Source organism: Homalodisca vitripennis, unplaced genomic scaffold, assembly GCF_021130785.1.
Source record: "Homalodisca vitripennis isolate AUS2020 unplaced genomic scaffold, UT_GWSS_2.1 ScUCBcl_2794;HRSCAF=7893, whole genome shotgun sequence".
NCBI lineage: Eukaryota > Metazoa > Arthropoda > Insecta > Hemiptera > Cicadellidae > Homalodisca > Homalodisca vitripennis.
The window spans coordinates 88,606-232,784 of record NW_025778962.1 but is presented as its reverse complement, the minus strand read 5'-3'; the positions used below and the strand labels follow the sequence as shown (position 1 = coordinate 232,784).

Below are 144,179 nucleotides of genomic sequence, written 5' to 3'. Positions count from 1 at the left end.
AAAACATTGTTTTACTAGCCCATGGTTTTTCATCGCGGAGGCAGTCCTTTTTGTATTGTTCATAGACTGAAATCTTTGAGTGGCCATACTGACTCTAAGTAAAGTTTGCTGGTGTCTTTACGGCAATAATGTGCTGGTAGTTTTGGTAGTTTTTCAAGCCAATTTGTAATATATAACTTTTTTCTGACAATATCTTCTTTTCTTCGGATGTGTTCTTAGAATAAGGTCTAGGGCCTCCTACGTCCCTCCTCTTCACCATCTTCAATTACATGAGGTAGTCTATGAGGTATCATTGTCGTAAGTCTTGACGATCTTGATTTTTTTTTTATAACCGACCCAATTATGAGCCATCCACTTCCGTGATACCTAATATGTTCAAAAATAACTTTGTACAGACTGGCCTTGAAAACACCTAAGTGTCTTAAATTGTAAAAATAAGAACCAGACCGTTTTGAGGATTTAGGATCTTTTCCTTTTCAGGTTTTAGGCTTGGTAACATATATATATATATATATATATATATATATATATATATATATATATATATATATATATATATGAGATCTAAACATAAACTTCTTTTTCTTTCCAAGTCAAGGACCAAAATTCTTCAAAAAGAGCTTTTCTTTCTTCTTCTTTAAAATTCTGTTCAATGCCTTTTTTGCTTTTTTTTACAGACAAACTGAATCACAGGTTGGACCTAGCTTTCTCTCACTTCTTTCCGAACTTCTAGATATGACTACCTTACCATCATCTGTTTTTTGTCTTTTGAAAAACCGATATACTTCTGGCCAGACATACGTTTTCGTTTAGTTTGATTAATTTCCCATTCTTCTGCCTTTGATTTTTTACGCCTTTTAGGTGTAGTTGTTTCCTCTGAAAGTTTTTCACTGTAATGAGTCCCAACAGAATTTGGCTCTACATTTTCATCAACATTAACCCTACTTCCATTTTGAAAAAACACTGACAGACTCGAGTTGTATACCAGGGAAACTTTCAAAAGAGTGAGCACAAATATCTGAGTCTGATTTCAGTTTCCAATATATCACGTTCAAATACTTAAAACGTCACGATCATTAAGCAACAAATCAATTTTTGTCTGCAGGAATGTTCTGCGTCCAACAAACTCGATTCTGGTTTTTCAACCTTCGTAATGTACAAATATCTGTCCCTTTCAACAACTGTCATTTCATTGTCCACCATTAGTAACTTCCTTCACTGTCACACCTTCTCCCAATTCAACATCTGCTGAAGTTATTATGCCTTATAATATATTTAATTCGTAATTTGATGATTTTTCTTCAGTGTAGGCATTTTGTAACTTTTCCCCATGAATGTCTCCGCCATGGTAAACGCCTAAAAAACAATACGAAAACTAATACAGTTTTAACTAAAATTAATTAATTTTAATTCTTTCTGAAGTGGCAGGACTAATTAGGCAAAGTGCAAACAAAAATTTAATTATTTAACAGACTATAACGAATGCATAACAGTTTAGTTGTAATTAGGAAAAATAGCAAATGAATTGTTCTTTTTTCCATATATTACAAATATGCAAGTGTAGGGTGTGAAGAAGCAAGATTTTTGTTAAGGATTATTAAGTAGTTTGTGTTAGCCTATGTTATGCTTTACAACCTAAATTGGCTATAAGCTGTAAAGAATAGGTCTACGTCTACTTACGGGATAAATGTTTGGTGGGTGCATTCTGAAGTTGATTATATATTTCTTCAACCAAGTTGTCTTCTTCACTATCAGACATTCTTAAACTCATAAAACTAAAATGAACTAAGTATTAAATTACTTAAAAAAACACTCAAAAGTCTACTCAGCTTTTAACCTCAATACAGTCAAATGACCACGTATCTCTAAATAACCATGTACAAAATCCATTCTAACAACACGTATCTCTTCAACAATATTCAATCAAATATTTAAGTAGATTCAAAATATAAAAAAAACATAATAAGACGTTTATTCTTCTTCTTTTTTATGATTTGAGTTTTAGGAATTGCCAACTTACCAATTAGAATTTTCTTGCATGTAAACAAAATTGGAGTAATATCAGCCCTGCAATATGTCAGCTGTGCTCAAGCAATACTTTTTGCATTGTTAAATCGGAGATACGTGTTATTAGAAGTGCAGAATAAAGCACTGAGAGATACGTGGAAACCAATTTACCTTATTTTTCATTAATATCCCTCAAGAAATGTTTTAAAATGGTATATTTATCCAGTGCAGGGAAAAATAATTGTCAAAACTAAAATTAAAACTCAAAATCACCAATTTTGGAGAGACGTGTTGTTAGAATGAAGCCATCGATATAGAAAGTTAATTTATGTATACATTTTAACAAAACTTTGTAAATTTAATCTTAAACGCACTATGTCACAAAACTTAAACTTTTCAGAACAGCTGTTTTAAAGTGTTTTTCAAATTTTCTCTGCATACAGAAAGTTAATTTACGTATGCATTTGAACAAAACTTTATACATTTAATCTTTGGATTTAATCTTTCAAAATAATATAGTTATGGATTTTTAAAATTGTATTTTTAATGCAAAATAATTATTTTTTCAAAAATGACTGACAGTGCCTTTTACCTCTTAATATGCCCTTGAATAGTAATTGTTTATGAACGAGTAAGGCTTCATACACTGTGTCAATGTATAAAAACTTTTATTGCCTTAAATTATTGAAAGTAGTACTATGTTTATAATGGGTCGATAAGAAAAATCTTGGGCCTGCCATCATTTAGCTTTCAGGATTTTCTTCGTCTTGAGAACTCGGGTAATCACCTGCTGAGTTTGAGCACTTCCAACGATTTGTAAAATGGGTGACATACTGATGGTACAGAAGGTAACAAGGACATAAGGTCATCATACTTTTGTTTACTAATGGGATGTAGCTGATTGGTTACAACACTAAGATCTTCGGGCCATAGTACTACATTGCTTCTTCGGGACCATGCATTTAAATTCTTTATTGAAAGATGTTTTGGAAAATAACTGCCCCTGGTTTTCTTTCCTGATTTGCAAATGGACACACTGTGAAATGAGTACAGTTGCCTTTTCACCGTTTACTTCCCTTGAAACAAAAGGTGCATCCCTTGCAGGTAACATATATTAAAATTTCAGAAATTTAGATACTTGTTTGATGTGCTGCGAACCAGTTGTTGCCAATCCCATGGCGTAAGTATGGTCATGTTTGCCGTTTTCTTCCTTTTTCTTCTCGAACAGTGCATGGATGGTGTCAGCCTCCATATGTATGTGACCTTTCAAAAGAAATTTCCTTTATCTTAGAGTATTTATGTATAATCCAAAAGAAGCACATTATAATTTACTTATTCTGCCTCACATAGCAGTTGTCAGTCCACAGAGTAACCTTTTCGATGTCAGATTAAGGGATAGTACTATCTGCCTACTTGAATAAAGCGGATGCGATCTCGTTTCCTCCTCTGTCTCCTTTGGTTTCATTTCCACATCATACAGTGGGCTGACAAATCAGAAGAGTCATGAATGGTAAAGTTTAGTGTCTACAACTTTCTCTTGTAGAAACTAATACCATAGATATTAAAGGGCTTGGCAAAACATTTTTGTAGGTCCCCTGTTATAAACCTTGTGATTTGGGTTTTCTTTTGTATTGATAACATCTGTTTTTTTAAGAGAGTACCGGTTTTTTTATTCATCAAGAAAAATCATCGTTCCCCTTACAAAATCCACCAGCAGGAGCAGAGGAAGATCTGTATACTCTTTTCTGGGGGTACAAACCCAAGAAAGTTTCCGGAATATAATCGTTCCCTTCATGACTTGCACCACCAGCAGCAGAGGAAGACCTCAAAACCCCAAAAATGTAGTTTGGAAATTAAATTTGAATAAAACATGGACATCATTTGACTACGCGTGCATGCTTGTAATATATATGAGTCGTTTGGTTTTCAAAACCAGCTACATTCCAAAAACATTTTTTCTGTCGGAAAAATGAAAAAAAAAACTCTTAGTTTGTAGTCCATCTTAGATATATATTTGAAACTTTTTTTTATAATTAACAAACATATAAGTGTACTTATAGACACAATAATAACATCTGATTCTCAATGGTTGTCAAGGTAAAAAATAGAAAAAATTGGATGTAGCTGCTTTTGCAACTAACAATTGGATGTAGCTGGTTTTGGTTTAAAATTTCATAGGTAATCACTTAAGAAATGAAGTAGTTTCAACAAGAGCTTTATTAATAGAGGAAAGTGCCCAAATTCGGACCCCCATTTTGTTTTTATATTATAAAATATATAAATTATTGAAAAAACCTGTTTTAAAAACTATGTAATATTTACTTTACTATGTCGTGTACTATTTGTAATTTATTTATGCCAAAAATATATATAAGTTTACAGGAGTAAATACAAAAATTTGTAAACCTTACACTTCAGTGAATTTCAAAAAGGTTGCCTAAACTGGACCCCTGGGTAAAATGACAAAAAAACTTAATTTACTGAACTAGGAAAGGGAATAAAACTGAAAATCAATTGCAAAACGGTTTGACAGAAAAGTTTTTTTATTTGAACATTTTTTTAACGTAGAAAATTGAAAATGTGAAAATTCAAGGTTGGGAAAATGTACATTGGGTTCAGTGAATAGGTTTGTAGATTATTAAAGGCAAAAATAACAGATATAAATGTCCTTATCAGCTCCTGCGCAATCTACATGGGCCCACATAGAACACATGACACACATTACCCAGAGTTCTCCTTTATTGTCCTCTGAAAACTTTCTGTCGCAAAACATACAAGCCGCGTCGTCTTCTTTGGCTGGAATTACACCAGGAGGTACCTCGAGTTCTGAATTTCCGGATGAGACACTCTCATCTGCTTCACTGCCGGATACTTTTTCATCCCGTTCATCAAAAGAAAGACGTTTCTTAACCAGTTGTTTTCCTTTCTTCCGGTTCCCCCGACATCCTCCAGTAATACGGTTCTTTGCCTTTTGCTGTGCTTCCTTCTCTTCTTTAGCTTTTTTGGCCTCCTCTAATTGAGTTTTATAAGGAGTAGAAGTAATGACTGTAGACTTGCAGGCTTTTCGTCCTCTATTTGACGTTCTTTTTCTTGACTTGTGGAAGTGGGGTTATGTCAAATGGGCTGATCTGACAAGATGTGGCAGGGCTCATCTCGAGTTCTTCATCCGGCAAAGGAAGATAACCAACTACTGAACTTGTTGATGCTGATGGCCTATTTAAATCGATCTCTTGAAAACCACCTTGTTCATTCGAAGTACTTTGGTTCTGATTTATTGGTGGGCTTAGGTTTGTGCCTTTAGGTTTTATTTTTCTTCAATACAGCTTCATAAAAAGAGGAATCTCTTTGTTTGTTAGCTTCTTCTATGTATTCAGCGTCCGAGAATATTGTTTTGTTCAATGGCCATATCCCAGTTACTTTAAAACCATTGATCGCTACTTCAGCTCTCTGACATTTGATGTAAGCTTTACCAAATAACTCCATCACATCAAACGCGGTGACAGGACGTTGGTTAATTCTGAGCCACTGTCTTATTTCATCACTGTAATGGATTTTCAGAGGACCCATGAAGGTCTTGTCCAACGGCTGGAGTTTATGAGAGCAGTGGGGAGGCAGAGAAAGAATGGTCACATGATTTTCTTTTGCCAGGTCAATTAAATCTATGTTTTGGGTGTGGCTAAAGTGCCCATCCAGCAACAAGAGCACAGGTTTTTCTTTGGTGGGATTGGAGAACTTAATGAAATGTCGAAACCACTCTGTGAAAGAATTTGTCTGAATCCATCCTGAAGGATGTGTGGAAAAGATAGTTCCAGCTGGAGCTCCTTTTGTAAGTTGTTCACTCATGTTTTTTTCTAGGGAAAACTACCAACGGGGGCACAAAAGAACCACTAGCACTCATGCAAGCTACAACAGTGATTAGGGCTCCACGCTCTCCTGAAGTCAAGGAAGCAAACCTGTTTTTTTCCCCCTTAGACCTACAACCTTTGCTACTTTTGATTGAACAACGGTTATTCCGCTCTCGTCAACATTATAAATTCTATCAGGAGTAAATTTTTCCTTCTCATAAACTTCATCCAAAAGGCCAAAAAACATCTCAACATTTTCCTTGCTAAACCCAAGAGCCCTGCTATAAGAAGTCCCAGTTGGCTTTCTTTCTGATAACTTAGACTTGTGCCTTTGTAAGAAAAGACGTACCCATTTTTTTCCCTGCAATTTCATTTTTGAAAGGGTGTGCGATTTGATTTCTTTCTGCCAATTGGACAGCGATTCTTCGGAGATCAGCACGAGTAAGACCAAAAAATGATGCCTCCATCGCAAGACAGTAAGTAACTAGCTCCTCTTCAATATCTTTACTCAAAACAGTTGGCCTACCCCTCTTTACTTTTACTGCCTCTTCAGAATGTGCCGTACTTAACATTAGATAATCTTATAAGAGTAGTTTTGGGCACATTGAAGTGTTTACTAGCCTTTTTCCATCCCATATTTTTTTTACGAACTGCGTCTATTGCTTTTATCATGTCAGATTCATTCCATTTTCGCTGGGCTATTTTCCCCATTCTTCTTTTTAATCTGAAAACAATACAATAAGGAATATAATCTGGAAAAAATAACTAGGCCTATTTTTAAATAAAATATCACACATTATGCAGGGGGTCCAGTTTAGGCAACTGTTGGGGGTCCGTTTTAGGCACCTCATTTCTGAATTTTTAAAACGCCATATTTTAATTAAAAAAATATCCCATGGAAATAATTACATGGTTACGTGATTCCTTCAACATTACCATTTAAGAATATATAAGGGTTGTAAGGCTTACCTGTCATTTATCGCGTCCAACTAAAAAAAAAACTGAGCACTCACAAAAACTTTTAGTATTGCAAAAACACGTAATGGCCGACTGTCAAGAAAGCAACTGGAGCAGGTGACGCTAGCGCTCTTCTACTTTGTGGTGGAACCTTGCACTAGTATTTAAACTGTTTGTTGCTAGGTTTCAGCACTCATCAGAGACAATAACCATGGGGGTCCACATTAAGGCAGGGGTCCGTATTTGGGTACTTTCCTCTACAATAAATATTAATAAGAATATTATTTTGCTGTCTTTTTTATTCAATTCAAACAGTTAAATCCGCAACTTCTTCATAATTTTCAAAACACATCTTCATGATCTTTGGGCTCCAATACTTTTTTATAGAAACTTAGACTTTCTTGTTCTTGCCAGCCCTCACCGAAATGTTTTTTAGAAACTGTGCAACATCTGCAATTTTTAACGGAGCAACTTTGACACCAGTTTTGATTTTATCGGGGTGAGGCATTTTCGACACCTTTTCGCCTTTTAGGGTTACTATTTAATACTTTCGTATATCAGTGCGGTAGTGAGGTTCCCCCGTAATAAGTACATTACTGCCTTTAGTAGTCTTCTTAAATATGAATCTTTGGCTCATGTTAAACTGAAAATGCCAGTTACGAGGAGGCTTAAATATTTCCAAGCATCTTTGTTTATATTCAAAAAACTTCATTAACCAAGGGACGAACCGTACCGAATTCTGAAAAAAATGTTAGTATATTCTTCAGGCTGAATAATAAAAATTTTTTTTTATTACCTTTTCGATGCGTGCAAATACACGATCAGGTGGCAAGAAAGAGTGCCCAACAATGGGAAAGATGTACTCAATCTTCTCAATGCTTACGGGGGCATTATTACAAAGCCAGTAGCTTATCATTCCCATCATGTCGTGTTTTTGTTCTGTCCCCCGCACCCGTCGGACACCAGACGAAGGACTTTTACGTTGTTAGGAATGTTAATATTGTTTAAAAACTGTAAACGGCTGAGCTGATCTCATTAGAGCCTTTTTTATGTTCAGTTTCATCAAAATCGTAAACAAAACAATTTTCCTTGGTTTGTTTGGCTGTAGAACTACCAACTACTGTAGTTAGATTGTACTTGTATAACTGTCTAGAATAGTACGCACTCTGGCCGGCACTTTCGGTAACACCTGATTTTTTGGCAATCCAAATTCTCTTGAATTTCGGGCCAATTAGGATTTGTTGTGAAAGTAATGAAGAGATCTGGTTTCCCGTAACGTGCCACAATCGCCATGGCCTCGCGGTACCTGGCCTGCATATAACGCGGCGATCCTACAGTCATGGCTGGGAGAACTACCAATTTTCCAACCCGAGCTCCCAACGCACGCGCTCTTTCTTCCAGGTACCTACGACGACCTCGATAATTTTCCACTCTCAGTGATCGCTGGTTCTGGCCGAATGAACCAAAGTTGATTTGCCTCGACTTTACACCATGCGTCAACAATGTACTGTTGAAACAACTTTCCTCCGTTGTGCAGGATGGAGAAGCCATTCCTGACGGCCAATCGCCACGAGTAAAATTGTCTCAACGTCACTGTTCTGTTTGTCTGCCTGTGTGGTACACCCGTTCTGTATCCGTATTCCCCGTTGGGAAATAGGAGAGGGTACACCATTGGATCGGCAAGGCTGTTCAGATTCTTGATCTGATTTCTGCGGTCACTCCCCCTGCGGGTAGACAACCAAATCTACATCTCTGGGCGGCTCTTCACCTGTGTAAACTGCAGCAATGTCACTTCTGCAGGCAGGCAAATTGTACCGTCTCAGATCGTTGCCAATGCGTTCCTTGAAGATGACGTGCACATCATGAACTCTGACCCTCGTCCGGTACGTCAGTCAAAACCTCCGAGATGAACCGATAGGCTCTGCAGAGTTGATTGACACGTCTCAACATGGTCTCAATTGTTCGAATCGTGACTTCCCTTACGCGATCTCCAATAAGGGCGTTTATTTCTTGGCAAGCCTCCTCAGTGTCTATGAAATAGAGCTGATTCAGCTTGTGTAGAGCCATCCGAACCGGAACCGGTTCCGTGTAATGATACACTTGGCCCGAGATGCAGAAACACCAATGACCCTGGCCGACATTTCTGTCAACGGGGATTGTGCTTTGAATGACGCCATTGCAAAATTTGAATTTACCGTTCTGATGTTTCTGCGAAACTCAAACGTCCGCCGCGTCTTCTCCGGTCAGAAAACCACGTAGTTCTTCTGGGCACGGGCCAAGTGCAGGAATTTCAACCTTACCCAAATTGCAACATTGCATGTACAGTCCTTGCCGATTACAGGCTTCTTCAGCAAAATATTTGGCGTCACACATACGACAACGTACCTGAAAACGTCCTAAAGAACTCATTGGAACAGTTTCCACCGATTCGGCTCCATACAACAGGGCAGTCCTATACGTAACCCGGTGGGGTACGTCAGCATGTCGCCTCCTCGGAGGAAGGACGCGACGTGGCGGGTTTACTCGTGGATTCACAATGTCATTGATATTTACATTATTTCCACGGGGCAGAACAATATTAATTTCGGCCTCATTATTTGGCCGCTCATTAACGGCAATTCGTACGTCACGAACGGCCAAATAGTTTTCCAATTTCTTGTGTCGACAATCTACGTAGCAGGACCCTACAATCGGGCAACTCTACGCGTCGATTATGAGGCATCATGTTAAATTAATTACAATACTATGCAAAAAGTAATTGGAATTTAGAACCGTAGAAAATGAAAATCAATCACTAAATCCACGAGTAAATGACAACACTCTACCAACAGAATTTAGTTTTTTGGGCGTCTAATGCGCCGTATTTTCTTCGTGCAAAGTAAAGATAATTTTTTTGTCAGATTTCACACCAATTATATTTAAAATGACAGCAGCAAGTTCATGCTTGCCGTGCATGTTCATGTGCAAGCCATGCGATGTGAAAAATTCTCTTTTAAAATTTGAGATGTCTATGAAGTTGGCACAATTTAAATTTTTCAAAGTTGCATTGAGGCTTGCACGTGCACGATGCACGGCAGGCGAAACAGCATCTCTCCTCCTAGGCAAGTTGATAATACTAAGATTGTTCAATTTAGACAGTTTAATCAACTTGCCTAGTGCATAAAAAAAGTCATTATTCACATAACCTTGATCACTGATATCGTTGGTCCCGGCCATGACTATAACTTCGTCGAATTTTTCTTGGTAGAGCAGGGCATTGTCCACAATGTAGTTTAAAGTGCCGTTGGGGGACACAATTGCCGTCACAGCGTATTCACTCGACCTCTCCAGGAGATGATGGAGCTCCCTCCCATGGCTGTCCGTGACCAACAGCACACGCTTTGTCACTATCTTATATGTTGGTTTCCACTTCCCCATCTAAATAAGAGAATTGTTTTAAGTATACGTACATTCATCCTTTCATAATAAAAAATATTAGTTGTCTGAAATCATTTCGTAAATATAGGTAACACACTTGAATTCATTTATTACAAAGAAATACTTTTATTTCAACTTACGTTGGGAAGTGGAACAGCAAACCAAAAGGGAGGGAACACTCACTGGAAAGGCCAGTGATGCGATGACGTTGCTGTAAATGAAATTGTCACAGTTTAACAAAGAATGCAGCATTATCACATGAAACAATGTATTTGATACAATTAGCACAATGTTTGAAATTCAATACGGTGTAGGAAAGTATATAAATAGTCAAATGGTTATAATTTTGTACATTGAACATTAAAATTCAATATGTTTAATTTCAGTGATAATGTTAAACACACTATAAAATGCTGATCCATAACAACGTTAGTCTGAAAACAAAAAGAAATTTTGGTTTTTGAGTTGGTTAAAAAAAAAGAAAAAAAAATAATTTTTATCCATTATTGTCAAAACAATATTATTGCTAGTAAAGTATTTTTAAATTCGTTAAATAGAACAAATAAATTCAATTAGTATGTTAAATTATATAAATGGACCATTACATTTACTTTTAACCTTATTATAAAGGAATTCCCCATGTAAATTATTATTATTCATTTAACGTTGTATAAATACATTATTAATTGAAACTTGTAGTATCAAAAAGCTGTTTACAATGTACACGAAATTTCGTTCCAAATTTAAATAACTTATAATTTCTAATGAAAAATTACTTACTTGACGGTACAAAATAGTTGGTGTCCCCAACGGCACCAAACTGAAATAGAAAACAATATATGAAATGCTTTTACCGCATTTGTAACGTAATACATTTCAAGTCAACAATCCTTATAGCAACTGTTTCTCCAGAAAAATGAAAGGTTTGCAATAAACAAATTACTTTTTTTTTACAATTTTTTTTAATATCAAACAATACTCAATAGCAATTCATTTTAATTATTTATTACATGTATACTGATTGAATACTTTTCATCTGTGTAGTACAAAAACGTAAAAGACGATTGTAATTTGCTAGAATAAAAGACATAAGAATCATGATATAATAATGTACATGTCAAATATTAAAATAAAATTATGTACAATAATGAAAAATTACTTACTTGACGGTAGAAATACCAATTGCAATCAAATGAAATTGTCATCAAACCATCTTGCTTCTCTTTTAAGAGAGAGTAAAACTCTTTTGCCCTTAGTTTGTGGCATCTTCGTTTAACCATCAGATCATTTTTTTTATGTTTGGATCACTGCATATTTTTAGCTTTTCATTGAATGCAATGCAGGTCGAACATTCATCTGTTCTAGAGCTCCTAAATCCAATAAAGTTCGAAAGATGTTCCTAAAATATGAGTTTGACTTTCAGGCTTTCATCAACAGTTGCTTCATTATAAATAGGCCACATATTTCTAACGTTCAAGTTTGAGGAAAGGTACTGACGATTGGCAGTCTTGCTCCTATAATAATGTTTTTCTATAACTTTGAACTTTTTATGAATTCAATGACAGAACCTTTTTTGTTTTCATAGGCTTTAGCCTTCCTGTCACCTCCCCGAGATTCTTTTGGCATTAAACCACTAGTAAAATGCCTTTTTACAACCCCATGAACTCGATTTTTATTAATACACAACGTATCAAGAAAAGCCGTTTGACAAACCTGAACTTTTGTTTTTTTTATTTTTTAAATACAAAATATTTAATGTTCATTGACTTTTCCCCTCTTTCTTCATTACAGAGTCTACTTCTTTTAGGTGTGCTTGATTCAGTAAATTTAAGAATAAAACAGTCTTGCCTCTGCTTCAAATCATTAGGGTTAACAGACATGTCGTAAAATTTGTCGAAAAATCTTTGTTGTTCACTGAGGGTAATTTCGGAGCATTGATAAATTTTGCCTTTTTTCATGGTTGCAAGTCAGATTTCTTGGCGGCCCAGGAGGACCATACCTGAAAAACCCCATAAAGTAGGTTAGGCCTATAACAACAAAACCTAGACTTGAATAATTTATTTGTTTAACCTTTAAAAACCAAACGACTCACAGGCCTACCGCTACCCATTTTAATGTTATTACCTCCCGAATAACAAGAAATTTACAACATGATCCAGTACTAAACTGAATAATATATTATAAATTCACCTACCCTTGTTTCTTCATCCTAGCCCGCCGCCAGTTTGGCTCATCTCTCCGCCTTTTTTTAGCGTGTTCGAGATTTATTGAAGGAAAACACCCCATTACAATCGCAAATCACAAACTTCAAACATAACTTACACTACATCACCACCTTTTTAAAATGAAGTAAATAATTCATTAACTAACTGCCTTTAGAAGTCACTGACTGTAGCACAGGTAGTTTTTCAATAGAAAAATAGTGGTATAAAGGCAAGTTACAAAGAAGGACCCGGGTATTTAAAAACACATGTTATTTAATGATAATATTAATATTTAACACCAATTTAAAAATACATAAATGAGTAAAAAATTTTAAAACAGTTCAAAAAGGTTAAATTTCTTTTAAAAAAGGAATGTATTATGTTTAAATTAAATAAACCTTAAAAAGGCCTCTTTTTACAAGCTTTGGTAGCTGAATAAATTTTAAAATGTCACACCATTTGTAAAATAACGTATCCTTTTCTTAGGGCCACTTCCAAAATGTCTTGGTCGGCGCCATACACTCCACTGTCGCTCCCTCCTCCGCCACAGAGAGCACCAACCCTGGGAATCGGAGTAACATTCCAATGAACAACAAATTTGTCCTTTACTACAAGTTCCTTCATGGCTTCATTGCTTACTTTTGGGTCTTCAACATTTGCAGATGGGTAGCTTCCACTGGGTCTTGAATCGTCGAAGTTAATAGGTTTATCTGGTTCATTAACAGTAAAATAGTCTTCATCGCTGCTGGAAAAAACCATGTCGCTGTGACCTGAGGACACTAAGCTAAAATGGTCATCATCGTCATCTGTTGATGAAAGGCCGCTGTTTACCCCTTCTTTTCTTTTTGTGCCTAACTTTTTGTTTTGTTTTTTTTTTTCTAGTTTCTTCTTTTCTTTCTCAGTTGCTTTCTGAATTTTATTTCTTTTTCTGGTCTTTTTCATTCTGCTGTTTTTGTTGGTACTACAGGATATCAACTGAAGATATACTTTTTCCTGCAGGGACTTCCAATTTTTGACGTTTTGTTTTTCGTGGCTGAATAACTTCTTGTCTTTTTTCCTTAAGGTGTTCGATAAATGTTTGTCGTATTAAATCAAGGTTAACAGGAGCAGTGTTTGATGGCAATCCCATGACAATCTCTTCTTTGCTGATTGGGTGGATTCCAGCCTTTTTAAATCCAGCCAAAAGATTATTCCGTACATTAGGGTCAATGCTGTCTAAGGACTTTTTTGACAATCTTGGGAAAATGTCCTTTGATAGTGTATGTTACAATGAATACAAACAAAAAGTTATGATGAGATTTTTTATGATGTATATGTTTAAAAATGTGATATACTTGACTCGACAAGACTTAATGAAATGAATATGGCATTAAGCTGGATGCAGCTTTATCACTGTCTGATTGCTTCCACCCTGTAAGAACTTGTCTCCATTTCATTTTGAGAGGCCTAAAATAAGCTAAATCAAGTGGCTAGAGTTCGGAGGCAGACATACAAATTGGATGTTGTTTTCTTCACAAAGTTTAAGTACATTCACACTTATGTGTGAACTGGGGTTGTCACCGATGACTACTTTTTTGCCTTCTTGTTTTTTTTAGAACAGGAAGTAGATGAGTTGAAAACCAATCTTCAAGAGTTGCACCATCAATCCATCCTTGTTTTTGTCCTGTTGTATCGTGGCCCTTTAGGACCGTTTTTCAGTCCACGTACACCATAAATGCTCTCCTTTATATATAACATAAGGAGGCAACGAGTAACCATTGGCATTACCACAGAACATGACACTTATGTTAGATTTGGTCGAATTCATTATCCGTTCTGGGTACTTGCAGTTTCGTCGTACTTATAAATTTTATCTGGCGATACATCTTTGACCGCCTCTTTCAGGTTCTCATTGTACTCTGTTATTATTTTTTCATCAATCTGAGCTCCATTTCGTTTGATGTTAGACGAAACATTTTATGAATTCTTTGATGAAAACTTGACCAATTCCTTGAGTCAAGAATTCCATCACATCTTCTATGTCTTTTGATTATCGGAGTAATGTCTTTATCATCGCTCCCGATATTAGATCAATCTGAACCCGCTGGAATATCAAGATCATTGAACGCAGTCTCCAATAACTTAGTCTTATATCATCTTCTGGCACTCAATTTCCCCATTCTTGACTGTAAAAGTAAATTCATTATTATTATTATTAAGGCTCTATCCTATATAGGATAGTATATAAAATAATAACAGTATGCCTAAAATCTTAGAAAGTACAAGAGATCATCCAATTGTACATGACATAGTGCGGCGTCTTGTACACTAAATGTCTCGTCTTTAGGTGACATTTAAGTATTTGCTTCTATCTAATTATGTATCTTTAATCTATACATTTCATTGGATAAAAAGTATTTTTATTTACCATTACACACTAATAATCATCATAAAATAAAATATTCATAATTACAATCTCCATTATTCATCCAACAGACTTTCAATGGTGAAAGCAAGAATGAATGTAAACTTAAAAAAATTTTTGAATCAGCTGATTAGTTGTCTGGTACCTAATATTTTCCCTATGCAGTATCAAAACGTGTAACCAATAATTAATTCTAAGATTTAAAACATTTGGCACCTGATGTCTGGACTAAAGTTCTCATGGCCATTGCTGTGCCTCTCCCATTTTCATTTAAATATGCTTCTACTATATTATGTAGTTTCTGTACATTTACTTTCTAGTGAATACAATTTTTTCTTCCTTCACTTCATCATATTGACTCTTAACAATGTTTTAATATAATTCATAGTGTCCACTGCATGTGGAGGCTTTTTCAGATTCTCAAATTTCCTTCCTATTTTAGGTTTGATACGTTATATTCCTTTTGGAGTCTAGAAAGCCTAGAAAGTCTTCTGAATGCGGACCAATGTATATCCGGCTGGTTTCACTGTCACTACAGCAAGTCCGTGACTAACTGACGTAGATATCGGTTTTGGTCGTAACTTGGTGTTTACACTCTTTAGAAACCATTCTTTAGAGTTTCTAGTTTTATTTTTCTTTTGGTTCATTTCAATTTTCTGTTTACAAATCGTGTTGGTTAATGAGTTGATTGCCCAAACTTAAACTTCATCTGTCGTAGACGCCACTGCTTTACTTTCCAGACAGTGGTAAGAGCTGCTCCAAACTTCCAGTACAATATGGTTAATGGAATTTAACTTATTTCCAGTAATACCAAGCCTAATATTGTCTTAGATTTAGTTTACTAATACTCAACTTTGCTGATAAGTTATCGCGTTCTAAATTCTGATATTGTGAAAATGTCAATATAAGTAGACTGTACAATTACAAATAATAGAGTTCTGGATATTCTTTAAAATATTATGATATATAACAACTCGAATAATTCTTGTTGCCCTCCTGATATTGTCATGCTTTTCCACATTGATCTTAGGCACTAGGTTAGGAGGTAATTCCAGCTCTTCAGGCATTGATAACAGTTCTACTAGTGCAGTTAGAAAGCTAATGTTGAAGTGTAAGCTTATACCTGTATACTGTAATAATGTCAATATAAGTAGCAGATACAATTATGGATAGATATGTTAGGCCTTTCTTTTTTGGCTTTATAATTTTTCCCATCAATTTCACAATAATTATAAGTCGTGCATTAAAAACAGTCTAAGCTAGCGTCACATGCAGATGTCTCAATAAATTAAAAAGCATACTAATACAGGCCAAAGCTAAATATAACTAATACTAATTAAAATACAATATATAAGTCGTGCATTAAAAACAGTCTAAGCTAGCGTCACATGCAGATGTCTCAATAAATTAAAAATCACACTAAAACAGGCCAAAGCTAAATATAACTAATACTAATTAAAATACAATATATAAGTCGTGCATTAAAAACAGTCTAAGCTAGCGTCACATGCAGATGTCTCAATAAATTAAAAATCATACTAATACAGGCCAAAGCTAAATATAACTAATACTAATTAAAATACAATATATAAGTCGTTGCATTAAAAACAGTCTAAGCTAGCGTCACATGCAGATGTCTCAATAAATTAAAAAGCATACTAATACAGGCCAAAGCTAAATATAACTAATACTAATTAAAATACAATATATAAGTCGTGCATTAAAAAACAGTCTAAGCTAGCGTCACATGCAGATGTCTCAATAAATTAAAAATCATACTAAAACAGGCCAAAGCTAAATATAACTAATACTAATTAAAATACAATATATAAGTCGTGCATTTAAAAACAGTCTAAGCTAGCGTCACATGCAGATGTCTCAATAAATTAAAAATCATACTAATACAGGCCAAAGCTAAATATAACTAATACTAATTAAAATACAATATATAAGTCGTGCATTAAAAACCAGTCTAAGCTAGCGTCACATGCAGATGTCTCAATAAATTAAAAATCATACTAATACAGGCCAAAGCTAAATATAACTAATACTAATTAAAATACAATATATAAGTCGTGCATTAAAAACAGTCTAAGCTAGCGTCACAGCGTCACATGCAGATGTCTCAATAAATTAAAAATCATACTAATACAGGCCAAAGCTAAATATAACTAATACTAATTAAAATACAATATATAAGTCGTGCATTTAAAAACAGTCTAAGCTAGCGTCACATGCAGATGTCTCAATAAATTAAAAATCATACTAAAACAGGCCAAAGCTAAATATAACTAATACTAATTAAAATACAATATATAAGTCGTGCATTAAAAACAGTCTAAGCTAGCGTCACATGCAGATGTCTCAATAAATTAAAAAATCATACTACAACAGGCCAAAGCTAAATATAACTAATACTAATTAAAATACAATATATAAGTCGTGCATTAAAAACAGTCTAAGCTAGCGTCACATGCAGATGTCTCAATAAATTAAAAATCATACTAATACAGGCCAAAGCTAAATATAACTAATACTAATTAAAATACAATATATAAGTCGTGCATTAAAAACCGTCTAAGCTAGCGTCACATGCAGATGTCTCAATAAATTAAAAATCATACTAATACAGGCCAAAGCTAAATATAACTAATACTAATTAAAATACAATATATAAGTCGTGCATTAAAAACCGTCTAAGCTAGCGTCACATGCAGATGTCTCAATAAATTAAAAATCATACTAATACAGGCCAAAGCTAAATATAACTAATACTAATTAAAATACAATATATAAGTCGTGCATTAAAAACCGTCTAAGCTAGCGTCACATGCAGATGTCTCAATAAATTAAAAATCATACTAATACAGGCCAAAGCTAAATATAACTAATACTAATTAAAATACAATATATAAGTCGTGCATTAAAAACCGTCTAAGCTAGCGTCACATGCAGATGTCTCAATAAATTAAAAATCATACTAATACAGGCCAAAGCTAAATATAACTAATACTAATTAAAATACAATATATGAGTCGTGCATTAAAAACAGTCTAAGCTAGCGTCACATGCAGATGTCTCAATAAATTAAAAATCATACTAATACAGGCCAAAGCTAAATATAACTAATACTAATTAAAATACAATATATAAGTCGTGCATTAAAAACAGTCTAAGCTAGCGTCACATGCAGATGTCTCAATAAATTAAAAATCATACTAATACAGGCCAAAGCTAAATATAACTAATACTAATTAAAATACAATATATAAGTCGTGCATTAAAAACAGTCTAAGCTAGCGTCACATGCAGATGTCTCAATAAATTAAAAATCATACTAATACAGGCCAAAGCTAAATATAACTAATACTAATTAAAATACAATATATAAGTCGTGCATTAAAAACCGTCTAAGTTAGCGTCACATGCAGATGTCTCAATAAATTAAAAATCATACTAATACAGGCCAAAGCTAAATATAACTAATACTAATTAAAATACAATATATAAGTCGTGCATTAAAAACAGTCTAAGCTAGCGTCACATGCAGATGTCTCAATAAATTAAAAAATCATACTAATACAGGCAAAAGCTAAATATAACTAATACTAATTAAAATACAATATATAAGTCGTGCATTAAAAACAGTCTAAGCTAGCGTCACATGCAGATGTCTCAATAAATTAAAAATCATACTAATACAGGCCAAAGCTAAATATAACTAATTACTAATTAAAATACAATATATAAGTCGTGCATTAAAAAACAGTCTAAGTTAGCGTCACATGCAGATGTCTCAATAAATTAAAAATCATACTAATACAGGCCAAAGCTAAATATAACTAATACTAATTAAAATACAATATATAAGTCGTGCGTTAAAAACCGGTCTAAGTTAGCGTCACATGCAGATGTCTCAATAATTTAAAAATCATACTAATACAGGCCAAAGCTAAATATAACTAATACTAATTAAAATACAATATATAAGTCGTGCATTAAAAACCGTCTAAGTTAGCGTCACATGCAGATGTCTCAATAAATTAAAAATCATACTAATACAGGCCAAAGCTAAATATAAACTAATACTAATTAAAATACAATATATAAGTCGTGCATTAAAACCAGTCTAAGCTAGCGTCACATTCAGATGTCTCAATAAATTAAAAATTATGCTAATACAGGCCAAAGATAAATATAACTAATACTAATTAAAATACAATATATAAGTCGTGCATTAAAAACAGTCTAAGCTAGCGTCACATGCAGATGTCTCAATAAATTAAAAATCATACTAATACAGGCCAAATATAAATATAACTAATACTAATTAAAATACAATATATAAGTCGTGCATTAATAACAGTCTAAGCTAGCGTCACATGCAGATGTCTCAATAAATTAAAAATCATACTAATACAGGCCAAAGCTAAATATAACTAATACTAATTAAAATACAATATATAAGTCGTGCATTAAAAACAGTCTAAGCTAGCGTCACATGCAGATGTCTCAATTAAATTAAAAATCATACTAATACAGGCCAAAGCTAAATATAACTAATACTAATTAAAATACAATATATAAGTCGTGCATTAAAAACAGTCTAAGCTAGCGTCACATGCAGATGTCTCAATAAATTAAAAATCATACTAATACAGGCCAAAGCTAAATATAACTAATACTAATTAAAATACAATATATAAGTCGTGCATTAAAAACAGTCTAAGCTTGCGTCACATGCAGATGTCTCAATAAATTAAAAATCATACTAAAACAGGCCAAAGCTAAATATAACTAAATACTAATTAAAATACAATATATAAGTCGTGCATTAAAAACAGTCTAAGCTAGCGTCACATGCAGATGTCTCAATAAATTAAAAATCATACTAATACAGGCCAAAGCTAAATATAACTAATACTAATTAAAATACAATATATAAGTCGTGCATTAAAAACAGTCTAAGCTAGCGTCACATGCAGATGTCTCAATAAATTAAAAATCATACTAATACAGGCCAAAGCTAAATATAACTAATACTAATTAAAATACAATATATAAGTCGTGCATTAAAAACAGTCTAAGCTAGCGTCACATGCAGATGTCTCAATAAATTAAAAATCATACTAATACAGGCCAAAGCTAAATATAACTAATACTAATTAAAATACAATATATAAGTCGTGCATTAAAAACAGTCTAAGCTAGCGTCACATGCAGATGTCTCAATAAATTAAAAATCATACTAATACAGGCCAAAGCTAAATATAACTAATACTAATTAAAATACAATATATAAGTCGTGCATTAAAAACAGTCTAAGCTAGCGTCACATGCAGATGTCTCAATAAATTAAAAATCATACTAATACAGGCCAAAGCTAAATATAACTAATACTAATTAAAATACAATATATAAGTCGTGCATTAAAAACAGTCTAAGCTAGCGTCACATGCAGATGTCTCAATAAATTAAAAATCATACTAATACAGGCCAAAGCTAAATATAACTAATACTAATTAAAATACAATATATAAGTCGTGCATTAAAAACCGTCTAAGCTTAGCGTCACATGCAGATGTCTCAATAAATTAAAAATCATACTAATACAGGCCAAAGCTAAATATAACTAATACTAATTAAAATACAATATATAAGTCGTGCATTAAAAACAGTCTAAGCTAGCGTCACATGCAGATGTCTCAATAAATTAAAAATCATACTAATACAGGCCAAAGCAAAATATAACTAATACTAATTAAAATACAATATATAAGTCGTGCATTAAAAACAGTCTAAGCTAGCGTCACATGCAGATGTCTCAATAAATTAAAAATCATGCTAATACAGGCCAAAGCTAAATATAACTAATACTAATTAAAATACAATATATAAGTCGTGCATTAAAAAACAGTCAAAGCTAGCGTCACATGCAGATGTCTCAATAAATTAAAAATCATACTAATACAGGCCAAAGCTAAATATAACTAATACTAATTAAAATACAATATATAAGTCGTGCATTAAAAACCGTCTAAGTTAGCGTCACATGCAGATGTCTCAATAAATTAAAAAATCATACTAATACAGGCCAAAGCTAAATATAACTAATAGTAATTAAAATTACAATATATAAGTCGTGCATTAAAAACAGTCTAAGCTAGCGTCACATGCAGATGTCTCAATAAATTAAAAATCATACTAATACAGGCCAAAGCTAAATATAACTAATACTAATTAAAATACAATATATAAGTCGTGCATTAAAAACAGTCTAAGCTAGCGTCACATGCAGATGTCTCAATAAATTAAAAATCATACTAATACAGGCCAAAGCTAAATATAACTAATACTAATTAAAATACAATATATAAGTCGTGCATTAAAAAACCGTCTAAGTTAGCGTCACATGCAGATGTCTCAATAAATTAAAAATCATACTAATACAGGCCAAAGCTAAATATAACTAATACTAATTAAAATACAATATATAAGTCGTGCATTAAAAACAGTCTAAGCTAGCGTCACATGCAGATGTCTCAATAAATTAAAAATCATGCTAATACAGGCCAAAGCTAAATATAACTAATACTAATTAAAATACAATATATAAGTCGTGCATTAAAAACAGTCTAAGCTAGCGTCACATGCAGATGTCTCAATAAATTAAAAATCATACTAATACAGGCCAAAGCTAAATATAACTAATTCTAATTAAAATACAATATATAATAAATAACATTAAAAAGATAAAATTACTAACAACTAATAGTCTATAATATAAATGTAACAAAACAAAACGCTTCTCATAACAAGATCAATAAATACATTTATAATACGAGTAAATACTAATTCTAACGGTAATTAATCTAATTGTTAAGGATCCTGATCACGATCTTGACCTTGATCTGACGGTACTAAGCCACACCCGTCACATGTTGGACGTAGAGGTCCCGGCTCCACTAGACCGCTGTGGAGACACAACGGCGGGAGAGGGCGACATCGTACTGCCGTGAGACACCCAGGCGAGCCAGGGTGTCCCAGTTAGCCCTGTCCAAGCACTCATCGCGCCGACGACAAAAGCATCCATAGTTAGAGGCCGTGAGGAACGAGGCGGTCCCTGACCTTGAGCAGAGAAAGCAGTTAGAACCGGATTTCAGTGGTGGGGACGGCAGACGCTTAGTTTCGCTGCTATCTCTTTCGCAGTAAACATCGTGCCATACGCGCCTTACTAAAAACATTATTTCTCGTGATATATACGTGAAGTGCCAATTTCATAGTATTTAACCCTCCAAGTGATACTCATATTACTCTACAGTGATAGGCCTTTTTATGATGACGTGCATTGTTTTTTTGTTTTAATTCATAAAACATATACTATATACCTGAAATATAACATATTATATATCAAAATTTTCACTATAATATTTACTAAATGATAATGAAAAAGAAAAACTTACCAATTTTTTATTTTTTTAATTTGATGTTGTACTGATGATCTTGAAAAAAGATTTTCAAACAAAATTTTGTTTTTGAGGCTATTTTTCATAACTTCCATGGAAATACATTTGAAATTCATTATATACAAAAGATTCACAATTTAATTCTGAACACAAAGATGTATAATACTTGTAGTTTATATTTACATGAAAATTGATTTTTAATATGTTTCTCACTAGCATAAAAAATCAAAAACTGCAAAAAATGTACTTTTCATCAACAAGTTCCATATAATGTTTATATAGGCTTGTAGCACCTTATTTACATATATAAAAACACTTTTAAATAACTAAACACAATACCTTTTATAGAAAATTGTAATTATATATACATATTTACTTATAATGTCACATATAAACATCCCCTATTCGGAATCTGATTCCGCTGCATCAGGTGCTTTTCTCTTCCTGTGACCCTTAGCTCTCCAGAAATGCTTCAACAATTTATAACAGTCTGGATGGATACCTGCATTGCAGCCTGAACACCAAAATCTACTTTTAGAATGTTTACCTTTCTCTAGGCATACTACACAAAGACGTAAACTTCCTCCAGGGTGTCGTGCCAAAGTATGTTCAGTGCCTGCTGGGCCTGGTACAGGCTCAGGTTCAGGTTCATCATCAACAAGTGATTCTACAATGTCTACCATGAAATCATGTCTGCTTTGGGGTACATCAGTATTATTTTTGTATAATATGTAGGCATTGAGCAAAGCCATATCTAGAAAATTTTCAAAAAGTTTTTTCCAGTATTTCTTTGTTGGGCGTGTTGATGTTGTGTGATAAATTGATTTGTCCTTGACATCAACACCACCCATAGACAAATTGTACTCATTTATTAGTTCTGGCTTTAGAGCCTCAATCCCACTTTTCGTGCTTCTGATAATTTTATCGTTGGCAGGAAATGCTGTTGATAAAAGGTATACTGGTTTACGTGTCTTCTTCTGCTTATAGCCTACAAGCAGAATCTTGTCCTTTCTGTAATAAACAGATTGTAGAGGTTCCAATTTTTGTGTGACAAGATTTTTTGATAAACCTTTGGAGTTTTTATTTATAGTCCCAGTCATATAAGTTTGGTTTTGAATTAGTTGTTCTGCAAGTGGCACCTTCGTATAAAAATTATCAGTGTACAAATGGTATCCTTTATTTAGTAGGTTACACACTGTCAAAAGATGCATCACCACTTTCTGAGTGAATGGAGCTTGGACTTGATTATCCTCTAAAAACCCTTTCCCACTATACATCTCTGAATGAAGAACATAGCTCGTTTCGCTGTCACATAATTCAAACTTTTTAATTCCGAAGCGAGCATGCCGCTTATTCGGCATATACTGAATGAAAGAACACCTGTTCTTCATTCCAACCATAGATTCGTCTATGGAAATGTTTTGCCCAGGTACGAAATACATTTTGAAACAAGCATTCAAATGGTCATAAAAATGCCTTATTTTATACCAAGGATCGTGTCCAGGCTGACCCTTAGGAACTCGTTTCAGTGAACTAAGGTGAAAATTTGATCTTATTGCCTCAAATCTGTTTATACCCATTGTTTCTGAATAAAAAGGACTTTTTTGAGATTTCCGAGTCGACCAGTAATGTTTGTAATTATTCTTATAGCTTAGGCCCATATTTATTATGATGGCAATGTATCGTTTCATTTCTGTTTTGGTGACCTCAACCCATTTTGTCAGCCTACTGAACCGAGAAATTGTACCAGAGTTTCTCTTATTCGTAATTTTGTCTTGTGCATACAAGTTTGTCTCCCTTGTCATCATAGACCATATGAATTCAGAAAAAAACAAATAAAAATATTTCAATGGGGTGCTATTTTTTTCAGGCAAATTTTTTACCCCTGTCATTCTGACGCGAAATTGGTTTCCTAAATTAACTTCAGATTCTGGGGGAAAAAAACCATAACCCATATGGCAGGTTGAGGGTTTTGTTGTGCAGATTGATCACTGTAATCACTTTCATTGTCAGAGACATCAGATAAATTGTGTGCTGAGGTTTGAGCCAAGTTAGTCTGAGGCCTACCAATACTCGAAGTAGCTTGATTATTTACTTGAATATTATTGTCTGAGTCACTATACTGATTTTGATCCAAATTAGGATCGTACTCTTCCCCACTACCTGAAGAATGATCTAGCAATGATGGAGATAAATCAGAAGCTGGCAAATCTTCCAAATCCGTGCCTACATCACTGTTACGTCCATTGTCTACGTCAGATTCATCACTTGAAATATCAAGTAGACAAGCTCGTATTTGACTTGAACGGCTTAGTTCACTCATATTTACGAACAATAACCAACATACAAACTAAATAAAACAACTAAACCCACTAATATAACCATCAAACCACATAACCAACAACAATAACAACACTGCCGAACGACGTAGTGTCTCAGACACGCGAATGAGAGACGCCGTGAATCAGCTGATGGTGAATGACGTAATACTATTATTTATATGTACTTGAAAATATACGACATAGAGTATCAAGTAAAGGAACTCTTTCTAAACTGTTTAGTATAAAATATAACTGGATTCCGATACTAGTTATAATTTTACGTCGTTTTTCACGAACGGCTCGGACCGAGCCGTTATCGATTCAGACGGGGTCCCTAACGGCTCGGTCCGAGCCGCTATCACTTGGAGGGTTAAGTACCGTAAGTTTAGTAAAACGTGTTACGTACCGTTATAAACAGTGTGTATTTTACAATTTATATATACTTAGTAAATATTTTTGTTATACATTTGTGAATAGTGTCGAGATGGGTGACAACAGAAAAAGCAAGGTCGGTGGTAAAATTTTACACAGCCAAGCTAGAGAAATAATTTTTAACTTGTACACTTTAATGAAAAGGGAAGCAGAACAAGGGCCAATATTATTAAAACAAGTTCAACAGCGTGTAGCAGAGGCCACAGGAATTTCTAAAACTAGTGTGAAAAGAATTGTGAGTGAAGAAAGAACCGCGCCGAGAAATGGTCCACGTTTCTCAACTCCCAGAAAAACATGGTCGAAAAAAATTAAAAAACAGCTGTTGACGACTTTGACAAGACCGTTATACGGCGGACTGTTCATGAATTTCACAGAATAGACGGTCAGCGACCTACCCTAAAAACTCTTCTTCCGGTATTAAAAGAAAAAATCGGGTTTAGAGGAGGAATATGGACTCTGAGACAAGTTCTCAAGGAACTTCAGTTTAAATGGAGAAAATCTACAGATAACAGAAAACTTTTAATAGAAAAACATGAAATAAGAGAACACAGAGTTCGTTTTATTAGAGCTATAAAACGTTACAGAAAAGAGGGTCGGCCAATTGTTTATACGGATGAGACTTATGTCCACGCTTCGCACACAAAGCCCCACTCATGGTCAGATGGCAGCAACAAAGGCCTCTTAACACCTATTTCTAAGGGCGAATATGGAATAATTGTTCATGCAGGTAATGAACAAAAACCGTCCTTGTGATAGACAACGCATCATACCACAATAAACAACTAAACCCCGCACCTACCAGCAATTCCAAGAAAGCAGAGATAATTCAGTGGCTAGTTAACCATAACATCCCGTTCCATGACAAAATGCTTAAAACAGAACTCTATCAGATTGTGAAGCTTAATAAGAACCCGCACAAAATGTTTGAGATTGATTCCATACTTGCAGAACACGGTCACTCCGCTTTGCGCCTCCCTCCTTATCATCCCGATCTCAACCCGATAGAAATGATATGGTCACTGATAAAAAACCACGTTGCCCTGAAAAACACGACCTTCAAATTAAATGACTGCATCAATCTAGTGAGAGAAAAAGTCCAAGATATTACAAAAGAGGAATGGGCGAAGAGATGCCAGCACGTTAGAAATATTGAAAAAAGTATATGGAACATGAAGTATCTATTGATGACATTACAGAATCTTTCATCATAAATCTAGAAGCCGGCAGTAGTGATGACGACAGTGGAAGTGACAGTGAACACTCTAGCCATAGAGAAGACAGTGGCGGTGAAATGAGTGGAGTGGAAGTGCTGAATAACATAAATGACAAGTAAGTGACGCAATTAATTTATTTGCTTATTAGGTTTAATAAAGAATATTTTATTTTGCTATTCTGAGATAATGAAACTTCAATAGTAAGTATTGATAATAATAAATATATAAAACTACAGCAACTACCCTTTTCCGAGCCGTCTTGCACGATGTAAAAATTCTTATAATTAACTGGTCCTAGGACTAGCCCTGATCAGGATTAGTTCTGAAACCTGATTCATCTAGGTTAAAAATTCTCTTTGGCTCGTTAAGAATATCATCGGCTTTCTCATCTTCTAAAAACACTCTGAGATCATTTGCCCAGCCTCTTAACTTTTCCTCAGTAACATGTGCTCTGCCTCTATTACCTCAGCATGACATTGAGTCAGACCAGGGTGCCTTTTGAGGAACCCAGTTATGAGTATCCTGGTTTGTTGTTGGTAAATGGGTTGGATCTATGGTCTTCAGTGACAATATTTTGAACTGTCTCAATTAAGGTTTGTTTATTTAGAGGAAACCCCTTTTTAGCATTTGCTACGATATACCGAGCTAAAATGTCTTCTTCTTCAGTTGATAGTACAGTTGAAGGTCCCATTTTCCTATGTTCAGGAGTGTTTCCCTTTACCTTGTACTGGAGAGTAGAAAATGGCACCGAATATTCACGTGATGCTTTGGGGCTGCTTATTTCCCCCTCTTGAGCAGCTTTCCGAGCGGATCGCATATTTTCCTCAGAATATAAAAATTTTGGTTTCTTTATTGGTGGATCTTGGTTAGGCCTAGGCTGAGGATCATCTCGATTGGTATCCTCCGTAAATTTTCTCTTAGTAGTAGCCATATCTATAAATCCCAGAAAAAATATTACAAATTTAAGGCTTACAATTATTTTCAGGATTTAGATGCAATTACTGGCTAAGAATGAATATCTAATAATTGATCGAACTGACCAATTATTGGCTATCGGTTAATTTTCTCAATCAGTAATTGATCAATTAACCTAATAAATAAAATACATGTAATAACCAGTTATCTATAATGAAAGAGCATCTTTCAAACATCAGAAATAATCAACTTTAGTAGTGCTTAATAAATAATTAACAATGTAATTAAGACTTAAAACTCACCTATGCACTAAGCAGTCTTTTTAGTAAAAGGTGCAAAATTGGAGTGAAACTTGGAAAAAAAAATTAATGCCAACAAAACCTTTCGGATTTTCCGTGGTGAAAGCAAAAATAAATTAAAAAAAAAAAACATTTTATCAGCTGATTACTTCTAATTTATTTTCTGGTACCGGGTACCTAATGTTTCACTATGCAGTAATAGTGTCAAAACGTTTATCCAATAATTAATTCTAAGGTTTAAAAGATTTGGCACCATACAGTACCTCCATACGAGAAAAGGTTAATCCATCACCTTTTTGGTAACATCTACATACATCTCGTCTTCCGAGTACTATACATGTCTCTTTTATCAATTTGATCAGAAGTAGAAGCAGTTCCGATCCTTGGAAAAAAAACGGTCAGTTACCGACGTCTGGACCAAAGTTCCTATAGCCATTGCTGTGCCTCTTCCATTTTCATTTAAATATGCTTCTATTATATTTATAGTTTCTGTACATTTCCTTTCCAGTGAATAAGATGTTTTCTTCCTTGACTTCATCATATTGTCTCTTAACAATGTTTTGATATAATTCAGTGTCCACTGCATGTGGAGGCTTTTTTCAGATTCTCAAATTTCCTTCCTCTTTTAGGTTTGATACGTTATATTCCTTTTTGAGTCTAGTTAGGCTTCTAAGCAAAGCCTAGAAAGTCTTCTGAATGCGCACCAACGTATATCCGGCTGGTTTCACTGCCACTACAGCAAGTCCGTGACTAACTGACGTAGATATCGGTTTTGGTGGTAACTTGGTGTTTACACTCTTTAGAAACCATTCTTCAGATTTTTTATTTTTCTACTGGTTCATTTCAATTTATTGTTTAAAAATCGTGTTGGTTAATGAGTTTATTGCCTAAACTCAAATTGCATCTGTCATAGACGCCACTGCTTTACTTTCCAGACAGTGGTTAGAGCTGCTCCAAAGTTCCAGTACAATATGGATTTAAAATGTCACTACGCCAAAATACATTTTTTTAAATTACCCTATTAAAAAACATTTTATAAGGTACTAATAGGTTATATAAATACAAATAACAACAAAAAATTAATTTATATTTTTTATTACCTGTTTTACAGTTAGAAAAGTAAACAAAAAATATTAAAAGTTATTTACATTTAGATTTAAAGTAGTAAAATATATGAATAAAGATAAAATAATTGTGAATTGAAAAGAAACATAATGTTGGAATAAGAGCATCAATATATGAGACTGCATTCAATAATTTATGCATAATTATCCAAGGTGTGAAATGCTTCGAAGCAAATTTCGGGGTGTAAGGCTGGATGGTCTCCACAGGTTTTGCAGGAATATATACAGTTTCTTTCCGTAAACCTTTTTTAGACAGACTACACATCTAGCAGTACCCTTCAGTCTCTTCTGAATGAAGTGAGGTTTCCCGTTTAGGCGTTCTACGGAGGGCGTTGCTCCGTGGTTGGGTCGACCGCGACGTCCACGCCTAGGCGTAGGTTGAGCTACTTTGTCAGCCACAAGATCTTTCACCAAACTCTTTCTAAACTGTTGATGTGTCATCGGCTTTTTGAGATTTCTGTTTTGGATATCTTTGTACAAAATGTAGGAGTTGACAATTGCTACCTCCAGTAACAAAAAACATGTTTTCCTGTACCATTTCTTCGTACGTCTCAAATTGGTATGAGGATATAAAGTGATCACTTCGATCTACTCCGCCCATGTTTTTAGTATAGTCTAGAACTACATTTGGTTTAGCTGTTGGTGGCTTATATGGCCACTTACTTTGAACATTAGTCATATCAGCCCTACTTCCTTTATTGTTTGTAGACAACATGTGTACAATCCTTTTATCTTTCCATTAAACTACCAAAATATTGTTGATTCTCTGAGCTAGCACATCTCCCTTTTTCAGCTTCTTAGTAACACTTTTTAGATTAGGAGGCATCCCCACTCTTGTTGGCATAACAGTGCCTGTTAGGAAACAACCCAAACTGAGCAGTTCATTTGCTAGCTCAGGGCTAGTATAGCAGCGATCTGTATAAACAGTCAATCCCGTTACAGGTTTGGCCGGGTCCTTCATAATTACTGATTGGCAAAGGGCCTTGACTATTTGTGTTGTCTTTAGAAGTGTTGAACCATGTATAATGTCTGGTTTTCCAAAGTAGGGGATGAAATCATATATATAACCATTTTGACTGTCTGAAAGGACAAAGATCTTCATACCAAACTTAGTTGGTTTCTGTGGGTTATATATACGGAAGCTAACTTTACCTTTGAAAGATCTAGTGCTTTTGTCGACTGCAATCCTACTTCTAGGATTGTAAAACAATTCATATTCCGTTAATGTGATTAAAGATAGGTTGTATTAGGGAACCTTTTCTTCTAACATCACCCTGCCCTTGTTCATGTGTGAAATGAAGTTGACAAAAAATATTTAGGAACTCGTTTTTTGAGAAAACATTGCTAAAAAATGGGAGCCGGGATTCTAATTTTGTACTAAAATAATCCTCAATGGAATTCAAGGAAATTAGGCCCATGTTTATGAAAACACCAAGGAAAGCTTTCAAGTATATAGAATTTATGTTGTTCTATCTCGATAATCTAGATTGTGGTGGCAGATGTAGTTGTATTTTTTTATATAAGTTAGTTTCTTGATCAATTATGTCTTCATTTAAAAAAAGATAGAAACATTCAATAGGTGTTGTGTCTGATGTAAAATTTTCTGGTAAGTTTGGGCCATGATTGACATTATAAAGTGGTATAGTGTGACTAGAACCACAATCATTTACAGTCACATCAGTCCAAGTATTGTTTTGAGCACGTACAGTTTAAGGCTGAATTTAGCTTTGTTCTGAATCTGAATCACTAAAATGATCTTCACTTTCACTGACATTATGTAGAACGATGTCATCTTGCTCATTTTCCTCAACTTCATTAACCACGGTTGAAAACGATGCATCCATAACACCTAAAACGAAGTCATCAAAATGTTCGTCGTCTGGGTTAAACATTATAAACAACACGTATTATATTTCTTCTATTTACAAACTTTTGCACATGGACCTTAGTAGGTTAGGAGGTAATTCCAGTTCTTCATTTATCTCTATTGTCTTCACCAATCCAACTGTATTGTTTATCCAGCTCTTCAGGCATTGTTAGTAGTTCTAGTAGTGCAATTAGGAAGCTAATTGTAAAGTCTAAGCTTATATTTAGGTACATGCGTAGTTTATGCTGTGTTAGCGTAGCTGTCATCACTTGTGATTTGAGGCCTGTGGTTACCGCACATTTTCACTGTTTCACATATCAAAAATCTTATACAAGAACTTTGTTTTCATAAGAGTGGATGAACTCATGCCCCCTATAAACTTTCTCAATAAATACACATTTTAATGTTGGGGCCATTTTCGAACAAAACTGACATAAACTAAAACATATTATAAACTTTAATACTTATTCTAGTAACTTATGCAAATAATAAATACACTATGTCTTTAACTGGGGGCCATTTACCCAAAACCAAAAGTTTTTTAATTATAATTTTTTTTTAATTTGACTATTTTATTATAACCTGGTTAGTTTTGTAAAAAAAATTTCAATGAAAAAACTTTCTTTCCCCCCCACCCATTTCCTTAGGGGGGGGAGAGCAGTTTTTTTTGTTTTCACGGGAAACACTCTAGTTTTATTAGTATTATAGATAATTAAGTATTTCTTTTTTTTAATTGTAGGGTAAGCAAATACCTACACACTGTAGCATGGGTTTTAATAAATTCAGTTATTTATTACCATAAAAAATTTTTTTCCTCAAAAAGTCAGGTTTAAAAAAAAAAATTTTCAAAAAGATTTTTTTTGTGGGGTTATTTGTAGTATTTTTGTAATTTCCATGCTACAGTGTGTAGATAAAGTATCTAGGAGAGTACATAAAAAATTTCAAGTTGATATATTAACAAATAAAAAAGTTAGAGTGTTTCCTGCGACGCAAAACACAGAAATTTAAAACTTTCGGAAAAGTCCAAAAAACAAAAGCTTGACACAATTCTTACATTTTATTTAGTCTAAACACTTACTTATAAGGATATAAGTTCCTAGAAGTTCCCTGCTCCATAAGTAGGCCCTTCTTTCTTCTTCTTCTTGTCTTCTAAGTCTCTGCTTCTTCAGCTTCAAATTCCTTCGATATCTCTTGTAATGCAGATTGTTCTTGCGCACAGTGCTAGTAACTCTCTTTTTGTCTCTGATATTTATTATTCTACCACTGAACCTTCCAGGAGAGACTCCAGCAGCACTCATGCTCAATGAAAATACAGAGTTTCCAAAATTAAACTGTGAAACAGCCTCAGCTACTGCGCCCTCAAGAGTCTTTTTCGAAACGTTTCTTGTTTTAGGACACTTTTTCCATATGGTACCATGCAAACTCTCATTTGCATTTTGGGTCCTTCCTTTTACACATCTTTCCAACAAATCCTTTGCCACTAACCTTTGGTAAACAGGAAAGATGTGTCTGAGAACCTGTGGCGTGATGGCAGTACCCAAGTTGTCCTTATGCGGACCAGGTGTAACGTTTGTAGCTTGCGCCCTTTTGTAAAAACACCAGCTCTTTTCTCCATCAGGACATTTTGAGTGGCGAGGCGCTTCATCTGTGGATGTACAATGATGTAAAGTGGCAAGTATGTCACTTTTCATTTTAGAAATGTCATCTTTATTCCTAAGGATGCTATTCTTGTAATATTTTGTCAGTTTTATAATTGTTGTTTCCTTGAGCATTCCGTAGCCTTTGCCACCAAGGGAAACCTTTAGCACGACATGTCTTAATAATATTGCGAAGCCCAGTCCCAAGGCGTTTGGCAACGTGGTTAACACATTCTTCTTTTGTTAGGACTAACTCATTTCCATAAATATGAAGGCTCTGGAGGTGACCAAATACAGAAGAATCACCGTCCGACAAAATAGTGACATAACGAAAGTTATAGGTCAAAGATCTCTGCCAAAGGATTTCCGCAGCTTTTGTTTCCATTGCTGGGGATGACCCATCATAGTTTTTGTAGCACAAGTCTTTATGTCCACTAAACCAAATATTATATTCTGGAGAATCTTCACCTAACTCTGTCTTAGTAATTTCACACACCTGACAATACTTTGACAGTACGCAATAGTCTACGACTAGGCCAGTTTGTAGCTCTATCACACATCCAATGCCATAATTGGATGTATGGCCTCTCTTGTGCTACGATCCATCGTAGCTTACACCGAGATCAATGACAGAATCGTCAGTTACAGTACAATCCATTTCTTTGTATACTTCACGCACTCTTTTTCGAGCCATTTCAAGATTACTTTGACTGACATCAATGGCAGTATTTGCTACAACTGAAGCATGCTTGTGAAATGTTTTGCTACTCAAAATAGGCATGTTCATAATCATACAAAACTGCTCTACAGCAGCATAACCTTTTCCTAATGCTGTAAAACTTTTCACAACTCTACGGTTTACATCAAAGTTGTTAGATTCATCAATTGTATCAGAAGTAAAAGAAGAAGCTTTTAATTCTTCGCAAGTACTACATGAAATCGTAAGTTTTATTGCAAACCCACGTTGGTCTGATGTCTTCAAAACTAAATTTTGTTGAAAGCATAGAGGGCAAGCTAGGCTAGTAACAAGAGGCTTCAAACACCTAATGTCAACCACTGCGTACTCCGGTGTGTTATGCGTACTGCCGTGAAGGCTTGTGTTATCCTCGCAGCTAACTTCCGAGTTACGCCTAGTAAAAGCTGTGTTTATATCATTTACTCTAATAGTAGGTAGGCCTAATGATTTTGTAGACCTAATTAAATCACTCTTATTCTCAGATGTTTTAGAAGTACTGGGAACAGGGTTAGAATCATCACAGGATGTGGTAGGCCTATAAGTTTTTTCCACTTGCCCCCATCTTTTACTGGCTGCTAAAGCAGCTTTTAGTTTTTTGTTACTCTTAGTTCTAGCACTTTTCTGAATAGTAGAATGTTTTATCGGTGCTATTTTCACTAACAATACAAAAATTCATAAGCTCACCACCAAAATTCTTCAAAACAAATCTGTCTACCTTCAAAACAAATCAAAGAAGACAGCACCGTCCTTCAAACACTTCCACTAACATATAAAACTAATATCAATTCACTATTTATAGTTTGTGCTTTTTTACTGAAAATAAAAGCAAACTTCAAAAATTAACACACTGTGTTTACTGACCACAACAAAACAAGGCTAGAGAAGTAAACAAAACACAAACAGCTGGCTTTCTGCTTGCCAGTACAAAAAATCAGATTGTTTCTGGCTGGTATTGCCAACCTAACAAATCAAAAACTCTGAGAAACAACCACTGTTATATTGTATAATTATATAATAATTATATAATAATTGTATAATAATAATAATTTTGTTGGATAGTTGTATTTGGGTGTAGCATAATGAAGGTTTCTGCATGCAGGCGAAAAAATGGGAGTCAGGCAGTGGTATGCATGTACAAAACCACACAAAAAACCATGATTTAGTCAATAAAAACTTATTTAAATGTCAAAACATGTCTTCCAGAATGTTTAAGAAATAAAAACAGAAAAAAAAAATTTTTGAAAAAAAAATCATTTTTATGGGTAAATGGCCCCCTTAATGTGATACAAGTACCTTTAAAAAATATTTATTAAACTTAATATTTTCAACTACATTCATTCTATACAATTATTGATTGCCTAATTCGAATGAAATAATGTCTTATATGAGAACTCCATTTTCAATAGACTGGTGAATTTGTGCTCACTATATATGCACTTTCTCAATAAATACATAATTTAGTGTTCAGGCCATTTTCGAGCTAACCTACCATAAACTGAAACATATTATAAACTTTAATGCTTATTATATTAACTGATACAAATAATGAATAATTCTAGGTAATTCTAGCTCTTCATTTATCTCTATTGTCTGCATCCAGCTGTATTGTTTATCCAGCTCTTCATTTATCTCTATTGTCTGCATCCATCTGTATTGTTTGTCCAGTTCTTCATTTATCTCTATTGTCTACATCCAGCTGTATTGTTTATTCAGCTCTTCAGGCATTGATAATAGTTCTACTAGTAAAGTTAGAAAGCTAATGCTTTCTATTATATTTAGCTACATGATTTCTATTGTATTAAGCTTATATTTAGGTACATGCGTAGTTTATGTATTTATGTATGCATTAGCTTTCTATTATATTTAGCTACATACTTTCTATTGTATTGAGCTTATATCTAGGTACATGTGTAGTTTATGTTGTGTAGCATAGCTGTTATCACTTGTGATTTGAAGTCTGTGGTTACCACACATTTTCATTGTACATTGACATTTATTGTGGATTAAATGTCACACGTCTTATATGAAAACTTCGTTTTTACAAGACTGGATGAATTTGTGCTCACTATGCATCCAGCTGTATTGTTTATCCAGCTCTTCTTTTGCCTCTATTGTCTACATCCTACTGTATTGTTTATCCAGTTCTTCATTTATCTCTATTGTCTACATCCAGCTGTATTGTTTATCCAGCCCTTCAGGCATTGATAATAGTTCTACTAGTAAAGTTAGAAAGCTAATGCTTTCTATTATATTTAGCTACATACTTTCTACTGTATTGAGCTTATATCTAGGTACATGCGTAGTTTATGTTGTGTAGCATAGCTGTTATCACTTGTGATTTGAAGTCTGTGGTTACCACACATTTTCATTGTACATTGAAATTTATTGTGGATCAAATGTCACACGTCTTATATGAAAACTTCGTTTTTACAAGACTGGATGAATTTGTGCTCACTATAAAGTTTCCTAATAAATACATAATTTAGTGTTGGAGCCATTTTCGAGCAAAACTATCATAAACTTAAACATATTATAAACTTTAATACTTATTATATTAACTTATGCAAATAATGAATACACTATGTCTTTAACTTAATGTGATACAAGTACCTTTGAAAAAATATATATTAAACTTAATATATTCAACTACATTCATTCTATATAATTATTGATTGCCTAATTCGAATGAAATAATGTCTTATATGAGAACTCCATTTTCAATAGACTGGTGAATTTGTGCTCACTATATTTGCACTTTCTCAATAAATACATAATTTAGTGTTCAGGCCATTTTCGAGCTAACCTACCATAAACTGAAACATATTATAAACTTTAATGCTTATTATATTAACTGATACAAATAATGAATAATTCTAGGTAATTCTAGCTCTTCATTTATCTCTATTGTCTGCATCCAGCTGTATTGTTTATCCAGCTCTTCATTTATCTCTATTGTCTGCATCCAGCTGTATTGTTTATCCAGTTCTTCATTTATCTCTATTGTCTACATCCAGCTGTATTGTTTATCCAGTTCTTCATTTATCTCTATTGTCTACATCCAGCTGTATTGTTTATTCAGCTCTTCTGGCATTGATAATAGTTCTACTAGTAAAGTTAGAAAGCTAATGCTTTCTATTATATTTAGCTACATACTTTCTATTGTATTAAGCTTATATCTAGGTACATGCACCCCCTCAAACCATATATATTTTTTGTTCAGGAGGATGAGCAGAACACGTTGATAACGTCAAATTCGTGATTTGCCACCTCGGCCTTTAACCCTTTCAGGTCGCAAATTTTTATCCTTGATTTCAGCCAGGTCGCGACTGTTTTTAGTGATTTTTAGCATGCATACATTTCTAGTTGTTTAAACAACTGTAGATGTTTAATTTGCCAAACAAAAATATATTCTTTTTGGTTAGGACTGTTAAAATTATTAAAATATAAATGAAATACAGTTTTTTTATCAAACTGGTAATTTTTTTATTGTTAAAAAACATATATCTAAAATTCAAATATGTATACAAAATTTTACATAACTTGATATTAGTTTATCATTACCTTCTAAAAATTAAACACATAACCTATTTATAACTTTTTATGAATGTTTTATGATAGTTTCTTACCTTTTATGAAGATCTTTTGAAGGTTGAATACATACGCATTGTATAATAAAAAACTATTTATAACACTAAATATGTCACTTTATCGAATTCATTTGGAACACAACCAAAAAATTTTTTTGGTACTAAATAATTTACACTATGGAAACAATTAGATTACATATTTTACAATAAAAGGCTATAAAGTTTCTAAACTGTGAAAATCAAATTTTCTACAATTATATATATGTTTTGAGAGTGTGATACTTCTCAAAACACTCTGTAGGACACAAACTTGGTTTCTGGGTGCAGGTGGCGCAATAAAACATTGTCTCTTTCCTCTTAATTTTTCTGTTGCTGCACACTTTACAGTCTTTTTTCTTATTTTCAAAGCTTCTTAGGAAGTGCTGTTTACCATCAAGACGTTCAGGGTTGTCGGTGGTGACTTGCGCTTGCGAGTTGCTGAGCTCCGAACGTTTCCAACAAGCTCAGTTACTAACAACTCCCTAAACTTTCGGTGTTCAATTTGTTTTGGAAGATTTATTCAACTGTTCCATATTATATAGAAGGTAACTGTTAACAACTGAGACCTCTAGAAGCCAGAAAAATAATTTTTTCTCCACCACTTTAACAGTTTTTCTCATAAATTTGTATGATGAAAGGTAGTGGTCAATGAGATCAACACACCTCCCATGAATTTATTATATTCACAAATAACTGTTGGCTTCTCAATGTCTGTTGTAGCACCATTTTTTTCCTTTCCTTTTGGCAATTGTTTTATCATTGTTATATAAAGTACTAAGCATAAGGACATCACGTTTATCACGCCAAGCGGAAAGTAAAACATCTTTATTGTGTCGAAATGCTTTTGTTTTGTGTTGTTGCAATTTTAAATTTTTTTTCTTTATACCATCAGGTAACCCTTTTTCTGTTTTGGTTAATTGTGCCAGTCAGATGTATATTTTAGATTTTTTAATTCTAAAGCCAATTCTAAAGCCAGTGTAATACCCGATCTGTAAACAAATGAAAGCCACAACCAGGATGGTTTTCACTCAACTTTGTAGCAAGGTGTAACCACAATTCTGGCAGTAAATGGTAAATCAGGTCGAATGAGAGATTCTGTGGTTGTTTTCCCAAAATAAGGTTCAAAGTTATACACATAACCAGATCTAGAATCGCTCAAAACAAACACTTTGAGCCCTCATTTGTTAGGCTTGAGCGCATTATATGTTTTAAAATTTACTCGACCTTTGAAGGCACACAGTACTTTCGTCAATACTATTTTCAAAAAGTGGTACAAAATATTCCATAAATTTTGTTTGTAAATAATTTTACAACAGATTTGATTTTGTCACTTCTTGACCTAACATTTGGATTGGTCACTGGAGCAGGTAAGTGTAAACACCAAAATATTTGGAAAAATCTCGTGCGAGAAAAAACAGAATGGAAAAAATGATTGCTCAAAAAAGCCAATTGTTTGAGAAGTAGTCTTTTAGTGAAGGTTTTGGAGAGAGAGCCATAGCCAGAATTACACCAATAAAAGCTTTTAGTTCTTCCAAAGTAACATCAATCCATGAGTGCCAGATTGACCTAGGCTTTAGAGGTTGGGCTAAATGAATTTTTTCTGATGCAAATCGGTTGGTCTCTTTGACTATATTTGACAGTAGCTCTGATGTAAAAAACAATTGAAAAAACTGTAAAACACTTACAGGTTTGTTTGTAGATGGTGGTTTGTAGCCCCCACTTGCATTTGTGTATGAATATTGAACAAAGTCTGGCCCGTTGTAAGCACACCAATCAGTAAGGGCCTATTAGATTGAGAAGGTCCTTGTCCTAAATTGCCTTCATCACTGTCATCAAACTATCTTCATCAGATAAATTTTTCTAACGTTGGTAAAATCACTTCTTCATCACTGTCACTACTGAATCCTGATAGTTCTTCATCTAGGCCTAGTTCATCTGCAATTGCATGTCACTAAGAGCACTTGTAGAAGGCCTTGGGTTATCCATTTTATTATAATCACTGGATAAATGTCATAAAATATAACTGTTCATTGAAAAACTAAAAGATAATATTGTTTAGTCTGTAACTAAAATAAAAACTAATTTTTCAGCTGAGGCTAGTAGCTCAAAACTTACAACTATACACTTGTCTTCAAACTCCTTATTGCACACGAATAATTTATTTACATAAAAAGACACATTCCTGAACACATTATTACTTATACTACTTCTAACAACACCTACTCATTTATAAAACAAATATCTAAAACATTACGTTAACCTCAACAACACTCACGATCGAACTCAGTGAGAAGTAAACACTGGCTAGCAATCGCATAGCAACAGACGCACGTGGCCGTGAGTCACGCGGAAACAGCTGTCAACAGAAAAGAAAACCTCTAGAAGTTCGAAAATCGGCCACTAGAGCGCAACAGTTTCACGGGCTTGCATAATGGCGCGGTAACCGCGCCATACGCGCGATGTTGAAATATTTTTATTGGCGCCGTACTGCGCCATACGACCGGAAAGGGTTAATCTTATAATTTCCGTTATTTTTAAATTAAATCTATTGTGGGGTGTATGACAAAAATTTTGCCATGCTTTGTACAATGTGGCCATCGTTGTACAATGTGTACAATTCAGGCAATAAAAATCTGATTTGATATTATTAGCAGCATCATAAGATTTGCAAGTTATCACTAAGTTAAAAATTGTTTTATTTTATTGATTGATTGATTTATTTCTATCTTGAACCAGAAGGACCAACATTGGTTACAGTTCTATATATAATTAATTTCCTGGCCTGATTTAATTTCCTTTTATTTTGTAATTCTTTTGACACATGTTAACTTCAGAATAAGAATAGGTGTGGTGTGTTACCAAATTACTTATTTATATCTGTGATAGTTAATAAAAATGTTAGATAATTATTAGATATTTAGTAATAACTAAATAGTGAGTGACAAATAAAGTGATAGACGCTACTCACCCAAGGCTGCAAGATGTCACTCATCCAAGGCTGCAAGGACGCCACTAATAAACCAAGATGTCGACGATGTCGATTCTCCTAAATTTCTTAGTTGTAACGGCGTCGGTTTCGTTATCACGACTATTTCAAACATGGCCAACCGCTCATCTCTTTACAGTACATAGAGGTATTCGCGACGAGCTTCTCATGCGTCACCTGGATGAGGTGATCGCACGCTGCGGAGAGAAAGAGTGGTGGCAGAGCCGAGCAGTACTGATAAATCCCGATAGTTCGACTGATCAGAGCCAAGCAGTTCCGACAAATCCTGAACATGCGGCTGATAGCGACCTCAGTTCGTAACGGTACTGATTTCTATTATCTATTACGAATTAATGAGTCGTTTTATATCCGAACATATCTGCAAAATTATATAGAACGTATACTACATTAATGTTTATCGAATTAATTATATTAATATTGAACTTTCTTTAGAACTCCAAAGACACTTGACAAAATGTGAGATTGTGCACAACGAATAAAGTGTCATAATTTCATCATATTTTGCATATAGGCTTAAAACGACGATAAATATATTTTTGTTTTATTGGAAAGCTATTCAAATTAATAGGGCAAAAGCAACATATTATAATGTAGAGCCCTTAATTGGTAGTAAATAAATTAATAATTACGCTACAAAAGCTGTAATAAGAGTTATGTAATAGCTGTAATAACTAAGGGGATTAAAAAAGAAACTTGTGCGTAAATATTCAACCAAAAACATAATTATAGTAAATATGACAAAATCAATGCCACCTACCTGACTTAAATACCTAACATAGCACGTGACATCATTAATAAAAACAAAATTTTCCTAATTATATTATAGTAATGTAACTGACAAATTCAGTTTAAGATCATATGAGTATATGTTTGGTTTACAATTTAAACACCACTTTTATGGTTGCGTAGAAATATTTATGTAGTACATGTGATGAAAATAATTTAGTCCTACTGATCTGTAATGCTACAAATATACAGATTTATGATACAATTATATTTACACTGATTTATATTATAATTTATTGAAGTCTCCCATTGTCACTGAGAAGGCTTAATTCCAGAGAAATTTCTATCTTTTCTCCTCTGTGAGGCCTCTCTGCTAGGATTTTTTGTTCTTTTTTGTGGAAATAAAACGTCTCTCTCAAACATTGGTATTGCCTGTTTGCCTTCTGTTACACCCTTCTTCCTAAAACATAAAGTCGATAAATTTAATTTGTAATTAAAATGTAATTTAAATGTATGTATGCTGTACCAAACTACGGAAAGGGGTTTAACTCAAGAGTATAAGCTGAAAATACAGTGATACATTTTAATAGGTTTGCCAGGTACTGAACTAAATTAAATCCAGAGGAGTACGGAGCGAGAACGCGCGGACTGCTCATTCCTCGTATTCCAATACACGGGTTATCAGTAGTTGGCAGGAGGGACCTATCCATCCCCACTCTTTCCGCAGCGTGCGATCACCCCATCCAGGTGACGCATGAGGAGCTCGTGGTATTCGTGTCACAGCACTTCAATTAAACCGTCCAATAAGGTTGATTTTCATGGCACGTATGCCGTAGTAACTAATCCCAAAAGATATAAAGAATTGCCCTTGAGTCGCACGGCACCTACAGAATCCAGCCGGAGTTTTATAGCACCTGATATCACAGCAAATGGTAAGGCGCAGTGGAGGGGTAGGCCGACACCACTATCAGTGGACTGTGTGCGATCCTCCATGCTTAGGCAGAAACTCTTTGAATTGATTATATTGACACGTGCTGTGCGTGTTGCATTTAGGCGCTCGCTAGTAGAATGAAGGCGGTCAACACCGCAGATTACTGAAATTTCAATAATATACATAAATATAAATTTGTTACAACGCTCAATGTTAAATCATAAATTATGAATTGTTAAGTTATTTGAAATACATGTTGGTACGAAAATTAAACTAAGAACTTATATAGTTGTAATATTTTACAAAATCTAAATGCATGAAAAATATTTGTGATAATCTTAATATCCCAACATCACATTTCAAGTAGTGTGATTTACTACTGTGTATCTTACATATAAATTAAATTAATTCAGTTATCTCAAAACAAGCTATACGTGCTATCCTCCAAGACGTCTCAAGGATAATATTACAGTCTGTTTTTCTAAAAAAGATCCCTGATGAATCCCGGCGATCTCTATCACGCTCTAAACATCTCACTTAAACGTCTATCACATTAAAATATACACTTATTAAAATATACATTGGAAACTATTTTTACTGTTGGGTGGTATTCACTCATGTATTAAAGCGAAACATATGTTTGTGTTTTTTATGGATTGTGATAAAAGAAATATGGAGAAAACACAGTTTTATGTGTACAATTTAAGCTTGCCCCAGTTTAACTTCTCAATATTAAAAGAATAATAGTAAAAAAAATTATCCAGAATTTGGTGTGTCTTTTGAAGAACGACATATTAAAAAATTATAGTTTTAAGTTAATAATTAAATACGTTGGTAATTCTTTTGTAAACTTCTACGAAATCGGTATTCGCTATCATTTTGAGATATTGGAAATACTGTAGGATACTATACGTACTGGATGTGAACACTGATTTGGATTTATTCTCATCAGACTTGTATTTATTTATAAATCAAACAATATTTATTACTGACCGTCTTTACTTGTGAGTGACGGTCAAGGTACAGATTAAGCAAGATACAGTCAGTCATAAGACTGAATTCTAGACATGCTACGCTTGGCCCGGTTCGCCACTATGCCGGGACCGTGCTTTATTAATCTTTAATGTAGTACTGAAACATAGAAAAAACCCAATATGGCTGACTACCAAACAAGTTAGTGAAGTAGCTCCAGAGAAAAAGTGTATTCCAGCAGGTAATAGATCAACAAATAATACTTACTGTACACAACATTCATCTGGAAAACTGCAAAAGTCCATTTCTGAATTATTTCACAAAACGCCAAACAAGCAAGCATAATATGTCCATATTAAGTTTATCTCAAATAACTCTCAACGCCATACTAATTTGAACAAACTACTTGTTGAATTTTAAGATATTAATAAAAATCAAGATTAAATATTAAAGAAATCAAGTTAAAAAGTACCCTAGTTGACAACCAAAGCAGTGACATAAAAAGAGCCACACACTCACATCGATTCCGAAAAATACCAGTTGGCATATTGTGCAAGTGTGTCACAGGCAAATTGAAAGACTAGGAGGGTTAACCCCTAGGTGCTGATCAAGCAACACTTACATCAGGCATTCTGTCCCAGACCACAGCAGCTGCTGTCGTATTACTGTATATACAGCTAACTTGCATCAATCTTCCTGACTGAATAATCTGACATTGTTATATAACTTCACTAATATATAGCCAACTTTTTACCTTTAATATGGATCAATCCTGACTGATTTTAGCAAGAACAGATAGTCTAGACTCACTTATCAGAATTACTTGCATATCAATTTCAATACTTATGTCATTGTTTTGAACCTTTTGACATAGCAGTTGGTTATTTCCAAAACTCATAACATAGCAAGAATGCCCACAAAACATCCCAGTGGCCTATGCTCAATTGGAGTAAAATACTCAGGACTAAAATGCACAGGTCCTTGTGAGATGTATCACCACGCCGGTTGCCAAAACCTTAGTGATAAATCTTTAAAAAAATAAGTTCCATAGAAACAACCAACTGGAAATGTAATAATTGTATACGGGACACTCCAGAGCAGTCACAAACCCATCTTAGTTGTAACAACTCCATCTCATTTAACTTGTCTGCTAAATATCTGGAAGTTAGCATACTCGAAAATAGTCTTCTGGAGAGGGAAAGAATTGACGAGGAAAAAGTAACAATGGCTGCCAAAATCGGAGCAGCTTTGTTGGAAAAAATGAATCACTGTAGAAACAGAAACAAGGACTAGAAATGAAACTGGCAAGTGTAGATGCATTGCAAGAGGAGTTTGAAGAAGACAAACTACATATATTAATAAAATAGAGAGGTTACTGCATCAAATGTCTGACATGGAAAGTCAACTGGAGAAAGAAAAACAACTGCGAGTAGAGATGCAACATATTTTTGAGGAGCATGACAGAAATCAAAGTGATACAGTCAATCTCTAAAAATTAGTGATTTATAACAAACTGTAAACATTTTAGAAAGTAATCACAAAAATCAAACCGGATTGAATAGAAACTCGGTAATATATGTGAGCACTGATACACAAACTGGTACATCAACTTTTCTCCACCAAACGGAAATGGTTATGCCTGAAACTTCATTGATTCTCATAGAGATTGCCTAATCAAAATTAAAGGAAAATAATAGACTTAGCTGTAAATAGTTTGAAATCAGAAATATTCTAGGTAATTCTAGCTCTTCATTTATCTCTATTGTCTGCATCCAGCTGTATTGTTTATCCAGCTATTCATTTATCTTTATTGTCTGCATCCAGCTGTATTGTTTATCCAGTTCTTCATTTATCTCTATTGTCTACATCCAGCTGTATTGTTTATCCAGTTCTTCATTTATCTCTATTGTCTACATCCAGCTGTATTGTTTATCCAGTTCTTCATTTATCTCTATTGTCTACATCCAGCTGTATTGTTTATTCAGCTCTTCAGGCATTGATAATAGTTCTACTAGTAAAGTTAGAAAGCTAATGCTTTCTTTTATATTTAGCTACATGATTTCTATTTTATTAAGCTTATATTTAGGTACCTGCGTAGTTTATGTATTGTAGCATAGCTGTTATCACTTGTGATTTGTAGTCTGTGGTTACCGCACATTATCATTGTACATTGGAATTTATTGTGGATTAAATGTCACACGTCTTATATGAAAACTTCGTTTTTACAAGACTGGATGAATTTGTGCTCACTATGCATCCAGCTGTATTGTTTATCCAGCTCTTCATTTGCCTCTATTGTCTACATCCTACTGTATTGTTTATCCAGTTCTTCATTTATCTCTATTGTCTACATCCAGCTGTATTGTTTATCCAGCTCTTCAGGCATTGATAATAGTTCTACTAGTAAAGTTAGAAAGCTAATGCTTTCTATTATATTTAGCTACATACTTTCTATTGTATTAAGCTTATATCTAGGTACATGCGTAGTTTATGTTGTGTAGCATAGCTGTTATCACTTGTGATTTGAAGTCTGTGGTTACCACACATTTTCATTGTACATTGGAATTCCTTGTAGATTACATGTCACACATCTTATATGACAACTTCGTTTTTACAAGACTGGATGAATTTGTGCTCACTATATACTTTCTCAATAAATACACTCTCTAATTTTGGGGCCATTTTAGAGCAAAACTGTCATAAACTAAAACATATTGTAAACTTTAATACGTATCATATAACTTATACAAATAATAAATACACTATGTCTTTAACTCCATGTGATACAAGTACCTTTGAAAAAATATGTATTAAACTTAATATATTCAACAACATTCATTCTATATAATTATAAACCGTCTGTGGTATACATTTAGTTTTTATGATTGTGGATGTATTAATGTAGAAGAGATAGGGGAGAGTGGTGCAAAACCGACCTCAAAAGCTTTGATTATAAAAAATAAAAAATCTGTAACATATTTTGAAACGATAAACATGAATATGAAAACTATGTTTGTTAACAAAAGCTTAAGGGTTTTTTATTCTATCTTCTCATATCTTTATTTTATGATTTTTTTTTTCAAAGCTTGCAAAGTGACGGTTTTGACCCACCGGTGGGGTAAAACCGACTCACATGTTATTTAAATGCGAAAATTATTTTATTAACAATTTGTATGAAAACTACAAAAAAATGTTGTCAAATAAAAGAAAATGTTAAAAGTATGCACACAAATTACATTCAAAGTCATCGTCCATCTCTTCGCATTTTGAACATGCTTCATGAGCCCATCTCCTGCAGCTTCTGCACTGGATCCAACCTTCGTTGGCTTTTGAGTGGCAATATAGTTCGTTAAGAATATGCACGCCTCTTCTGCCTCTTCTTCGTCTGAGCTCGAATCGGAGACTTCATCAGTTTTTTTCTTTTTATTTTTAGAATCAAGGATTTTGTTTGAGTTAGGAGTTTTAGTGGTAGAGGGTTGGGATTTCTTGGGATTGTCTTCTGAATTGTTCTCACTGTCATCGTAAGGATAAGGTAGCTTTCTCTTTAATTCTTTCGACTTTTGCTTTACTTGTTTTCCGTTTTTTTCTTTTCCATTCTGTTCTTTTGCTTTTGCATCTCTTTTTTCCTTTCGTTTTTTTTATTTTTTCTTCCAATTGCTTTTTTGCAACAGCGGCCTTTAACTCTGCTTTATAAGGCGATGATGTTAGAATAGCCGTTTTTCCTTGCTTTCTAACTATTTTCTTTTTTGCCTTACTGCTTCTTGCGGGACAGGCATTAACGCCGTAGGCGAAATTTTAAATGCTGTTTTAGCTGGTGGACCTGAGGACGTTGAGGGCTGGGATAGTTGAGCTATGAAGGAGGTTGATGGTAGGACTTGTGGAACTGAGGGGGTTGATGAGAATTTTGGTGGAGTAGAGGAGGTCAGCTGCAGTGCTAAACCTGGAGAAGAGGTTGATGGCAGTGCTGGTGAGGCCGAGGAGGTCAGCTGCAGTGCTACCTCTGGAGCAGATGAGGTCAGTGCTGCGCCTGGAGCAGAGGAGGTTGATGGCAGTGCTGGTGTGGCCGAGGAGGTCATCTGCAGTGCTACGTCTGGAGCAGATGAGGTCAGTGCTGCGCCTGGAACAGAGGAGGTTGATGGCAGTGCTGGTGAGGCCGAGGAGGTCAGCTGCAGTGCTACGTCTGGAGCAGATGAGGTCAGTGCTGCGCCTGGAGCAGAGGAGGTTGATGGCAGTGCTGGTGTGGCCGAGGAGGTCAGCTGCAGTGCTACGTCTGGAGCAGATGAGGTCAGTGCTGTGCCTGGAGCAAAGGAGGTTGATGGCAGTGCTGGTGAGGCCGAGGAGGTCTGCTGCAGTGCTACGTCTGGAGCAGATGAGGTCAGTGCTACGTCTGGAGCAGAGGAGGTTGATGGCAGTGCTGGTGAGGCTGAGGAGGTCAGCTGCAGCACTGGAGCTTCCCGCTCAGTCGTTTCTGATGGAGCAAATAAATAGTCGGGGAAAATGTTTCTATTAAAAGGATATATTCCAGTGTTCAAGAAACCGTTGAAAGCCGTTTGCATTACAGCTGCTCGAGGAAATGCTCTGCTCATTAGCTGGCCAATCTGATATATAGTCACGCTTCTTCCAGGGTGAGCTAATAGCCACTTTCTGACCTCCTGTTCGTAATATGTACTTATTGGGGCCATACAAGTTACATCTAGGGGTTGGAGTCGGTGTGTTGTGTGTGGTGGAAAGCACAACAGTATCACGTTGTGTTCCCGCGCCAGCTGAATTAGTTCTAGGCTCTTTGCATGTGATTCATGTCGATCTAGCAATAGAAGGACTGGTTTGTCAGGTCTAGGATTTGAAAACTCTACAAACCTTTTAAACCATACAACAAAAGATTGTTTGGTTATCCATCCTGTCTCGTAGTAGCATGCAAATGATCCCGGAGGAGCTTCAGCCATCAACAATGGATTTTCCTTTTTCCTTGGGAAGACGAACATGAGTGGCATATACACTCCTGGTGCACTTATGCACGTTTCAGCTGTCACAAGTACTCCACGTTCAGCCGATGATAGACTACCGACTTGGTTTTTTACCCACGAAGTGCCAAAATCTTTGAAGGTTTGTTGGCCACTGTCAGTATTTCCGTTTCATCCACGTTGTATATGTCACTTGGTTGAATGTTGAACTCTTTGTAAATTGATTCAAGTAGATCGAAGAATCTTCCAACTGCATACTTGTTAAATCCTTTAGCGCGAGCCAAGGACGTGGCTTCAGGTCATCTAAGTGACAATTCTTGGTGTCTGCGTATGAACCCATAATACCAGTCTTTCCCGGCCATTTGTTTTTCTTGGTTGAAAGAATGTCTAATTTGGTTTTGCTCTGTAAGCTCAAATGCTAATGACCGAAGGTCTCTAATCGTTAGGCCAAACAATCTTCCTTCCAAACGTAAGATGTGCTCTACCAGTTCAGTTTCTTGATCCGGAGAAAAAACAGCCAAGTACCGCCCTAACCTTTTGCAAGCTGCTACTTCAGCTGTTGATTGATTTTGCCAAGCCTTCTTTACTCTGTCAATCAAAGTTGTACGTGGAACGTTGAATGTCGCAGATGCTGTTGTGTAGCCCATTCTTCCGTCAAGAACAGCTTCAATTGCCTCTGTCATACCTTCGAAAGACCAGCTCTGTCTGTCGGTTTTTCTTTTGTAGTTTCGTACCATTTCTGAAAAAAACACACTATTGTTTGATTCAGAAACGGTGCAGTTGGTTGAATATGGAGCCGTCCACATATTACGTAACGTTCCAAGAGGTGAAGGGAATGTGCTTACGTTATAAAGCGTTACGTTAGAAACAGAAAAGGCTTCAGCATATGTACGTGACACAATATAGGGCCTTTTTTTTAATGGTATTTTTTACTAATTTGTGCGGCCCCAATCAAAACCTATACGTTAAGGGCCTAATCTTATTTATTTTTAAGTAAAAGTAAAAGTACTTCTAAATAGAAGTAAGCCTTTGAGTGAATAAAATAGCTTAGGTTACGTAATATATGGGCGAACCAAGAGTTCAAATATTATTGTTAATGATAAAAAACTTACAAATATTTACGTAGGTTTCAGGCAGAATACAAAAGTTTACCTTTTACAAGGCTACTATATATATATATATATAGCTTTAAATTATATGAGACACTGTTGCTATTTAATTTTAGGTAGGTTTTTTACAAGGTAAAATAATTAAAAAACGGTTTCTTGAAACAAAACTAGCGGACCCGGCGCGCTTCGCTGCGCACTTCAATAATTTTTTTGCAAAATTAATATCTTTACTGCTTGATAATTTGAAAATAGATAATTTTTATCAATTTCTTAATTATAACTATGTATTCTATACCTTTCATCTTTACAATGAATCAAGTCGTGGAACTATGTAACAATGACAGATTTTAATAATTTTGTGTGTGTGTGTGTGCGTGCGTCCGTGCGTGCATGCGTGTGTGGAGGAAATGGAGCTGGCATCAACAGTGAAGCAGCCACCTCCTATGTTACTTCCAGCAAATAAGTTTAGACAGCCACCTCTCTAAAAATATGCCTATGTTACTTCCAGCAAATAAGTTTAGACAGCCACCTCTCTAAAAGTATGCCTATGTTACTTCCAGGAACGTGTAGAATCACTGTACAAAATTTCACGATGTTTCGTGCATTGGTTCCAGAGTTATAACGGAACATACAAACAAACATTCGCATTTATTCCCGCGGCTTCGCACGCTTTACGTAAGCCTTGGCCATGTATTTGCACTTCTGGTTCAAGTTCAATATTCCTAACACCGATGTAGAGTTTGCCTTGTTGTCACGATCAAGAAAATCTGAGTATTCTTATTATAAAGCCATTATACACGTACATGTATTTTATTATAAAGCGATCTAAAAGTCAAGCTTTAAGTTCAACCATATATTTATCATAAAGACAAACATATATTCTAACTTAGTGCCTTCAAATAGTCTTTGGCAAATTAATATACGTAACTGTCTCGTAATTGCAGTTTATAATGTGCAGGCGCAGTTTATAATTATGTCGTTTATATTCACGACATAAGCGAATAATTCAGATAATAACTATCCTATCTTCTAAGTTAGACTAAATTACGGATACATGTGAAATTTGATTGAAATTGGTTCAGTCGTTTTGGAGTTTATTGGCAACATACATCGTGACTCAAGATTTTTATATATATAAGATATAGCTTTAAATTATATGAGACACTGTTGCTATTTAATTTTAGGTAGGTTTTTTACAAGGTAAAATAATTAAAAAGTTTTTTTAAACTTTGTTAAATAAGACTTAGAAAATAGACAAACCGCGGGGCATAACCGACCCCGGTCGGTTAAAATTTAAGATAAAACACAGTGATTCAAGAGCGGTTACTTACCGAATTCGATCTCAACTCTGTTGGTGGACGAGGAGCGAACAAAACTTAACCAAAATCGGTAAAATTATCCGTCAAAACTTATTCACTGCATCAAAGCGTAAGTACGTAACGCGACGGGACCAAGCTACATCGGACTGTCATGGCCGCTGCGTCAACAGTGCTGCGTGCGCATGCCCGCCAGTGGTGCCAACTAGACAAAATCGCCGGGGTCGGTTTTGCCCCACTCTCCCCTAAAGATATCGTACAATTACCCATGCACGATAAGGCCGTGGAGGGACTATAATCCTTAATTACACCCATTCTCATGTGAGCCTTGGTAAATTAAATAATATAATATTAAAGAAAAGAACTAAAAGATTTTTACAAATAATTAAATTAAACCGGACAAAATAAGATCACACACACATACCAACACCACGCCGATCCTCAATCACGCTAAAACCCGTCCTTGCATATTTTAATTTAAAAACCCAATTCACCCCTCATAATTTTGTAGCACTTACCTCTTCCCTACTAATTAAATTATTCTATAATAACGCTAATATAAAATACGCAATTATTAAGGTAAGACTTGCGGTATTCCTCGCCACCGTAATGATACACTACAGTCCACCACTCACTCCCAACTCCCTTTCTGCTTCCTTCCCCACACCCCGTTATCAGTCCGTCCCCAGATCTACTTATCAGTCCGACGAACCGGTCGGTGATCCACAGTTAGGCCAGCTACCTTATCAGCACATGATAAGTCTGGTTCCAGCTGTCGATAAGATCCTCTGATATGTGTGGTGATTAGCCACCACACGCCTAATTCGTTTGAGATATTATTCTTGGAAGAGCTAGAAACTGTTATTCTGGAAATGGACAAAAACAATAGTTTTCTCTTATTGGTGCCATTAATTTGAACACTAACAATATAACTTTTCCCTTAGAATCACACGAAATTAATCTATCTTTGCCTCGTATGGTTTGACTAAATTCCAATTCGAGAGAAAAGTACGGAAATGGTGAACTCATACAATCTTGTCAAGTTCATGTCTTTGTAAGGTGTGATCCGTGTATAACTTACCCGGCTATTTTTTTAGTAAAAACTTGCAGATCACTATTTGGTTCGGCTGTATGATTGTTCTGTATACTCTTGAAGTATGGAAATTGGTGTTTTTTAAAGAGATTTTATATAACAAATTAGTCTAACACAACTTAAACACTACATTTAGGCCCTCTTTGAATAATATGGATACTAATGAATATTGTAGTAGTATTGTAGATACCTTTATATTAAAATTAAAAATGTAATCGAAATACTAATTACAGTGACAAAAAAATCGAAACGGATAAATAAACCATCGATGACTAATTGAGGCGGTAGCTGGAATAAGAAGGGCTTTCGTGGCATTTGGTTGTTTTGAGTTATGAATCTCCAAAGTGTTGCAACATAACAACCCAAATATTACACTTCAACATAATATACTTTAACTGTATATTTTATTATACTCATTTTGAACACGTAATTAAACTTATAAAACAAAGAAAACATAATATATAATAGGCTTAACAGTTAACAAGTTTTTGTTTATTACACTATAAAAGTAGGTAGGGGAGGCTGTTGTACCAGGGAACACAATTTCTATGATTATTATTGTAATTTTTTACTCGATACCTAGGTTAAATCGAATAAGCAATATTATTTGTTTCCTTTCTAGTCTTTAATTGGATGGTCTGATACCAAAGTGAACCAACTCCATATTTTTAATTTTTCAGTACGAACAATAATAGATTTTCAATGTTTGATGCTAAATAGCACTTTGAAATTGAAAAACATATTGTTGTTTTGTGATAATCTGAAAAGTTACACTAATTGTATCTTCATAATTACTGAAAAAAATTAATATAAAACTCAGCAAGGGATGAAAATATTTTTTCAAAATTTTTTTGTACTGACATGGTTCAGTCTGGTTCATGAAACTTACCATTGCACCCTGGGTGCTTCAGTGAACCAATATTTATATGTAAAATAAGTTACTTAAAATATTTTTCTTTCATCTTTAAAATTACTGAATTGTATCTAAAATGTTCTAAGGTGGATTTTACTTCTAAATTAGGGAGGAATAATAAGTTCATTACTGATTTTTCATTCTGATTTTATTACTTAAAAAGTGAGAAGACCAAACAAACACAGTATTACAAAATTAAAAACAGGTCAAATTTAATAAAACTTATAGATTATCAACCAATTCTTCATCGTTGATTTCACTGGTAGTTATTTCCTGTTTCTGGAACAAGTCTTCATAAAATCCATGGTGAATCGGTGGCACAAGTTCTAACATTGATTTTAAGTCAGCCTTTTTTTCAGAAGAAAGAGGTTTGCCGTTAGGATTCTTTGTGACTAAAGGAAGATGGTGAAGAGGAACTTGAGTCTTACTGGGTTCAGACCTCTTGGTTTCAAGGGTTTTTGATTTCTTTTTTTGGAGCCGTTTACTGAGACTGATTGAGTGGTACTCAACATCACTATTGTGTGTGTACTTATAATACATGACATAAGGATGACTTTGTCTTACACATAAACTTCTGATCTTTAACCATTCAACTTTCTCTCCGTCACACTCTTTTCTGTTTGTAAGAGCTGCGCAAACTTGATCAGTAGTTATCAAATCTGTTTCCTTTATAGTAATGACTTCAAATGCTTGCTTCTTTGACCTACATCCCTTTATTATTTCAGCAAGCTGTTGTGGGACATAAATGTATTCGTGTCTTCTCATGCTTTTTTCTATGTGACCAAAATCCGTGTCGTTTGGCAAAAAACTGTGGCCTGGTATGGGAAATTTTTGCTCAATTTCTTTAATGTTGTTTAAAGGGTTTTGCACTAGTCGCATGAGTAGGGATACCATTTTGAAATTCCTATTCTGGCCACCACATGAGTCGCACCACAACACAATCTTTTCTTTTGTAGGATGGTCAGAAATGTATTTCAAAAGGCAGGATCCAATTTCATCTGGTCCCCTTCCTCCTTGACATTCATTCCAAAGGTGCATTGTTCCTTTTGACGAGGCACAGTCATGAACGCCTAAATTATAAACGGACAATTGCCTCTTATAATATGCTATTCCTGTAGGAACCTTTGGCAATGAGAATGTCTTCTGTAAATCAAAAGTTAAAATGGTGCATTCGCCGTTTTTAGCAAATTGCATGTCCCGCTTCATTTCATCTCTTGCTGCATTTACTTTTCTATGGTGAAGCTCAGTATTGGCCAACACTTGATTGAGTTTCAATTTTTTTTCTGCAGAGTCTAGTTCACTCTCAATCGCTTTCTTCTGGACATTATATGAATCGCACACTTTACAGGTGTCCTTATGAGGTGTCTTAAAACCTAAATTGAAGTCTTTGTAAAAGATTTTTTCATACATTGACTGAGACACAGTCTGATCTTTAACATTATCAGCTTCCATTTTTTGGGCATATAACCTATACATTAGACTTAAATTTAATTCAGCCCCTAAATACTTTTTGTTTGGATTATCTTTGCGACTGTAATGGCTAGTGTAGGCAGGAAAAGATGATATATGATTTTTAACAGAGTTAATTCGTTCATCTGATAGTTTGTTATGAGGCGTATGTTTACCTCTTTTGTCTACAACCTCACCACGACTAACTTTCATCAGTGAGCGATGAATCTTCGCGCTATCTATTTTAAGTGTTTTTATAAACATACTTTTACAAACCCTGACATCAATATTTTGACATGGCAAATAATAGTAACGAGAGAATTCTCTCTTTGAATCATCAGAACCCTTTTTTTCAAAAGCATTTCGAACTTTAACAGACCTACCAATAATAGCAGTCTGTGTATCAAATGACCCTGAATTCCAAAAGAGATCAAAAAACTTTTTCCTTTCATCAATATTAACTTTTTCAGCGCATTTCATTCTACATTTACAGTCAAACGGTTCAAATATTTTACTTGCAACAGGATTACCACTAGTACTCTCATAAGCTTTTCCTGAGTTTCGATTTATCTTTCTAATATTTTTTTTCCACTTAGCTGGATCTCCGTAGTTTCTCTTTCTTCTCTTCTTCTCGGGTGGGTTTTCTTCTGTTGCTACGAGTGTTTCCTGTCTCATTTCTGATCCATCTGCCCCAACATCTTTTCCATCCTTCTTCTTCCTTTTTTGCTTAGAACCACATGGGACATCATCTGCAACATTAATGCCAATATAAAGCATGTACAAAGCCAACAATATAAAATAGTCCTATTTTATTAAAGTATGGTGGTAAAAGGATTACTGTAGTAATAATGTACCAATATATACACACACAAAAAACAAAATAAGGTTTGTTTTATTAAAAAATGAATTAATTAATCTATTATCATTGTCTATAAGCTTTATAAAAATCCAGGGGCAAACAAACAATCAGCATTTTTACAATCTCGTCTGCCAGAATGAACTAACATCATTTAAATATCTGAACACTGTATGCCAGAGTGAACTAACTCCAAAATCCCAGTTATGACAACAGATAGTATATCGTGCATTGCAGATATCTGTTAACAACACTATTGAAAGGCTACAACATTAATATGTTACAAAAAACACAACCACAACAGCTGATATTATGGAGGGAATAGTTAGTTCACTTTGGCATAAGATGAAATGCTAATGTACACTAACCTATTGCATATAATTGAAATGACCTTAGATAATTAGTAAATGTGAAATATTACCTTCACTACTATCTTCAGCATGTTGAGGTGGGATGTACTCGTCGCCAGAATCTTCAAATAAGTCGGATAAACTGGAGTTTAACTCACTATTTATTAAAGAAGAGGATGCACCATGAACCAACTCTAATGCGTCAGCCATGTTTTTCAGGAGTTAGTTCAGTCTGCCACACAAACAAAATCAAAATTCCCCGTATGGTAAAACAGAAAAATAAAATTTCCCTCACAAACTCAGCTGTTTAAATATGGTTCTCTCTGGCATGTGAATGTATTGTATTTTATAAAGTAAGAAATGACAATACCGGAAAAACATTGAAATTGGAGTTGGTTCAGTTTGGCATCAGACCATCCAATTTTACTGCGTATTGCATCGTTAAATCGCTGTTCAATAGCTGTAAAAAATGTTTTAGATAAGTGTTACAAGTGTTCCCTGGTACATAATGCTGACATACCAAGGAACACTACCTAATGTACCAAGGAACATAGGATATTTGAAGAAAAACACCTGTGAAATGCATTATAAATCAAGTTGTAATAATAATACGAGGGCCATCCGGAAAGTAGTACCCGTTTGTGAAATAAAGACACAGAAGTAAATATTAACAAATATAAAAAATTTTATTGAAAAGAGCGTACCTTAAACTACTTCTCCACATAATCTCCAAGCAAATTTAAGCATTTGTCATAACGTGTGACAAGTTTTTGTATTCCAGCGTCATATTCCTCCGCCGCCAGCCGATTGAAATACGTAGTCACGCCTTTTTTAAGTTCTTCATCGCTGTCAAATCTTTTTTCCCGCCAAAAACTCTTAAGTTTTGTAAAGAGATGAAAATCTGAAGGGGCCAAGTCCGGGCTATACGGTGGATGGTCGAAAATTTCCCAATTGAATTGCTGCAGAAGTTGTGTTATCCCCGCTGCATGAGGCCTGGCATTGTCATGGAGGAGAATGACACCATCAGACAATAGACCTCTCCGTCGATTTTGTATTGCCCGCCGTAATTTCTTTAATGTTTCACAATACGCATTAGCGTTAATAGTGTCTCCACGGGCCATAAAATCAATAAGCAGTACACCACGTCGATCCCAGAAAATGGTTGCCATAAGTTTCCTGGTGGACAGAACAGTCTTGAATTTTTTTGGTTTCTTTGGTGAATGAGTGTGATGCCACTCCATTGACTGTCGTTTACTCTCAGGTGAAGCATAACAAACCCACGTTTCATCACCAGTAACTATGCGATTCAAGAACGTATCTGCTTCATCAGAATAACGTTCCAAAAATGTGAATGCAGCAGCCATACGCTTGGTTTTGTGCTCGTCTGTAAGCATGCGAGGGACCCACCTTGCACAAATTTTTGAATAATGCAGATGGTCTTTGACAATTTCATGAACAATTGTTCGAGAAACATTAGGGAAATGTTCACAGATGTCATCAATTGTGACGCGCCGATCGTTCCTCACGAATTCGTCTACTGACCTCAGCAGTTGATCTGTAATGACAGATGGTCTCCCTGAACGCTCATCGTCGTGTGTGTTCCCCTTCCCCAAGTTGAAATTACGATACCAGCGCCGAACAGATGACTTTTCCATCACATTGTCTCCATACACTTCCTTTAATTGGCGATGAATATCACAAGGTCGAACGTTTCTTGCGTTGAGAAATTTTATTACAGCCCTCACTTCACAACTGGCGGCGTTTTCAATTTTTTTAAACATTATGAACTGCCACAGAAACAACTCAGGCAATGCTAGCGTCACGGAACTTGTAACAGAGAAGGCAGACAAGCCACTGAAGCGATCTGACCTTGACCGGCGGCTACTCGCGTCGTCAGCGCCTCACGCGGCGGAAACGGGTACTACTTTCCGGATTACATAATCAATATATATGAACAAAAAGGCACATTTTAAACCGAGTTGTTAAGTTGAACGAGACTTGCTTTTGCAGAAATCACAAATGAAAGTCTTCTAGCCTTTTCCTTCTGCCCCTGAACAAAGTTCATGAGCCCATCTTTTGCAAACTGTGCAACGGATCCATTGTTCACCTCCTATGTCAGCAAAGAACGGTCCACAGCAAGAAATACACTCTTCGTCCGCGCTGTCTTCGTCATCCGTGTCAACCAGTGGAACTATGTCATCGCACTCGTCTGAGGAGAAGTCATCATTCTGTTTAGTTGACTTTAAGCGTTTAGGTTTGTCTTTTGTGCTCTGCTCCAGCTTGGCTATCTTCCTATTGATTTCTTTTTTTACAATCTGCTGAGTTTTCTTTCCTTCAAACTTAATATTTCTTCGGGTTTCTGTTTTCTTTAAAATTTTTTTTAGCTTCATTGTTTTGATAGCCTCTTTTTCAGGAGTGTCTGTAGCAATTCGAGTTTTCCCTGGTCTTCTTGCTTTGGTAGTAAGTTTTCTAGCAGCGGCCTTAGGAAATGGTCGAATTTGCTCTGGTGTGATGATTTTAGATGTTATGTTGCGCTGTGGTGATGCACATCCGTTGACGTCATCTGTTGGAATAGTTTGGAGAGCTATAGTTGAATTAAAGACAGAAGGGTATTGGGACGAGCTCGACCGAAGACAGCCGAACTGCCTCACGAAGGCTCGCCCTACCGCTCCACCAATCACAGCCGAGCACTTTCCTTTTCGACGGAGGCAGCGTTGTCACGTCTCCTCTGTTGTAGCTGTCATCCGGTAGGTATCAGCTGGGTGATGCGCAGTAGCAAACCGTGCTTCATTACGTCATTGGTTGTTGGTTATGTATGTTGTTTCGTGTGGTGTTATTGCGCTTCTGTTTGTTCGTGGCCAAGTGTTTAAACAGTCTTTTTCAAGACTAAACCTTATTTGAAAGACAAGTGCACGCACGTACTTTCTAGTTTTACATTTTTGTGACAGACATTATTTAATTACTGTCAATTCCGTACCATGTCTCAGTGCACTGAAACAGTGATAAAAAAACGCGGTAGGCCCCGCACTCGCGTGATAAGTGTGCCTTACACCAAGGTTGGAGAAAAAGGCGTTCCATTGCGAGGCCAATCCCGTGAGTTGGTTTGCCGAGTGAGAGACTACTTCCAGCGAGAGAAAATTAACAAAGGACCGATACTTCCAGTAGAAAAAGTTATCGAAAGAACTACTGCGGCTTTGGAGATAGGAAAAAATACAGTTGTGAGAATTGGAAAGGAGAAAATACAAAGTGAACAGAGTGGCTTGAAACTGAACACTCCCGATAAGAAATATTCGAGGTTTAAGCCTGTTACGGAGCTGGACGCCTTTCAAAAAGATGTCATCCGCCGCCATGTCTACGGATTCTTCGTAAGAAGAGAGTATCCCACAGTAAGGAAGCTACAAGTAAGTCTTGCAGAAGCAGATCTTTTTCGTGGAAGCAAATCATCTGTTGCCATTATATTGAAGATATTGGGTTTCAAATACAAGAAATTTGGCAGCCGTAAAATATTAATGGAAAAAGGAGACATCATTGCTTGGAGGTTCTTCAACAGGTTTTAGTTCAGAAGTAGATGGAATCCCCACAGCATATGGGACAGGTCGGTCCGTAACATAAGAACATAGAAAGTCACGATCTCCAAATTTGTTTTCATCTAATGGGAAAATACCACTTGTTTTTAACCCACTCAAAATGTTTTTAGAGGAAAATGATTTGTCAAATACGTTTTCCATTATTTCCGACACGCAATAAATGTCAAAGGTTTTTCCAGGGTTGTTGATGTGCCATTCACTTACTCCCTGATTGTAGTAGATTTTGAAGGGTCCATAAACAGTCAGGTCCAAGGGTTGCAATTTGTTAGAGGTGTGTGGAGGGACGGTAAGCATACTATACCGGCTCGAGAAGCTTTTTCAACAGCCTCTGCAGATAGGTGGGTTTCATGGTTGTCCAGAATTAGAAGCACACGTTCTTGTATCGAAAATTTTGAGTGGTCTATGAAATGGTCAAGGAAATCACAAAACAGTTCATCTTTGGACCATCCGCTTGGTGTTGCTCTGCCAATTGAGCCAGGTGGCGCGCCAAACAACATCCTCTCTTTGAAAAATACTCTGGGAAAAATGAACATTGGTGGCATTTGGTTACCGATCGCATTCACACAACCAATCATTGTGACTAAAGTTCCCTTTTCTGCTGACGTCACACTTCCAATTTGCTTCACGCCTTTTGGAGCAACGATGGTTGTTGGAGCCTGAACCGTAGATAAGCCAGTTTCGTCTACGTTCCACATTCTGTGAGGACAAATCGGGCCAAATCTTAATGTACATCTTTGAAAAACTCACCAACGTTTGTTTTATTGAAACTAGTCGATCTCGAAAGGCTAGTGGCTTCAGGTTTTCTAATGGAGATTGCGTTAGGCCCTTCGCTGTGACGCTTCATAAAATGACGCATCCATTGTTCTCCTGCCATTTAACTAACTTTCCAGGTTTCCGGAGTAGTTTTTCCATTAGCTTTGGCATATCTGTATGCTAGCTGTCTCACGCCTTTTTTGGTAAGCCCATAATTCATATATGCTACTTTCCTTATATAGTCTACCAAAAGGCCTTCTTCTTGTTCCGAAAACACTTTAGGGTTATCAAACTTAGGTTCATAGGGATATTCGGTGGCCTCTGATTCACGAAACCTTTTTAATTGTCTAGAAAGTGTCGTTAATTTGACATCAAAAATTTTACAAGCTTCTCTTAACGAAATCTTAGTATCGTCCTCTGCAGTAACTGCTTCGATTGCTCTCTTAAGATTGTCAGAGTATACCGATTCTCTTTTCTTCCCCGTATTACTTCTCGGCATTGTACCTATAACAAACACAATTTCTGCACCTAATGTACCACGGAACACCAAATTTGGTGTTCCCTGGTACAAGATGTAAAGTTGTTCCCTGGTACATTAGGTAGCCATTTTGAGAAAAACTAGGCCTACAAACAACACAACTAGCATATTGAGGAAAACAAATTATGGTTTATACTCACGTTTAATGCTATAATCCAATACGCTGATGTTAATTTGTGGCCGAACACTAGTAGCAGCATAAGTAAGTTCGTAAAATACTTCAAAATTCTACTTTTGACACGCAAAAACTTTAATTTATTACTGAACGCAGGTTTCTTGCCGGAATGTAGCATAAAACTGAGGTTAGCATAATCTAGCGGCGATGTTTCGAACTAGTAGAGTTTTTAGCCGTTAGATGGCAGGGGTGGCTAGATCCACATACCTGTTCCCTGGTACATTATGGTCTTGGTACAACACTCTCCCCTACATAGTAATAAAAAGGTTAATAATACTGAGCCTTGTTAAACGGACTACGAATGGAATCAACACAAATCTGCATAATTTATTTTTTATATTCTCCACTTAAACTGCCATTGTCATTATCAGCTTCAGCTGATCCTCCTGCTCTGAAGAAAAAGCTACACTTTATTCTTTTCAAAAAACAAACAATGATCTTAGTCTCTGATTTTTGCAGGGTTTAGTTGCACTTTTTTTCTTGATCTAGAGTTATGTCATTAGGCAAAGTCGTCATGAATTGGAATTTGGATCAGGAGTACAATCTCCAAAGGTGAATACCCCCTCGACATGTTAGATACACCAAACCTTCTTATATTGTTATCATGACAAACATGCACTAATTCTACTAATGTTTGCACATAATTTTCGTTGAAACATAATTAGGCTAATGCAACTGACGCTGACGTTGCATGCTTACCATGCATTCCACACATTGGTCTTTAATGGGTGATAATAAATCGTGTGATCTTCGATCGTGGCGTGATCGCCTTGCACACAAATTTAAAAATATAACGTCAAGAAATACTTTCATCTTCAATATGAACAGTGGTTTCTCAGAATAGAAAGAAAGTTAAAAATACATATGGAACTATGGTTGAGTCGACTACGAGATCCTCCAGATCTGCAACCTCATTAAGAGTCATAATTAAGGGAAATGCTCATGGAAAATTGAAGTTTTGAGGTTGAACATCACTTGAAATTGTTACTTTTGGCTAAAGACATTTGAGAATGCACTGCCTCTATAGAAGGTAAGTTAGTATAATGCTAAACGTCAACATCCCACGAGATCTTTCTATTCCATAAACTCTTTTCACATTTTGTGTGTTGAAATTGAATTGAGGATTTATTCTCACGCTCAGACATTCTCCGTCGGAAATTGATTTGACTGTTGTTTCCACCAATGTTTTAGGACAGCCAAAGCAGCAAACCGCAGGTCAACTTATGGTTCGACATCAACTCCTCGCAGTGGCCAATTGTCTATTGCCGTCATTACAATGTGAGGTTTGCGGGACTTGAGAAGATGCATCCCTTTGATGCGTCGAAGTGGGGTAACATATTCCAGGTAGGTTTGGTTACATTTTGGAAAACTTTCCCTTAGTTCTTTAACTTATTATTTTATTAATATTTCGATATGTTTCATTATATTTTCCATGAATATCATTAAATATAAAGAATATCATTCATTATATATTCCAAATAGAAAAAACAATGGCTGAGCGTTAGCGAAGCCTATTACTTAAGGGACTTAAAAACATTGATTTCAGTTTAACTTTTATTTCTGTCCCTTCGTACGAAATCTCAAGAACAAATTGACCATAGACTTGAAATTTGCATGAAGCTTCATTTGTATTTGAGGGACATCGAGTTTGATGATAATACATATCCTTACATGAGACTATGTGCACTCCGTAGGATTGGCTGATCGTTAAATACCGTTTTTCCCATGATGGCAGCAAGAAAATCATGGAAGAAACAAGTTCTTACAAACTTGTACCGAGTGTCCCACGAAGGGGTTTAAACGTTTGATTTTATATTACTTGCACATTTATGCACCGGACATTTTCAAACACTACACAATTCATTAAATAGGGTTTTAAAATATTGTGTGAAAATTTCAGCTCTCTAGCAATTGTTGAAGTTGAAAGAAAATGGTGGCATTTTGAAAAAATGTACTTTAAAAAGACTAAAAAAAACAGTAAGGTCACTAGGCTAGTAGTGGTCACCCTTAATTAAATTTTACTTTTGAATTTTTGGCACTTTGCTTAAGTTTTATATATATATATATATATATATATATATATATATATATATATATATATGAACTTAAAAAAATAATCTTAAAGTATATATTTTGCTCTATCTTTTGACTGTACTGTATATTTCTAAATGAATAAACATAACTTACCCTTATACCAAGCAAAACATGCAAATCTTTCAGTTTTTCTAGTAGTCGTCACTTACTTGCCTATAATGGTTTTTCAGTAATGGTGACCATATCTTAATACTGAGATCAATCCTAAATTTGGTGTAAGAATCACTTCAATAAATATTCAAGTCATATGTTTAACATCAGCCTATCTTTATTTCAACTCATTGACACCATATAGGCCTTTTAAGGAATTAAACATGTTTTTAATATACACTAGGTTCCGGTAAGTTACATTTAAAATAATGAATTCAAGTTAATTTTTAATTATATTACTACATGAAACCAACGCTTACAAGTCCCACACTCAACCCACTTTGCTGAAATTCCTGTCCGAACTTCCTCGTTCCAGCTAGATTGACACTTTTTGCAATGCCAGTCATCTTTCTTCTCTTTCTTTTTATTTAACTGCTTGCCTTTTGAGGAACCTTTTGCATTTTTATCTTGACCTTGACTTTCTTCCAAGTTTTCTTCCTGCAGGGCTACTCTTTTTTCAGCTTTCCTTTTCATTTTGGATCCATTTTTCATGTTTTCAGCATCGTCTTTTTTCTTCAAGAACTTTCTGTATTCTGAAGAGGTCACAACTGCAGGAAACCTTAATTTTTTCTTAACATTTTGTTTGTTTTTGTCTTTATCTGGAGTCCTGGGATACAAGAGGTAATTCTTGAAAGGACTGGCAACTTCATCACACTTGTACTTTACAAGAGAACTAGTCCTTGATTGAATGTTGTTTGCAGAAGAAGATGCAGCAACAGGTTGAATGGGAGTGTAATTGGACCCATTTTCTTCAGTTACTGGTATGTTCATATTCATATTGCTAGATTGTGGAGGTGTAGAATCTGCAATTAAGGAAGTTACAGTCCTATCAGCATTGTTACAACATTCTGTCATTGGTACAGTGCTCTGTGACCATGTCTCATGTCTCAAATACAGAGTTTTCCAGAAATGGAATAAATCGTGTGCCTTTTCATCACCTGTCCAGGTGTCACCAGATTTCTTAACTGTGTTAAGGTTGTTTGCTCAATCAATGATTCAAAATATTCCAAATAAGACATTTGGTTGTACACAACACTTTGATTAGGCTTGTCTATGATAGGTGTATTACCAGTCTCTTGACCACTAGCTTTAATAGTTAGTGTTTCAACATTGGTCCTTGACGACAAACATAATCGACCGCATCTGGTGAAAATGGATACAGTCCACAAGCACGGAAACCATTTTGGACAACTAATGGTTTTGTTTTAGAATCAAAAACAGCTTTGAGTAGTGGTGCAAAAGTTGCTCTTGTAACTTCTTTTGGATAGTTGTTGTATTTCCATTCACGCACATGTTCTTTCCACCCTGCTTTTAAGGGTCGGAACACTGAGACATCAGCAGGTTGCAGTATATGGGTGCAATTGGGGTGCAGAGCCACGATAATAATACCTTTTTCATCACATACTTCACTAGCATGCATTGTTAGATGAGATTTATGGCCATCTACAAATAGTATGACAGGCAATGGAATCTTTTCATACTCTAAAAAAGGAATGAAGTGGTTTGCCAACCATTACAAAAAAAACTTCACTATTCATCCAGCCATTTGAACTTGTTCCAATCGCCCATGACTTTGGTACTCCTAACCCTACATCTCGGGGTAACCTCTTATAGGGAAAGACTACCATGGGTGGTACCACAGCTCCATCACCGGAAAAAAAAGCAGCCATTACTGTTATTTTCTCTTTTTCATTATTACTAGTAACTCTATAAAAATCTGTCTTAGAGCCTTTCTCACCAATGACTTTTCCAGTTTTAGGACATAACATAAAACCACTCTCATCGGCATTAAATACTCTACTCGGGTCTTGTAAAATATCAAAATGTTTTGCTTTCTGTAGCCAAAGTTTGACCTCAGTAAACCAGTTTCGAATGGACACTTCTAAAACAGAAGGTCTTGCTTTAGTCAGAGATTCTGCTTCTTTTTCACTAATTTTAGGGTGACGTCTCTTAAATGATTCCCACCAAGTTAATCCTGGGCGATTGTCTTTAAAGATTGTTTGGCGATTTTGTCCATCTAAACACTTTTTAACAGTATCAAGAAGAATTGACCTGTAAATGGGGTATCCTTTCTTAGCAATTGTAAGAAGCCATTCTTCAAGTTTAGCTTCTTCGGCTGGTGTTAGGACAGTTGCTGGTCCCATCTTTCTTTCCTCTGGAACTTTTCCCAGGACTCTTCTCACCAGAGACGATCTGTAACAATCAAAAGAACCCATTGAAAACACATGATTGAACAAAGTTAGGCTAACCTATTTTAATAAACCAATAAAATAGGAGCCGATCATAACAACAAAACCAATAGGCTAAAACGATAGGCTATATATATATATATATATATATATATATATATATATATATATATATATATATATTTCCAGTTCAGCCAAGTTTGTTTGTAAAATAAGTATTAAATCGTAAGATTAAATAAAGAAGTGCTTACGTTGGCACATTGTGTAGTTTTGCAGCAGCTTTCTTGCTCATCCCATTTCTAACATCAGCAATGGCGGCCTTCATTTTTGCCTCCTCATAGGCGAACATCTTCTTCTTTGTAGCCATTTATCTGAAACAAAACCCTTTTTTATATTAAACAGGTCTAAATAATTAAAAACGCAAAATATGACCACCATTAAAAACTAATTTTCAGAGGTGATCACTATTAAAAATTACTATTCGAAGGTGGTCACCAGGGATGACCAGTGCTAAAAATAAGGCCATCTTGCATTTTAGTGGTGGTCACTACCATAAAATGGCATATCATCTAAGAAATCAGAAAACAAACATTACTGTTATAAACTACGTTCAAATTTATACATTTGTAACCAATTTTGACTCATTAATTCATTTACAAAGCTTAGATGCTTTGATAAAAAAGAGTATGCTCTTACCTTGATGGAGAAGAAATCTGTAAATAATGTGAAGGTGGACCTGAAGTTCTTTTTCACACAGATGACGAGAACTGGCAACTAGCCAATAGGAATCTGGGTATACAAAACAGATGTTTTTGAATGCATTAAAAGTGTAAATGAACTGTAATCTGATTGGTTAGCCATGGAAATTACAATTTTGCACTGTAAGTGACCACAACTGACTAGGTGACTACTACTAGCCTAGTAATCCTAGTTTTGGTTTATTTAAAATAATTTATTGTCATATTTTAGGGAAATAAAGCATTTCAATCAGAAAATGAGAACATAGTGTATTAAAAAACCTACAATTACAGTCCACTATTATTCGAACTGTAATCTATCCACACCGACACACTGATAAGCTCAAATGAATCGTAAGCTCTTACAAAGAAATTCTGCGGTACCCGGAGAAGTTCCTCTTCAATTGATTGTTTTAATTCCTCATCATTATTGAAGTTACGAGTATAACTTGTTCCTTTAAGTAACTCCATAGAAAGAAATCACAAACAGTTAAATCTAGGGATCGGTGTGGCCAATCTCAAAAATCACTTCCACGACCAATACAACGGCCACGAAGGTTGTCATTTAGTAATCGGGATTTGCGAAATGAGGAGGAGCACCATATTGTTGGAAGATTGCTTGATCCATTTCTGGAAACGTAAACTGATGCAAGACTTTTTCAATTAAAACCTGTTCATACCTATTCCCAGTCATTGTACTGTTTGAAATGTCGTAAGATAGCACCCTATTACAACTTTCAGTTGCCCAAACAGTAATTCCTTTTGATTTGAGTAGAGCACTGTCCGGATCATCTTCAAGAAGATGATGGACTAAGTGACTTTTGTAAAATTTAATTTTGTTTATCTTAATTATTCTCTGTGAAGACTTTGGAACACTACTTTCACGATCACCTTCCTTAGTGACTTCGGTTTACCTGGAGAGCGGAGTATTGATGCGCATATTTTTTGCCTTTATTGTTTAGCCGGACAGCTCCTGGATGGCATCGTGCCTCTTGATTATCACGGGCATCATTGGCAAACAGTAACACAATACATGGGCAGTCGTCTCGTCATATCTGCAGCGGCGATCTTCGTTGCCCCACCTCTGACACCCGTTCAGCGTTAGGGTGTTCAGCCTCGCCCGGTGCATTGATCGCCAGTCGCGAAACAGACGTGTCTACCTCCTCGAAGCATGTGATTGGAGGTGGGGCACGTCGTCACTACCCGAGCTACCCTGCCTTTGTCCGGCTTCGCGGCAAGGACAGTTTAGCCGTGGAACTGAAGACAGGGACCTCCCACTCTACCCGTCTACGACGATCGGCAGCCCCGCACCAGGAACCACCAGCTGTAAGGTCCGCCGCTTCTCACTCCACCCCCACCGAAGCGTAGGCAGTCGCTTGGAGAGGCGGTTCTTCGGCGTCCGGGCCGCAGAGAAGGAGGTAGTGACGGAGTTTCCCACCACTTTCCCATTGAGGTACGCGACGAATCGTCCAACGTCGACCCGGGCAGTAGAGCGATGTCCAGCGGAGACGGCTAGGCCCTCCAGGGCAAGATGGGCGATCCTCGGGTCGAAGGATTTGAATGTGAGCAGCCGGAAAGCATGCCCAGTGGGGGTGGAAAGGCTGCAGCAGGTATGACGCAGCCAGGAGGAGGCTCAACGGTACTGCCAACCTTTGCCGAGTAAGAGGAAGTGAAATAAGCCAAGATGATTTTATTGGCTTCTAGAACCTCCCTCATGGAACGTTTGGGGGCAGTCCGATATAGCTGTTGGACACGCACCGTCTCGCGCTCATAGCGGCCATCGTCGCAGCTCGGATACCGGGGTCAAGGTAGACAAAATCTCCCCGGCCGCGGCTGTCGCGAGGGGTTCGGTTCCGGCGACAGCGATGTCATCAACTCATCCAAAGCGGCCAAAAAGGAATCTGGCAAGCCACTCCCTCTACCAGGGAGTCAAGTTCACCCTCGGAGGCACCGGTGGCGAGGGGGTTCCAGGTGTAGACGGAGGGGGAGACCCATGCAGAGGCCGATCTCTCGGTGGGATATCGAGTGTTGCACTCGTCGTCATCAACACAGTGCCGGGTGGAGACAAAACTGGGGGCGGAGATGGAATAGTATCCACCGAACCACCCATGCGGCCTCTAGCAACAACCGCAGTCCGGATTATCGGCGAGTCAACCGGAGACCCAGATGAAGATGATCTCGGGGGGGGGGGAGATGCAGCCAGGACTCAGCAGTACGCGAAGAGGCGTAATGTGCTCATCCCCGACAGGCGACGCCGACGCAGCGCGTTGCGCGCGGTAGCCGCAGCAGAGCGATGACGTACCATGGGAGGAGAAGGAGAGGGAGCTGGAGAGGAGTCGGAGCTGGGGGTGCATCAAGAGCAGGAGGCGGAACAGGTTCTTTTTTGGGTTCTTCTCCTTTGTCTTGCTTCTTTGGAGAATTGGAGAACAGCTGTTTGAGCCTTCTTCACTCGGTCACTATCCGCTTTTGCATTCAACGCGAATAATTAATAAATTAAACGCATCGATAGCGTTCCGTCCTGGAACGATTCCCAACCCCCTCAACACTCTCGCCCTTCCTGTAGCCCCATCGTTGAACGTTATGACAGCATCCAACACTCCAGAGAGTGTTAAGTCCTACAAAGTTGGTTTTTGGGACTCTCGACCAAATCACATTGTTCAAGCTTTCATTCGGATTTTGAATCCGACCATGGGTGCACTTCTCAAGCAAGGACTTTTTGGAAAGGTTTTCAAAAATTGGTTTGATTACCTCCATCACTACAGTAGACAAAGACTCCTTGTGTTATATATTCTTCACCTTTCATTTTGGCCTTGTTGTACGTATCTACACCAGGTGTCTTCTCCCTCTGGACATAGCCCGTGCTGTGGATCGCTGTCCGACGAAAGCTTGTCGTATTATATGGCCCATACGTCCTTTTTCATAGCATTCACATTCCCCACATTCCTTCTTATGGCCAAACCATAGTAATTCTGTAACTTGTCGATATGCAAGTCTGTCAGCCTACCTTGTCCACCTAAAACTTTGTCATCGGATAACTTTATTCCTTTCATTTTGTTTTTTAGCCTACACAGTCTTGACCCTAACCTTTTCTGGACGTGTCCGATGCATTCTAGCTTTTCTATAGAAACATTATCCCCATAGGGTTTCTTTCACACACTAAGGAATAACTATTAGAGTCTCCATCTCCAAGATACTGCAAATACCGCACTCCACGACTTTGCTCCGATCTCGAGATGTTCAAAACTCCAACACTCTCCATACCACCATTAGAACCTGTATAGTTTTTTGAGCAAAGTTCTGTACACTTTTCTTTGCTTACAGCACGCTTCTGGCAGTACTTTGTCAAACATTCTCCATGTAACACTTTACCTGTGTCAAACGATGTAGTTGTAAACGCCCCGTTGAGTGAAGAATGACCTCTGCGTTGCCACGTACCGTCAAATTCAGCAGCAATGTCCGTATTGTTCTAATTATCTTGTACAGCCTCATTAGCAGCTTGTCGCATTAACATATCACTTACAGTTACAAGGACACTCTCAATATGTCGATTATTAACATTAAAACGTGTGTTCGGAGGAGGTAAGTCCATGAGAACACACAGGATTCTGCCTGCAGCTTCACCTTTGCCGATAGCACGTAAGCCGTAGGCATAGCATGTATTCACTTTATAAAAACCTTGGAAGACATAACTGTCTTTTCTTCAGTACAGAGTGTACAATGTATCACTAATCTAGAAGCCAGGCCCTTATGAGATTTTACATCTTCAGTAAGAATTATGCAATTCCGCCCATCACAGTATTTACAAGAAACAAAGTCATTTATAAAGTTAGAAACCAAGCTAAGATCAATTATAATGTTCTTTTCAGCGTCTCTTCATCTACATTAGCCATAAATTCAGGAACATAGGATAATTTCATCTTTGAACTTGAGTTAGGCTGAACTGTCACAGGTATAACCTCTCCACTTGAAGGACTAGGCTTAACATCGCTACTTGAAGTACGGTAGTACTATGTCTTGATTCAGTGTCTATGCTTACAGAACTACTATTTACATCACTATTTACAGATTTATTTACATACTTATTTCCTCTAAACTTTCTTTTCCAAAAACTCTTATATCTGGGCATTTTTAAAACTAATCAAATATCTTTCAAAGTTTACTTTCACTTTCCACTGTTTACAATCCAATAACAATCCAAAACAATATCAAAACAAACAGCTGACTTGAACTCATCTGCTAGATCAGAAATACTGCACTCAAATGTGCACAGGTGGTAAGAATAACAAAAACACAGAGTGTAAAGTAAGATTGTGTACTATAATAAATACTTGGTTCAGTGCAACACGCAAACACTAATTGAAACTGCTGTGAAAGCGCTTACTAAATATTTTTTATCTCTGCTAATAATTTTTTCAGTACGGTATATAAACTATATATTTTTGAGTTCAGAAAGAACCATATAAAAATAATAAAGAGTGAAAAATTGTCAATTTTGTTAAGGTTTTCATTGACATCTCCATTGACAGATGTTAATAGGTCTCACCCTACCTAACGATCCTAAGTGGAGTATCGTCAATCAAGAATTCAGTAGGCCTTACAGTCCGCCTGGCGACGTGAAGCGTCGCACACTTGGCTGGCTTAAACTCGATCAGCGCCCTCGGCGACGTTTCAGACCTCTCAACTAAGGCCAGGTCATCAGCATACGTAAGGACGATGATTCGCGTACTATGCAGACCGGCTCCTTGTAGGTCCTACAGCACCACTAGCGGCCTTTTTTCCATTCATTTTTTTCATTGAGTATTGTCTGCACCTGGTACCTACCTTTCGGCATACCCAGGTTTACTTTTGCGGTCTGTTTATTGCTATTCTGGCGTTATCCCTGTTATGCAGACGTTAATCACATCAATTTTATGCCCCTATCTCTACTTGTCTTATGCTAAACGTCTAGCGTATTGGGCATTCAAATCAACCACTGCCCCCCCGACACCACAACTCCATGCTGGACAGAAATAGCAGGGTCTATTTCTGGGGCACCCAGCCCCGGGGGCCTAAGAGTAAACTTTTAAAAGTTCTAAAGATAAAAAGGAGCTGCGGTTCCTTTTAAAATATAAACTAACATGCTTTAGGTTATTGCAACACGTTTCTGCGCTCCTTGATCGAGCGTTGATCCTTATAACGTGTGCTGTTAGTTTTTTTGTCATGCGGTATTTAAAACAAGGTCATGCATATATAAAATACTTAAATTATCGAATTAAAATAACGTGCCTTTCAACTTTCGTTCGTGCTACAGTTACCAGATGTGTGGAAGCTCTTGTTTCGGCACCTCTCACCCTAAGGGCGACATGTTGTCTGGTACTGCATAGGGTAGCATTGCTTGGGGCGAAAACTTCGGGACTGCACACTGCTGATTTGCGTTAGGTGGAACCTTAATCGGCCTTTTAGACATTTCTTTTGGCTTGGACTTGTGTTAGAAAGTTCCTAAGACCGCGGTACACTCCCTCACAAGATAACATGTGAGCGACTTGGCATGGCCAGACAAGGTGCTCTTCCTGCACACAGCGGATTAGAGTCTGACGCTCGTCCTCCAACTAGATACAGTCGAACACCACATGCCCAGGAGAATCCTCCGCCTCACCACAAGGGCAAAGCGAGACCTCCGAGTGTCCAAAGCGATGCAGATAGGAAACAGAAGCCCCGTGACCTGAGAGAAACTGTGTCAATAGATTGTCCGGCTTAAACCAGGTCCATCCCAACCTTTCCCCAATGTCTGGGATCCATCCGTATGTTAATCTACCGGTCTCTGACCGGGCCCATTCTTCTTGCCAGGTGGCCAGGGTACCTTGTCGGATCTCTCTTTTTGAGATATCCAGGTATCCCCTCTGGACTTGACGGATTCTCGGCATCTCCAATACAATGAGGTCGATCGGGACTTTCCCAGCTATCACCGTTAGCGCAGCAAACGAGGATGTACGGTAAGCTCCCGTAATCCCTAAAAGGACTGTTCTTTGGCAACTTCGGAGGGCCCTGCGGACTCCAGTGGTCGCGCTGCGGTGCGCCCAGACACTGGCACCATAAGTTACGATGGGTACGAATACAACATCGTAGATAGTGCTCAGTGTAGATGGAAGGATTCCGTATTGGAATCGAGTCACTTGCATGAGCTTACCGAAGAGCGCTTTGGCTTTTTGTCCAACATATTTGGCGTGATCAAGGAAGGATAGCTTATCATCCAGCATAATGCCAAGGTACATTATGCTCCTGGTCATCTCAATGCGTTCACCTTGCAGTGTTACAATCGGGGAACGTTCCCGATGTAGGTGGCCCTTTAGAAGCATAAGCTTCGTTTTATTCACTGCAAAACGCATTTTAGTTGAGATAGCCCAGGTTTCCATTTGGGTTGTAATGGTACGGAATTTATCCTCTATCTCATTCCTAGATCTTGCCTGTATCAGGATCAAACCATCGTCAGCATACGCAATGACTTCAGTTCCTCCGGGGAAATCCAGCCTCAGAAAGTCATCTAAAACTATGTTCCAGAGGATGGGACCAAGAATCGATCCCTGGGGACATCCTTTTGTTACTTCTCTGGTGATACTGTTCAAGCCAGACTCCAGAGTGACGGTCCTTTCGCTTAAGTAGCTCGTTACTGCGTCGACAATGTTACGACTGCAGGACATACGCAACAGCTTCTCGATGACCCCCGGCCACCATACGGCGTCAAAAGCGCCTTTAATGTCAATGAAGAGACCCACCACATATTTGTCTGTTGCCTGAGAAACGAACTCCACTAGCCCCTCTAAAGCATCGACCGTGCTTTTCCCTGAGATAAAGCCATACTGACCTGGGTGGAGTTTTTCATTTATAGAGATGTCGGCTAGGATGCGCATAGCAATCAGCCTCATATACTTTTCCCACCACAGGTAGAAGGCTAATCGGTCTATAATTACCTGGGTCTGCCCAGTCTCTGTCCCCAGCCTTTTTGATGACATGTAACCTCGAGGTTTTCCAGCATGCTGGAAGGATTCCCTCGTCCCAACACAGGTTAACAAGTCTGAGGTAACAGGACTTAATTGGGTGATCCCAGCACTTGAGCACTTCAGGGGGGACCCGGTCTGGTCCCGGAGCCTTTCGTGGTCGTGTTCGCTTCATGGCAATTTCAAGTTCTTGCATTGTGAATGGGGCCTCTTCCCATTCTCCCTGTCCAGTCTCAGAGATAGTTCTAATATGGGTATGCAGCTTGTTTTCACCCATTTCATTGTCAGGTGGCACCAGGGTGTCAAGAAGTAAGCCGAGCGTTTCTTCTATGGAACTTGTCCACTGTCCTGCGTAAGCAAATCTGCCCACTCTCAGACTTGAAAGAACATTTTGTAATCGTAACTTGTCCGCACCGAGCTTGTATACGAAGCCCCAGGGGTTCGAGTTGCCCACCTCCTTCACGAGTGTTTTCCAACAGGCACTATTTACTGTTTTTAATGAGGTATTTGTACTCCTGTCTCAAGCGCCGAAAGGTATTCATTAGCAAAAGTCGGTTTTGACACGGACAGCATCGCTGATACCGCCGTCTGGCTGCTTTTAAAATCCTTCTTTTTTCTGCAATTTCGCCGGTCCACCAGGGTACTGCGTTATTAATAATAGCCCTTTTCGGGATGCCTTTGTCGCATCCCTGAATGATACATTGCGAGAACTCGGCAACTCGTTCCTGTACATTCTGATTATTCACGCCATCACCGATATGAGCATCATTAATCCTTCGTTTAATTTCGCTCTTAACCTTGTTCCAATCTGCTTTTCGGACAGCATAATTTCTGGATCTGGCAACTCTTCCGTGCTGCGGGCCCAGTGAGACAGACCAAGTGATCAGGCGATGGTCGGAGCCAATGTCCGTGTCATTGACGCTCCAGTCGTTAATTCTGTTCGCAACGCTTGCCGAAGCTAGCGTCACATCTATGTTCGTTTCCCCACGTCCATGTAGACACCAATACATGTTGACATGGGTCGACAATTGACCATCCCTATTTAGGATCACAAGACCGTGCGCTAGTATAAGGTCTTCAAGAGCGGCACCTCGCTCGTCTGTTCTATCACTGTACCACAGTTCGGATTTCGAGTTAGCGTCCAACCCAATTATAACATTTTCACCTCTTAAAGCATGTAATATTCCTCGCAGATGGGTCAAGTATGGCTCAATATCATGTGATGGCTGAAGGTAAGCGCTTATTACGTACAGTTTACCGATCTCTGTGTCAATTTGTGCACATGTAAAGTGGCTTGTTCTAAACTGCAGTAACTCTAGTGGCTCGATCGCACTGTTGGCCACTGCAATAGCGGACCAGGGTCGACCTTCTTGTGCAGTTCTGTGACCCAGGAACTTTGTCCTGAGACCCAGTCCGGACAGTCGGCCGACTGATGAGTAGGGCTCCTGGATAAGCACGACATCCAGTCCATCCTCCGCAATTACCTGCCTGAGTTGATACACCGCTGTATGGCTGCGCTGCAGTTTTATTTGGCCAAATTTGAACGAGGCCTTCTAGCAGCTATAATCAGTCAGTGATATCAGGCGGTTGATTTCGTCCTGATGTTTAGGACAGTTGCGGTCCCCTGACGGATGACCGGATTGCCTGCCGGAGCCCCTATCTCCGGAGCAGTGTACACATTTAGCCTTAGATTTGTCACCTTTAAAGGGACAGGCTTTGGTCTGGTGCCTTGTCGCCGCACAGTGACCACAGACGTCGACTTCCGACTTGCAGTCTTTAGCCATGTGTCCGTATCTCTGGCATTTAAAGCATCTTGTCACAATGTGGTGGTCTATAACTTTGCAGCTGGCCCAGTCAATAAAGACACGGCCAGCTCTGATAAGCGAGTTTCTTGTCTCAGCCGTAACTTTACAGACCCAGTTGTTTGTGGGTTTATTCCTAGGTCCAGTCTTGAATAGAGGCCTAAAGTTATTCTGGAAATCTTCCAGAGTGCATTCCTTGTGTTCATTATTTTGAGCAAATACCACTTCGGTTAGAGTTTTGCCATCTAGCTCCTTCGGCACGTCATACACCAGTACTTTTGGCCTTCTCTTTTTAGGCTTTTCGATATTGACAACGCATCGAAGCTCCTTTATCTCCTCCAGTTTACGCAGTTGATCTGCGTTCTCGACTTCTAGCGCCACTCCATTATTGCATATTTTGGAAATACGCCTGATCTTGAGGCCCATGACTTGCGGTTTAACAGTGATCTGGATCAGGGCTTTAGTGGTTTCACTAGAGGTGTTCGAGGTCGAGTCTTTGGGGTAGATAAGAGCTGTGCACTTGTCTCTTGGCTTAGCGACTTTACGCCCTTGGCCCTGGACAGTAACCGGAGGTGCTACTGCAGCCATGGCTGCATAGCTCGGCCTGCCAGTTTGCACTGGTGTACCTGCACTTATAATTTTGGCTGTTTTTGCGATTTCTGTCATCGCATTTTGGCAAGTTTGCAGTAACTCTCTACCGAGTGGTGTCCCAACGGCCCTCTCGTTGAGTTTGCTCTTCAGGACTACGTTTTCTTGGTGGAGATGCACCGCCAAATCTCTAATTTTTTCAAAGTAGTCCTCTATTGCTATCTGGCCTGGCTGCGTTAGTTTGTTACGCATTTTGCTTAGGAGACGACTCAGCTTTAAGCCGACAGCATTGCAGACCTCCACAGGGTCGTGACTCGACTCAGCTAAGGATACGTAATCCCCTACTAGCTGGTTTTGCTCAACAGTTTGCTCAACAGGGTCTTGTCCTCTCGGACGCTTTGGACTTTGGCGCACCATGTCCTCATCTGAGCTGGTACTCAGCTGCGGCAGTCTCTTAGAGACGCCTCCAGTTACAGCTTGGGATGCCATAGGCAAACCCTCCACTCTGTCCTATCTCAACTACCAAGATCGTTGTGCCTTTTAGCCGCTAGTAGATTGTACACACTAATCTATCTAGCGTTGCCCAGCTTCGCCCCGGGGAGGCAAGCACACCCACAGTACAAAAGGAGCGTAAGCCCCACGGCCCACACTTACCGCTTGCTTACGACTCCTCAAAGCTTGCCGACTGAGATCGCAAATAACCAAGAAACTATTGCCACACGGACAATATCACAAGAAAAAGAACACTTTCTTGGCACTCGCAATTAGCTCAATCAAGCACGCAATATGTCATTAACTGTGGCCGAAGCCAATACCACTAGCGGCCTGATGAGTGACTCCATTACCAGGTTGAACAGTAGCGATGATAAGGGGCAACCCTGCCGGACACCAGCACCAAAGCGTCCGGAACCCGCCACTGTGCCGGAAAGAAGTCACACTACCCTCATAGAGGTCCTCGATGACCGCAGTTGGTTGGCGGTAAGCCCGACAGAGCACAGCGCGGCATTGAAAGATGCGTGAGGGACACTTCCAAATGCGTTGGCCAGGTCAAGCCAAGCCACGCAGAGCTCATTGCCGCGCCTCCGAGTCTCATCAAGGAGTTCCTGAAGCAGTAGCTTGTGTTCAAGGCAGCCTTGAAGCTTTTCAGCAGGCATGAAGCTCTTCTGGGCTCCTGACAGAAGCCCATTGGCTGAAGCCCAACACGAGAGACATGCAGCAAGGAGGCTTCAGAACAGCTTCCCATAAGTATTGGAAAGGGAAATGGGTCGCCAGTAATTAACATTCTCAACAGGCCCTTTCTTTTGAATGAGGACGATCGTTGATATCTTCCAGGCATGAGGGAAGCGCCCCGCCGCTAAACAAACGTTGAATACGGCGGCAAGAACGTGCCCAGAAGGATCCCGAGTGCTCCACCCAGCTGCCACCGAGCCACCGCTCCTCGACGCCACTTCATCCCCTCCCTCTTCCTAACACATATAATTCCCGCCTCCAGACATACTGGGCATAGCAGTCTCTGCCCGAGGGGAGAGCAATAAACAAAGTCCGATCAGCCATCGAGACAGAGACGCAGCAGGCGACACACCGGCAGCACTAAACAAGCAGAAGCAGCAGCAGCAGGGATCTCTATGATGGTGCAGATGGGGGATCAGCGAACTCCCCACATTGAACACCTCCCAGACGACTCCTTGGCTCGGCACCTTATTAGAAGAGGTCAGTGCGTCACGCTGATCCCATTTGGCTATCCGTTAGGCAGGACGAGGCTGCCATGGGTGCATCCCCCGAAGTAGCCAGGTGGTTCACCTTGAAGTAGCCGAGCCAAGTGCCAGCATGCTTGAGTTGACTATTTCTTGAATTTGGAATTAACTTGAGCCCAATCATACTTTGGTCTTAGCCAAAAGGCCGAGAAGCGATCCTTCCAGTTTGTAATAAAAGATTTGTCCACTTAGTTATTGTTGGATTGCTAGGTGGGTTTAACTCCTAGGTAGGCAACTTGAAATTGTCTAATTGCTTCCGTAATGTTACCAAAAGCAATAGCTCACGCACAACACTTCACTTTTTGTTCAACATTAAAAGCCATTTCTTGAACTTCAATATCAATAAAACTGTAATGACAGGAGGTTAGGTTATGTTTTTATAGCACAAGCAATATTCTTCAATCAAACAGCTGTTTTCAACAATGACAGTTATTTAACAGCTCTTCTCTAAAACTACAACTCAGTTATCAAATCAGTTAATTCAAGAAATGAATTTTTATAGGAAGAGAAGTGGTACAATTTTTTTTTTAATGGGCATGTAATATAAAATCAAACGTTTAAACCTCTTCGTGGGACACTCTATATAATCATTTGATAATTTAATGTGATATTTGGTGGGCTGGTTTGGTAAGACATTTGGTTACATTCTACCCGATCCTTCACTATTCTGTTGTACCAATCAGAATCAGAAAACTCTTTATTTCATAAACATCAAGTCTAGAAAATGCGTCAGTACATAGTGTAGAATTATACTAGTGTGTGTGTGTGTGTGTATAACTATGATGTGCAGTGGGTGTGGCCCAAGATTGTAGGGGGACAGGTTGACGCGTCCGGCCGTTTACGTGGTGCATGTTGCCGCTCACTGTGACGTCACCCAGTGACCAGCCGCGATGTTCTGCCACTCCGCGTCTGTACCATTATACCGTACAACCAGTCTTGTACAACTCTGTTGTGACCTATTTAACTGTCTTTAGTGTACTTTTTGAACATTATTTTAATTGTTATACTTTTTATTAGTTCTAATAATATTCTTATTAAAAGACATAAACAGGCGTTCACTTTTTCAAAATAAATGTGTATTTGAAGAACAATAATGATTTATGTACATATTTTTTTCACTTTTTTATTCAATTTTGTTTTCCTAAATCAACGTCTCCTTGTCTTTTCTTGAATTTTGTGGCATAAAGATTAAGGTTTAAGTTCCGCAATAGTTTCAGTACATGAGGGGTATCGGCAAAGAAAAACACTTTTTTGTTTTTGTCTGCAGGATTTTCAAACCATGGCTTTTCAATGCTAACATTCAGTTTGTTCCATAAACCATAGTTTCCCCCACCCATATCTGATACACATGCTACTACATCATAACCAGAGGTGCGAGCTTTATTTATGGCCTTAAATACAATTTCTTTTCTAATGGTTGTATCAAAATCGATGAAAATTGGCTGTTTCCAATTAGAGAACAGTCCTCTTAATACAATAACCAACATTTGCTTGTGAGGTCCTATAACCTGGTCATTTTTCTGGTCATATTCGTATGTTTCCTTCACTTTCATCTCATCATACTCGTACATCAAAACTGCAACCTTTTCGAATTTTAAAAGATTTTCCCCTTAAAATATACTGTTTCTTTTAAAGATTTGCCTTTAGAATTGTATTTTCTTCCAATAATGCAATATATTTTTCATTTCTACTGGATTCTGTTTCCAAATTTGGCAAAAGAGTACTAGTAGTTAACTCACTACTCTCCGCTCCTAGTTCGTCTGGAGAAAATGTTTCAGATTTTTCAGGACATACCAATGAATTTACAAGTTGTTCGTTATTCCTATTTGCGTACCTCTTTTTTCTGTGTAACGTTATCTCATTCTCAGTTTTAACATTTTCACAAACTGGGTGATGAGAGTCCCAGGTTGTAGCGCCAATTTGATGTGTGTCACCTCCACGTTGACTGCTGTAATTTGCTGAAAGCCCTTTACCTTGACTGCGTCAATTTGCTGCGGATCCCCTCCACGTGGTTGTGTCAATTTATTGTGAGTCGGTTCTTTAGTGTTGTTGACTCACCATGTAGTTGTACGCCTTTTTGTCACCAGTGGCACGTTGTTGTACCATGTTGCTCATCATGGTATTGGTCGCGATCTTGCCCAATGCTAGCTGCATTCCCTTGGTACTGCTTAAAACTTATTAAATTTGAATGTCTGTGGTGTTATCACCAACAACAAGTCTGTGTGTATCTCAGGTTTTAAAATATGTTAAGTAGTGATTAAACAATTTAATATCACTCCATCACACTTTTTATAAAGGGGATATTCAAAGAAAAGTCAAACCAAGTGACCATGAGATTAATTTATTCCATGTCACACTCTCAATACATATTATAATTTCACTCACCTTGCAATGCTTTGATAATTTAAAAGACTAAAATAATATCCCATCCTTCATTAAAATTTCAATACACTATACAACAGATCACTACTATCCCAGGAGAATCAACACAACCTCCTTGCTTCAAGTCTGGTGAGAGAAGACCGAATCTCCGTATAAAACTACGGATACCGACTCAAAACAATACTCATCCCCTCTCTCGTTCAAATCAGCGTCTTCACGAATAAATATAATTTGATTCTTTTCTTATAATTGTCGGAATTTATCACGTTTACTATAATTAATCAATTTAAGTCTTTCTATTTTCTTTTTATTATTTTTTCAAAGCTTTTTATTTAAATTTTTAGCAACATGTGATTTATGACGTCATCAATATACAAGTCATTCATCCCACAATTGGCTTTTCTGCGTAATTCTATTTAGTGTTTTTGTAAAACACGAATTTTGGTTATGTTTACTTCATTTTAATTGATCAAATCTTTTCCCGTATAAAGTTCAATAAATTTCTTCGTTATTAGTTAAATAAACTTCAATTCCGACAACATGTGATTCACTGACGTCACAGTCTGCCGATTCATTGACGTCACAGTCTGCCAATTCCCCGCGAATATTCAAATGTCGTAATTTGACCTGTTACACAACCCCCAAATATAAATTGATCACATATTTGTTATCAAGTTATATTTCTCCTCCAATTAAATCTTTTAAATTTTTGTCCAATTAAGCCATTATTTAAATTTCTTGATAATTTTGTTTAAAAGTATTCATTTAAAAGAAAGTAAAATATCAAAGCAAATGCTTACAATCATATTACACAAATTACAATGTATTAAATGTTTACACAAATTACAGTGTACATATAAATCAATTACACAAATTACAATTAATACAAATATCAATGAATATATAAATCAGCTACACAAATTACAATTAATATTAAATGATTACACAAATTACAGTGTACATATAAATCAATTACACAAATTACAATTAATACAAATATCAATGAATATATAAATCAGCTACACAAATTACAATTAATATTAAATGATTACACAAATTACAGTGTACATATAAATCAATTACACAAATTACAATTAATACAAATATCAATGAATATATATATATATATATATATATAAGAACAGTACTAAAGTTTTAAATATTTTTAAATTGAATACATGTAACCTCTATACGTTTTGAATATAATGTTTAATGTGTCCATTTCACATAACATAATGTTCAATACAAGTTAACTCTATTAGATTATACACTCACAAGTTATAATAATACACAAATACCTTGTAAAAATCCTAAATATATTCTTACTGATAAACAATATTGTAATATCCTTATATTGTCATCTCCTACTGGAAACATATTACATACACTATATACTATATTACATTATCCTTGTCACATCTTATTCTAAATATTTATACAACCCTATACTAATCTGACTATTATTGTCAGTTTTTTGGTTCAAATGAATTTGATATTTTTTATTGTTTTATCTGACCGTTAAGGTTAGATATTTTTATGTCAGCCCGTTTTTAGAAAAGGTTTATTTGTCATTATTATGACGGGGCATAGGCTGACTACATGGGAGCCTACAATATTTTAAAAGAAAAACTGGCTTATTCCCCTCAAGGTTAAATTTTGACAGGTAAAAAAAATATTTATATAATTGGAGGGGTTATTCTTTTATTGGCACATTTCATTAAAGAGAAGGTCACAAGTTTTATTTCATAAGCATGTATTGTTTTCTATGTGCTTCTCTGTACACTCATCCATCCACACAAGCCAGTTTATAGACCATGTTTTAAAAATTTCTTAAATAAAATGGTCTCATTCAGCATCAGTATGGTCATTCACACTTGAAGAGTTTTCATACTCTTATTCTATGAACCTCTTTAGTTCCCTTACATTACGGATCCCAAAGAATTCATTATTGTCTAGTCTGGTTAATGCATATGCATTTTCTCTTTTAATGCCTGCGATTACATATGGTCCTTCATAAAGTAAGAAATATTTTTTAATCTTCTTATCTAATGCATTTGATAAAATATGGTTTTTTACTAACACTTTGTCACCTATTCTATACTTAATTGGATTTAATTTCTCATCATGTCTTTTATTCCTTTTTTCTGCCTTACTTATTAAGTTTTCCCTTACCATTCTAATTTTATTCAAATGATTAAATTTACATTCAATTGGAAATTTAATTATTTTACTTAGAAAATTATCAGATCTTCTTCCAAACATTACTTCATATGGTATTGCTTCAATGGTGTCCTGTACTGAATTGTTTAACACATGTTCAGCAAATAACAGAATGTCAGGCCATTGAGTGTGTCTTTTATGACAATATATCCTACAAATTTTATTTACTTCTTTATTTGTCCTTTCCACTATTGAACTTTGTGGGTGATAAGGTGTACTGTGATAAACTTTAATATCTAAGTTATTAAGAGTTGTGTTCCACAAATTTGAATTAAAACATGGACCATTGTCGCTGACTATTGCTTTCATTTTTCTTACTTGAGGTTTAAACTCTTTAGTTACTTTACTTAATACACTTCTACTGTTTGGTTTCTTTATCGCATATAATTTCACAAATTTTGAAAAAACATCTACCATTGTTAATATGTATTGTACATTTCCTCTTCCCTTTGGTAATGGACCTATCAAATCTATCGACACCAAGTCTAGCACATTCTGAGATATTATATTCATTTGTCTACCTTCTTGTCTTACATTCCCATGTTTACTCTTTTGGCACAATATACACTTTTTTAACTGTTCCTTTACACTTCTTTCCATATTCTTAAAAATACAATACTCTTTAAGTATATTAAATATTTTATGACCTCCTAAATGTCCATATTTTAAATGTGTAAAATTAACTAAATCCTTTTTAATACCTTCTGGAATACATACTTTCCATACATCACTATTTTCATCCTTTCTCTTAAAAATTATTCCTCTATACTCCATAAATATTTTATTTATTTTTCCATAATGAACTCCTTCGCTGTCATTTAAGATATTTTTTATATTTCTCAAATACTCATCCTGTTCTTGTTTTTTATCTAGATTCTTTAATATTTCCTTTATCTCACTATCTTTAAAACCTAAATCAATTTTGTTGTACAAAACCTTGATACTGTATTTTTCTACTGAATTCTGACTATCCTTTTGTGTAATCCTTGATAGTATGTCTGCTGGAATGTTCTCTTTCCCTTTAACAAATTCTATTTCAAGATTAAACTCTTGTAATGCTAAAGCCCATCTCAACAATCTACCATTTGTTAATTTACAACTTTTTAAGAATGTCAATGCTTTATGATCTGTTCTCACTATCACTCTGGGATTCTTGTATTGATTTACATTTTTATTGAGTGTTGTCTTATTTCTCATATCAAATGATCTGTCATAACTTCTATATGTGTCACTATTCAGTATATTAAGTTGATTCAACAGGTTTTCTAGATCTTCTGATCTTTCAACATTTTGGGCTGCAGCAATTGCACTACTTATGGTTCTAGGAACATGTTTGCTTATATATGCTAGAAATGTTCCCATGTCAATTCTAGTTTCTAAATACTGGCTTTTATTATAAAATTCCAATACACAGGTTACTAGATTATCAAATCCAACCCTGTATGTACCGTTACCCATTAGTTCTTTTTCAAATTTTTTCTGTTCTCCTATGGACCAATATTTCCCTTTAAAACTCCTATAAAATTGTTCAAAGTTTTTCCAATTATTTATATGCTGTCGTCCCCACTTTCCTGCTTCATTTTTCATATATTTTAAAATTATCAATACCTGGAAGTCCCATCCTTCTCCATTTTTCTCTATATATTTTTTACAAGCTTCCAAAAATTCCATAGGATGTACATTATTTTTTATTGGATCAAATTCCAATAAGAATATTTCTGTGTTTGCTGGTTGGCTTATCCTCATACCCACCTTGCTTTGATTTCTCATCATATTCTCTAGTTGTGTTTGTTTGTTTTCTAATTTACCTAAAGTTTCATCCAATCTCTTATTCAGGGATTTTTCTACCCTATTTCCCATGTCCTCTATTTCCTGTAAACTACTGCCCGTTACTGACTTGTTTTCTACATCCCTACTCGCCTTACCATTTTCTGTATCCTGGTCAAGTTCTAAGTTAGCTCTGTCCCTATCTACCCTACCATTTAATTCATCTAATCTTGTTTTAAATCTCTTATTTATCTTTTCTAATCTTTGATCTATTTTCTTTTTATCATCCTCAATGTGTACAAACCTTTTCTCAATTTCCCTCATATCTTCTTCTCTTTTGTCTTTTAATTTCTTTATCTCCGTTGTAACCTCTCCTCTAAGCTGACTTTTAAGTTTACTCCTCTCACCTTTGTTTTTCTCAGCTTGTTCGCTTATTTCAAGTCTGACCCCCTCCTCCAAGTTCTTTAAGTCTTTATTTATCTCTACTCTCATAGCCTCCGTAATCTCTACTATTTTATTGTTTAACTCACCTCTCATCTGTTCCATGTCTCGTTTTAACTGCTCATTACTTCTTTGAATTTCTGTTTTTAGTTCCTTATTATTCTGATCTATTTTATAATTCAGATCCCTTAATTCCTCATTATTTTTCTTTAACTCCTCATTATTTTTATCCATCTTTTCATTCAAGTCCTTCCTTAATTCCTCATTATTTTTCTTTAACTCCTCATTATTTTTCTTCAACTCCTCATTATTTTTATCCATCTTTTCATTCAGACTATTCATCATAGTCCTCATGAATGCAATAAGTGCAATAAGTTGATAGGGATGCAATACCTTCATACCTATCAACTCCTACTGGACTACTGACTCTGCTAACCTCATTCTCTAATGAATTTCTGTCATCTGTTGTCGACACCTCCTGTTCTACTGTATTAGGGGATGACCAACCTAAAAACCCTGTATCTCCTGAGCTATGAAGATCTATTTCTACTGGTCTAAATATTGGTGCGGGCCCTTCATTATTTTGTTCGCCTTCCATTTTGTAGCCTATGTTTAATTTGAAAATTTCTATTATTAATTTTAGGCCTAATATTTGTTTTACTAGCCTACCAGGAAAATTTTACCAATTTATATTATAACTAGGTTGTTCAAAGTTATCAAACTTATAGACTAACAATAATTTGTCATACTTCTTCTAGACACACACCTGAAAATACAATTATATAAAAACAGTGATTTTCACTTAGTCTAAAATATGCTACCACTAACCTACTTAAATTAGTTGTAGAAGTTGGAGCCCTCCAGTTGGTGCGCCATTTTGATGAGAGTCCCAGGTTGTAGCGCCAATTTGATGTGTGTCACCCCCACGTTGACTGCTGTAATTTGCTGAAAGCCCTTTACCTTGACTGCGTCAATTTGCTGCGGATCCCCTCCACGTGGTTGTGTCAATTTATTGTGAGTCGGTTCTTTAGTGTTGTTGACTCACCATGTAGTTGTACGCCTTTTTGTCACCAGTGGCACGTTGTTGTACCATGTTGCTCATCATGGTATTGGTCGCCATCTTGCCCAATGCTAGCTGCATTCCCTTGGTACTGCTTAAAACTTATTAAATTTGAATGTCTGTGGTGTTATCACCAACAACAAGTCTGTGTGTATCTCAGGTTTTAAAATATGTTAAGTAGTGATTAAAAAATTTAATATCACTCCATCACACTTTTTATAAAGGGGATATTCAAAGAAAAGTCAAACCAAGTGACCATGAGATTAATTTATTCCATGTCACACTCTCAATACATATTATAATTTCACTCACCTTGCAATGCTTTGATAATTTAAAAGACTAAAATAATATCCCATCCTTCATTAAAATTTCAATACACTATACAACAGATCACTACTATCCCAGGAGAATCAACACAACCTCCTTGCTTCAAGTCTGGTGAGAGAAGACCGAATCTCCGTATAAAACTACGGATACCGACTCAAAACAATACTCATCCCCTCTCTCGTTCAAATCAGCGTCTTCACGAATAAATATAATTTGATTCTTTTCTTATAATTGTCGAAATTTATCACGTTTACTATAATTAATCAATTTAAGTCTTTCTATTTTCTTTTTATTATTTTTTCAAAGCTTTTTATTTAAATTTTTAGCAACATGTGCTTTATGACGTCATCAATATACAAGTCATTCATCCCACAATTGGCTTTTCTGCGTAATTCTATTTAGTGTTTTTGTAAAACACGAATTTTGGTTATGTTTACTTCATTTTAATTGATCAAATCTTTTCCCGTATAAAGTTCAATAAATTTCTTCGTTATTAGTTAAATAAACTTCAATTCCGACAACATGTGATTCACTGACGTCACAGTCTGCCGATTCATTGACGTCACAGTCTGCCAATTCCCCGCGAATATTCAAATGTCGTAATTTGACCTGTTACATGGGGTATTTGTCAATTTTTGAGAAGGAACAGCTGATTATTTGAGCTTCTTTTTTCTCGGTAAATTCAACAGCTCTGATAGATCCCTTTCATAGTCTTCTAGCAAAAATGGTCTGAACATACGGAACAAGAGTCTGGGTTCCATTTTCCTGCCCGCTTGCACAAATACACTCATCTACTCCTTATTTCAGGGTCTTTGGGAAAATTTAAATATACCACGCCTGTTTCCTTTGTTTTAGCGTGGCTCTTGTTGCAGACAGCAACAGTGCACCTTTTCCCTGGCATTTTTTAACCTACAAACTGACTTTCAGTTTCAATATTTCTTTAAATTACTACTTGTTACGTACCATGATGATATTAGTCGAACTGCAATAGTCACATCAAGTACAAAAATGTTACCTCCAAAAAATACTATAAACACATATCACCAACATACAACAAATATGGAGAACACAACAACTCAATGCTAGACAGAAGCGACTGCACTGTTAGGAGGCGGGAGTGGGCCGCGGCGGCAAATCGAAGGTCACCGGTTGACGTTACGCCGGCGGCTCGGGGTATACTGCTGGGCGATATAGGGGACGAGTCAACCTGTCCCTCTACCAACCTTGGGTATGGCCCTTGTGTCTAAGTTCTCCATCTCATGAACTCTTCGATGCTGTAAAAGAGGTGGTCTTGTAGCCATCTGGTTATTGCTTCTCTTGTTCTTGAGATTATGGATGGTCTTGAGTTCCTCTGGTAGGTTGTCTCCACTGTAAGAGGAGCTTCTCTTCAAAGAGCCTGTGGCAGTGAATTGGTAAGATGTAGTTGGTTGCGCCTCTGGTGAAGTACGAGTCGGTATCAGCTCCTTGTGGCGCAGAGGCCCCCGATACAAAAGGATTGTTTCCAAGATGAATAGTGAAACTACTGTAAGGATTTTCAATTCTTTAAATGCCACACGACAGGAGTCTAAGGGCCCAAAGTTTGTCATGGTTCTGAAGGCCCATTTCTACTGGACAAGCACTCCTTGGCTGCCGTGTTTATTGAAGTTACATTAGATTACGAGGCCATAACGAATACGTGTTTCAATTAGAGAAAAATAGGCAGTTTTTAGTGTTTTAAGGCTGTCGATATGCATTTTAGCCTTTTTAATATATAGACCCCAGAAATGATCTTCCTACGTACTGCATTTACTTGTAGGTTCATGAAAAATCTGTATCAATAGTTACACCTAGGTACTTGGCTGAAACTGCTTATCGAACACCTGGTACTGCAACTACGCCATCCTTCTTTTTCCCAAAAATCAGCTGGGTGGTTTTTTCCTCATTTACTGCCAGATCGTTTTTAGGACACTGCCATATTCAGATATATATATATGAGTCAATTACGAGATCTACATTTTCCCTTCCTCTTATAAGTACTGTATCATCTGCTTACATTAGCACTGAGCAATGTTGACTGAGGTAGTCTGTCATGTCACTTGTAAAAATAATGTACAGTACAGGTCCCAAGATTGATCCTTGTGGAACTCCTTTGGTCATCTGCCGTGAGTCTGATCTGAATTTCTTTATTACTTCTTTGTTGGCTTAGGTTAGTTCAACTACTTATGTCCTGCAATCTAAGTAACTTTTAAACCATTGAAAGGCCATATCATCAGCTCCTATACTTTTTAGTTTGTCAATTAGCATATTATGGCATAGGCAGTAAAATGATTTAGAGTAGTCCAAAAATATGTTTGAAATTGACTTCTCTATTTGGTCTATTAAGTTTTCTATTAGTGCGATCAAGGCAGTTTTCGTTTGGTGGCCTGCCGTCAGTCCCTGTTGGTCTTGGGTCAGCAGGTTGTTAGTTTCTATGTGTTCAAGGAGCCTTCTGAGAACAATCTTTTTCTATAATCTTTGAAAATGTTAATAAAGGGCTATTGGGCGGTATTTTGATGGTTTTTTCTTGTCTCCTTTTTTTGAATTTTGGGTGTACTGTAGTGGTTTTTTGTTTTAATGAGAAGATTGTTTGCACGAAGGATTTATTGATTTTCTGTCAATGGCTCAACCAGTTATTCTTTACACAGTTTAACTTTTTTTGGAGAAATTTCATCTATTCCTGAGGAGGTTTTTGGTTTCAGTGACTTTGATTGTATGGTGTGTTTCAGCCGGGGTAGTTGGGTACAGGGTAAGTTTAGGGATGTTTTCTGGTGCTTTGGGTGGATTTTGCCCTTTATTTTGAGGTTGGTTAGCAAGGATCAAGTTTGCAATACTTGCAAAGAAGGTGTTCAGTTTGTTCACTATTACCTTAGGGTCATCAATGAGTGTTCCATCGATGTTCAGTTGTGATGGAATTGCAGAGTGCTCTTTCTCCTTTTTCCACTGTTTATGACAGTCCAGATTGCCTTGCTTTTATTATCAGCTGATTCGATTAGTTTTGCCGTTGCTTTTTTTCTGTTTCTCTAAGTTTCAAGTCATACTGTTTCTTTTTTGTGTTTGCATATTCTTTATCTGCAGGATTTCCTGTTTTAAGGTGTCTTTCTTGGGCTACCAGAAAATCACTTCTCAGTGACTTTATTTCTGCGTCACAGAGTATTCTTCTTCCATGGTTCTTAGGCTTGGACTTCAAAATAGAGTATGTTGCATCGAGTGTGTTTTTTATTATTCTTCCAAAGTTTTCAAAGACATCAATTGCATTTTGAGTGTTGTAGACATTGTCCCACTGTTGTTGAGCTAGCTTTTCTCTAAGAGCTCTTATGTTTCTTTGGTTGAATTGTATTTTTTTCTTAAGCTTGCTTTGATGTGATGGATTGGTCTAACAGTATGGAGCAGATTTGGACTGTATGATCAGATATGCAGGTGTTTATTATGTTCACTGAGATAAGAGTGGGTTATAAGACGTTTGAACACATCAAAACCTATTGAGGTTTATGGTGTGATTCCCGTTGGAGGGAGTTCTAGTCTAGTAATATCGTACATGGATAGGAATTCCTGAAGTTGTTTGATTTTTTTAGTTCTAGTTAAGATTGTCGACATTTATACTAGGTACTCTGCTTTTCCAGACTGGTATTGTGTCGAGAGAACGTAAGAGTTGTAGTGCATCTTCAAAGATATGTGCCATTTCCAAAAAAAAAACAAAAACTTAAATAGTATAGTCTACCTAAAATAAAGACATGGATTTGGAATGGACTAAGAAAATTAGAAATAAAGGTGTAACATGTATAAACCTGACATGAGCTATGTATCAGTGGTAGTGCCTGATACAACACAGTGTGTATTTATAGTAACTATGACTGTTTTGTTCCCAGTTTCTGAAGGACGAGGGGCTGGTGACTGAGGACTCAGTGGTAGTGCCAAGAGAAGCTACTGAAGCTGACTTGCTTCTGGTTCACACCAAGAAATATCTCAATAGCTTAAAGGTATTAAAGTAAAGATTATTTGACGTTATCCTTAGAAGTACCAATTCATTTTAATTAATAATTAGTGACAGTTAGTAAAGTCAGTGTGTAGATGGAGATGTTATGAGCAGGTGAGACTGGTGAGTCAGGGAGGCCAAAAAATAGAAATGGGTTGAATACATCATCTGAGTGCAGAAAAGAGTTCTTACACTAATTTGATAGAATGTCATCATTATAATTATCCGTAAAGTCAGATGATTTTGTAAGCAGCTTTACATATTCGTAAGAAACAATAATGGGGTGAGCTGTTCCCCTCTAGTGAGGTTGCAACAGAGTTGGCTGTTCTTCCAAGATGAAATGACCGAGATATAGCCCCGTCATCCCTGCTCATGGGATCTCAACAGGATCCCTGCTCATGGGATCTCAACAGGATCCCTGTCAACAGGCCCTCTCCCTGTCTTTACCCATCCTGAACATCCTATCACTCCAGAAGCAAGGCAAATGTCTTTTTACAACTAAGTGCAATGAGAGTTGCTTTTTCTAAATTATACCAAAGGTAACAACAACAAAATTACCATGTGCTGATTGTATCCAGGGACTAAACAGAAAACTATTGACTTAAAACAGGCAGGTAGTAGAACTAACAATAAATCAAACTACGAGTACGTTGTGGTAGAACACATTAAGTATACAAAAGAACTGTTCATGTGGATTTCTGATATACCGACACAGAAAAGACATTAAGACGGAAGATGTTCATGGTTGAATTGTGATCAACTAATCATCTGATGACCAGCCTGATATTAAATTGGAGAGGAAATGTTTTAACCAATCAGCTGATATAGAGTTTTGTTATTTCTTTAATCTCATTTAAGCCTCAGCGTCAGCTATGCCGGCTTCGAAGTACACTGGTTTTTTATTAAAGTACAAAGTACATGATTGGACCTTCCTGGGATTTGAACCCGTGATCTCTCGATTAGAGAGCCGAGACTATAACCATTAGTCTACGGAGGTGGATATTAAGTTGGTTAGTGGATATTATAACGAGTCAGCTGATATCAAGACTAAGGGGATTCCCTACTGAAACTAGTGATTTTCTTTAAAACATGTTTAATGATATGATATAAATATACATTATAATATTTTTGGGTACCGTTGGTCCTAGAATAATGTTTGCCACTGTTATATATTTTATATTTTTTTAAATATATATACTGTATATATTCACCTCCTTTTTGGAATTTTTGAGTTTTTTCTTTAGAAAAATAGATGGGATTTTGAATGTCTTATGACTTTGTAACTAATGAACCAATATTAATGTTTATCATCTAATTTTGAAGAATATGACAAGTACTAAGTTTTTGTGCGTGTTCAAGTTTATTTCTCAAATAGTTTTAAATTTATGGCATACAAAAACATTTTAAAACATTTTTTATAAATATTATTTTTAATTATTTTTTATATAAACTTTTGTTTAACATATAATAATATCGATGCACAAAACGTTTTACATTATAAATAATATGTAGTAAAAGTTTCACTGCTTTAGCTTTAATAGTTCAAAAGTTATAAGAACATTTGTGAGAAAAATATAAAAATTTAAAATCTGCGGGAATCAGCGTTTGAAGATTACACAAGCTATTTAGTAGCTATAGATGAAAGTATCTTACCATACTGGTACTTGGAGTCGGTGAATGGTATATTTATATATTGAAGATATATGTAGGCCTAATAAACCAATAACAGGAAAGAGAAAAGGTTATATTTGCTATATTATCACTAAAAAAATGTATAGTAAATTGTCATAATTGGGTTGTAAAATCAGTCCAGTGTTGTGCCTGTTCAAGTTCAGAAACAGCCAGCACCATAAGTTTTTCCCTCATTTTCTTGATGTTTTTCCTCTTCTTCAACTTGTGCTAGCCTAATCTTTCTTCTGTAGGCTTTATATTTCTCATTTTTCCGTGCACGTGAAAGCTGCAGTCTTTTATTGTCCTAATGTTTAGCTATTTTGGCTGCATGCCGCCCAGGGCTTATACCGACAGCATTTTGGAAGCTAACACTAGTTTTCAAGTAACCTGTGTTATAAATGCTGAGAGCTTCAAAAACCCCAATATCTACCTTTACTTTTGATGTAAAAACAGTTTTAGGGCACTTGGTCCATATTATGATATGCAATGCTTCATTTGCATTGTTTGTCTTACCAGCTAGGCATCTTTCCAACAAACTTTCTGAGGACAACCTTTGGTATAGTGGCAACATTTTCCTAACAATCTCTTCAGTCAAAAGTGTATTCACTGAAGTGTCATGTGATTTTGGTTCTATTTTTTGGGCTATGGATCTTTGGTAAATACACCATGAATCCTCTCCGAGAGGACACTTGAATCGTTTATTTCAGAAACCCGTTAAGTGCACTCTTATAAACTTTCGGGAAACTGAAAAAACTGTGTAAATTTGATTATTATGAATATTTTGGTTTCAAAAAAATTGTGGCATTTCTTAGCATCTGTTTCAATAGCATGATATAAGAATTTTAGTTGTGTGCTTTTGCTTTTACAATCTAAAAATTTTCAAAAATTTTGCAGTTAGCAGGTTTCTGTAATAAAATGAGCTTTTACCAAAAAAATTTAGTTTCAGATTATGTTAGCAACGTTTTGTGACATTTAAGGCTTTGAAAGAAATATAAACAATAATACAAATAAAATATGTTTATTTGAACAGAAATTAAAACCGTTTTTAACATTTTGGTAAAATATCAAAGTAAAGTTTTAACTTAATCTAACCATTGTTTGCATAAACCTAACAGTTTTACTTAAAAGATTTATTAGTACTATAGTAGGCTATACATTTGGTGTGTACACAAGGTGCAGAAATAAACCTTCTTTAGAATTCATACACTTCTATTAACAATAGTCTAGTAACTTAGGTAAATGATAAAGAGAAACAATATATAAAACGCACACACACAGTCAAGATGTTTTTGGTATTTTGTCCTAAGCATACTCGTCTTCAAACTCTCTGTCCACATTGCACTGTGGTAGGCCACTGGAATATTTTGGAATAGAAGCTGTCATACGCTACAGTATAAGGACTCAGCTTCTTTAGATCGTCGATCTTCTTCTTATTGATTGGTACCTTACCAGAAAAGTAGGCTTTCACTGTTGGGAGCTGAGGAATGTCGTTGTTCTTCTTAAAAGTAAAAGAAGATGTCGTAAGTCCATCAGTGAAGTCTTTGACAACGACTCTTCCTTGATTGGTTTTGCTGAAGTTAAATTGTTTATAAGTTGACACTTTAAACGGCACTCTTTTGTCTTTTGGAAAACCTCTTCCAGAGGTCTCATCTGAGAAAACACATTTCTTGTAGTGCTGTGGCCACCATGTCTTGAAGCTCAAGATTGTGTTGCTTGTTACGTGGTGAACAGCCAAACTATTGGTTTTGCTGGCTTTGACAATCAGGTCTGCATATTGGTCTGGGGTGTACACTCGGTCAACTTTTCTTACAACGCGTTTTATGGATCCAAAATCACGATCGCAAGGTAAGAAGGAGTGACCCCTTACCGGAAAATTAGTGGGTCACAGATTCAAACATTCCGCTATCACAAAGATACATTTCAAACCGCACAACTGTGTGGTTTTTGTTTTGGCTTGATGGGCCATCACTAAAGAGAACTAGGTGCTTGACCCCACTTGAAACTTCTCTTTTTAAGTAATCCAGTAACAGTGAGCATACTTCATCAGGGGACTTGTTAGCTTCTCCCTCGTGATAAAGGTAAATGTTAGCCTTTGTTTGTTTTTAAGTCGTGTATACCGAATACGTTAAGCCAAAGCTGACGCATGTAAAACACTTCCTGAACCGGTATGTTCGGAAGAGGCAGGTTTTGCATAAAGTCAAAGCACAGAGCCACTGTGTCTTCATCTTTGTTCCCCACTAACTTCAATTTTTATAAAAAACTTTTTTGCCCTGTGCTTGTGAACCAGCTGCTCAGCAACAACGCTGCGTTTCAAATTTTCAGCTAAAGAAGAATCTCTAAGCCTTGCACTGAAATATTCACATTGGCTGCATACGTCAACCTGTGGTCACCCGAAAGAATAGTTAAAATTGTCTTTAAAATAATTGTAGTAAAAATGGTACTTGACTTCTTCCTCCATTTCAGGATGTTGACTTAAAAACATTTTATGCATTTGAGTTATGCTTAATCTGGCATCCAAATATTGTTTGGATTTTCCTCCATAGTGAGATTCTTTCAATTCAAACTGGCTTATATGTTCATTAATAAGGGCACATGTGCTGCCTTTAATGGCATTTCCACTACGATTTTTCCCTCTCATATCAACTGGTGTTTTGTTTTGAACTAACAGGTTAGTCAGCCTTCCAACTCTATCACGAGAAACTCCATGGATTTGTAAAAAAACAATTTTGCAAACTGGAGTAAGAACGCCTCTGATCTTAACGTTGTACACAAATGATTTATTTTTAGTTTTAGAGGTTAGATTTTCAGTTGTAACAGCAGTGCTGTGATCCTTTTCCTTATTTTTTTCAATCTACGCTTGACTTCTCTCGCCTCTATCAACGTTTGCAAATACGTATCTTGATTGTTTTTAGTATCTAGTGAGTAGAAATCATTCCAAATCTGGGTTTTGGTTTCAATATCAATAGCTGTACTACATTTACCTGGATATTTACACAGTATTTCAGCAGGAACAGACTTGGCAAGAACCATTTTACCCTTATAGTTTTTATAGGTTTCACCTTTAACCCTTGATTTGCGTATGACTTTTCGAGTGTACTTTCCTTCATTGGTGATACCACGCTTCCTTTTTGGTTAAGGTTCATCATCAGAACTACTATTTGACATCATTAAAACAAACTAGGCCTAGGCCTATTACAAACTAGTCAAACAACAACCATGGAACTAAGCACTTCACAACACAGCTCAAATACACTAAGTCAATAATGATTTAGCTTCACTGCCACTAATAGTAGAGTACTGAATTGTTTGGGAATGTAAACAAAACAACTAACAACAGGTGGTGAAACATAAACAACATAAACAAACACTGTTGCCAACCACGCCATTGATGAAGAAAACCAGTTTATTGCAGAAACATGGTAAGTGACTACGCTTGTCGGTTTTCTGCACTAAACTCAATATTCTTTCTCAGATTTGAACCATTTAGGAATATGGCAGTTACCAGCTTTCTGCACTAAAAGGTGTCTTCAGTTCAAGATAACGAATCAACAAAAAAACGATTTTACCAAAAAGTGTCTTACCGATTTTACCGTCAAGGGTTTATGAAATAAACGATTCACTTGTCGTGTTGTGGGTTTTTGTCTGTAGACATGCAATGTGAAAGTGTGGCAAAAATGGATCTTTTCATTTTATTTTGCCACCTAGGTTCTTAGTAATACCATTTCGATAGTACAGTGTAAGTTTTTTATCACAGACTCAGTCAAGTTTCCTCGCCCCTTTCCACCCATTTTCTCTTCTGAACCGACATACTTTTTGACCAGATTTCTGAGTCCTGTACCGAGCCTTTTCGCTACATGGTTTAGGCATTCAACTTTCTCAATTTTCACACCTTTATATGGATCAACAATCTTGTTTAGGTGAGTTTGAGTTTTTGCGTCGCCATCTGATACCAATGTAGTATACCGGAAACCTAAAGATTCCGAGCGGGACCAGAGCTTTCAGCTGGAGTTATCTCCATGGCAGGAGAAGATCCAACATAGTTGCTGTGGCACATAGACCTATAAGTTTCAAACCATGCATCAAAAGCTCCCACATTACCTTTAGTTTTAGATTTCTGTAGCTGGCAATGCTTACAGTACTTAGACATAATTTCAAAATCAATGACAAGACCAGTAATATCTTCAATGCAGCACCCTATTCCATATTTAGAAGTAAATCCTCTCTTTCGCCATGATCCATCAAAGCTTACTGTAATGTCGAAGACCTTTATTGTCATCATTCAAGTCCCCATAGCACTTACGAACTTCATTTCGAGCTTCAAAGAGTGATTGTATGCATCATGATTCATCTCTGTATGCATCTCTAAGGGCTACCACATGTTTGTTCTATAATAAAAACTGCATAGGCTTCATGTTCATAGCGATGCAAAACATTTCTAAAGCTCTATGCCCTTTACCCATGGAAGAAAATGCTTTTACAGCTCTAAGGTTTACATCAAAAGCTGGCCTTTTTTATTCCTTGGTCGATAGTCGATACAAAGTCTGAAAGATATTTTTGTTCTCGCAAGCTGAGCAAAGTAAGTTGAAAGTATGGGCAAAACCTTTAGTAATCACTAGATTGACCTCCACATTGTTATGAAAACATTCCTTGCAGGGAAAGGAAGAAAGAAAGTCAATAAGTTTGTTAGAATCTACAAGAATATATTCTACATTTTTGTTGTTTTCCATGTTTACTTGAGGATTGTAACTATCACACAAAGCAAAACCAGTAGGTTTAGTAGACCTACCTTGGTCCTCTCATTTTTGTTCTGGTTGCTACACATCACTTGTACTACGCCTAATCAAACTGTCTACACCACTACAAACATTTCATCACTCTTCACGCTACGTTTTCACCCCACCTTCTGTAAGCTTACTCTTTGTTTCTTTGAGATTGTAGTCTCTTATTCTTCTTTACTTTCACCATTTTACAACACTGAACTTCAACACTCTACAACACTGAATATAAATTCTATAACCTCAATACTAGTCCATCTGAGAACATGTAAACAAAAACAATCAGCTAACAAATGACATCAACATAATGACTGTAACATAAGCTCTTATTTTGTTTATACTTCTTTCAAAGAAGAAAAAGAGGCTAAAGTGAGTAGCATAACTACTATATAAAAATAATGGGAAAAGGAGTAAAGCTCAATAATTGTGTAGTGAATGTTGCATCAGAGGCACAACAGCTGCAGTCTGGTTCTGGCACTGGCTGACTAGACCAAAAGTAGGTGTGCATGCTCCTCTTCAAATATTTTTTCACAGTGATGAAAAGTTATATTATAGTAAATGTTATGTTTTTATGGTTTCTTATAAGCTATAGAAATAAAAAAATATGCATTATATTTACTAGAGAGTGATTTATACAGAATGTGAAAGTTTAATATGATAGGGGGAGAGTCAATACAGTACAAGGTCGATGGTATTGATAAAAAGTGCAAGGATCATAGACAAGATTCGAACCTGCGCTGTCTCTAACTCAGGCTCAAAGTCCAACGTCAGTCCGCTCGGCATCGGCATTTTGAATATGTAATAATTTAATCATCCAAGAACGTGGATGCATGTAACTAAAGCATGTATAGTGGAATAGAATGGGATTATTGTATGTTCTAGTCATTTAAAGTGGATTGTTTATTTTAAGAATTGTTCGACTGTTCTAGTGGAGCTGGAATGTTGCAGCTATCGCAGAAGTGCCTGCTCTTGCCCTCCTACCAAACTTCCTAATACAGAAATTCTACCTTCAGCCAATGAGGTAGAGAAGTTTTACTGCTCTGTTACAATTTTTACAACTGTTATATTGCCTGCAGCACTAGTGTGATCGCAGGGTTGATCAGCAATAACAATGCTTCTTTACTAATTTCTGTTTTTTAACATTTCTTTGACAGCTTTTATCAATTAAAATAAAGTGATCGACTCAAATTTAAGTCCTGAAAGTGTTACATCTACACACATTTCTATGTAGATAGCTCAAACTTTTAATGAAAAAATGAGTAATGAAAATTTATTTCAGGGAGGAGGTTGGGGTATTCCAGGTGTTGGAGTTTATACTATTAAGTATAAAAGGAAGTAAAAAATAAGAATATAGTTTGGTTAAAATTTTCTAATTGTGGTGATAATAGAGTTAAATCTTCCTCACCAAACAGAAGTCTTATTTGAAGTTCTTGGACTAACTTAACATTGCAGAGGAAGAATTAAACCTGCTGTGACTAATAATATTTCAATGTTTATAGTTCAAAAATTTGAGTTGTTTTTTTTTTCAAATTTATTTTCAATATCACTCTAAACCATATCCTCAATGTTCCATGACACACGACTTTCTTCAATTACATAGAGGAAGATTTTAAGGTGTTAAGAAATTTCAAAGACTATGGCATCATATTGTCTAATCATAAAATGAAAAATTTTAAATAATTTTCAAACTGTCAAGTAAATTGATTGCAAAGAAATAAAAAGTGCAAATGTAAAACCATTAAAGCAGTTCAAGAATTATTTAAAAAGCGCTTAAAAATCAACACGGAACAAACACAATTTTTAACTCGAACTAAGTAATGTATTTGATTTTTTTAGTGTCATGTTATATTCAACAGTACGCTTTCCCATTACATAATAATTAATAATAAATAATGATAATTTTAATTCCAATACATGATTGGCAGGCTGGCTTCTTCTGATTCTGAGAACTAATCAGAATCTAGCATCAGTCCCTCTGTTGGGTATCCTCACAACGAGTCCAGCACCACCATCCTACAGATTGAATAAAGCTGATTCAATATAGTAAAAGTATGACCTTATGTATAAGATTAAAATTGAAACGTGTTATACAAGTCATTCTTTAGTTGCGTTATATGTTAAGCATTTTTGTAATAACCAGTTGTGGTAGTGGTAAGACTGCTGCTCTCTAACTGAGAGGTCACAGGTTTAATTCCTGGGGACATGAATAAATAATTGTACGTGGGTTTGGACCATTTTCCTGTAAAAATGTTTGGATGATCAACTGAAATTCCGTTGGCATAGAATGAAAAACCTTAAAAAATTAAATTTCTAATAAAAATGAGCTTTTGACTTCAGCACCAACAAGAGCAAGAGGGTCTACCCACAGTGATGGTGGACAAGGTCTTTTGGAAGAAGTTGGATTCACTGAGTTGCATGAAATGTATCTAGTTGATGTCATATCCTTCAGAATCTGATATAGATAATATTTTCACTAATTTGGATAAAAATATGTATAAAATAACAGGTATTAACACTCAACTATCCGATCACGATGGTCAGATGCTTGAAGTACTAACTATTACAACGGCAGTAAATCATTCTTCTAACACACTATTGGAGTATAAAAGGAAATTTACAGACCAATGTGGAGCAGTTTATCAAAATTTTGCAAGCTGAATCATGGCTGGATCTTCATTTGTCACCAGTTGAAGTAAAATTTGATACTTTCCTTAACATTTTTATGTACAATTTCAATTCTTGTTTTCCTAAAATTCTGTAAAGGCAACATAACAATCTAAAATGGATTTCTAATGAGCTCAAAACGGAAAAAACAAAGAATCATTAAATTTAGCAGTATAGCTAGAGAGTCTAACCCTAAAGCCATGTCAAAGGAAGTTAGAAAAATGAACAAACAGTTAATTAAAGAAAAAACTGATCTCTTCAAAAAAGCAATATTATAAAAAGATTAATAATTCAAATAATGTAAACAGAACCTCTTGGCAATTAATAAATTCGGAAGTAGGAACAAATGAGACATGGTAAAAAAAAATTGATGGTATAGTGTGTTCAAATCCTTCTCAGGTTTGTAAGAAATTTAATGATTATTTATCTAATGTAATTAACAATACTGTGATACTAAACATGGAAACATCTCGAGATGTAATTGGGGAGAGTTCAGAGGCTGGTACACTTCCTAGTACACCTAGCTTTAAATTTAGCTTTGTTGATGAGAAGGAAGTTGAGAAAATCATAAACAAGTTTAAAAAATTCATACAGTTCTGGATACAATGGTATTCCTGTAGTGCTCTTGAAAAAAGCTACACTAGTCTTACTTAAACCAATAACTCATTTTATAAATGCTTCGTTAATGTCTGGAATTTTTCCACACAAACTTAAATTACAAAACTGAAACTTTATACAAAAAAGGAGATAAGCAGTCAACATCAAATTATAGACCAATTGCATTGTTACCCTCGATCTAAAAAATATATGAAAAGATAGCTTATAACCAACTTGTATACTTCCTTGAAAAAAACCACTTATTTGAAACTTTTCAACATGGATTTCGAAGTGGGAGGGTCTGTTATAACAGCAGCCTCGGATTTTGTTGAATATATTATTGACACAGTCTAGGAAGAAAATGTAAAGTAGTTGGTTTGTTTATGGATCTGAGTAAGGCATTTGACTCGACATCTCATGAATTATTATTATTAAAACTGAGTAATTTGGGAACACAAAAGAATGCACTGAACTGGATAAGGTCATACCTTTGCGTTAGAAAACAATTGGTGGAAATTCTTCAAATTAAAAACAATTACAAAATGTATTACCAATCCTCAATGGAAGGAGTAAAGTATGGAGTGCCTCAGGGATCTATCTTGGGTCCTTTATTGTTCATTTGCTACCTAAAGATTTCCCTCAACTTAGTGAGGGTAGTAAATTATGTCTGTATGTTTATGAGTAATTTAAAAATTACACCCTCAACTATTAACAAACTAGAAACCAAAGCAAATTTGGACATTAATTTATTAAATTACTTTTTTGTCATGGAAAGTATCATATTTTACTTCAACTGGTGACAAATAAAGATCCAGCCATGATTCAGCTTGCAATGTCTTGATAAACTGTTCCACATTATTTTCTTTTGTACTCCAATAGTGTGTTAGAAGTATGATTTACTGCCATTGTAATAGTTAGTACTTCAAGCATCTGACCATCGTGATCGGGTGTGATCGGACCCCATATTGTAGTGGGGTCTGTGGTGGATCTTCAGTCTGTAGCAGATATTGACTAAATTGGAATAGAATAGAAAAAATTTGTCTTTCACTGTTGTAGGTACCAGACAGGAGGAACGGTTCTGGCAGGAAGACTGGCACTGGAACGGGGCTGGGCTATTAACATCGGCGGAGGCTTCCACCATTGCAGTGGGGGTCATGGCGGTGGTTTTTGTCCATATGCGGATATCACATTGCTCATACGCCACCTGTTTCGATATGAGGCAAGCCGCGTCCGTACTGCCATGATAGTGGACTTGGACGCTCATCAGGTTAGATGTTGGTCGTTTATTGCCAATGTTAGTGCATTGGATTTCATCTGAACACATGATGAGTATGTGAAGTATTTTGACAGTCTACAGGAAATATATCTATGATGCCATTTTACTTGTTAAAAATTATTCACTGCACATGTTTAACACATAATTTATAAGACTAGTGGGAGACAAAAAACAATATTTTTTCTACACAGACTAGATTTTTTAAGGAACATATTTATTATAATGGTCAAAAACTTTTGAAATTTTCATATTAAAAATTGTGCATCTCAGCATATATTTTCACAATTGTTAAAAGATTTTTTAATTAACCTGACAATATATGGAATTGATGAATTAATTATGCAAAATATTGGCAATATCACTGTATAATCTGTAAATACTAGCTTTAGTTTTACCTGTTTAGGATTAAATTGAATTTGAATTGAATTGTCCATTACAAATTCAATACATCTATGTATATTAGAAATCACAAAAAATCAATTAGTGCTTGTGATCTGATAATATTCAAGAGAGCAAGTTCCAGGTAGAGCGTTCACATTTAATATTTTATTAATTACAATGATGACAGTGGCGTTTTTGTAGAATAATTTCCTAAAAGTAATACAGAAATGATACATATCTCCCTTCTTTAAAGTCCACAGAGATGTTTCAAGATAGTTAAGAAACAAAACTAATTATCTTGTTGGGTTTAAAAACCAATTTTTTGTGGACAATAGCCTTACTAGTCAAAGAAAGCATGAGCATGATCTTGATATTAGACTTTAACATGAAACCATTTTTTGGATTCTGAATAAGCAGGAAAGAATATTTTACTTTCAGTGAAAATTGTATCCAGTATGGACTATACATCATAGACATGTATAACAAGATACAAGATATTTTATTGTCATTAAGCACAATACATATTATGCAATAGACAAAGTCATCATATTATATAGCCTACTTTAATCTTTAATCTAGGCACAGTTATAGGACAAAATACAGTATTGCCTATTGCTAGAACTAAATAACAATAATATAAATGTGAATAAAAACAATTAAATTACAATTAAATAATTTAAAAATCTATATAATATGTGCTAACAATCCTAATCTTAAATTAACAATGGATTAAAAACTTAATGAGCTAACATCACAGGCTAGGTAATCTTCAACAGTGTAAAAAGCTTTATTTTTCAGCCACTTTGCAATGGTAACTTTAAAATTATTAAGTGTAACATTCCATGCTTTCTCTGGTAATTTATTAAATAATTTTATACTGAAAAATATCTGGCTGTTTTTGGTCTTTTCGAGTCTGACTGGGGGTAGATCGAGTAAATACTTTTTTCTTGTGCAGTGTGTATGAACATCTTGTCTATTTATGAAACTTTTCAAATTTTCTTTTATATCAAGTAATGAGCAGTAGATGTATAAACTTGGCAACGTCATAATTTGAAGTTCTTTGAAAAAAGGTGAACAAGATTCTTGCTTAGAAACATTTTTTTTTAATCCTAATAGCTTTTTTTGCCATAAAAATATTATTTGGCACTAGAACTGTTTCCCCAAAGAGTCACACCATACCTCAAGTGTGAATGGAAAAATGCATAATAAACAGTTATCAACATCTCTTGAGTAACAGTATTCCTTAGTTTACATAATAGGTATATAACTATAGATAGTTTAGTACATAAATAATTAACATGTTGCCAGCTTAATTTACCATCTAGGATAACACCCAATAACTTAACAGAATCATTACTGTATTTAGTATTATTGTGTAGAGATAATGTTAAATATTCAGTTTTATTATGATTCACTGCCAACCCATTTGCTTTAAAACCATTCTAGAGCTAATTTAAATGAACTTTCTTGATCAGATTTTAAGATTTGTGAGTCTTTATTACAGTTTAAAAGAGTAGTATCATCCGCGTACAAAACAGAATTACAAGGTAGGCTAGATGAAAAAATCATTGATTGCAACATTAAACAGAAAAGGTCCCAAAACAGAGCCTTGCGGAACTCCCAATTTCACTGTTTTGAAATTGGACTTGTTCTCCCCCTGGACAACCATCTGTTTCCTGTCATATAAATAAGATGACAATAATTGTAATGCTTTATGTTTTATGCCATAACTAAACAACTTTTTTTAACAACAACTCATGATTAATACAGTCAAACGCTTTACTTAAATCTATCAATGTTGCAGATGATACAATCTTTTTCTCAAAATTATTTAAAATGTTTTCCACAATTTTTCTTATTGCTTTCACAGTGTTTGATTTTTTTATAAATCCATATTGTTCTTTACAGAGCAAATTGTTTTGAGAAAAAAATCATACAATTGGTCTTTTAAACAACACTCAAAAATCTTACCCAGTATGGGAACCAAAGAAATGGGACGGTAACTAGCAGGATCTGCCTTGCTGCCCTTCTTATACACTGGCACTACTTTGGAACATTTCAGTGCTTTAGGAAAAATCCCCTCAGATAACATCCAGTTGAATAGAAAAGTCAATGGTTTTACTATGTAGGGTATAATATCCTTGATGATTTTATTAGAAAACCCAAAATAATCTTCGCTTTTTGATCCACTCAACTTAGATACATATTTTATAATTTCAAATTCAGTTATTACATTTAATTGGAATGTTTTACTAGCATTATTAAATCTAGATAAATAATTACTCAAAAGCTCAATAGCAGTGTCAAAATTATTTTGCTTCAAATGTGTAGTACTAACTATATTTATAAAATAATCATTAAAGTCATCAGGCTTTATTAATTCTTCAACGCTTTCTTTCTTATAATGAATTTCCTTTTTTATTATACTCCAAGCAGCTTTACATTTATTTGGAGCTCTCATAATATATCTGTCAGTGGCTAATCGTTTTTCTTCCTTAATTCTATTTTTATACATCTTTTTTATTTCTATATACATTTTTTTGTGTTCAGCTTCATTTTCTGTGCCCTTACTTATCTTGAATCTATCATAAAACACTGTTACTATATTTCTAAGTTTATATAGTTCAGGTGTAAACCAGTCAACCTTTGGTCTATTTCTACTTTTGATTTTGACATCTTTAACAGGATAGCATTCTTTAAGTGAACTTGTTAATATTTGTAAAAAAAATCAAAAGCATCGTCAACAGTTGCCACCTGTCAGTCTGATTCAGTCTATGTTTCAAACCTTCAATGGCACCAAAAGACAGATCTCTCACTTTTCTTTTAAGAATATTTTTGTCTGGTACTGTATTTGAAAAATGCAACTCATAAAACTCTGTGTATATACCAGCGTGATCAGATACATTTGGTTCGATAACTTGACATTTTACTTTGTTTTTGCTTAAATTACTAACGTCATTGTCAAGACAATCATCTTCTCTAGTTGTATCAAAATTATGACAATACATATTAAATGATCTTAATAAATTCAAAAAAGTACATTTTTCAGAAGAATCTTTTCTTACATCTACATTAAAATCACCTGTTAGTATCACAGTTGCAAAATTTTTATTTAAAAATATCATTAAAGACTCCAAATAATCAAAGAAACTAAAAATATTACTCTTTGGAGTACGGTAGATGGTAACTATAACAACATCAATCTACTTTAAATATATAGCTGTTGCTTCCAAAACAAAAACAACACAAAAATGTAACAGTAACATCTACCCACGAGACCACAAGGCTGAGGAAGCCATCAGATGCAAGGTCAAACTCCAGTCCTTCATTGAGGATAGAGAGTAACTTGAGTAACAATATTGTACAGAGTGGGGCATATGTCAGTTTCCCCAGAAAAGAAATTTAAAGGCTTTATAGGTTAATTGAATACAACACATTTAGGCAAGAAAACAAATTCATTAGGTATATGAAATTACTCACATATTACTTACTGTACAATGTTGTAGCAACTGTTCGAAATGTCCACCTTGATTTTGTATACACTTCATATAACGACTGAGAACAGAATCACAAATGTTTAGCAATAAGGGTTTATTGTTATTAACAAGTTCAAATGCATTTCTAATTAGGTTTCTGAGTTCTTCATGATTTTGCCAGGAGCTACTACTTCGTAGTAGTACAGTACTCGAAATACCCCCTCATACCATAACACCAGGCACATTGAGATCTGCTTGGATTACGTTATGAGGGTTTACATCCGACCAGTACACGCAGTTGTGCCGATTAACGCATCCATTTAGTTTGAAACATGCCTCATCACACCACAAAATTGATCGCAAGAAATTTGGATGAACCTTTGAGCGGATAATTATTGTCCCACAGGATTCCAATCGCCTATTGGAATCATCCTCGTGAAGCCCATGGAGTAAAGATGGACTGTATGGCTTAAATTTTAATTGCTTTAACATTCTTTGCACGCTTCTTCTTGATATTTCTAGTTCAGCAAATGCCTTACGAGTCGATTTACCGGGACTGGCTACAGAAGCTTGAGCAATATTATATAAAGATTAGGTTGTTATTGTGACAGGGTAATGGCCATGAAACAGACTTCCTGGGTAAGGAGACCAGTGTGTTTATCATGGACATGTACAACAGTAACATCTACCCACGAGACCGCAAGGCTGAGGAAGCCATCAGATGCAAGGTCAAGCTCCAGTCCTTCATCGAGGATAGAGAGTATCTCGCTTCTGTTAAAAAGTAAGTCCAGGATATGTTGTTCGCATTCTATTCTTTTGTAGACACATAGTTAAAACATAAAGGTCCTCTTACTACAAACTAGACTTGTAAGAAAATGTTGAGTTTAGCTCCATTTTAACCTTCTAGTTGGAACAGCATTTGAAATCTGATATTGTCATAGACTTGATATCTGGAGTCCATGTCTGATGAGACAAAAAAAGTTGGCGACTTTGGTAACAACAAGGAAGTCACAGAATAAATAAATTTGTAAATAAATCTAGTACAATCACTTTATATTTTAATGAGACATAGTAACTCACGTAGCCTAACTATCCACAAGACTGATACTTACTGTAATTTACAGATACTTAGATGAGAGCCTAGCCAACTTCCACCCTGACATCCTGGTATACAACGCAGGGACTGACATCCTGGAGGGAGACAGTTTAGGACTTCTCTCTGTCTCTGCTCTTGTAAGCTGTTCCTCACGTTCTGTGCTGCCTTTATTTATATTATAGTTTAAACATAAGTATGGCATGCAGTACACAGCTTGAAGCATGTCAAAGTATTGTATGACACCTTCTCACATAAGTATGGTTCGTGCAGTACACAGCTTGAAGCATGTCAAAGTATTGTATGACACCTTCTCACATAAGTATGGTTCGTGCAGTACACAGCTTGAAGCATATCAAAGTGTTGTATGACACCTTCTCACATAAGTATGGTTCATGCAGTACACAGCTTGAAGCATGTCAAAGTATTGTATGACACCTTCTCACATAAGTATGGTTCATGCAGTACACAGCTTGAAGCATATCAAAGTGTTGTATGACACCTTCTCACATAAGTATGGTTCGTGCAGTACACAGCTTGAAGCATGTCAAAGTATTGTATGACACCTTCTCACATAAGTATGGTTCATGCAGTACACAGCTTGAAGCATATCAAAGTGTTGTATGACACCTTCTCACATAAGTATGGTTCATGCAGTACACAGCTTGAAGCATGTCAAAGTATTGTATGACACCTTCTCACATAAGTATGGTTCGTGCAGTACACAGCTTGAAGCATATCAAAGTATTGTATGACACCTTCTCACATAAGTATGGTTCATGCAGTACACAGCTTGAAGCATATCAAAGTATTGTATGATAGCTTCTCACATAAGTATGGTTCATGCAGTACACAGCTTGAAGCATGTCAAAGTATTGTATGACACCTTCTCACATAAGTATGGTTCGTGCAGTACACAGCTTGAAGCATATCAAAGTGTTGTATGACACCTTCTCACATAAGTATGGTTCATGCAGTACACAGCTTGAAGCATGTCAAAGTATTGTATGACACCTTCTCACATAAGTATGGTTCATGCAGTACACAGCTTGAAGCATATCAAAGTGTTGTATGACACCTTCTCACATAAGTATGGTTCATGCAGTACACAGCTTGAAGCATGTCAAAGTATTGCATGACACCTTCTCACATAAATATGGTTCGTGCAGTACACAGCTCAAAGCATATCAAAGTATTGTTTGACACTTTCTCACATAAGTATGGTTCATGCAGTACGCAGCTTGAAGCATGTCAAAGTATTGTATGACACCTTCTCACATAAGTATGGTTCGTGCAGTACACAGCTCGAAGCATATCAAAGTATTGTATGACACCTTCTCACATAAGTATGGTTCGTGCAGTACACAGCTCGAAGCATATCAAAGTATTGTATGACACCTTCTCACATAAGTATGGTTCGTGCAGTACACAGCTCGAAGCATATCAAAGTATTGTATGACACCTTCTCACATAAGTATGGTTCGTGCAGTACACAGCTCGAAGCATATCAAAGTATTGTATGACACCTTCTCACATAAGTATGGTTCATCCTGTATGCAGCTTGAAGCATATCAAAGTATTGTATGACACCTTCTCACACAAGTATGGTTCAGTGGTGCACGCATAAATCTTCACTGGGGCTGTCCGGACCACCAGGGAGTTGGGGCTTTGGAAAAGCCCTCACATCAGCATGGGGGTCTAAGATTAACGGGAGTTATATTACAATATTGCTTCTTTATTTCTGTATTTTGACATAAAAAACTCCTTACTAACAATAACTTTCAGTTTTTATGCCATGTACAATGAAAAAACACTTTTTTGGCGCTTTTCAACCAAACAGCTATTTTGAAAATTCATATCTGATTTATGATCATGACTGGAGATTAGTGCTCTAAACTTTTCCTCATGAATCTCGACAGGAGGCGGCCCCTACCCCCAACCTTACCCATCCAGAATATCCCGTCACTCTGGAAGCAGTGCAAAAGTCCTTATAGGACTAGGTGCAATTTTATAAGCTTCTTGTACTAAGAGAAAAGAAAACATTAGGGGTTTTTACCTCATCACTCTATAGTCTCAAATTTAATTGAACTCTATTTGGATATTTCTTTATCAAATCAAATCAAAAAATTTGTATTTGTAATTTCATGGAGAAATACAATGGCGTCATGGTAGTAAAGTCATATTTTATATAAATATACAAAAGTTGTTTTTAATTTTACAAATTTTGATGTTGTTGTTTTAAGTCAGTGAATTCTTTGATCGAGTAAAAGGACCACTCCAGGAGCCATTCTTGAAGTTTCCTCTTAAAATTTTTTTGTCTGGAGACCTTCTTCAAGTAGTCAGGAAGGCAGTTAAACAATTTTGGTCCCATGTAGCTTGGCTTCTCTTCATATAGGCTGAGACGGTGGTTTGGCAAAATGAAATTGTTTCCATGTCTGGTGTTGTAATAATGGAGCGGTCCTGTTCTTGTTAGATTTTGATTAGTAGTGTAAAGGATAACTTCCTGGATGTAGAGGGATACTGATGTGAGTATCTTTAGTTCTTTAAATGTATTTCTGCAGGAGTCAAGTGGATTGAGGTTGGCTAAGATCCTAATCGCTTTTTTTTAATTACCAGGATACGTTGCACATTTTTTGCTGAGGAGTTGCCCCAGACTGTTATGCCATATCGGAGATGAGCCTCAAAAAGTGCGAAATAGGCAATTCTAGTTATCTCCTGAGTATTGGTAGCCTTTAGTCTTTTAAGGACATAGATGCAGGAGTTAAGTTTTGAACAAAGTTGATCAATATGTGGTGTCCAGGTGAGTTTGTCATCAATAGTTAGTCCTAAGTATTTAGCTTTATTATCAAGGTCAACTTCTGGGAGTCTTGTCAATTCTACTGTTCTTCTTCCAAAGTTTAGTTGTTGAGTCTTATGGTCATTTAATACTAAGTCATTCTGATTACAATATTGTTTTGCTGTATTTAGAGGGATAAAGGATGCTATTTCTAGTTCTTGTACTTGTTTATTTGCTATGAGGAGGATAGTATCATCAGCATACATGAGTACCTGGCTAAGAGATAGTTTGGGAGATTGTTGGTGAGCAGAATAAAAAGTACTGGCCCCAAGACAGATCCTTGAGGAACGCCTCTACTTAGAGGGAGTGGTGTTGATGTTACACGATATGAGGTGTTGTTTTTGATATATGATATTTCTACCATTTGTGTTCTTCCCTCCAGGTAGCTTGTAAACCAATTGGTTGCATTTCCTCTGACTCCCATATTATTCATCTTTTGAAGGAGGATATTATGGTCCAGGCAGTCAAATGCTTTAGTAAAATCCAGAAAAAGACCAGTCATAGCAGCTCCATCTTCCATCTGATCTAAATGAATTCAGTGAGTTCTATCAATGCTGAAATTGTTGACCTTCCTTTCAGAAACCCATTTGTTGGGTGGTTAGGACATTGTGGTCGGTCAAATGTGTTACAAGCCGGTTTAACATTACTTTTTCAATCACTTTTGAAACTGTAGAGAGAAGAGATATAGGTCTGTAGTTGTTGATGTCAGTTGGAGATCCTTTTTTTTAGTTTTGGAAACACTTTTGCCAACTTTAGAGCTCTAGGAAAAATGCCTTGGGAGAAAGTTTTGTTGATAATAGATGTCAGAGGTGGTACAAGTTCCTCTGAACAGCCTTTCAAAAGGATTGATGAGATGTCATCCACCCCAGCCGAAGGCTTCTGTTTGAGGTTAGAAATGGCTTCTTCTGTTTCTTTCAGGGTACAAGGCCATAACGATATATCAGGTATATGATTCTGTAGCTGGTTGAGTTGTTTGCTTGTTTGTGTGAGTCCAATTTCTGTTAATGTTTTGTCAGCTACTGTTGTAAAATAGAGATTAAGTGGTTTGCAACAAGTAGTGGGTCTGTTTGGAGTTTCCCATCAATTTCTAGTTCTATGGAGTCTGAAGTCCTGTTGTCCCGGCATCTTTCATAATTTATCACTTGCCATAGGGCTTTTTGCTTGTTACTAGATTGCTCAATGAAATGTGATGTAGCCTGTTTTCTGAGTTCCTTAAGCTGTAGATCATACGCCCTTTTTTTGCAACAGTTTCAGCTTTATCTACGTCTCTTCCATGAAAATTTTGTTTCTCCAAGGCCTTCAGATAGTCAGTGTTTAACCTATGAGATTCTTTGTTAGTTTCTATGCTTTTGTTTCTTCTTTGCCCTTGTTTTTTTATATGGACAAGCTGCATTGAGTGTTCTACACAACACATTACTAAAGAACTCATAGGCTTTGTCAACGTCATGTGTATTCAGGGCCGTCCCCAGTATTTAATGCGCCCAGGGCAAATCATGCCTTGGGGGCCCCCACATAAAAATTACATTTCATCAGTACAGCCATACCAAGTGATAAGGAATTTTTGGAAATTGTTATATGTAAATAAATACTCCAGTTTTCTGTGTGTAACAAAATACCAAATATATTATATATTTACATTTAAACATGTTTTAGAATAGATAATAGAATATTGAATAGACCTATATACATAGATATAAAGAAATTATTACTTTGGCTCTTTGGCATACAATACTTTTGTGGAACTTTAGGGCTATTAATAGTAGTAACAGATATAAACGCAATGCATAACTATTTCAATCTTAATGTCATAACTATTATTTACCTTTGACAGAGATAGTTTAATTTTTTAAAGAAATCTTCCTGGCCTTTGCACTAGCAAACTTCTTGATAACGTCTTCTAACTTCAGTCTTTTACATTCTTCATTTTCAATAGACAGCATGGCAAGGGATGACAGTCTCTCCTGAGACATTGAAGCAAGTAGGTTTTTATTAATTTAAGCTTACTAAAGCTTCTTTCACAACTGGCAACAGATATGGGAATAGTTAGAAGGATTTGAAGTGCAATCCACTAAGTTTGTGTATAGGTCCTTTCCGACTGTCTTCTTAATCTCTTTTAAAACTTGTAATGGGGTTGCCTTAGCTAGGCTTACTTCATTCACAACAGTTTTGACATGAAGGAGTTCCTGATAAAGTTCTTTTCCGCTTATGTCAGAGGTTTGCCCAAACGATAGGTGTTTCTGTAAATTTTCACAACATTCCTTCAAATCTTCTGCGTGAGGGAGTTGTTTAAGGTCGTATAAGAACCCCCATTTCAAGTTGTGGTTTGAAAACAGAATCAACCTTTCTTTTAGGGAAGCCTGCATAATGTCCAATAGTGGGTAGAAAACGTTTCTTTTAAATTCTTCTTCTGGGGTTGCTTTGTAGTCACTTTTACTTTCATAATCAAAAAGCTTATTTTTTGTTCTTTGGCGTTTTTCTTTAAACAATGGTTCCACGTCAATTTCACTACAAATCTCTTTGGCTTTTGAAACTGAGTCATTTAAACCGTCTTTACGAAAATCATCTATGAACTGTAAAGTTTTTTGCAACAGATTTGATGTTAAAGCAATAACAGTGCTTTTACCTTGTAAGGTTTTACTTATCAAGTTTACCTCAAACAAAACATTGTGCCAAACAATAAGGCAAACTAGAAATGAAAAGTCTTCCATGTGAATTTGGAGGGACTTAGCTTCAGATGAGATTGTAGGGTCATTGACAGTTTCACTCAGTTCTACAAGAGCGTCAAGGACGTCTTTGTACTGGTATCGAACGGCAGATACAGAACTTATTCGAGCCTCCCATCTTGTTTCACAAACCTTTTTCAAAGTTACACCTTTAACATGGTCACTGACAACGCACCAACGTTTTGGAGATGATGCGAAAATAGTGTAAATCCTTTGAAGGATTCCAAAAAGTAGAGTAGACTTGACGGATGATCTGGCTCCATCTGCAACAACCAAGTTGAGGCTGTGGCATCCGCAGGGTGTAAATACAGCTAAAGGATATTCTGAGGATATTCGTGATTGGACCCCATTTTTAGCTCCTGCCATGTTTGCGACATTGTCGTACCCTTGCCCGCGGCAGTTACTCATGTCCAAACCACATAACTCTACCTCTTCTGTTAACAATTCAGTCAATGCTTCCCCTGTTGACTCCTCAGTAATCGTGTAGCCTATAAAACTTTCTTCAATAACAATTTCACCATCGATCTCCTCTTCTTCGTGAACATAGCGAATGGTGAGAGATGTTTGTTCCTTATGACTTACGTCTGGCGTACAATCCAACATAACTGAGAAGTACCGTGACAGCTTTATTTTCTCGATTATATTGTTTTTCACCTCCATTGCCAGACTGTTTATCAACTCATTTTGAATATTGACACTTAACATTTGAACTCGATATTCACTCTCTTCAATGCATCTTAAATTTTCCATCATAACCGGATCAAACTCTCCTAGTAACTGGATAAGGCCAAGGAAGTTTCCGTTATTTTTTGTAAAAAGTTTTGTTGAGTTTCCACGAAAAGCCAAGTTGTGTTCTGCTAAGTAAATAATAATAGCAATAATTCTTCTTAGTATGTTTTGCCATCTCTCGGCTTCTTTTTGTATTTAGCCCATGAGCTCAGTATCAATTGCTGTATTTTGGTTGATTCTACGTTCAGCTTCAATCCATTGCTGGGTAAACTTAAAATGCTCAGATGACGTTTCGTGAGATGAAGCTCGCTCATGAAATTTTTTCCAATTATTGAATCCTTGCTTTTTGCCAAAACTTGAGTGTGGATTATTGTCAAATAAACGACATGGAAAGCAGAACACTGCATCAGAAGAGCAAGAATAAACTAACCACCGCCTTTTCACTTTCTCGCCATTTTCTGCGTGGCGATATTGAAAATCATTTGAAAAATTACGCTTTTCACTGTTAAGTGGATAGTCATCATTACTTTTTTTTAAATGACGGAGCACCCCTTGTTATGATTTCATCTCTCTCTCTGACAGTTAAATTTTCAGGCCACGTTGACGGGTCATTAGAAAAATTTTTATTTTGGTAGTTTAACATTTCAACAGTTCTCTTCTTAAGCTTGTCATTGGTTTCCTCCTTCAGTATTTCAGCAGTCTCCTCTACCTCAGTTAAAATTAGGTCTTGTTCACATTCATGGTCGAAGTCCTGAGTATTTGAAGTAGCGAGTAAAGATGAAGTAGGTTGTTGGGTAGTGCCCTCAGCTATTGTGAAGAATTTTGTCAACTTGGGTACTTTACTTAAAAGTGCACTGTGAGCTAATTCACTGTCTTTTGTTAATTTTCGTCTCTGAGCACCTGATAGTTTTTTTAGACATTTTAATAAAATAATCTGAAATAAAATGAAACTTCTTCAAAAAATTATGCTTGTTTACTTCAAATGAAATTAAAAAATAATGTTTAAATCTGTTGATCTACATGTTGCGTAGTTTTTATGCCTACGCTACGACATGCAAGCTAGAGTGCACATAGTACCTTGGTCGAAACAACATTTACATAATTATTACCAATACATATGACAACCAACACATATTTAACTACCACATGTCTGTAGCTTTTGTATATGTAGGTATTAATACAATACGAAGCTCACATCTCACGTACACATTCGCTTAATTTCACAGCTCTAAGTCTCTACAAACACTAAACACACGAGAGTAGTTAGCAACCTAATCTATACGGTGTAGACGGAATGACAGTGCCAGTTGGAGTTGCGAGTGCGGTGTTGCCAAATGGTCTAAGTTGTTTTTGCCGCGCGGTGTTGCCAAACTTAACTTACTAAAAATAAACAGTATTTTTAAGTATATGGTTCAAACCAAGTTCTTTTTAACAAATATTAAGGCACCGGATTGGGGGTTTGTATGTATATAGTAGAATATCGTTGAAATTTTGTTTTACAAATTTAATAATATTGACTATGAGTAAGGCACCTCCTAGCCGCGGCGCCCCCCCCCCCTTCGGACGGCCCTGTGTGTATTGTATACATAGTCAAAAGATTCAAAGCTGAGTAAGTTTTTAAGGTGATGCAAATTGTCTTTAGTAAAATGTCTACAGGTTGAACTAGGATAGGTTTTTTCTGTGTTTGCAGGTTTACAGTGCATAATTGTGCTGTATGGTCTGACAGACCTGTTATGATGACTTCAACACCGATATCCCCTTTGTTAAGATTTGTGCACACTACATCAATTGAAGATGCAGAGTTGTGCACAACTCTTGTTGCTGGAAGTTCTAGTCTTACAATGTTATGACTGGTTAACATTTCTTCAAGTTTCTTCTTTTCTTCTTGTTTTGAGTTGTTAGAAACCTGATGGGGTCTGTCAATATTAATATCTCTTATAATTATAATGGGATGTTTCCAGATTGGTAGAAGGTCAAGGGTGTTAGAAAGAGCATCCAAAGCATAGTCCACATTTCCACTTGGAGGTCGGTAGAGGCCGAGGATATAGATGTCTTTATTTTTGAAATTAACTTTTATTATATGTTGTTCATATATGAGTTCAGTGGAGTTAATACCGGTTTGTACATTTTGTGTTGAGTTCCTAGCACATATCGTAGCTCTTCATTAGTATATATGGCTACTCCTCCTTTCTTGAAGTTTTTCTGGAGAAGCCCCCAGTCAGCAGATATCCAGGTAGTCTAGTGTTCAGGAGCTGTTCTTCTTTTAATCCATGTTCACTCAAGATAACTAAATCAGGTTTAATTTTTTGAAGAAGATGGTCAAGTCTGTTTATTTTTGAAGCTAGTGAATCCATATTTTGATGTAAGATGGTTAGTTTATTGGTTTCACCCTTTCTTTTTTTTTCAGAGGAAAGCCTAAAACATTTAGAATTTAGATTTAGAAGAGCTGAGAGATTGGTTTGTTTGAAGAGCTTCCAAAAAAGATTCATGGTGGTGAACATCTGCCTGAACTAGGATTTGCTGCCGGGATATGGGAAGATGATCTAGCACCACAGGAGTGGATGATGTATCAGTATCAATGTTGTCAGTGTTCGGTCAATCACTGTGATTATTTGTCATGAGCTCCATGTAGAAATCTATATTATTGGTATAGAATTCCTCTATACTCACATCCTTGCCTCGTGGTTTTGCGTTGACTGGTGGTTCTCGTGGCATAGTAGGCTGTAGTGTTTGTGTTTTTTGCATCTTACCATTTTCTTTTTGTTCTCCAGGAAGTGCAGATACTGGAAGAATATTGGTGAGCATTTTTTTCCTGAGCTTTAGATGGATAAAAGTCAGGAGTTTCATTTTGTTTTTGGCTGAGTACTCTACTTTTGGCCATTTGGAGGGATACACTAATTTGGCTGTTTGGTCTGTACTTATTTCTATTAGAATATGTGCGGGATGGTGGCCTGTGTTGAGTTTTTCAGTGTAATTTTGAATTTGGCACTTGAGTGCTTTCACGGTATCCTCAACTTCGTTTTGACGGGTTTTCAAGTTTTCCAAGCTGTGTATTAAGAGAGGGCTATGGCTTTGCTCAAAAAAGTGGACAGGTGATTTTATGTTTCCAGTTTGTGTTTCAGAGTGTTTAAAGGTTTTGCTTTGTTTATTTAAATCAGGTTTCTCGCTACTGGTACGTTTCAGGTTTTGTATAGTTACATACAATTGTTTAATCTCCTTTTTTGATCCAAAATTGTCAATTCTTTAACAAGTTGAAATTCAGCTTCTTGCAAAGTTTCAGTTAAACTGGAATATTTGTTTTCAAGAGCTTCAACTTTTAGTTCAAGATCTTCAATTTTTGCCTCATACTGATTTTTTTCAAATTCAGTCTTGGCCCTATAATGCTGACTTAGTTGGGAATTTTTTTGAGTCAACTCATGTATTTTTTGTTTTAATTTGCTGTTTTCAGCTAATAAAGCACTTTGATGGCTTCAGCAGCTAGTGTAAGGGATGTTTCTAGATCATCGGCATCTCAGAGGTTTTTGATTTTAGACTGAACTTCCTCAATATTTATGTGAGGTTCAGTTTGACTTGTCAGTAATGAAGAATTGGAGTCTGAGGTTATTTGGAGGCTGGGGGGAGTCAACGGCAGGTTTGGAGAGCCTGTAGTACATTTGTTACATTTCCAGTTATCTGTTTTATTGGAGGACATTTTTTTCAAAATTTTCTCACTGATATCTTGACAGCCGGAGTGGAACCACAGTCCACATAGACCAGTGCACTTTAGTCTTGAGTACTTTACTCCTATTGAACATATACCACAGGAATATCTTGTCGGCATTCTTGGAGGAAAAGAAAGAAAAACCCAGAGGTTGAAAATGAGGAGATGTTCAGTTTTCGAAAGTTTGGCTGCTTCTTTATGTCAAGATTCTTGATGTTAAGAAATAAAATTAAAATCAGTTTTTTAAAGTTTGGCTGGTTCTTTATGTCAAAAATATTGAGGTTCAGATATAAAAATCAAAAACAGTTTTTTAAAGTTTGGCTGGTTCTTTATGTCAATAATTGAGGTCCAAAATATAAAAATCAAATCAGTTTTGTAAAGTTTGGCTGTTTCTTTATGTCATAAAACTTGAGTTCCAGGTGTATGAAATTGCACAGTATAAGTTAGATTGATTTAAGGTAGTCAATGGCCATGTTGTAACATACTGTAGTCCAGTATATTACTAGGTCTGGCAATAAAATAGCAAGCAGAAGTCTGAGGTTAGTAATCAGCAGACGCTGTGTCAGCGCTGGAGGTTAGTGCTCCCGGCTGCCTGACACACTTGGTCTAGCTGTCTGTCTGCCACCTGTTGTTCAACTGGTGTAGTGTTGGAAGTGACGTATTTAGCAGCAATGGATGAGTTTCAGTAGTGTTTTGTCAATGTTAGTATATTAGAAGAGATAAAATTCTTTCCTTATGCTCCTAGAATATTTTATTAAAAGTCATTCTAATTATTTGACATATTATTGTCATTCTATGTATTGTCAAAAATAAAGTATGTTGATATATAGGTCAGTTACTGGTAAGTGAAAGAATAAGTAAAATATTTCACTTTCTTTGAGTTTTAAGTGTCAAATTTTTTGGTGAACAGACTCACGGTACTCCAGGTAAGGTGCTGGTCGGAGGTTATTTGGACCTAAAACCATCACTAATTTACTGATTCTTGAGAGCACTTTCATAGGGAATGAGGCTAAATGTAGTCTACATAGATTTTTTACAAAGATTGTTACAAAGTTAACCACAATATTGTATTGAAAAATGTTCAAACTTTGAATTTGATAACAGTTTTGTTTAGCTTATTGACGCCTAAAAAATATACACCTTCAATAGTAAATGAGAAGTAGTTATGTTACCTACTTGGCTCTGGGTACCACAGGGTTCTTTTATTTCTAATATTCATCAGCGTCTTATCTAAAATCGTGAAAGGATCCTCTTTAAGCCAATGACTTAATTTGTGTAGACCTCGTTACAGAGATGATGATAGAGATCTATCATTTGACATTCTCTGAATACGCTTGAATGGTATAAGAATAAGAATAAATTTATTGTCATATAGCTTCGACACAAGTCATGTATAAAATATGAAAACCAGCATAAGTCCAGACAAGGAAAATTTGGTACCCAAAACATAAAGTTGCCAAAAGTCACGCCACAATTTAAATTATTTTAAAATATAATAACAAATTAAAACAGGTATATAACAAATAAATAAATAACAACAAGTAAAACACAGCCTCAGAAATTGCAATAACAGGTTATATAACATTGATACATTTTCTAATACAGTTTGTATAAATAAAAAACATATGACATTAACATTTAAAATCTAATCATTAAACTAAATAGGTTATGTCTAGAAACTAACAGTTCCACAATCAAAAAATTATTTTAATAAATAAAATGGAATGACTAAAAGCCAGGAATAAAATTTTTGTTTAAATTCATTAAAACTATATTTTGAGATAAGTGGTTTTAACAAGTTGTATACTTTCAAGGAGATTACTGTGTGACTATTAATAGTTTTGTTTAGTGTATAAAAATCTATGGATACATTTTCTCTATTTCTGGTGTTATATACATGTCTGTCACTGTATGTCTTCAGAGGATCAGGATGTTTGAGAATGTAGAGTACAATATCAAATATATATAAGTTTAATATGGTTTAAATTTATTGGCAATAAAAATTTGTTTGAGCTAATGGTTCACAACGTGCAATAATTCGAATGGCTTTCTTTTTGTATAATAAAAATTTCTGATATCTACTGCAGTTGAGTATGAGTAATAAAGATAACAAATTTTTTTGAGTTTCTTATTTTAGATCAAACTTGCCAACTCTTCTAAACTATTGTATAAATGGTGTTAACCTTAACTTTTTACAAAAGTAAAGATTTGGCGTTATTTTGATTCTTACTTTTTAAAATGTGCATATCGCCACATATAATACTCTATTCATAACTACTGTCTAATATGTATATACTAGCAGTTACCCGCGGCTTTACACGTAATTTCATGTTGAAAAATTGGACAATATATTCATATATGCTTTTTCTATGACATAATAAACAGTCTAGAGATAATCGTTAGTCACTCAAAGCTATTCCAATCTCCTGATTCAATTTAGATTTAAGTTTAAAGAACAGTGTTTTGGGATCCTGTTGTCATAAAGTGAAACAGTTTTTATAAGATTAGTATTTTCCTCCAACATTCCATACTGAAGTTCTCCATTGATTTCAGTAACAATAAGAGTTAGCCTTTTTATCCCAATGACAAAAATGTATCGTACAACTAAAAAGTTGCTGCGGTCAATATGAATATGTTCTGGTCGTTCGTTTAAATTCACTCCCGGTCTAATCTATTGACGGTTCCACAGTTAATTTATGCTGTTGCTTTGACCAAAAAAATTGTCTCATTTGGTGATTAAGTAATTTTGATATTTTTACCAATCAATAAATATGTATAAAGGATATATGCTTCTAGTATAAGGCAAGAGTGTGTTATCACCATTTGATTTTCTATAACTACAGTAATAATGCCATACACAATGTTAAAGGACCTAACCAGATTCGATTACTTTATGTGCAAACATTTACAGTTTTATACAATAAGGTAGTTTTTATAACAGATATATGTGTATATATATAATAAAACAAATATGTGACATTCAATACTCTACCTGTACTGATTATGTTCCAGGGTATAATTGAAAGAGACGAGATTGTGTTCAGAAGAGCGAGAGAACGCAATATCCCCATTGTAATGTTGACAAGTGGTGGATACTTAAAAAAGACGGCTCGTATCATAGCTGACTCTATCCTGAACCTTCACGAACATGGCTTGATCAGCTTGGATATCACATAGTTCTTCCAGTAGATTACAAACACACTGCTCTTGAAAAATAAGCTTTAATCATGCCTTTTCTTCTAGAAAATGATAAATGTTAAGTTTTATCACTGTTATTTGCTTATGTTGCATGTATTATTTCTAATCAGTATTTATAGGGTGGTGCAAAAAGAACGCATGATTTTAAAATGTTATAAGCAAGTTTATTTTAATCATACAAACAGTTTATTAACACCAAAATAATTCAGCACAACACAACCCAATTTTAGAATTGGGCATTAAGAATTCCAAATTACTAAAATTTTTTAATTTAACATCGTAAATACAAGTCTTTTTGCGTAAAATCACATTAAAAGTCTCTCTTCAGAGTTCTTCATAACTTTTGTCAAATTGTCCTGTGCTAATGTAGCAATTTCTTTACATATTGCAGCTTCCAAGTGGAAGTCATGGCAATAGATTCATGTGCCAGAAAACTCATACAACTGAGGCCAAAAGAGCAGAATACTTAATACTTCCAGATAGTCAGGCAGTATTAAAAGGCACAATGCCTGCTCCTTCAACTTTAAAACAGTATGAGAATGTAAGAATGTACTAGCGGAACTGGCAAAGAGGAACAAAGTTACACTCGGTTGGATGCCAGGCCACGAGGGCATTCAGGGAAATGATAACGCAGATACCCTTGTCAATATAGGTACAGAAACCCTTATGGTAGAGCCAGAGCCAGGCTGTGGAATAGCTTTCTCCTACAGCAAAGCTCTAGTAAAAAATTAGGAATAGGATTAGATCTTTAAACTGAAGAAGGGCCTCTAGACCAAGACAATCTAAAATGTTTATCTCTCTTTGCAAAATGTTGGTCAGCTCTCCTAGAACCAAGTAAGAAGAATATACGACTGGTATTAGGGATGTTGACAGGATGTGGCCCTCTTAGGAAACATCTTATGGAGGGTCTAAGCTAGACTGATGACTACAGACTCTGCGGAGAAGCAGAAGAATCAGCGGAACATTTATGGCTAAACTGTCCTGCCATATGTAAAACTAGGAGAACATTCCTAGAAGTGTATCTTCTCAGACCGAAGGATATCAGAGAACAGGAGTCCTCAAATTTGATAGGCTTCAGTAAAAGTCTCACATTGTGAGGTCCTAAACATGAAGTAAGAGAGGCGCAAAGGTCTTTTAGGATTACCTGCAGAAACTATTGCCTACTTCTTTCTAGACCAAAATAAAATAGCTCCCCTCCACTGATACTACGATATTCAAATTCTGTTTGCACCACCCTACACAATTAGGATTAAGGATTACCATACCAGTGTTATTGCCCAATAATGTTTTGTCCATTCTTGAACTATACTGAGTGTTCCAAATGTCTCATCCCTATCAAAGTTTTGAACAGTTAAAAATTATTAAATCTCTTGAAATGTTTGAATTTTTTTTAATATGACGTAAAATCAGCTGAGGACGTTTTTGATAGATTTCAATATTACTTCCGTCTCCCCAAAATAAAAGGGAGGGGCTATTTTAAAAATTTTAATGGGATGGCCATTATGTAATAAATCATACTAACCCTCGAATTGGCAGTTATTTTTACTTCAGATGGCAGACTATTTTTGAGTGTTTGATACCCGTACTTTAAACATTTTGTAAAAAGTATGTTTTTACTATAAACCTTTAAGTGTAATATTTTTTTTTTCAGAGATAATTATGGTATAAAAACATTATGCATAAACCATAAAAAATGACTACACAAAAAAAGTTTTTTAAGTGGTGGGACTGCCCTTGGTAAAGTGTGATAATATTATAAATTAATATTAGAATCTGATGTAGCCAATTTATTCTTCATTTTATATAGTTTCAGAAAATATATAACGGTATCCAGCTTCTTGTGAAGAAACATTATACATATTGTAAAAACCACAAACAGTATAGGAAAGGCTAAATTTGTTACTATGGATACAATTATTTTCAAAAATTAACAAAAGAAAAATATAATTTTCACACGAAATATTTTCCAAATGTAACCAAAATTTACCATAGTATAGTCTAAAACAAAGCTATAAACCAACATAATACACCATACCCATGATATATCACTAATTTTCAAAATGGCAAGATGAAGACAATCTTTCTGACAAGTTTTATGATTTCACTCTGACATCACTGTTTACAAAACAGCAAAAACAATTTCACCATTGGAAGCAGCAATTCTTTCTGTTTGCAATGGTATATAAATAGTGGTGGTAGTGTTGATTTATCAAATTGTAAAAACGCATTTTAATGTCGATTGCCACCCATAAATCGATTCAGATCAAATCAAATCAAATCTTTATTCACATATACATTGAGTACAGCGATTGTGTCATTTGAATTACAATTGTTAAGTTCGAATTAGGTAAAAAGTATGTACAGTAAAGTTACAGAATTTGTCATTATTCATCTTCATTGCTGAGTTCTCCAATCCAAAAACTCCTGGACTGTGTATATTGTTCGTTCCAGCAGCCAGTCCATGAGTCTTCTCTTCAGATTCTTCTCAGGGATTCTCTTCATTTCTTCTGGCAGACAGTTGTAGAAGGCAGCTCCTCGATAAGATGGTTTCTTCTCGAATAGACAGAGATGATGAGTGTCGAGTGCGAAGTTGTGCCTATGCCTTGTGTTGTATGTGTGGTGGTCTCCTAACTGGCTCGGCCTATTTTTACTGCATGCATTACTGTTTCAAGAATATAGAGTGCAGTAACTGTCAAGATCCTGAGCTCCTTGAAGGCTTCTCTACATGTCTCTTGCGGTCTTAGTCCTTTCAGTGTTCTTATGGCTCTTTTCTGAATTTCTGAATTACCAATACTCTTTGGAGGTTTGAAGCGCTTGTCCCACCCCAGGCCACTAAACCATATCTTAGGTGGGTTTCAAATAAAGAGTAGTAGGCTATGATGGCTGTTCTGTTATCACTGACCTGCTTTAGCCTTCGTATAGTATAGAGACCCATGTTCAGTTTTTTACAAAGTTGGGTCACATGAGGTGTCCATGAGAGATTGTTGTCAAGGACTATGCCTAGATATTTATTCGAGTTTAGTGTTGTTAGTTCTGGAAGGCCTTGGTAGTCATTGGGAAGTGATGTGTATATCAGTTGATAGGTTTTACTTTCATTCAGGACCAGATCATTTTGAAGGCAGTATTGTTTTGCCATATTGTATGCCACATAGGACTTTATTTGAAGCTCTTGTCGATTTTTGGTGGCAACAAGTAGTGCTGTGTCATCAGCAAACATCACTGTCTCACAAAACTCTGAAAGGTAACTTGCCAGTATTACTCTGGTAACTCTGATCATTATAATGTTTATTGCCAGTTCTAGGGTTAAAGGTCTTCATGGGACAAATAGATGGCACCAGGAGAACCAATTTATGACTATTTTGTAGAAAATGAGATGAAAATTTCTTAACTATTCTAAATTTAAGTTGGAAAAATAATATTATTTTAGAGGTTGACCTTTGGGATGTCCGTATAAATTATGAATTAACAATTGTATATAAGGTTATACTACAAATAAAATCTTAATCTTTTTATGTTTTTATTCTCTTATAAGTATTGTTGTATGTTTGATACTCTACTACCGTATTTCCTTCTGTTTTTTATTCAACTAAGATGTGCAATTTTTACAACGAATTGTGATGTAAAAATTTGTTCCATTTTATAACAAATATTTGTTACTGTAGTTACATGGTGGCAATTGTTGTAGTTCTTGACCTGCAGGGACAATTCTGGTATGCATTTGAAATAAAGATTTATTATAGTACCTTTATTACCTCTATTAGTGTTTCATTTATTTTATGGAGTAATTATAAATATGATTTATTTTACACAGTAAATTTATGACTAAGAAACCTTCTCTATGCTTTATGTACAAAATTATAAATAGTATACTTTGTGCGTCGAGTTTGAAAACTAATATTTTTATCTTAAAAATAATGAAATAGAAGTGTTAATTTAGCCAGTTAGATATTGAAATCATTTATAATAAGCAATTTTAAATATGCCTAACATCTCACCATGTCCGATTGTCTCTGATTGAATATTCTTTACGTCCAGCCACAATAATCATCTATTACCGTTGATTGTTCAGGAATTAAACAAGCAGAGACAGTAAATTTTGTAGTTCTACTCTGAGCAATTGACAAGAATTTTGTACCAAGGAGAGTATTGTATCTATTGTTTGTTAAAGATAAATTTGAAACAATTAGCTAAATACTTTATTGATTTTGTTTCCAGATAAAATTTAAAAGACTCAGTATAAGAAATTCTATAAATTCTTTCAGTTTCATAAATGAAAGAGCATCAAAGAGCCTTATACCTCTTGCAACGTGTGCCAAACTGAACAATAGTCTTTCCACGTATTTGGGGAAGATAGTGTTATAATCCACCTGATACTTATCAATCACAATCAGAATATTTTATCCACCAAACAGAATACGGAGGATTTCTGTGCAAGTAAAAACATCAGAGTAAAGAATAATTATTATACAAAAACAATTGAACAGAATTGTTCACAACAGAACATACCTTCTAAATGTAAACAGAATACATTCTTGTAAAACTCTTACAGAAATGAGTTTTAAATATCCCAAACACCAAACACTATCGTCACTACTCATCAAGACATGGGTATCACTAGAGCCTCATGGAGACTAGGAAGATCAAGTAAGTCCTTACATCCTTTTTAAAACTGTTTACATGTGTTTTGTTCCAGGTTAGATTTGGAAGTGGACTGTAAAGTTTAGTACAAAAATAAAAAATGGAATTTTTAAAAAGGGCGAGTCTGAATCTTTCTAAAGTTCTGATTTCTGTGCCATGTGTTATGATCATGATTTAAATTTAGAAACAGATTTTTATTTTGAAAAACAAACATCATCGAATAAAAAATTAGAAGGGAGGCCAAGGTTAGGATCCCACTAGATCGGAAACACTCTCTACAGCTTTCATCTGGTCTCAATCCTCAAGACGACCCTTAACTATCTCTTTTGAAGACTAAAACTCTATTTAAATTTATGACACTAGAAGTACCATCCCCAAAATATTATTTCTTACCTCAACTTTGGTTCAAATAAACCTAAGTAACCCAGTTTAAAAACTTCTGACATCTTGGCTATACAATTCCTTATCTTGGCTTGGAAATCAGTTGCAATAGCGTTATTTATAATAAATAGCTTCTCCACTAGTAATTACTATTGGGTGATTTATGGGTGCGGGGGAGGGGATGAGGGGCCCACCTGATCTTGCACATTTATTTTACCACCCGAAGTTATTTTGGTATTACATTTTTAGTTGTGTTTTTGCACTTTCATATAATTTTGTTTGTAATGTTTTCCATAAAAGTGTGATAGAAATTATTTACAAAAGGGAGAAAACCAATGTTTTACTGAGTGTTAACGGTATAAACGAAATAGATCAATTCTAAATATTGTAGTGTTGTTTGCAATAGATTTATTCATTTGTTCAGATTATACTGTATTTAAAGAATATTGTTGTTGAACTATGAGAGTAAGATCGTAACAGGAGGGAAAGTCTGAAAATTGTCAAAGACATGATGTAAATTATGGTTGGCCCTTAATTTACCATTTTGTAGATAAGAAAATCTCCAATTGAATAAATCTATTGCTGTTAATCTGACTTGTAAGATATAAACTCCAACTAGTCAAGTCCAATAACTGTGTATTATTTTGATGTAGTTTCCTTTTTTACAAATAGATTTTATCATCACGTTAAAGTTATGAGAACTTCACCATTAAGGTATTAAACTATGTCTTTCTTATATATTTAATAGTATTTTATTGTTTAGAACTAATTAAAACATAAGGAGACTAATAAAATATTGATATCGTGTAGTTTTAAGTTTTTAATATTGTGCCAAAATGACTTTTAGAAAGGAAAAGTAGGCTATCTTTATAAATAAATACTTAAACAATAATTTATTTATTTTAATTTAACTTCTATTTAATCATAAATGTGTTTAACAGTTGTCAACACTGTACATACTTAATCCTCTTTTAATGTCTTATTATCTGTTAATTAATTTGAGTTTTGTTTTGTAATCTAACTTTCACTAACTTTTATATTCTTAATAATGGCAAATTTAACCTAAATAATAACTCAAGCCATCAATACACATGTTGTTACAGCAGAACGCATGGTATGTTTAAGATTAGATTTGTATTACCTTTTATATAATAAACTCATACTATATAAACTGACAATGTGAATGTGAAATAAATAGATTTATATTCATATAAATCGCTTTTCTAACCCCAAATTGCAAAACCCTTTCAGTTGGTTTGAATAAATCAAATTTATTTATACAACTAAGAAACCTACTTTCTTTGTTTTAACTAAAGCCCTCATGTTTCGATCCCAAAAAAATTCAGAAAAATAATTGTTAACACCCAAAAATACCCGAAACGGCAATTTTGGAGGAGGGGTAATTTTTAAAAGATTTTCAAATCTAAAAGTAGGCCCTACCTCGTTTAAATGTCTATACATAATAATCGTTTTGAAAAGTTTTATTTTATTTCGTTTCTTATATGAGGAGTTGGGTGCAAAAACGACCTGAGTCTGAAAAGTGAGTTTTGAGAAAACGGGCTTTGAAAGTTAGACATGATTTTTTCTTTTTATTATATTTTTTATAGTGCTGTACATTGTAATATTCTGTAACATTATATTCTTCTAGTTAAAGAATATATCTGTTGCTAAGTGATATCATTTTTTATACCAAAGTTATTAAACATAATAGTAGCTAGTGTCACGTGTCGTTTTTGCATAAAAGTATAGGTTGGGAAAAATTACAAGGATACTGTTTGAAATAATGGCACTAAAACACTGCAGTCTTAAGAATATTATTATTATTAATAATTCAAATTGGTATAAAAATACAAATAAAGCATTTGTTAGAAATTAACTTAATTAAGGATTAATGAAAAAATTAGTTCAAAATTGAACTGATCATATTTCAATGTTTTTTTAAACTTTGAAAAGTGAACAATGTTTAAGGAAACTCATAGGCGAGTATGTTTTCATAGTCCGACTCCTCTTCAATGTCACTTTCTTCGTTTTCTGCGACCACATTGTCATCTACTTTGGGCTTTTCAATGACATCATTGAACCAACACTGTTCTTCTGTACTTAAAAAGCAGAACAGACTTGTTAAGTCTTTCTCTTTTGCTGGTTTTAACTGTTTTCTTGGCATACCAGGAATATCTTCAGGGATAAAAAGGTTCAGGTTGGCCCCCCTTACAAGGAAGTTGAATGGGATGAATGAACCGAGGTAGCTGGAGGAGGCTGAGATGGTCCCTGATGGGTTATACTGGAGCCTGCAGTATTGCTGGATTTTGAAAGAAGTTTTTTTTGAAACTATATTCTTGTATTCTAAGAAGTAGTCAAGTAACGAAGCACTCCAGTTTTTCAAATGTTGATATCCATGAACCAGCTCAGACTTACTGGAAATTATTTTGTCATACTCTTGAGTTGTGGCCATTCTCGCAGTTTTTCTTAAAACGTTTGAATAGGCCCCAAAGTTGCGGTCACACTGGCAGTAAGAGTGGCCTCTTACAGGAAATAACTGGCTAACTTTAATTTTGAACTTTACAGCCAGAAATGAACAAAACATAAGCATTTTATGATTTTTATTTTGACCTCCAGCATTGTCTGACATCAAAATGATTTCTTTGAAGTTTTTATTCTCTTTTAGTCTGTTGTCTATGTAGTGGTACAAAAAAGAAACTACAGTGTCTGGATCTTTAGTACACTCAGTCTCTAGGTAGGTATACATAGTGCTAGAGTTATTGTTATGGCAGTGAATATTAAACACGTAATACCACAGCTGTCTTTTATAAAATACAGAATTTACTGTCAATTTTGGCAGTGGCAAATTTTGACCGTAGTCAAACTCCAACAATAGACTGTGAGTGTCATTAGATTTTGCTTTTTCTACCATTTTATTTTTTAAATCTTTGTAAGCAGCAACCTTTTTTTCATGTAATTGCAACATAGTCTTTGTGTTCATGTCACTAGGATTTTCTTTTAACTTAAAGTTGAGCTTTTCACACATGTCACAAGTATCTGACCTAGGTTTTCTAAATGAGTAGGGAGAGTTCTTTTTGAAGTATTGAAAGTAAGTGTTGTATTTCATCTTAGAGAGAGGTGTGTTTGTTTTTTCTTGAAAATATTTTTTGAACAAGTGGAAAAGCGCTGTAACAGTGAGTGAGGAATTATCAAAATAGAGTCGCTTGCTTTTTTTGCAGCGTAGTGTGAAGGGGTATTGGGTAATGAGGCCCAATGCTCTTCTACCAAATTCCACACAGAGTCATCTATTTTGGTAGGCCTGTTGTTATGAGTACCTCTTTTTTCTTTAAAATCTAGGCTCCCTTTCTTTAGAGTATCCTGAACAGTACGTATTCTTCTAGAAGATATTTGAAATAGTTTAAGCAAAAACTCTCGACATGTTGCATGTCTTACGTTAAGTTCTGGTACATTTATGTTGTACTCCCACAATGCTTCAACAGGTTTTGTTGCATTAGTACTCCGAGTCAAAATGTCCTTATTTAACATACATCCTGATAAATACAAGTTTTGGTTTGCTTTATCACCCAATGCATAAAAATTTTCAAATATCTTATTTTGTTGGGCTCTCAAAACTCGATCACAACATTTCTTTGGGCAACATGTTGTTACGACAGAAAACTGTTTACCCTTAACTTTAACATTTCCCCTTATTGTATTTTTAACGAATGATTTACCTTCAGCTCGCCTCTTTTTATTTACATTTCTTTTCCACGTACTGCTATCACGTTCCTTTCGTCTCCCTCTCTTACGCGAAGGTCCAGGATCACTATGTTCTGAAAGTTCACTTGAGTCATTAGACATTTCAGCATCAGACTTTTCTTCATCAGACATTTCATTGTCAGTTTCCATGGATGAGAACTGTAAAGACACTTAATTATTCACTAATAAAAGACACTTATTAACTACGCCAATAAAACGATGGACGCATAACCAAACAATCTTCACAATAACACAGCAGACAGCAAAGTGTTAGTGTTTACGTCCAACAGGTGATCAACAAGTCAAACACTGCTGCAAAAAAAAATCCACGGTTCAGCCAATTTCAAAGATATTGGAATGAAACAAACACCAAAATGTTTGGAATTAAAAGGCCGTGTATTTAAGATGTTTTAAGCAAAAACGACCCGATGCTGCTCAGGTCGTTTTTGCACCCAGCTCCTCATATACAGGGGTGGTACAAAATATCAAAGTTTATTTTCAGTTAGGTTTCACTGTTTATTTTACTCTTACCTTATTAAATATTTTACCAAATCCAAATTTTTATCCATGGTTATCATAGAAGTACTATTTCTAAAATTGTGTTATGACTGTCACTTTTCAGCACATTTCCAATTGTTTTAAATACTCGTAGTTTCAAATTTAAGGTATTTCAAATTCATAAAACTTGAGCAATTCAAATGCAAGGTATGACTTTCATTACACCTAACAGTAGCCCTCTTAAAAACTAAAATTTTTGTATTTAAAGTCGGCTTTATCGTAGATAGCTGAGAAATGGTACCAAAAATACTAATTTTTAAGACTTTTGATGAGATTTGAACTCTGGTATTTCCCGTAGGTTCTTAGTGAATACATTGTTTACCTTTATCAAAACGTTCTCTGTTAGGTGCTATAATTTAAGTAATTATTATCTCTACAATTGTCTTGGTTTTAACTATTTCAGTCCAACAATTTTATGTCATTCAACTAACCTTATTTACAGATGTTCAAACTGAAATCTGTTGTTTTCCAAACAGAGTTCTACATTGGACCTGTAGTTTTCTACAACCCTTAAGACCTTTTCTCTGTTTATTGATTGAACAGCAGCTCTCAATCGTTGCATCATGTCATCTTGAGTCATAGGCCTCGATGCCTTGAATGCGAGGATCTGGGTTGGTAATTGACTGGCCCACCTCTCCCAAACCATTCTTGAGAATATTCCTCATCTAGAGTTTTTTCGCAATGCTTCAGGTTAGTGAGTTGGCGCCCCATGGTGTATAAACCCCATTTTCTTGGATAGTTTGTTCAGGAATATTCAACAATAAATTAGACAAGTGTTAGATGAGGAAGTTATACATATTTCCATCCAAGTGTCCTTTGAAAAAAAAAAAACAAGCCAACAATTTCGTTACGGTACCAATAATACTGCCCCAAGTATAGAGGGTCCACTACCTTTGATTGTCTATCTCTCATATTCCGTGAGGATTTTCAAAAGATCCTAATCTCATGTTGTGACGATTCACCTCTCCATTGCTCCGGAAAGTTGCTTTGTTGCACCATAACACCTTGCAAAAGATATTTTATCATGGGCCCACACACAAAAGTTCATTCTTAGAAGGTAGTCAACTCTATGCAGTTTTCGATATAGTAAAATCAGGTGTGGGTGTATTTTACGGTCCTTAAGGATCCTGATTACTGGTTGTTGGCTAATTCCTGCCAAATTCTAGATGAGTCACATGGATTGAGCTGATCTGCAGCCAAAACATATGGTGCCTTATCATCCTTTACAGGCCTAGTGAGCTGTTTCTCTTTGTAGTGATCTGGTTGTACATTTTCAGTTTCACTAATGATGTTCACAGTCCGGGTAACGTTGAGCATACAGAGCAGCAGCTGTGTAGATCTGTAAACATTCACCTAACACCATCAACATCAAGAAAGTTTCCCCATTAGTGAATGGCATATTTGACAGACAACAATACACGTCGTCTTTAGGACATCGCACAAAACTGACTAACTAAAAGAAATCAGATCTGATAAAACATGTTTATCATCTCTTATCAGTTCTCCCATACTTGTTAAGTAGTTGTTGGAGATAAGCGTTTCCATACCAGAAGAAAACAAATGAATGTACAAATACGTGTTTAGATAAATTAAAACAAGTTTTAAAAAACATACCTGACATTGCTATTTGGTTTATTATGAAACAAATCCATCACATGTTACTAATAGATAAATCGTACAAACACTTTTAGTATACAGTACCTCATTACATGGGAAGTGTTTTAAGACATGTGGTAGACACTTTTTAATACCCTGAGGGGGCAAAGGTAGGAGAATACAACGGCTACTAAATGCAACAAAACATGAAAATTAGCATTTTGGCACCATTTCTCAACCATCCAAGATAAAGCCAAACTTTAAATACACAAATTTTAATTGTATTTAAAGAGAGCTATAGATGTAATGGAAGTCATGCCTTGCTATTTTAATTTTTAGGTTTTGCAAGTTTGAAATATCCTAATTTTGAATTATGAGTATAAAAAATTAATTGTGTTGAAATGTGACAATCATAACATATTTATAGAAAGAGTACCTCTTTGGTAACCTTGGATAAAAATTTGGGTTTGGGTTTGAGGTAACAATAAATAAAACTGTGAAACTGTAAAGCCGCGTTTTCACCGGAATTGGCAACAAAAAATTGCCAACTCCGATTGCCGACGCTAGTGTTGCCGATATAAGTTTGCAATTTGTATCTGCAACCATGAACACAGTTTGCTTAATTTTTACTGCAACTTGCAACCAAAAAATTAGACAGTATATAGAATGTGGAGTGCGGAAGAGGTTGTACTTGCTGCAGCAGCGTGTGTTGTTCTAGGTAAATTGAGAAGACGGAGAAGTTACAGATCCTTTGACGGGAGAATTGAGATGCGATGGCAGTATAAAAAAACTTTTTAAGAATGTCGAGCAACGATTTTGAATGTTTAATTGTTGGTATTGGACACATAATTAGCAAAAAGGATACTACAGGATAACTACAGGAAAGCAATTCCAGTGCATGAAAGGTTAGCTATAACTTTGCGATTTTTGGCAACTGGCGACTCTTACACAAGCATCAGTTATTTGTTTAAAGTTTCAAAAAGTGAGATATCTCTCTTTGTGCCAGACGTTTGTGAGGCTTTGATATGTTACCTCAAAGATAACATACAGGTGGGAAAATGTTAAATACCTATCGACCACGTGGAGCCGATAGGTGGGAGGGGTAGCGGGGTTAGTTGCAGACTCGAGTCGCCGCTCAATTTGGCACTGCAACTCGTATTGCCAACCGATGTTGGCAAACGCCTTTAATCTTTACCGACTTCAGTCGGAAAACCAAATTTTGGTTGCCAACTCGTAAAATCGGTCTTCAACTACAGTTGGCAATGCGAGTTGCAGTATTTTTTAGGCGTTCGACTAAAATTGGCGATAAAAGTCTGCAATCATTGGTTGCCAACTCCGGTGTAAACGCGGTTTAAATCTTTGACATTTTAGACCATCAGTTTTTTTTTTTCAAAATAATCTGTAAATTTAACACACAGACCTCTAAAATTGAGACCTTTAAAATAAGATGATTCGACCTACCTTTACATTTGAATCGGTCATTTGAGAAACACCTCATATCCGTGAAAGTAAATTTTCGGGAAATTAAAAAAAACCTTACTGTTTCATCATTTAATAATGCTTAAAACATCATTTTTTTATGTGTTTATACAAAGGTGTGATAAGCTATTTCTATTGTCATTCATTACTTATTTTTTTATTTTGATGTAAAAAAATAAAGCAGTTTTTGGAGTTGGGTTGTTTCTCAAATTACTTATGTGAATTTGTGTCAACAGGCATGAAATAACACTTTAAAGAATACAAATTTTGAATGAAAACCATTTTCTTTATTTATATGTTGTGTATACATTTTTTAACATTGTTTCTTACAACAATTCAGTTTCATCCTTATCAATAGTTGGCCATTCATAAATCTTCGAATAAAATTCGCCAAAAATGTCTGTAGGAATATAGCTTTCGAGTTTTTTTAAATCATTGATTTTGTTAATGTTTATAGGCACTCATTTTTGCGGATAGGCACTCATTGTTGGAAGTTGTGGTGTACCAGCTCCCTGTTTTTTTAAGTCGAAAGTGTGTTCGTTGAGTCCATCAATAAAATGCTTTGCTTTCACTTGTCCCACATGTTCCTTAGAGCAATTAAACTTCATAAAAGTTGAGATGCTGAATTTTTGTTTTATTCTCCCTTAGAATGTTTCTAGCTTGAGTCTCAGTTGATATAACATTCTTTTTATAAAATTGGGGCCACCAAGATTTGAAGCCCTTTACTTTTTCACTTTCTACAATTTCCACTAAGAATTTGTCTTGAATCACCGTTGAATGCAACATTAGCTCAGCATATTGCTTCATTGTATAAATCCTGTCTGTTTTTTAAATTTTTCTTTTGATGACACTGAAGTCTCGGTCACAGGGAAGGTACGAATGACATCGTAATGTAAAATAGTGATGAATACTGTCAAATCGTCCATTTTCTATTATGGCAAGAAACAGCCTTACAACCACGTTGTTTTTGTTCTGTCCTCCTGCACCATCAGAAAAAACATGAAGATGTCTAACACCAGCATCAAGAACTTCTTGATGTAATCAACTAAAAATGAGCAAATTTCATTAGGCCCTTTTTTAGTCAACCCCTCATGCATGATACACATAAAATTTGGCTTGATTGCTTTTAATATCATGAATATTAAAAACATTCACTGTCAACTGCCGCAAGTAAAATATTTCTTGAACCGGAATTTCCGGAAGCTGAAGGTTTTGCATAAAGTCCATGCAGATCCCAGCTATTTTGTTGTCTTTTAAACACTTTTCTCTAATATTTTCAATTGCCTTAAAAAACTTCTTTGATCTCCTTTTATGTACAAGGAGCTAAGCAACGTAGACTCTTTTAGCCGCATCATTTAAAGAGGGACTTTTTATTATGACGGATAACTCCTCACATTTACAACAAGAATCGATCTGAGGCCTCCCAAAAGTCAGATCAAAATGCTCATGAAAGAGTTTTAAATAGAACTTGTAGTCAACGCTCAGTTCTGGATGTTTTTCCTTAAAAAGTTGCCACATAATTTTTACATTCAAGTTTGAGTTCAGTATTTGTAAGATCTACTGGTATAATGATGCAATTTTCTTTCTGGGGAAAAGAGGCTATGTGGTCGTCAATAGCCTTTATAATATTACCCGGTTTAGTATTCCCTGGAGTATTTTTTCCTCTCAAGTCAAGGTGACGCCTTGGGATAGTAATTTACATAGCCTCTTGCCATGGACAGAAAGAAATGCAAGTTTACATACGAGTACCTGTATTCTTCCACTAGATGTAGACAAAGCATATACAAAGGAATGTGACTTTGGTTTACTAGTTGATTCACCATTAACCAAATTACGTCTTTTTCTTTCTATTAGCTTGCACTCAATCAATGATTGCAGATAAGCATCTTATTCATTTTTTGTGTTGAAATTAATGAACTTAGCATATGTTTCAGCTGCTTTGTCCTCTGTAATCTTTTCCGGGATACATTTCCATCTGCACCTAAAGAAACCAAACCAAATTAGACCTAAATAAACTGAAACTGATAAAAATTAAAATGATAGGCTACACCAGTGGTTCCCAACCTTTTGTGTTTGGCGACCCACTTCCAAATGTTTTTTCACATTCGCGACCCATCCCTCACCCGTGATTTTATATATACATATGTATATTATGTATATATAACATTAATATAAAATACACATGATTTATGTTTATATACCGTGCGTGTATAGAAAAAAATGTAAAATGTAAATAAATATGTACACAGCTTAGTATTGAAAACATAGAAAGAGTTTATTGATTATTCAAGATTACAAATAATTTTTCTATAATACTAGTGTGACTTCTGGCATTGTTTTGACTGAACAAGTAATTCAATGTCAGGATTAAAATTAGATATTTTGAGGCGTAAATCACTTTCAACGTCCACCAGTCTGTTTCTATACTTATTCTTGATGTGAACCAAGGTTGAAAAGGCACGCTCACAAAGATATGTTGTCGAAAAAAACATTAGGAATCTCATTGTCTTTTCATACAAAACTGGATAGCTTTGCTTAGCATTCAGCCAAAATGAGTTCAAACCTTTCTTCTTGAACATGGTTTTCATGGTGGAATCACAGGACAACTCAATTAAAGCATCTTCCTGAAAGAAGAACAATTATATTTTTTAATAGAAGGTAATTTTGCAACGCTTAAAAACTGAAGCTTGTAGGTCAACCAGTTGTCACCTATTTCTGAAAGAGTTAACTTTTTCCCACAAGAACAAAAATAGCTACCAATGAAAATTCAGAAAAAATTGATATAGTGTGATACTTAATTACAATAAAAAAAATTATAATCGGCATTTAAAAATTCTGAATAAAAATAAAATTTAAGCAAAAAGTTCATGTAAAAATGTGTACATACCTCAAATGCTGCTAAGTTGACGTTCTTTAAATTATCCTCGTCGAATGGATTTTGTATCCACTTATTAGTAGCTGCTATTGGTGGAAAGTATCGCCTCAGTTCGGATTACAAGCCTTGTAAGTGTTCAATTATAATTTCTGAGGTTACTGAATCGACTGTCAGCTCATGGAAATCCACAAATTCGTTCATCAATGGGAATGCATCAAATTTATTTGCTTGTACCTTTTTATGTCATCTGTCAATTTTCTTAATAGTAGCATCCACTTTATCTTGAACAAAGAATCGATGTACATCTTCTCCTTGTAATGTAAGATTAAGGATGTTTAGAGAGCTAAAAATGTCAGCTAGGTATGACAGTTTTATCAGCCAAGTCTCATCATTGAGGCAATCGCAAAGAAAATGTTTGGCCTTTTCTTTGCCATCGTGTTCAATTTGAACCAAAAACAATCTAACTTCGTCTCGAAGTTCGAACAATCTGGAAAGCACCGTTCCCCGTGACAACCAACACACTTCACAATGTAGAAGTAACTGCTTATGGTCGCTTCCCATTTCATCACACATTACAGCGAACATCCGAGAGTTTTTTTGATTGTGCTTTTATTAAGTTCACAATTTTTACGGCGTCATCAAGAGTGCTTTTGAGGTCTGGATTCATTCCCTTAACCGCAAAAGCCTCCCTATGGATGCTGCAGTGGTCCATTCAACTAACGGAGCTACTTCCTTGACTTTACCTACTAGGCCCGTATATTTTCCCGACATAGCACGAGCTCCATCGGTTGTAAGCCAGACACATTTCGACTAATTAATTCCATGTTCGCGAATAAAACTATCCAAGGAGTTGAAAATGTCTTGGCCAGTTGTACTGGTCTTTAGTGAGTGGCAAAATAAAATGTCTTCTTCAACTGATCCATTGAGATTAAACCTTACAAAACATAACAAATTAGCATTCTCAGCAATATCTGTACTTTCGTCTAATTGTAAAGAATAAAAGTCACTTTCTTTCGCAGCAGATATTAAAATCTCCTTTACGTTAGCAGACATTTCCTCGATTCTACGTTTAACTGTAGTGTTGGATAGGGGTATTTGACCTATCTGTTGACCTGATTTTTCATCAAGCAGAAGTGACGAAATTATTGCTCCGTCAAAATAAGGTTCTCGCCTGCTGTGTGCGGAGCGCTATTTTTTGCTATTAGCAAAGACAGCTGGTAAGAGGCCATAGTAATTTTTTTATTGCCTTGCCCAGATGACACATTCTCCATATTTGACCGAATCGAAATAAGATCTTTTTTTTTACTTTGAAAAAACATCAAAGGTTTATTCAAGCATTCTGGATGTTTTGTTGAAATGTGCCTCTGAAGTTTTGAAGGCTTCATACTTTCGTTAGCCAAGGTTTCGAAACAAAGTACGCATTGGGGTAAAGGTTCTTCTTCCGTACCTATGAACGTAAATCCATATTGAAGGTATTCAGGACAATATTTTCGAAACATTTTTTTCCCTTTCTTAACATTTGAAAATACTCGAGGCACTATAACGTATTGCTAGTAGACGGACGATTAAGCTCACCTTCATCAGTAGATTCCAGTTTTCTCTTAACACAAAATCCAGTTTTCAGCCAATTCTCCATCGTAAATAGATGTAACAGTCACTACTTAAAAAAACGAAAAAAAAAAAAGCTAGATGAGTATCACGCCACTGACGTCTGTTCTTACTCACGAGCTCCTCCCGTTTGTGTTCAATGGGGTGATCGTGACAGGCGGAGAGAAAGAGTGGGGGCAGAGCCGAGCAGTACCGATAAATCCCGAACATTCCTGACAAACCCTGTACATGCGGCTGATAGCGACCTCAGTTCGGAACGGTTCTGATTTCTATTATCTTACGAATTAATGAGTCGTTTTATATCCGAATTAATGAGTCGTTTTATATCCGAATTAATGAGTCGTTTTATATCCGAACATATCTGCAAAACATAGAAATTATATCGAATTAATTATATTAATATTGAACTTTCTTTATAACTCTAAAGATACTTTACAAAATGTGAGATGGTGCACAACGAATAAAATGTCATAATCTAGAATAGAATAGAAAAATTATTTATTTTCTTGAAAATATGTACAATAGTAAAATTATATAAACATCATTTATACCTTAAGCACAAACACAAACATTGCTCCTTAGTTGTAGACACAATTGACATGAGAATAAAAATAAAACAATGTTACTTTTTATTAAAGAAATATGAACATGTCTTTTTTTATTTTAATACAGCTAGGGTACATCAATAAACAAAATTCAAGAAAACAAAATAGGACCTCAAAAGGCAAGGAACTGCCTGTGTAGAGGCTCCAACTTTCTTAGAAAAACAAAAGAAAACAACACTCAAGCAAATGAAATTAACAAATAAATTCAAATACGATAAATCTACCCATTTAAACTAAGCTTTAATAAAACACTTAAATTTGAATTAAAAACACATTATATAATTTTCAAAGTCTAAAGCTAATTCAGTATACATAAAATGCCATAAATATAAATTATAACCATATCCAGTTATCTTTTTGTGATATTGGAATATATTCAAATTAATAGGACAAAAGCAACATATTATAATGTGGAGTCCTTAATTGGTAGTAAATAAATTAATAATTACTTAACCAAAAACATAATTATAGAAATATGACAAAATCAATGACAACTACCTGACTTAAATACCTAACATAGCACGTGAGAAATAAGCTAGACTTGAAATTGTGCATGCAACTTCGACCAAGCCTGATAAGTGTCATTTTGTGTCGTCTGGCGTACGCGATTATAATGCTGATCTGATCTATAGTACATGGAAATTATCGAATAATTTCTAACTAATAGTAATGTAACCTACAAATTATATTTATTTGATTAAGGCAGTTGGAAAATGCAATGAACCAAATATAATGTTACGAAACAATTTTATTGGTTTACATTTTAATACGAAAGATGCAATTAAAAAACTCAACATAATTGTTGATTTTGTGTTTGGAGACCCTGAAGATAAATTCTTTAACTACTATGCTAAGTAGGGCTCTTTTTAATCCTCCTGGATGTTTAATCCACCCTCGAATGTTTTATAGCTACGCCACTGAATGTAACGAAGTTACTTTGTTACATTAGACTTCCTTACGTCTTTTTTGGTATTTCGATACTCCGTTGTATTGGTTTATTTGTATGTAGACAAGAGTAATTGCCTGCCATTAATTACGTTGTAAAATCACGGTTCAATGAAATAAATTTAATTGCGCTGCATCCTGCAGCATCCAGCTTTGAAAATGTAATATATATATTACATTTATACATATACATACATATACATATTACACCACCAGGCTCTATTAAATTCAGAGGAGTACAGAGCGAGAACGCGCGGACTGCTTATTCCACTATTCTAATACGCGGGCTATCTCTAGTTGGCAGGAGGGGCCCCTCCATCCCCACTTTTTCTCTCCGCCTGTCCGATCACCCCATTGAAAACAAACGGGAGGAGCTCGTGTTCTTACTCGGGCAAATACCAGAGCCAGACTGACTAATGGAGCGAGACTGTGCGAGTGAGAGAGCGTGCGAGCGAAGCCTGGTGGGAGAAAAACGGTCGGACTGGCGGCACAGCCGCGGCGCGCCGTTGCCAGATTGTGCACGGTCACTACGCTACTCAGCAACTGACAGTCACGCCGCGACCCACCGTTTGGGAAACGCTGGGATACACTATGTTTCAAGGTTATGTTACCTACAACAGAACTTGACAACTAAAACATGTAAAATCAAAATAAATAAAAATGTACAAATAATGAAAGTGTTAGGCTAGAGGAAGTTTCTAGGTTATGTTACCTGCAATCGAATCCATGTTCTTTTGGTCTCACTACATTTCCTTTCCAGTTTTCATACTCCTCATTCTTCACTCGAGACTTTTTTATTCTTTCACAATAGTACTCAACTTGCTTTCGCTCTCTTTAACGTTTTAAACTTGTAGAATCATTAATATCACTTTCATTAGAAGTCATTTTTACTTAGATATGAACCATGACAAACACAAAGACAAATTAAACACAGTGTAATTATTTTACAGCTGTTCTAGGCTAGAATAATATTAGCAAGAACAGTGCTGCCACCAGCTACAAATTGTAAGTCATTTGAAAAATAACACATCTCCGGAAGATGAGGTGTTTCTCAAAAGAATGAATATTTTAACATCTGCTATCACTATGGTTACTTAGTGGAGATGTGGCGTTTACTTAGTACTGGATTCGCCTTGCCTTCAACTACATTTTGGCATGCCTAACTCATTATTGGTAAAAAATGGACATGAGGTGTTTCTCAAATGACTGATTCATTTGAAACTCTTTCAAAACTGACCCCTACCCTCTTCCCTCAAGTGTCATTTTGGGGTATTTTTGGACGTTAAAAATTGTTCCACCGAAATGTTTGGGGGCGAAAAATGGGGGTTTTCATTAAACGAAGAAGGTAGGTTTCTCGATTCAGCCGCTATACATCGCGGTCTGTCTCACCCTGTATATATTTCGTGGAACTTATATTTTTGCTTTGATATTATTGTTCTATTCTATATTTCAAAACGTAAAGTGTAATAACTTTAGTTTTCTTAAAAGATAACAGAAAAATCCAAAATTTATTTTGACTCATTTCAGTGTCACGCCTTCAATTATTTTGACGGTTCGCATTACAAAAAATAAATCTAGTGAAATTTCGTTATAAAGTTTTCCCGACGTCATGGGCGAACTCGGGGTTTTCATCGTGTTTGCCCCTAAAACCACTGTTTTATATATTTTAAAGAGGCGGATAGTAAAGTGTCGAACCGAGTCTCTAGGCTGTCGAATAAAATAAATTCGAATTCGACGATTGATCGATGAGATCTAAAGTCGAATCTGCCGAGATTGTCCGCGTCACTAGTTATAAACTATTATAGAGGAGTCATGTTCATGGCATACTACATCCAATCCGGAAACATATCGGCAGGTGAAATCTAACCTAGGTTAAACCTAGAAGACAATGAATAAATCGGATACAAAGTTGCGTATTGCGTCGTCTGCTGTTGTGACGATGACCGATCGATAACGGCTAACGGCTGAACGATGTAACGGAATTGCTCGAGCCGAGGCGAGTTCTTTGTTATATTAATGTTCTTGTTTGGCTAGTAGTGGTAGACGGACAACTTACCAAAATAAATATAACGATTTTATGAAAATATTTTACCTAAATTAGCATATTCTATGTTTATATTAAAGTACTGGAGCTCTATATTGGAGACGACAGCCGGTCTGAAGTTTGAAAATTAAAGATCGATAAAAACTTGTTTTACTTATTTTTGCATGAAAAATAGATAACTAACGTAATTAACATATTATGGTAGTTTCATAAATGATATGGTTGCTGTTAGTATTCCTATATTTATATAGGTCTACATATATCGCCCGAAGTCAGATGTGTCTATTTGCTGCGGTAGCTAAGCATCATTACGCTAACTACCAATCGATAAAACATGTTCGTGTTCGTACTTTGTGTATGAAAACCTGTACCTAGAAAATAAGATTAACAAATTATGGTAGTTTTTTTAATAATATTTTGTTACTGTTAGTATTCACTGTGATTATGTAGGCCTACATATATATCGCCCGAAGTCAGATGTGTCTATTTGCTGCGGTAGCTAAGCATCATTACGCTAACTACCAATCGATAAAACATGTTCGTGTTCGTACTTTGTGTATGAAAACCTGTACCTAGAAAATAAGATTAACAAATTATGGTAGTTTTTTTAATAATATTTTGTTACTGTTAGTATTCACTGTGATTATGTAGGCCTACATATATCGCCCGAAGTCAGATGTGTCTATTTGCTGCGGTAGCTAAGCATCATTACGCTATCTACCAATCGATAAAACGTGTTCGTGTTCGTACTTGTGTATGAGAACCCGTACATAGAAAATCAGATTAGCAGATTATGGTCGCTCGTTAATGATATTTAGCTAGCAGTTCTTATTTGTTGTGTCTACTAAGTTCGTGAATTGCCATGCATTTGCAACTCTTCGGTAAACAGACGATCGCTAATTTCTCTTTTTTTGTCGTAAAATTACTATATAAATAATAGTAGTGGTATAAATCTGTCCTCCATGAAATATCGGTTTGCTTACACCTTACTTTTCTTTTAATATGCCTTGCACTGGTTTGAAATTATTCAAACATTTAGATTTTAAATACATTTTGTAAATAATACATATATGCCCATAATTTTTACAGTAAATTGCTTAAGTTCTGGAAGCCCATTTTATAGTCCATAAAATGAAAGTAGAAATAGATAGTATGGCTTCGTTCTTAAAATAAAACCATTTCTCAGAATAGTGGAATTTTTTTATTACTTTTTGCTTTTTCGAGCAGTATCCAAAGGTTTAAGAATTATGCGAGTTGTACTGGTGATTTTATTTAAATCAAATGTAGCCACAACAAACTATTAGGAATTGTGTTTTAAAATACTAAAAGTGTAGATTTGACCATCACTGCTGAAGGATGTACAAAAATTCAATAATGTTATCGTTTTGTTTGAAATATTTTGTCAAGCTATAAAAGCTATCCATTATAAATTATTTTTGAATTAAAAATTAATGGAAGAATGATAGTATAACTGTTAATATTTTTATTGTAAGTTTTGTTCATTTTGTTTTCTTGGGTCCGTAGGTATAAATTAAAAACTTTGATAATTTGAGGATGATTAACTGACAAAGACATATTAGTCTAACATTTGCTAGACAGAAAAATAAAATTATCCAGCGTCTTTGCTCCTGGTAATAGTAATAACTAATACGTTTTGATACTTGAATTAACCTTATCCTGAACTACACCTAATGGAAATATAATTTTCAAACATAACATTTAATCTCCTATTATGTAAAAGACTGATGATTCAATCGTCTTTTCTTCAAAAGGCCCGTTCAGTCAGACAGTGGCCATTACTCCAGTAAGCCAATCAGAGGGATCCTTTTTGGTCATGTGGTCCTAAGCTGTCAGCTGATATAGTGTTCTCTTTGAGGTTATGGTAATTTGTTATTACGTTTACTGTGGTGAAGTGTTAATTGATTTTTTACAATAGATGGAGACAACTACCATAATTGACTCCATATACGCTTCTTGTTGAATAAACAATTCATTCTGTACCGTACTCACAAATAAAATATTTATTGTATCCCGAGTTTGTTTATTTCATCATATTCCGTTCAAAACATGCTTCATCCATTTATAATGCAAATAAATCTTTGTTTCTCCTCTGAATAATTCAAAACACGTTTTCTCCAAATTTAAATTACATTTTTCCGGTAAATTTAGGTTTAGTACCTTATGTATTAGTCATAGTTACCAGTAATACAAATAAAACGTGCCTTGGTCCAAGTTTAGTAATTTATTTGTTCATTAATTTTATGTACTTCCTGGAAAACTGTTCCTGAGAGAGAAAGCACGGTTTAACCCTTTGACTGATCAACAATTTTTTATTTTTCTTCCAAAATTGATACGATTTTTAACAGGGTTATCCCTTAATTGATAGGCTAAAATTAGTTTTTTGTAGTGTTTTACTAAATAATTTGTAGCTTTATTATGTAATATAATAGAAACTTGAAAGTAGTTTTGTTCTTTAGACATTTAAATGGCCTATTAGAAAAAAATATAAAAAAGCCAAAAAAATTACTTTAAAATATTTTTTTTATTTTTTTGTTTTTATTTATAAAAAGAATTTTTTCTTTGTCAGTAGTAAACTAAAATAATTTTTTTTAAATTTCTTATTGACAGTAATTTATTCTAAAAGTACGTAGTATTGTCAACAAATCCAGAAACTTTTAAGCATATAAGTTAAAAAATGCATGACTTATTGGTAAAATAATAAAAATTTACTTACGTGAATTTGAGGCAATCTGTTTGGAAATCTGGAGTCAAACACATTGAATGTTCTATATTAATTAAATTTGTTTGTGAATCCTGTCTTAAAAATACACTTTATTGTCAAAACACAACACTAATAAAAAAGTTATTATTTACAATATTTACAGTTTTTTAGTTTTTATAATTTCAGTGGCAAACATGCTTGCCGAGGCATTCAGCATGTACACCAAGACCACACCTTTACACACACTGTTCAAGACCTCCGCTTCTTTCCTTCAGGATGATTGTCACCTGAACAGGTTCGGCACAGTTTTTCTTTCTTCTCAGGTAATTTCCTGAGTCCGAAACCAACTGATGGACCATCACCACCACCCCGTAAATTTTGCGGGATTTGCTTACTTGCAAGCCATTCCGAAGAAAGATCTCCTATCACTTCTTTCATGAACTCAGCCCTCTTCAGTTGGCCTTGTGTTGTATTTAACTTGTACAACACATGCATTCAGCACCATGCGTCCAAAAACATATTTTTATATATTTCTCTATCAATTGAAATATAGTAAGATTTATTTGGCAAAGTAATAACGCTGAAATAAATTTATGATGCAACAACGATATATCTTTGTGTATCACTTTTCGGTGAATTCACTCACAACGATATATCGTTGCGTATCAGTCAAAGGGTTAAATGTTTGCCCCACATTTACAAATTTATTTAAAGGCAATTAAAACTTATAAATATATATTATATGGAACATGTATGTACAAACCTCAACCTGGAAAATCTCACAACATCAATAATAGAAGCAGGCATATCTGACCACACAGCCCAGTTAACCACAGCACAATTTAAGAAAACTATCACCTCTTACACCAGCTTTACACGGAGACAGCTTAATAAAGATAACATCGACACATTAAGAGCTGTACTGGAAAATGAAGACTGGAATGGTGTATACATGGCTGACAATGTTGATAATGCTTACAACAGCTTCCTTACAACAATAACAATGGCAATGGACTATGCCTATCCGGTAAAAAGGACAAGGCATAAAAAAAAGCAAAAGCTCAAAACTTTCATAGATAAGGAATCACTCAGCCTCAAAGCAACTTATCTTAAATGCCTTGACAAGCATCGACTCACAGGCTCTACCGAAGATAAGGCAGCAGCATCAAAAGCAAAAAAAGACTATGACCTCCATCTCAAAATGCTCAGGCAACAAGCATCTGCTGAATATATTAATAACGCAGAGAACAAGTCTAAAGCTGCTTGGCAAGTCATAAACTCTCAGAGAAATAAAGGCGTACAGAAGCCAACAAAATTGAAGATGGAGATTGACGGCAATGATACAAACAATCCAAATGAAATTGCAGAACATTTAAATAAATTTTTCACTAACGTAGCAGACACCACACTAGCAATAAATAATCAGTACAACAAGAGTACAAACACCATCCATCACAAACAAATAAATCACTATCTCACACACCTAAAACCTACAGACATAAAAGAAATACATGAAATACTCAAAAGCTTCAAGCCCAAAACCTCAGCAGGAGTCGATGGCATCTCATCAAAGCTAGTAAAACAATGTTCCAACTCACTTTCACCTCCACTAGTCTATATTACAAATATGTCACTAAGAACAGGCCAATTCCCGCTCTCTTTAAAGCTTGCAAAGATCTACCCTAAGCTTAAAAGTGGAAGCCCAATGGATCCAAGTAACTACAGGCCAATCTCGCTCATTCCTACTTTTTCTAAAGTAATTGAGCAGGTTGTGCTGAGAAGACTATTGAATCATTGTGAGCAAGAGAAGTTACTATCTGCAAGTCAACATGGCTTTCCAAAAGGACGATCAACCACCACTGCAATTATCGAGCTGGTGGAGTTTATTATAGACCACCTGGAGTCGGGACAGCTAGTCACTAGCATCATGCTTGACTTTAGTAAAGCATTTGACTGCCTTGGGCACAATCTAATTTTAAAAAACTTGACAACCTTGGAATAAAAGGGTCCGCTATAAACTGGTTTAGGAGCTACCTGGAAGAACGAAGGCAGTTGGTGGAAGTTAAACATGCAGAAGGTGATAAAATTTACAGTGTGAGATCAAAGCCTCTTCCAGTAAAGAGAGGGGTCCCACAAGGCTCCGTCCTTGGCCTCATGATATTCATACTGTTCACAAATGACATGCCTCAATACCTCAATGGACTGTGTAATACACTAATGTATGCTGACGACACCACCCTGCTCTCCTCAGAAAACTCAACCAACCAGCTAGCTGTAAAGTCATTCATATCCCTGCACACAGCATACCAGTACTGTCATGCTAACGACCTGGTAGTAAACATGTCCAAAACAAACCAGCTAGCTTTTGGTAGGAAGCGAGACCAGGTGCCAGCCCTGCCAGACGTTGACATGAAGCAAAAGACCAAATTTCTTGGAGTAACTATAGACGAAAATGTATCCTGGACACAACATGTAGACACACTAAGCAGCAAACTCAACACCAGCCTTTATGTCCTAAAACAGACTATAGCCATTAGCAACTCAGCTACAGCTAGAACAACGTACTTTGCTGTTTTCGAATCCTACCTTCGGTATGGCATATCTGTCTGGGGCGGAACTGCTCAACAGAACTTGTCAAGAATTCTAAGACTCCAGAAAAAAGCCATAAGGGTTATAAATGGACTTAGCCCAAGAGACTCCTGTAGAGAAGCATTCAAGGAGCTTAAAATTAAGACAGTGATTGCTCTTTATGTCCAGGAGGTCATACTATATGTTGACGGCAAGAACCTGCCACGTGTAGCTGACCAGCATGACTACTACACTCGTCATGCTGCAAACTACACTTTGGCGGCACATCACCTCACACTGTATGAGAAGAAACCCTCCTACATGGGCAAGAAGCTCTACAACCTACTACCAGCACACATGAAGACTCTCTCAGGAAAGAAGTTAAAAACGTCATTGAACAACTGGTTAACAACTAGACCTTTCTACACCCTGAATGAATACATAGACAATCAAGATATTTAACAAAATTCAGATTTTCATTCAAATTTTGAATACAACTTTCTAAATTTGGATTTTTTAAATTCTAAATATTAACTATATATCTAAGTAATTTTTAATATTCTTGCAGTTTTTATCTTTTAGAAATATAGACCTTTTTATTCATTAACCTCATGACAACGTCAGGCAAAAACATTGTATGCTACTTGCTTTGTATGTAACTATTGACAACTTGTTTCAATTTATGACTATTTTTAGATATTTAGATATTAAGAATCGACGCCATTGCTGTACTTTAAGTATATGTAAATAAAGAATCTTTGACTTTGACTATACATATTATGATTACTAACAACACAAATTTCCTCCTGACCGAATAATTTTTTAAGATTCCATGAGAAGTTTTCACATTTTTTTGTCCAAATAAGTATTTTTAACATTTAGTGAAACATTTGATAATGTATAACGCTAGAGCTTATTTGGGAGCATATTTTTCAAGAGTTTGCAACGTTATTAGTTTTCTCTTAGTACTTTCTACAATCTTTTGATCTGAAATTTGTTGCTGCAGTGAATACTCTTCAGTATAAGCGTTTTCCTAGATAGGGGCAATCTTTCACCTCTTGGATTATACCAAGGGGACTAAAAATTTTTTTCCTGAGAACTCATTCCAGTTTGGCATGGATTTGAAGACGAATAGAACATGATTTATTTTCTAGACAGTATTTTTCAGATGCAATAATAAATCTTGAGTAAACTCTCACGGTTTGATCCATTTTATGTTTAATAATTATTTTTTAATTTTGTCTATTAGAACAATAAGTGGGAAGAGATGATTCAATGTGAATTTTAAGTTAGGCTCCAATCTTAAGTCTGAAGTCAGGTTTGTTTGAAGAGATCCAAAAAAAGTCGATGATGAAGAAGTTCAAACTCTTTACATCGTTTTGTCATCAGAGTCACCTAGTGAACAAAACAAAGTTTAGGGTTCATTTGGAGCTTCTTCTTCACCGACTTTTATTGGATCTCTTCAAACAAACATGACTCCAGATTCCAGATGTGGCACTAAGAGGAAGGTGAACTGGAGCTCAATTCAACACTTGCATTTAATCTTCACTTTGTATAAAAGTTGTCCTTCAGCATCCTTATCTTCCAATTTCCTCAGTATGAAGTTAAAAACTGCTAAAT

The 144,179-nt window shown here is 35.6% G+C and overlaps 1 protein-coding gene across 1 annotated transcript; it reads left to right on the top strand.

Moving 5' to 3' along the window:
- The first annotated feature begins 60,380 nt into the window (after positions 1-60,380).
- LOC124372292 (histone deacetylase 11-like) lies at positions 60,381-117,200 on the top strand. Its single transcript, XM_046830673.1, has 7 exons — positions 60,381-60,551; positions 87,577-87,687; positions 95,059-95,150; positions 98,447-98,657; positions 103,135-103,304; positions 103,648-103,756; positions 116,617-117,200. Exons 1-7 carry the CDS (start codon positions 60,510-60,512, stop codon positions 116,779-116,781), a joined length of 900 nt encoding a protein of 299 aa, XP_046686629.1. The 5' UTR covers positions 60,381-60,509; the 3' UTR covers positions 116,782-117,200.
- Positions 117,201-144,179: the final 26,979 nt, after the last annotated feature.

Excerpts from the sequence above, each read along its gene's own strand:
- LOC124372292 (XM_046830673.1), top strand. The coding sequence starts at position 60,510 with ATGCATCCCTTTGATGCGTCGAAGTGGGGTAACATATTCCAG. Across the intron at positions 87,688-95,058 it reads AATATCTCAATAGCTTAAAG|TGGAGCTGGAATGTTGCAGC; the intron begins GTATTAAAGTAA and ends CGACTGTTCTAG. Across the intron at positions 103,757-116,616 it reads TTCTCTCTGTCTCTGCTCTT|GGTATAATTGAAAGAGACGA; the intron begins GTAAGCTGTTCC and ends ATTATGTTCCAG.